The sequence below is a fragment of the Danio aesculapii genome, chromosome 19, assembly GCF_903798145.1.
Source record: "Danio aesculapii chromosome 19, fDanAes4.1, whole genome shotgun sequence".
NCBI classification, from domain to species: Eukaryota; Metazoa; Chordata; class Actinopteri; order Cypriniformes; family Danionidae; genus Danio; species Danio aesculapii.
Window position 1 is genome coordinate 23,732,191 of NC_079453.1, and position 144,179 is coordinate 23,876,369.

The window sequence follows — 144,179 nt, forward strand, 5'->3', positions numbered from 1 at the left end:
TGATTAAAGGGGATGTATGAATTTCGTTTTACTTAAAAAACCAACATCCGTTTGTTTTCAGAAACCAGTCTCTTATCTTACAAAGCTTCTTTCCTAAATACATTGGAATATTACTAACATTCTTAGAATGAAATTAACAAAGCAGAATTTTCAGCATTTAAGAACATATTACAATCCCATACTAATTGCATTTCGTTAAAAGAAATACGAGAGGACCTAAAACACTTCCCTGGGGGACTCTATGTTTAATTAATTTATCCTCAGACCCCCATCGATCTCTACCCTCTTAAATCTCCCAACAAATGAGAGTGAAACCCGGCTATCACTTTACTGGTAAAACCCATGACACTTCACTCTTCAAAAATATGGTGTGATTTATTGCATCAAACTTTTTTTTTGAAGGAAATCCTGACTGAAATTTCTAAATTTCTAATAATTTTGAGGCCACAGCAAGAATGAACATTGGACGTTATTTTTCCAGGATCATATCTGTTTCCTTTTTTTTTTAAATAATCTTAATGAAATGATGAAACGATGAAGGCTACCATCATATAAGATGAAAACAATACCATTTTCTAAAGAGAGATTAGCAATGCATGTTAAAATTGGAGCCATAACATCTGCAGCATCCTTTAAAAATCTTGCTGGGATATCATCCAGCCCAGTGGATCGCTTTTGTGTAGTAAATATCTGTCGCCTCTTCTGTTCAGCACACATTAATGAGGCAGTGCTCATGCACCTCATGAAATCTCAAACATTAATGCTGCTCTGCGGTACCACAACCCTGCAAACATCAAGTCGCATGTAACTCCAAAGCAGACTCTTTGAAGCAGTGATAAATGTCGCCATGGGCAACAGAGACTGTGTTTCTCTCTCTCTTTTACCTGCTGCAGACTTCTGAAAATAAGCCTTACTAATTTTTAACTCAGACCGAGGCTCATTTGTTCCTCTAACAATAACCAACCTTCCGTCAAGACCTCATTTCTCTCTATTTAACTCTGGTGTGCTTTGTACAGTGTGTTTAGTGGACAACAGCAGACCAGAGTGGTTTTAGCCCTTCATACAGGTACATCACCGTTCTGAAACAGCCATTTATCTTTTTTTTTTATTGCTCAAGCCCACCATGTCTTGTAAGCTTTCAGTGTGCAAAAAACACTTCTTCAGATCCTTTCATAGCTTTGTGAGTAGTGCACATTGACAGAATAGATTTTTTATAATGATTATTTTATACTGGAAAGTACTAAGTGATTTTTAAGTATTCAAAGCTGTTTTCCATAGAAAAATCTTAAAATGGGCACCTTCTCAAAGATTAAAATGCTCATAAAAGCACATCAAATTTATGCACCAAATTTGAAGTCTTTTGAAGCCACATTTTTTCAGGGCTAAATTTAAATACACTTGAGAGTTTGTTTTTAAAGCGAGAGACAATCAAAAGGAAATATAGTAATACAATATTGCTAAAATGTCTCAAGGTTTATTTGTTTCTTAAACTGATAGTTCACCCAAAAATGAAAATTCTGTCATCAATTAATCAACCTTCAAGTGTTCAAAAAGTGAGTTTCTTTTTTTCTTTTGAACACCTCACGAGTTCCCTTGCACATTCAGTCATAATGACAGTGAATGTACTTGGCTGGCTGTCCTTAAAGGAGGCTCAAAACTCCTGTCCTCAAAAGGAGGTTTGAACCTTCTGTGTTTGAAGGAGGCTTGACCTGAGCTATACAGACAACCCCCAACCCCTTATGAGTGTACTTTTTTTAGGGGTTTTCACCTTTATTTGACAGGACAGTAGAGAGAATTGACAGGAAAGTATGGGGAGCAGAGAGAGGGGAAGGATCGGCATAGGACCTCGAGAATCGAACTCGGGTCGCCGTGAACACTTTCCACTGTGCCATTGGCACTGACATGAGTGTACTTTTTAACAAAAACTAAGGCCGAATTCCAGTTCTAGCCCTTAGCCCTTCCCCTTACCCCTTGTTTTGCATGCTCACGTGAAGGGATAGTGGTGTCTCAACTCTCTTTAGCCTGAGGGGAAAGGGCTAGATAGCCCTTGAAACTTGACATTTTTCAGGACCACACTCAAAACCAAGGGGTATGATAATACACCATCTACAACAGCACCATAGCTGCACACAGACGTAAGTAGATGCACAAATTAGTGTATCATTATTACATTAGTTTGTCATTATAACAATTTTTTACAACAAACAAGCAAATGTTTAATACATTAATCAGGGCGTTCATGTTTTACCGTCATGCTTCAAAAAAAAAAAAAAATAAATGAAATAAAATAAAACCTCTGTAATCCATAATAATAACTCCTGTTTAGCAGTCCCACAACATACTTTCACATCTGCACTCAATGACACTCTATTACCCTGTCAGTCAGTCTAGTGGTTGGGAATGACCCTTTACAGTGTCTGCTATAATGTTATGTTGTTTTCGTGTGTTTATATAAATGGCCACGGTGTAAATGCACAGTACAGTTATGATCTTACTGCCACATTATATTGTTATGATAACATGATATTGTTGCCTTCAGTGATTCAGAAAAATACCAAAAAAAAAGAATGTAACTGGAATCACTACAGCAGTCACCATCATCAATCTTATTTGAAACAAGAGATTGCGTTGAGATATGATAATGTATGCAAGTGTTGTAGTGGTGTCCCATTTCTTAGGGGTAAATTTTGAAGCCCTTCCCCTTCACACTCTGTTTCAAGGGCCAAAAGGGGAGGTGGAAGCAGTAGCGGTACAAAAATAGAATCAGGATTGGGCCAAAGTGATTAGGTGGAATATATGGGGAGGTGGTGGGTTGCCTAAAAAATAGCTGTCCACTGACAGTGCAGTGTTTTTGCTTATATACTGTACCATGTGATAATGATTGACGCTCCTTAATGATTAGGCTCTTCCCGAACCTACGTTGTAAACTTCATAAAGGAAGAAATTATGAAAAATGCTGGTTGTTGGGAACCATTGACTTACTGTATATAGACCTTTTTCTTTGTTGCTGCATGGAAGGTGTCATAACGACCAGCGTCTTCTGGTAGGATGCTTAGAACATCCGTTTATGGTTGTCAAATGGTTGTCAAATGGTTTTCTGTACCATTTTGAGTGGCTCACGGAGTATTTTGTGATCCACAACTTTGATATTGAAAGGTGTGTGTTAAAGCCATTATGCTGACCCACTGCAATTGAATGAATTACTAGTGTCTCCTAAACCCAAGCCCCCTGACCCACTGGGGTTGAATGAACTGCCAGTGCATCTTGAACCTAAGCCTCCTGCTGCTACATGAGTTAGGCGAGCTCCCCTGAATTTTTTTTAACTCAACGCTTTACACGACATCTTTCACATATATTCGGAATATGCATGTGCTAGTAATATGAATCGTTCACATATCTTTTGCGAGTTCGTTATCTGAGATAACGCCTTTAGAGAAGCACTGCACAGTCGAGAGTTCTGGAAGCTGTGTTTTGTCAAATCATGCTTGCTATGTATTTTATAATTCTCTGGAACATAATTAATATTGAACTGTAAGCACTTCTGTCTTTGTGTCGTGTCATTTGGAAGCCCAAATACAGAAACAGAAAAAGCTCTGTGGAAATAGCAGCGTTTGGATGGCATTTTAGCTCTCTCTGCTGTAACATTACAGCGCCTCTGGCCACGCCGATTAGCTGCACAGTGTGTGTGCATGGTAAAAGTAAGTTTGTGATCTCACATGCCCGGAACTATTTTTTGTAGTCCCCAAAATTCGTTCATTGTAGGCTTTGCTAAGCTAACTCTGTAAAAACCAAGGTCTCTCTTCGTATTGAACTTTGAGCATTTTACATTCAGAGATGCTGTTTATGTTCACACAGCTACATTACACATCAACTAAAGTTTAAAATATGATATCGTAGTCGACCACCCCTTTAACAATCTTTCAAAGTAACTAAGAAACTACATAAAGATGCACAAGTAGATCTAAAAGCAGTTGTATGGGGCATTTTTATCATGCCTACAATGTATTCAACAAAAACATTTTATCCATTGTGTTCCTTAGTTTACAAGATAAAAGCATTTTGGAGGCCATCTACTGGCATGGCAGATAAAACACAGCATTTTTAGTTTGGACCTGTGTGGATGTGGATCATTTTGACAATATTGTTATCTGTATCAGAAAAAAGTATTACAGTATATTGTTGGATCTGGATAATGGACATGTAATATGTAATCTGCATTATCTAAACAGATTCCAAAAGTCAAGCATGTGTAAATAGAGTAAAAAAAAATTATGTTGTGTTTGTTAACATTTGTTAATGCACTGTGAGTTAACATGAACTAATGGCATTTAACTTAAATCACATTAACTAACGTTAACAAAGATTAATAAATGCTATAATAAATGTATTAGTACTAATAGTTTGTTCATGTTAGTGAATACATTAACTAACATTAACTTATGGACCAATTTTATTCCAATTGTATTTAAAATTGTTCACTTTAAAATAATTTTATAGTGTTACCCAGTTTATCTTTACCTTACCAAGCGACTTAATGCGTTCATGATTGTGTTTCCAATGTTGCTATTGTTTGAAGTTTTTCATGCATACACTTCATATGCACTTCTAGTCTTTTTTTAGACGTGTATTATACAGTATAACTAGTTCATCTAGAATTGCAAATAATGTACATTTAAAATATAATACATTTTGATTCTATTGCAAATTATTCATCAACTTAAACAACATCAAGTGCAGTTTAAGTGTCCGAAAGAACTACATTGAGATAGCACAAAAGTCTATTAATTTTAAAGTACAACTATAAATAATAAGTACTGCTTCACATACTTTTCATTCATTCATTCATTTTCTTTTCGGCTTAGTCCCTTTATTAATCTAGGGTCGCCACAGTGGAATGAACCGCCAACTTATCCAGCACATTTTTACGCAGCGGATGCCCTTCCAGCCGCAACCCATCTCTGGGAAACATCCACACACACTTATTCACACTCATACACTACGGACAATTTAGCCTACCCAATTCACCTGTACCATGTCTTTGGACTGTGGGGGAAATCGGAGCACTCGGAGGAAACCTCCGTTCATACTGTGTCCTCATAAAAACAATCCAATTAAAAGAAAAGTCAATGTATTATTTTCCTCTGCAGCCAAGCTGTATTGTGTAGGTGCTGAAAGTTGTTATTTGCTGACAGGAGTGTTACTATAGACTCAATTAGAGGCTGAGCTCATTGTGTATTGTGTGACTCAGTTCATCCTGGCTAAACTCTGCATGTGTGTTTCTAGCCCTATTAAATTTTTGCCAAAGTGCATTGTGTAAAATGTAGACTAATTCTTAAAACCTTTGATCATTATTTTCCTGTTCACTTTTATATGCATATCATGCCCTTTTGGAGTTAGTAAATGACAAAAAATATTCTGCTTTAATGAAAAGAATAGTGTACAGCAAAATGAGGACATGGAAAACTATTATGCAAAATGTAAACTGTGAAATTTAACTTGCTGCTCTGAAAGGTTTTTAGCCTCCCAAATATTGTTTCTTTATAAAATTGTGCAATGAAAATCTATCTATCTATCTATCTATCTATCTATCTATCTATCTATCTATCTATCTATCTATCTATCTATCTATCTATCTATCTATCTATCTATCTATCTATCTATCTCTCCCGTGATGTGAAAAAAATGTTTGCAGATTCCTTATTACATAGAACATCATACAACAGTAAAATGTAACATGGTAGTGATGGTATGAGGCTGTTTCGATGCTTCAGGACCTGGAAAACTTGCTGTAATCAATGGAACCATGAATTGTGCTCTGTACCAAAACATCCTGAAAGAGAATGTCTGGATATCTGTTAGTGAGCTCACGCTGATGCGAAATTGGGTTCTGGAGCAGGACAATGATCCAAAGCACAGCAGCAAGTCCACTTCTGAATGGCTTCTGGAGTCTTTGGAGTAGCCAAAGTCCTGACTGAATCCAATATAGTTTGTAACAAATACTTTTTCACACCACTTGTTTACCACTTATGTTTAACAAAGCTACGAAATTTTCATATTATTTTTTCTTTTGGAGAAAGTCTTATTTGTTTTATTTCTGCAAGAATAAAAGCAGTTTTTAACTTTTTAAAAAACATTTTACAGAACAAACCATCGTTATACAAAGACTTGCCTAATTACCCTAACCTGCCTAGTTAACCTAATTAACCTAGTTAAGCTCTTAAATGTCACTTTAAGCTGTATAGAAGTGTCTTGCAAAAATATCTAGTAAAATTAAGATTAAAACAGCCTAATTTATAACTACAGCTGATCAAATCATTATTAAACTGGTAAGCATACCTGCCAACACTCCTGTTTTCCCAGGAGTCTCCTGGGAGTTTCAGACCAATCTCCCGCAACTCTCCCTAATTAAAAACCAGGGGGACCGTGCCTTTGCAGTGGTGGCCCCCAAACTTTGGAATAATTTGCATTTTAATACCATATGAGAGTCATGTGTCTGTTGAATTTGTCCATTGTTTTAAATGGTGTATGTGTGTACAGCACTTTGGCTCCCATTTTGTTATTTCTCCCGGAAAACTCTTATAACTTCACCCCCTCCCTTTTTTGGTACAGCCTGTAACACCCCCTGGTCACCAACTTTGGTACAGTATATAATTGCAGTGGCCGCCCAAAACCCGGTGCAAAATACAGTTATACTAAATACTATATATTTTTATGGTTTCTTCATGTTTATTACAATTTTATTTTATTTTTTACCTAACATTTTTATTGGGGTGTACTATTTATTGCACCATGATGTAATTTTGTTAAAATGTTTCCAGTTTTGGATTTTGTACTATGCGAAGTTTTACAAACAAATTTCGAGAGGAGTGATGGATGGATGGATGGATCCAGTAGACAGCAATAATGATCCGTAATCAGCAATAATCCAATGAGATTGATTCAAACTTACAATAAATAGATCAATTTCTCCCAACTACCTTATCTTTGTTTTAGAAGAATCCCCCGTTCCACCACTTCTCCTCCTTTTTCTCCCTTTATCAGGGGGAGCTCTTGAGACCTACCTGATCTTGGACCCCCTTATATGCTTATTGACTGAGTGGAAACCCTGGTTTCAATTATCTCCAAGTTCAGGGTTCTCCGACCACATGCCAAACCTGCTAATAGCGTCAAGTAATATCTAAGTGTGAACTCTTGAACTAATGTAATATGCATATACACAAATATCTTACTGTATATAATCCTATAGAAAGCATTAATTTAAAAGAGAGTTAAATGGGGTGTACTCTTTTATGATGGGCACTGTATATACAGTATAAGACAAGATTTACTTTCAGATGAACCAGTAACATGACAAAAACCTACCCTCTTTTTAATCACTACAAATGTATGGCTGACAAATATTGAAAACATCATAAAAAAAACAATATTGTCAATACATGTATTGTTATTCAGTGGTCGCTGAATGTATTTATAAAGCAGAAATGTATAATTATATTTTATTAACACAGATACCTTACAAATATGAACTTGAACATTATACAACTGCTGGTAGTTCATATACGTGTGTCTAAGAACTCAGCAGGAATTTTCCCACACAAATGATCATGACATTACTTGCAGCAACGTGTGATGAAGGGTCACATGCTTCAGGCTTCTATCACTTCAAATTGAAGGTCATTGGAAAGCTTTCAAATAGTGCTTTGTGGACCTTATGGCCTGAAGCAGCAGTGATGTGCAGAAATGATGATAACTCGACCTCAGTAAGAAACATCAAAGGAAGAGTCCACGGGGAAAGAACACTCACACAGACGACTGCTGCTACTGCAAATGAAAGAGGATGTTTACTCTTTTTATTACGTTGACATAACTCACATGATGTCTTCTCGGGAGAGAGCTCATCTGAAGCGTAGATACAGAGTAAAACAGCATTTCTTGGAAAATGTCATCACCTTTTATTAAACAGTCAGGAGATCTCCCACTAAAAGCTGAAAGGTGCATTTAGGAGAGCACATGAATTGATTGCGATAGACAGTGGTATTGGGATTCTCAGAAGCGACATCAAATAGACAGGTAAATACAGACAGTTCATTACAAATTAAATGGGATTCTTTTCTGTTAAGCGAGGCAGCTGTGAGTTCATCAAATTTACCAGACAGTTGATTTCTCGAAAGTTGAGTTTGGAATGAAAAACCAATAGGAGACAAGTATGCACCAATAGCTTTTTGAAAAAGTGTGTAGGGGAAGAAAATAAAAAATTAAAAGGTCTGACTTTACTGATGCAACTTTTTTTGTCAAATTCCTCTAGCTCTGCTTTACACTGCCTCTTTTATCGAAGGCTCTTTCATCTTATCATCATGTCATTTTCAAAATGGAAAATGATTATTTAATTTATTTCATGGCATATTACTGTACCAGCAAGAGACAGCGGACCCCCTAATCATTAGAGCCTAATGGAATAACCAAGAATGACCTTTCCAAGTTAATACATGCCTGTGGCGTTATATTGGTGTGAATATATTCTAAAAAATCATATTTATGCACTGAACATATGCAGAGTTCAGATGCAAAAACTTCTAAATGCCTTCTAGAATTCTCTTCTAGAATGAGTACACTGTAAAACCCAAAAAGTTAAGGTAACTCAACCCATTTGAGGAAACCGATGGCAACAAACCATTAAAGTTCAAAAAGTAATCCTAATGAGTACTGTGAACTTAATCTATTTGAGTAAATGAAGCAATTTGAGCACAGTAAAACACAATAAATGAAGAGAACTCAAACCAACTGAGTACTGTTAAACCCAGGCAACTCAAACCGTATGAGGAAACCAATACGCTTGTTTCGCGCGGCCGCCATTTTAAAGAACCGAGGCTGCAGGGGGAAGAAACCCGGAAGTATAGGACCAGCACTGTAAACATTGTAGTAACATGCTGTGGACTACAAACCTCCAGCTGTCCAACATCCTTATGTTGTCTGTAATAGTGTTGTCCCGGTACTGAAGTTTTAAAACTTTCCATTTCCCGCTAAGTTAACATTGAAGCGCCGCTGAGCGCGGATGACTCGACTGATCTTCACGGCTGCTTCGCGCTCCAGTCTCCGTGTATCTGTGTTTGCACTCAGTTTACTGCTCTTCACCCAGTGCAAACACAGATACACGGAGACTGGAGCGTGAAGCAGCCATGAAGATCAGTCGAGTCATCAAGCAGATCGCTCGTCTGTGTTTGGACTCTGTTGAGCACGTGAACACAATGGCAAATCAGCGCTGTTTAAGAAAGCCATTAACAGTGCCTTAAATGTTAGAGGGAAATTTACAGTTTTTCTTTTAATTCAGTATCATGACAAGTCTAATACAGGGAAAGAATCAGTTCATTAACTTGAGTTTGATAAATGGCATCTAAAACATGTGTTTAGGAAAGAAAACGTTAGCTAACTAGTACCATTTCCCTTAACTTAGCTGAAATTGAGCTCTGATATCCCTTTTATTTTCACCATTCATTCAGAACGAACCTTCGGGTCGCTCGAAAGGTGGTGAAATTATAAATTTGTGTCACTTTATCTTCGCTGATAAGATATACAGCAAGGTACACAAAGTTCTTATGTAACTCCCAACGATACTTCCGGGTTTCTTCCCACCGCAGCCTCGATTTCGCTTTTTAAAATCAAACAATTTGAGCTAAAAACGAATATATACGAGTACTGTGAACTTACTCAATTTAAGTTAAAGTAATGAGGTATTTAATTAACTCGTTACCTTCAACACTGAGTTCAAAAATATTTTTAAATGAGTTGAATTAATTTTCAGTCAATTTTGAGGTAACTGAACCCATTTCATTTGATAAAGTTGACTGTTGGGTTTTACAGTGTATTTTTCTCTGCCTCTTATGTTTATGTTCAGTTATTTCAAGTTAAAATCGATGAAAATAACCTATTCTTTGCCATAAAAATGAAATGACTGGTTCAAGACACTGAAGCCTGAGAAAAATGCTCATTTTAGAAGAAAGTTTCAGGTGGCACTTAGAGGTTTTTGCTTCTGAACTCCTCACATGAAGATCTGAGCTCTGTCACATCCCTGGCTTGTTCCTGCTGCTCCACCTACCACTCTCTCTCACCATCACGTTCCCTCAGCACCAATCATCGCTCCCCATGTCCTGCCACCTCTCATCACACCAGAGCAACGTCACCTAAGTTCTGACCAGACACACCTGCACCCCTCATCAGCACTCGCTTTATAACCCCTGAGATTCCAGTCATTCAATGGCTGGAATTGATGTCTGATGGTTCACCTTACCCTCTCCCTGACTCGCCTTCTTCTGTGGATTATTCCCTCGCCTACTAATGTTTAACCTGTAGATGTAAAAATAATCTTCTCATCTCGGCTGGCCCAGCATGCCTAATGGTGAGTAAAGTTACACTCACTCCATCTGTGTCTAACATACCCCATATGCAAGCTCACCTGATTGTAAATTCTCATATCATCCCCATACATGTCTTGGTGGACTCTGCAGTGGCTGGCAACTTCATCTCTTCGAATCTCATCGTGCAACATCATATACCTACTGTTCGTAACGAAATCCTTTACAAGATCACTAACATTCAGAACTCAGCATTGGGCAATTAGAAAAATCTCTCTACGAACAAACAAAGTCGTTATCCTGTCTTTTCATCGTGAGAAACTAATACTCCTTCCTCACGCTAATGTGGCTGTAATACTGGGCAGGCCGTGGCCCCCCTGCCTGTCTACTCCACATCAGTTGAAACTTCATCATCCACTTCCAATTTATCCATTCCTGCCATCTACACACCCTTCCGTGGTATTTTCAACAAGGAACGAGCCACACCGTGACCCCCACATCAGTTCTGGGACTGTAGTACCGACCTGCTGCCTAACACCAAATTACCCTATGGAAGAATTTACCCCTTGTCCTGTCCTGAGCACGAGGTGATGGAGGCATACATCAACGAAGCTCTCAGCCAAGGGTTCATCAGACCATCCACATCCCCAGCCACGTCCAGCGATTTCTTCGCGGTCAAGAAGGACGGATGACTAAGGCCTTGTCTCGATTATCGTGTCCTGAATGCAGCCACTGTTAAGTTCACCTACCCCTTGCTTCTCGTCCCCGCGGCGCTTGAAGAACTCCGTAAAGCTCCAGTCTTTACCCAGCTGGACCTCCGGAGCACTTACAACCTCATTTGTATCCGGGAAGGGGACGAGTTGAAGTCTGCTTTCATCACCCCCTCCGGGCACTATGAATACCAGGTGATGCCCTACGTTCATAGCCGTCTATCTCCAATAACTTCTACCAAGTCAAGAAAATCCTCGCCTCCATTATCTAATCCACTGGGAAGGATTCGGTCCTGGGGAGAGGTCATGGACACCCCGGGATGACACTCTGGACCCCTCACTCCTTGATGAATTCCATCGTCAGCATTCTAAGAAACCTGCTCCTCGTGCACATGGCCGTCCCTGCCGCCGGTCCAGGGTGCCTGGAGTCACCCGTGGAGGTGGGGGGGGGGGTACTGTCACATCCCCGGCTCGTTCCTGCTGCTCCACCTACCACTCTCTCACCATCATGTTCCCTCAGCACCAATCATCGCTCATCACACCAGAGCACCGTCACCTGAGTTCTAACCAGACACACCTGCACCCCTCATCAGCACTCCCTTTATAACCCCTGAGATTCCAGTAATTCAGTGGCTGAAATCTATGTCTGACAGTTCACCTAAAGCTGCGGTCACACTGGACTTTTTCTCCCAATCGACTTCCATTCATACGCACGTGAATGCGTCAGACCGGAAACGCAAGGTCATGCGTCAAGTTTCGCAAATCGCATCACTTGACTGCATGAGACCAATTGAGGATCAAAATATGACCTCTCTGGACAGAAATTTTAAAGCATGGAGCAATCGCTCGCACTTTTTTTTTTTTTTTTTTTTTTTTTTTTTTTTTTTTAAACCTTTAATCCCACCACTTTTTGCAACGAAATTCGCCTCACGACAGAATTTCGCAAGCTCAAACTCTAGTGTGACCGCAGCTTTACCTTCTCCCTGACTCTCCTTCTTCTGTGGATGATTCCCTCTCCTCAGAACGTTTAACCTGTGGATGTTTCTCTCAAACCTGTGGATGAACAGAACTATCAAGTGAAGTGACTTTACACTCTGTCTGCTTTAAGCTCTCTGTTTACAACGTAAACAACAGTTCATCTGCTCTACAGCAAAGACTCTCACTTACCTGCTTCTCCTGTTTATTAATGCACTAGTTGTTTGAATAAATTGATAATGAGATAACCCTCCTTGTCCTCATTGTGTGACCGTGACAAGCTCAAGTTTTTAACACTATCTATTCACAGAAATTTGGATATCACAAAGTGTTTGATTTAAAAAAAAAGTTAAGCAAGGTAAGAATTACATTCAGGTAGTATGATAACAGATGTAAAGTATATTGGTATCAATTTATAACAAGAGTTCATTACGTAATGTATTTACTAACATGATCTAATAATTACCAAGACTTGTATAGCATTTATTAATCATAGTTCAACATTTAATATTGCATTATTAAAATCCAAATTCATACTTGGTTAATTTGGTAACTAACATTAGCTAATGCACTGTGAGTTAACATGAACTAGCAATGAACAACTTTATTTCTATTCATTTCAAGAAACAGGAATGATATACAACAGAGGTCAAATTTACAGTAACTGAATTACAAATTAGAGATGACACGGTGGTGCAGTGGGTAGAGCTGTTGCCTTACAGCAAAAAGGTCCCTACAGGTCCAGAGACATGTGCTATAGGTGAATTGGGTAAGCTAAAATGAGTTGACAACATATATGTACAGACACAAAAAAAAAAAATTTGGACAAAATGTCCCTAAATACATATACTATTTTCATTAAAGTTTTTGAAAAATGTACCCATAATTCTAAAATCGTCCAGATTCACCTATGTACTATGAAATAAACACAATCCAATGGACAAGTATTAGCATTAACATTAGCATACCATGTTTATTTGTGCAGTGCAGTGTGGTGTCATATCCTGAAGCTGACCTTCAGAATGACTTTAAATTTTCAAATGCCCATGAATGATTATTGAGATGATTGACTAATTATGACTATGATTAAATCAGTAATTTTGTTCTTAATGATGAAACTGCTGTATGGACCACACTTTATTTTGATGGTCCGTTAGTTGAATTTAAGTTACATTGCAACTAATTCTCATTAGCTTATAGGTAGACTGTTAGGTTCAAGTTAGGGTTAGGTTTAAGGTTAGTGTAAGTTCACATGTACTTGCAAAGTTTCTTATAGTCAGTTAAATGTCTGTTGAATGTCTGTATCAACAGATATTAGGCAGACAGTCTACTAATACTCAAATGGACCAAAATAAAGTGTTACCTAAAGCTGCTGTGTCATGCCCAACTGTTTAATAATTTTTAATGCCTTTTGGATCATCACATCATAATTATGTAAATTCTTATTTACAAAGCTGTATGAAATGTCACATAAATGTGTCATATAACAACTTTATTTTGTAATAGTCAGAATAATTATGGGTCAGATGTGTTGCAGTTTAAATTCTGAAGTTTAAAAGCTTTCCTTTAAATTTGATTTTCTCAAAAATGTAATTTTTTGAGCCTGAAAAGAAGCAAATATTTGACATGACCTAAAAATGTTGCAAAATTTTTTTCACAGAATATTTTTTACTTCTTATTCTTATTGTAGAAGGATTTTATCAAATAAAAAACAGCAAATCACAAAAAGATTACTTTTGATGACACACACACACACACACACACACACACACACACACACAAACACACACGTGATTGTGTTGTTTGTTTGGATGTTATTATAATATACTGTACATTTTGTTGTGGTTGCCTCAGCCCTTTTAATATCGGTAGTAGTGAGTTTGAGCTGTAGAAATGTCAAATATAGTTTATCATACATAGTTTAATCTTATTCCCTTCTCCAGACATCTCCCGAAGCAATAGATTTGATTCAGGACCGAGACTCTTCTGCAGCCTTTGACATGGACTTCTTTCAGTGGAGGAATGTAACAAAAAGCAGTATTTCTATTTACTTATACTTCACCACATCTCAAAGGCAAATATTACATTTTTCAATATCTAAAGGTGACAGAGAAGTGTAGGGGAGTACAAATACAGTTATTACTGACCAGTAAATTCATATATACCGTATATATGTGGTTTAGACTGCCACGAATAATTATTATGGTGTAGGGCCACATTTTGCAGCCAATACAGCATCATAGTCTTGGGAATGACAGATACAAGTCCTGCACAGTGGCCAAAGGGATTTTAAGCTATTCATCTTGCAGAAAATGGCCTGGTCACTACGTGATGCTGATGGAGGAAACGTGACTCACTCCTCCAAAACACCCCAAGTGGCTTGTTAATATTTAGATCTGGAGACTTTGCAGGCCATGGAAGATGTTCAACTTCACTTTCATGTTCATTAAACCACTGTGTCACCAGTCTTGCTGTGTGTACTGGTGCATTAACATCCTGATTTACGGCACCACCTTCAGGATACAATGTTTGAATCATTGGGTGCACATGGTCCTCCAGAATGGTTCAGTAGTCCTTGGCAGTGATGCGCCTATCTATGATATTGCAGTCCAAACCATCACTGATCCACCCCCATGCTTCACAATAAAGGGGACTCATCAGAGAACAATACATCTTTTACATTGTCCACAGCACAAGATTTTTGCTGCTGGCTCCATTGAAATCGACGTTTGGCATTGGCACGAGTGGCCAAAGGTTTGGCTACAGCAGCCTGGCCATGTACAGTATATTGACCCTGTGGAGCTCCTAATGAACAGATTTGGTGGAAACAGGAGAGTTGAGGTGCACATTTCATTCTGCAGTGAGATCTGTGGCCCTTGATACATCACAAAGACTTGCTGTCTGACTTGCAGATGTACCAGTGAGACGTGAACCAAAAATGTATCCTCTTTTGAACATTTTTGAACATTTTGAGCCAAACTGTGCTATTACTATGCTAATTAAACCTTCATAATCTGCACTTTCAGGTGGAATGTGCAACAATGAAGATTAACCATCAGGCTGCTGAAATTTGGCCATGAAACCTCCAACAATAAATTTGTGAGTGTTTGTTTTACAACCATTGTATATACATGTATTTTATGGGTATATGTATGTGTAGGTTTTTAAAGGTTTTTTTTTCTTTTTCATTTGATTGATTGATTGATTGATATTGAGTTCCTTTGTTAATTAGGGCAATTCAACATTTTTTATGCTATTAAACTATTAAAACCTGAAGTATTTGTTTGACTGCTCATAAAGAACAAACATAAATGACCTCTACCTGCATGTATTATTTATTAAAACGTTCTGTTGAATGCGATTGGTTGGCTTAAGCTGTTGTTGGCATTTTGTGACATTCATTTATTAAGCATACTTGCCTAACAAGAAGTTGAGTCATTCTGTCATGTTATGCTTTTTTCCATCGCCATAGACTGGTATGTAAAGCATATGTTGGCACACTGCAATTGTGTACATCTGCTAAATCTGTACATCTCTACATTGTGTGGAACTGAAAAACCATGTACATCTTATACATTTTACTTATTAACTTCAAAATGTCTGAAGGAAGGTACTCTAATATGACAGAACTATGACAGCTTATATAGTTCAATGTTGAGCAAATGACGATAGAATTAAACTTTTTGGTTGAACTTTTCTTTTAACGCTAGAACCATAAAAATGGCCTTGACTGATATTAGCATCCTGCTTTCTCTGTCACCTGTTTTTCAGCTCAGAGGGGACAATATAGACAAAGAACATCTGCATGCTTATTTACACAACTCACAAAGTTTTGTCTGCAAAACATTCTGTATTAATTAATTCATTATCTGTATTAATTATTTAATCATATATATATATATATATATATATATATATATATATATATATATATATATATATATATATATATATATATATATATATATATATATATATACACACTAGTACTACATTGTGTCTAGCAAACATGAGAGAAAAAATCAATCAATCAATCAAAAATATTTTTGAAAGATTTTCAAACATTTAAATGCAGTCAAATATGAAGTGAAGCAGAATGTTTTGCAGACAAAACTTTGTGAGTTATGTAAATAATCTGCATGTAAATATTTTTTTTTTTTCTTGTATAGACTACCAAAATGTAGCCTATGCTATAATAATCAATCCAGGCTCATTCTGAAAACGTAGTCCCGAGGACGTTTCTGGAGACCGCGAATTATGTAGCCGGAGGTACATATAGCTGCATTTCGTTTTTTAAGCTAACGCTGCGGGGCAGTATGACGCCGTTCCTTTTAGCGCTCGCCGGCTGACCGCTCACCTTCCTGTGGAGGGCTTTCCCGAATTTCCAGAAATCAGGTAAGACTAAAACAGAATCCAAGAAATAAAGCAAAGTGCTTCATAGCAGGGTGAGAATGTGGTAAAATCCGAAAACGTGGTAAAAAAAATTAAAAATCGGACGAGGGCTTTTCTTTTTCCGGACGGCTTTTGTAAATCGTTGGTTGGGTTTAAGGCGGGTGGGTCGATCGGTAAAATCGGTTGGGTTCAGGGAAGGAGGAGGGTGTGCCCAGTCAATCATTCAGCCAGTCGGACAGACAGACGTTCGTTCGACAGCGGCCTCTGGTGGGTTCACGCGAGAACAGCGCGGGCGCATACGGCACTCGCGGGAGACGTCCGAGAAGCCAAAAAGGCACGCACAGCGGCCTCTCGCGGATTCGCGAAAACAAAAACTGCAAAAATACGTTCCTCCCGGGACGTATTTTGCAGTCTCCAGAAACGTCCTTGGGACTACGTTTTCAGAATGAGCCTGGGTTGGTAATAATATACCAATCATGATGCGTAGCAACGATTTTTCCATTATGACCATTAGAGGTAAACATGCCCGAAATCTTCTGTGATTTGTAATTTTGATAGAATATTAGAATAATAGAGTGTTATAATAAATTTTGGATAAATGTCAGAAAAACCAGAGTGCTCCAGTAATGTGTGTTTTATTTCAACTAATTTATTACACTATAAAGTTTGAAAATAGTTAAAAAAAATTAATTGGTAGTTTTAGTGTCGATGCCTGGTAGAGATGGTCCGCAACCAGACTGATAGCAAGACGAAAGGCAATCTAGCATGTAAGAATCCCTTCGGCAGCACCTAGGAGGAGAATTACTTATATTGGACAAGCTTTACTGCACTTTGGAAGAGGTCAGACTATTCTGCTGCTACACTGGCCCCCCTAAACCTCTTCAATATGTACTCAAGCATCCAGTTTTGAAGAACGCTGGAGGAGGCTACAGAAGAAAGCTAGAAATTTCCCCAATCTGTAATCTATTGTCCTCTCTAACCCTCAGTTTTCTTGAAAATAATAGCAAAAATGCTTGAAGCGCATCCAGCCAGGAGAGGTTTCCAACCTGGAAAGGTGATAGAATCTCAAGAAAAGTGTCTGTGGTGACTCAAACCATCATGCTCTAACACCTTCCTTGGAAACCACCAAGGGAGCATGCAAATGTTCTTTGTCTACATTATCCCCTCTGAGCTGAAAAGCAGGTGACAGAGAAAGCAGGATGCTAATGTCAGTCAAGCCCATTTTTGTCTGCTACCCTACTCCCTGGGTGTCACTGAAAAGACTTTTGCCTCCAGTTTACTAAGGGAAGCATTTAGCCTGTTTAAGCAGGTCCCCTAGGGGAGTAAACTGACATATTGACAGGCTACAGCCTTAAGTGTACTAGAGGGGCAAACTGAGAGAGTGGGTTGCAAATAGTGGGTCCCACAACCCCTCTACTGAATTGTCATTACAGCTGATGGTTGCCTGTTCTCCATAATACCAGTAAGCAAGCAAATTTGGTGACACCATACAATCACCTCGAATCCAATGTGCTTGAAAGATATGACAGAAAGTGAAATGCTAATGGTTAGAGTGTTCATTTTTTTAATCTCTCACCTAAATCATTACTCACCAACCCTATGAAAGCATTCTAGCAGACATGCATCCAACACTGGCTCATTGTGCAAACATACTCCCATACATTACTGGACAACACAAATTATTTAGCCAGAGCTATGTATGGCTGCATTTAGTCTTTAAAACGAACGCTACCGGGCAGTATAAAGCTGCCGATGGTTTCTGTTTCTTTTCACACTACCAGCTGAGAGCTTTCCTACATGTGGACGACTTTTAAGGCTGTTGCCAGTTTGCACAGTAGCTCGCCACGTATGTCAGTGGACTTGAGACGCACAGAGGGGTTGACTGCGAAAATGGGGTTTGGAGTCCAGTGTAAATGGTTCCAAAAAACAGGTAAAACAAGACAAAAAGTAAATTAAACAAGTAAATAATGGGGTGAGAATGTGGTAAAATCTGAAAACGTGGTAAAAATCAGGTGAGGGGTTTTTAATTTCTGGATTGTTTTTGAAAACACAATTGGTTTAGTTTAGATAAGAGAGTGGCTGGGGGGATCTGTCGGTCAGTCAGTCAGTCAGCCAGTCAACAGCGGCCTCTGGTGGATTTACGCGAGAACAAAAACTGCAAAAAACGTACCTCCTGGGACGTGTGCATTTGAACTGATGCAACATGCTACTGGTGACAAAGTCCACTTTTCTGCCCCGTCAATTTTAGCACTTCCAGGAAGCGCGTTAACATATTTCATCTGCAGCTACAATGTTCCTTAAAGCTTGACATGCTTATAAGTGGAACAGGGGTTTGTTCTTCATACGTGGATTACTCGGTTAGCTGGATTTGGTTATTGACGATTTGACACGATCCAGGAACATTTCGTTCTTCGAAACTCATCCGAGAGATGTTGTCATAGCAACAGTTCTGGTAGCTCAGACCTGCTCGAGAGCAGGCTTATTTCATATAAACAGGATTAGATCGGGTCAGTTCAAGCAAAGATAATACTGAAAGTATGTACCAAATTCTGATATTTTCTTACAGTAGTAGTTATATACACTTGGGAAAATAGTAAATATATATTTTTTAACTATGTATATAAAGTCAAAATATATATTTTAATAAAACTTATGCAATCTGCACTTTGAAATAAAAGTACAAAGACTGGCACCTGGTGGTTCAAAGAGAAAATGTATTGATATGAACTTTTTGCAAACATCTAAAATCGCTTTAGTACAATTTGTGTATGACAATAGACATCCACAATATGCAACTTTTTTTAAAGGAATAATACATTTATGCAGTTATGAACATGTTTTGACAGTTAGTATGACGGTGATTTGATGCTTCACAAAAGTTGCAGACACATGCTTTTGTGATGCAAAATTAATTTAAACATCCAGTAATTCTTTATACCGATTTAGAAACTGGCTACTATAATACAACTATGGCTACTATAATAAAGAAAATCCGCTCTAACTGTAAAACTAAATAAATTGCTAAATACTCTTGACACATGAAAGTGTGAAGCATGCAGCCCACAACAGAGGTGGAAAGTTATTGCGTATTATATTTAACAAACTGCTTACTACGAATTTTATGTAATTTTGCTCACATGGTTAATTGAATATTAATCAGATGATGTCATTATGCTGCTGTGCCGTCAGCCAATCATTGCATTGCTGATCATGATTTTAAGGATCGATAGATCTGTCCTTCACAACACACGCAGCTATCTCAGATCAGTTCATCCTGACATTTAATTCTGATTCATGAATTTGTTTGAACAACCAAATTAGCCAGAGATTAGTTATCAAGATTAAAAGATCCAGGATCTGCCAAATCATCTTAGATCATTTAAGCGAAGTATGAAGAACGGACACCAGAAGAGAAGTGGGACACCTATGAGGAAAATATACACTTTTCTGCTCTGTCAATTTGTTCCTTTCATTGAGATTATGGAGAGAGCATATTGGTAACACTGCCATACTTTTGTGTACTTTGTGACAAAGAGTGGAATGCTGCTGGAAAATCTATGCAGCTGTTTTCCTGTACCAGGGTAATAACAACATCACCTCCATGTTAAAGTTAGAAGAGAGACAAAAGGATTTGACATGGTGAATCACTCCAGTGCCCAAATTGCCATTATACAATTCCACAGGAAAGCCCCTGCAATAGCAAATAGGCAATATTTCCTCCTGATTCCACAGAGGAGCTCATATCAAAAAAGACTGCAAATCTAATAATTGCGTACAAACACTAAAGAAGATATTCTGAAGAAGACAAACAAAATAAAAATAAATAAATAAGTTACTGACTTCCATAGTAGAAAAAGCACATACTGTTGGAGTCATCAGAGGGGCTGTAAAAGTTTTTTCCCTCTCCACCTTTTAACTTTTCTATAGGAAATCACATACCTAGAACCTCCAAACCCAAATGCATGTCTGCACTAGCACTTGCATGTATGTCCCCTACTTTGCTGCACAGTAAATATATTAAGTTAATATAACATTACTTAAAACACCAAGTTTTGGCATCTAAACTTAAACAGGTGTGTTTAACATCATTTGGCAGCAAAAAAAAAAGTTAATATTTCCTCTGAACTTAACATTTTAATTTCTTTAAATGATTCACAATGTCTCTGTTTAAAATAATTAGTTGCCCTTGAAATTCTTCCATGAAAACCACATTGATTGGTCAATATATATTATATTATACAAGGTGGTCATTTTGCTTGTGATGCTGAATTTTTGCAGGTGCTGCAGGACAGAGGCACTACCTGAACCCATCTGACGAAAGAGGAAAGTTAAATTAGTAAGTGGATATTTAAATGCTTATATACATTTTTCTTAATTGACATACATGCAGTGGTGACACAGTGGCACAGTGGGTAGCGCTGCCACCTCACAGCAAGAAGGTTGCTGTTTTGAGTCCTGGCTGGGTCAGTTGGCATTTCTGTGTGGAGTTTACATGTTCTCTCTGTGTTGGCGTGGGTTTCCTCCTGGTGCTCCTGTTTCCCCTACAAGTCCAAAAACTGCAGGGTTTAGCTCCAACTTGCCTTAACACACCTGCCTGGGTGTTTCAAGTATATCTAGAAAGACCTTGATTAGCTTGTTCAGGTGTGTTTGATTAGGGTTTGAGCTAAAATCTGCAGGACACCGACCCTCCAGGAACAAGATTGGTGACCTCTGGTATAGTGTATGTCCTGGTTCTCCAGGTTAGGGGTTGAGCGTTGGGTTAAGACCCACCTCGTAAACATTAGATGTTATGAAACACCAACATGGTGCGGCTATGGCAAGCCATTTTGACTTCATTCTCAGGATATGTATTCTTGATATCAACAATTTAATTATTAATATCAACAATCAGCATTCTTGATATCAACAATTCCGTTCTTGATATCAAAATGGTAATTGTTGATATCAATATTACATTTCAACTAGTAACAACGTTAATTCCTGTATCAGTGATGATGTCACCATTCGCAGAAATACAATTCTGGATATCAACAATTTCGATTCTTGATATCAACAATTTAATTCTTGATTTCAAGAATTCATATCCTGTTATGCAATAAAAGACAAAACGGCTATGCAGTAAATGGCCCTGGGAGTAAGTGACTAAGTAAAAAATATAAAAGCTGAAAAATTTGGAAGTTTAGTCTATTAGCCATTTTAAGGTATCTGTAATTAAACATTTAAGTTAATTCAATGAAGAGACCACATTTGGTCAACTCAATTAATTGATAATTGATATGCCAATTTCCCATTACTCAAACGAACTGAGGGAATCGCTTTGCTCAAATTATTTGAGTAGTCTCAGCATATTAGGCTTTACAGTGTGCATTATCTTCCTACATGGACAGCCTTCTTGCTTTCTTTCCCTCCCTCGAAGAACTAAAATTGGGTTTAGGTCAGAAACTTTTACAGGGGCTGAAGAACCTGAATGTATCAAGGAATAAAAGGATCAAATACCACTGTATCTGCTTTATGACATGGAGGGCAGGATCTCAGCAGAGCTCATGGACTCCCTCTTGAGACCATTCCTTACAGTGGTCAAGGTCCTTTAATCTGGTCAGCCTGAAACTTCACCATGGGGTGAATGGCCAAACCGATCTTCTATTTTATTTTATTTTTTGCAAAGCAGACTTAGAGCTTAGATGTGAAGTGAGTCACCAACCCACTCCTTATACATGGATTTAGGAAAGAAAAGGGTTTACTTAAGACCCCTCAACCAAAAACACATTCTTGACTGGATCAGAAGAGGCCACAGAATGGACTTTCAGATTCAGTCTAAAAGCTGCAGATTTCTAGTATGTGAAGTTCGAGAAGTGGATAAACCCATCTCAGGCTTCACATCCAACTTCCTCTGAGAGCTCCATGGTATATAGTCTACAGTTATTGTGCTGTTTTAGTTTGTTGCAGTCTGACAAGTCATGTCAGTGATATTTTTGAGGTAGACTGATATTTTATGCCCAATAATTTTGAAATAAAATGTTATGTTAAGGATCTTTCACCCAAAAATTAAAATTCTGTCAACATTTATTCATCCTTTACTTGTTTCAGACCTTTTAGAATTTCTTTTTTCTGTTAAACAGAAAAGAAGATATTTTGAAGAAAGCTGGAAACCTGTAACCATTCACTTCCACAGTAGTTGTTTTTTCCTACATGGAAGTCAGTGGTTATATTTTCTTCAAAATATCTTCTTTTGTGTTCAACAGAAGAAAGAAACGCACTTGAGGAACAACTTAAGTGAATAAATAGTGATAATAATGTGAGAACAAACAGATCTAACTTAACCTGCACTGAAAAAAATGAAATAACAAAAAGACATGTCAACAAATCTTTTTATGTTACCTTAACTTAATTTTATAAATTAATCAGGTTTCAACTTGATATACAAAGTTTAACTATTTTTTTTTTTGTCGGTTTTATTGATTTAAGATGAGATGACTAGAAAAGTTAATTTAATTCAACTCAAAAAATTAACGCAGGAAGATACAGTGTGATAAATGAAAACAGGATAATTCGATACACCATATTACTTATACATTTTACTGTATATAGATTCACTGCATTAATACATGTCCATTTTGTTTCGTTTTGTTAAAAGCATGTAACAATGAAAAAGACACAAGCAAGAGGTTTATTATATTTTAATTACACATGCAGGCAAATACATGAAGGTAAGAGATTGCACAGCATAACACAGATGCACAAAGCATTTATCACAGTGTGAGGAGCATAACCGCTGTTCACTCAAATCCAAATTACTTACCAGCTGTTTCACTTAACACAAGAATGAAAAAAAAACAAGTCTTTTTTTCTGCTGTGAGTGGCACTTTGGATGTTTAGATTCTTCTTCTTGTTTTTAATAATGGTTGTCTAATTATGATCTATGAATGTGAAACCACTCCAGAGCAAATTATTTAGTGAGGAATGGGATACACATGGGTTTTGTCTGAAACAGCAAGGGGGTTTAGAGACCGATTGTCATCGATTCTTCGTGGAGAGCCAGCAGACCTGAGCACAGGAGCAGTTAATGCGCCTCTGAGAGAGCGAGAGAACAGATCAGACAACCTGTAGGTCATTCTGACTGCATTCAAATGAAGGCACATCCTATGATCATAAGCCCATTTAAGGAGGGTTGAAATAATACTTCAATGCTTGCACAGTGATTTGAACTTAACATTTGAATCCAAATGAAATGGGGAAAATTAAAAATAATTGGGGAATAATCAATGAACTACTAAATGAAACATTTTTATACAGTCTGAGCAATAACAAGAGACATAACATTACACTTTTAAATTCTGACTCAACAAAACAAGAATGTTTACTCAACTGTACATACCCGACTATATATATATAAATAATATATATATATATATATAAATATATTAAACATTTCATAAAATTTACATAGCATGAACAGATTTACATATGAAATTTGAAGTACATTCATTTTGTAAACTGTTTTTTTCTACCAATTTCTACCAAATGGGAAAATGTGGCTTGATTTTGCAATGGGTAATTATCTCCCCAATTGCGAAATCCAAAGTTAAATGTATTTTTATATGATATAGATATTTTATTAGGATAAATTGTGGTGTTTGTATGTTATGAAGTTGTATATTTGTAATTATTTTATGTTTCATTAATTAAAAATGTAATGTTTCATAAATAAGAATGTATAAAATATTATGTAAATTTTAAGAATGTAAAAATATTAATATTAACTTGGAAAAAAGTTTGGTAACACTTTATTTTGATGGTCCATTTGAGTTTTAGTAGACTGTCTGCTTAATATCTGTTGATACTGCTCCTTCAACAGACATTTAACTGACTATAAGAAACTTTGCAAGTACGTCAACTTACACAACAGTCTACTTATAATCTAATGAGAATTAGTTGGCATGTAAATGCAATGTAACTTAAATTCAACAAACGGACCATCAAAATAAAGTGTGACCAAAAGGTACAGTATGAAAACAAGCCCCAGCTTCCTGAACACATCAATATAATTGCATCCAATCAATATTAATTGGTTGTAAACAAATGTGGTTTGAAGTAAATTAATATTGGTTAATCAATGTAATTATTTATATAATCCTTATTTTATTTCTAGCAATTGTTTGTCTTGACTGTAATTGTTATAGAGTGGCAGGCTCGATGCAACAACAACCAACAAAACACTTGCTTTCACCTCCATAATTTCAGTACAGTTTTACTTATCCAGTGACTGTAGACTGTAAGCAGCAAACAGACCATTGATTTTCCACCTGAAAAATGCACATACTTTACATTAAAAAGCAACAGAACTTAATCTCTTTACATTTTAAGGTTCAGTGGTAGTTACAGCAAACAAGAAAAACTCATTATTTCAAGTACATATTCGTGCTTTTATAATACACCAATTTCCCACATGTGTAACATTGTTTGTTGTGAGAACAAGTGAGCAATATTTATATCTGCTTTTTATTCTGGTGGTGGCACAGCATAACTTATCATATATAGTCATAATATATACTTTTTACTTTCTATATGCAGCTACATAGACATCCACAGATTGTTAGACAGGCATACTTGGAAGGTTTCTATCTATTACAAACCTATTATGTCTTTAAAGACTTTGGAAAATGCAGTGAATTGCTGCCATTTTCTCACACCTTTAGTGAAGAGCATGACAGTGAACGCATGTCACTGTCACTCTGTCTCTTTATTTTGTACCAGTGCGCATTGTACTTTATCTTTCAGTCTTGTAATGCGTGTGTAAATGATGCCTTTTTAAATAGATTGCAGTCTAGCAATGGTTTGTCTTTGAATTTCATCTTGGGAGGGTCTTGTTCTTTCTTTGCCATCCACACAGTACATGCAGCAGTGCAAATTGCATGCTATATTACAGTTTCAGTTCACCCATACAACATAAATGTCAATGACAGGCTGTGCTTTGCACAGTTAATTTGAGAATGATTGCACTTGATTTCCCCACAGGCTTTGATCAACAGCTCTTCCGTTTCCCTGGAGATTGTGATATTAAATCACATTGTCTGTCAAAGATTATAACGTTCAATGAGTACTAAGGCCTCCTTAATTCTACGGCAAATGTCTCATCATTATGCAATATACTGCGTCTTTGTCCATTGAAGAGTTCCAAGTTTTAGAATTTGCCTGCCAGAGGATCATGTTTTTACGTTGTATGAGTTCCTATCCATCTAAATCCATCCATACATGCATACAATCCACACATCGTATCCATCTAAATCAAGAGGGATTTTAAAATGGAAAGATTTGAAATGATAATCCAGTTATTTCTTAGATCTGTCGTTACCTAGACATTCCAAAGACGTTTCTTAGACTATAGCAGCAGATGATTTCCTTGAGCGTTTTCCGCATTTCCTGACTCCGGAAAGCGTAAATGAGTGGGTCGATGACGGAATTGCACATGATAAGAATGAGGTACATGTTGAAGTGAGACATGAAGCACATGCAATAAAGGTTTCTGGGACAGGAAATCATAAGGATGAGATGGAGGAAAAATGGAGCCCAGCAGACGATGAAGATTCCCAGAAGGATAGTCAGGGTGACGGCTGCTTTCATGCTGGCTCTCTGGTGGATGGAGTTGTAGCCTGGCAGAGCGGCGATGCGTTTGACGTGAGAACGTGCCAGCATGAACATGTGGCTGTAAAGGGAGGCCATGAGCGCTAGCATGATGAAGAACATGGAGACCAAACACACAATGACGGATGTGTTGTCGGAGTAGATTATGAAGACGATTCCACATCCAGTACAGAAGGTCCAAATCCCTCCGATGATTAGTGCAGCTCGACGCACCGTCATGATGTTGTGGTATCGCAAAGCGTAAAAAATTGTGACATAACGATCGACAGCTATAGCAAGAAGACTACACATGGACGCCACCACAGAGATGCAAATCATGGAGTCAAACACGTTGTCCATCTGTCTGATGAAATGGTCCTCCACCACTAGTTGGCGATTGGTGAGCAGGTAGATGACTATGGTTTCCCATGCATTGGAGACGCTCACCAACATGTCGGCTACTGCCAGGCTACAGACGAAGAAATACATGGGCGAGTGTAGGTTTTTGTTTTTTACTATGGCGCAGATGACCAGGATGTTTTCCAGTAGACTGACGATGCCAAGGATGAGGAACACCTCGGTGGCGATATTGAGCTGCTCGCATGCTTTCGGCTTGTTGTGGGATGGGGTCTCAGTGGCGTTCAGGATGTATGAAGCAGGACTGGAGTTGCTATGCATGCCCCAGAAGGGCAGGGTGGTCTCAGAAATGTTCATTGTGGATGAGGTGTTGAATGGGAATGCTGTAGGCTTTTCTGGAAGTCACTGGTTTGGTGGGTGGGTCATCTTTAACCTGCACAAAATGAAACAGACATTGTTTAAAATTCAAAGACTTATAATTGTAGGTAATGCAATTACCAATAAAAGTAGTTTCACTAACACTGGTTTCCAACATAATTCAACAAATATATGATACCTGAATACATAATTCCAACAAACATTTGGAAATAGCAAATCAAAATTTGTGTGGTTAGAACTAAAGCTCTCAACTTTGAGTTGTTCAAGGGTTGTGCACTTCAGTATGAATGCAATAAGCATACTGTACTTTTTGTTTTTGATGTGAGTACATACTGTAGTAGTTAACGCAACTTAAATAACTATTGTAAATTAAAGGTGAAATAAAAGGTTGTTTGTGGAAACATCTCACTATAATTCCTTATCTGGTCAGTTAGTCACAACATCAGCCGATTCGAATGTTATCACTCTATGGAATTGGCATTATCAGTGCTTATCAGCTAATAGATATGGGCCACTAGGGGCCTTCTGCGTCTACTGGTTGGCTCAGAAGATTGCTATCATCCATCCACATGGTTAATCAGCTATAGATCACATACGGCTGCAGCCGGAAGTCAACAAGAATTTAAATTTATTTATAAAATTTCCCATTAATTGTATTTTATTAAGGCGACGCAGTGGCGCAGTAGGTCATGCTGTCGCCTCACAGCAAGAAGGTTGCTGGTTCGAGCCTCGGCTGGGTCAGTTGGCATTTCTGTGTGGAGTTTGCATGTTCTCCCTGCGTTCACGTGGGTTTCTTCCGGGTGCTCCGGTTTCCCTCACAGTCTAAAGACATGCGGTACAGGTGAATTGGATAGGCTAAATTGTCCGTAGTGTATGTGTGTGAATGCAGGAGTGTGTAGATGCTTCCCAGGGATGGGTTGCGGCAGGCAAGGCATCCGCTGCATAAAACATGTGCTGGATAAGTTGGCGGTTCATTCAAATGAATGAATGTATTTTAATAACATCTACCCCTACCCCAACCCTAAACCCAACCATCACAGTAATAATAATAATAATAATAATAATAATAATAATAATAATACATTTTATTTGTATAGCACTTTTCTTACATGCATGCAACTCAAAGTGCTTCACAAACAACAAACAAGCATTAAAATAAACCACATAAAATGTATAGACAAATAAAGCATAATAAACAACAAATATATACTCAGATAAAAGCATATATGTACATGCATACATGCATATATCCACACAATAACACACACAATAGTCCTCCTCACATATGCATGCACACACCATACATGCATACATACACCTAAACAATATACATAAAATGCATACACTTTACAAATTGTTGTATTCATATGCAATTTTAAAAAGATGTGTCTTAACACGCTTTTTAAAAACATGAATGCTGGGAGATTCTTTCACTTCATTTGGGAAACAATTCCAAATTTTTGCAGCATAGTGACTAAAAGAACTGCCGCCAGATCGCATCAGATTTACATAATGAAACTCTAAAAGTCCTGTGCTAGATAAGCGTAGCAAACGGTTTGGATTATATTTTGATAAGCATTCAGAAATGTAAGAAGGTGTCATGTTGTGTAGTGCCTTATAAACTAATAAAACAATCTTAAAGTCTCTCCTTTGGTGCACAATTAATTACTAACCATTAATGCTGGTGTGATATGTTCTCGTCTCTTCAATTTCATTAAAACTCTGACTGCTGCATTTTGTATCAGTTGCAACTTCCTTATAGAACCCTAAGTTAAACCAGTATAAATAGCATTGCAATAAGCAAGCCGAGAGAAAATGAAAAGCATGAATAATTTTTTAAGCATCATCAAAAGATAGGAAACGAATTCTGGCAATATTTCTCAAATGATAAAAACATGTTTTTGTAACTTGATTAATATGAGATTTAAAATTAAGATCACAATCGAAAATAACACCCAGGTTCTTTAATTCTTTTGTAAACCTAAAGAACACAATTCTGCTTCAATCCTCTTTTGTTCAGATTTTTTTGCCCACAATAAGAATTTCAGTTTTATCTTTATTCAACTTTAAAAAATTTGCAGTCATCCATTGTACAATATTGGACATGCATTTGGACATTTTTTTTATTGCAGCAGTGTCTCTGGGCTCAACAGAAATGTATAATTGTATGTCATCAGCATAGAGATGATAAGTCAGATCTGGTTCTGGAGTATTCTCTATTAGTATAGCTGATTAACCACGAAATTTATTTATATTATTTATTAAATTTCCCATTAATTGCATTTTATTAACGTCTACCCAGGCCAGCACGGTGGCGCAGTGGGTAGCGCTGTTGCCTCACAGCAAGAAGGTTGCTGGTTCAAGCCTCGGCTGGGTCAATTGGCCTTTCTGTGTGGAGTTTGCATGTTCTCCCTGTGTTCGTGTGGATTTCCTCCGGGTGCTCCGGTTTCCCCCACAATCCAAAGACATGCTCTATAGGTGAATTGGGTAAGCTAAATTGTCCGCAATGTATGTGTGTGAATGAGTGTGTATGTATGGTTCCCAGTGATGGGTTTTAGCTGGAATGGCATCCGCTTCATAAAACATATGCTGGATAAGTTGATGGTTCATTCCGCTGTGGCGACCTCTGATTAATATAGGGACTAAGATGAAAAGAAAATGAATAAATAACTTCTACCCCTACCCAACATAAACCCAACCGTCACAGTAATGTAAAAACAGATCTGGACCTGGAGTCTTCTCTATTAGTATAGCTGATTAACCATGTGGATGGATGACAACAGCCTTCTGAGCCTACTAGTAGGCACAGTAGGCCCCTACTGGCCCATATCTATCAGCTGATAACCACTGATAACGCCCATTTAATCGAGTGATAACATTTGAAGCGGGTGATAACATCCCAAAGTTGGTAATTCTCTGATGACCACAGTCTATCAAAGCTACACATTAACATTGCTGAGTTGTTCAACTACTGTACATGATGTTCAGTGAAAGCTGCATTAATGACACGACTCTACATTCTCTCACAAATGTTTGCCTTTTTTGAACTTGTTCATTTGTCTACACTCTAAGCTGCTTGCCGCTGAACTAAACTCCTTTGCATTTAATGAGTTAATAAAATATTTATGTATCCTTGTGTTTAATTGCTTTTGTCTAATTAATTAGTTGCTTATGTGGCAAGCAGCCTTGTATATTAAACTAAATAAGGTACATTCAGTCAGCTGTTACCTACCTTAGTTGCTAGGGTATTATGAATGGTTGCTAGTTGACTGTTTACTATTTCAGGTAAAAGGGTCAACTTGTTGACAATCTCCAGCAAACCCATCATTAGTAAAAAGTAACTGTAATGTTCTTTTTTTTTCAAACATCAGGCAATAATTGCTAACCTGGTCGCTTCGAAAAGAAATGCCCAGTGTTCTTTAACAAACCTTGAGATTTGAGGAATCATTTATGTACATAGCAGAATGTACAGCAGAATGTACTCTAGGTGCAGAATGTGCAGCTGAGTCTTTATTTAATTTATAATAATTCTCTGTTTTAGTTTATCTCAGCAAGGCTCCAAAAATACACACATACACACACACACATACACACACACACACACACACACACACACACACACAAAACCAGCACTGAAATATTAGAAATATTATGGAAAACTTTTTTTTCAAAGGTTTTATTGCTTAAAAACATATGTTAAAATGCAGTTACTTCATAAATCATTGCAATATGCTGATTTGCTCAAGAAATAAAAAAGAGAAATAGTTTAACACATTTGCATAGATAGATAGATAGATAGATAGATAGATAGATAGATAGATAGATAGATAGATAGATAGATAGATAGATAGATAGATAGATAGATAGATAGATAGATAGATAGATAGATAGATAGATAGATAGATAGATCGATAGATAGATAGATCGATAGATAGATACTGAATATTATATCTAAATTACTTGGTTTCAATATAGCTTTACTAAAGACCACATAGGATGAAAATCAAACAGCATGCATTTGCCTGGTATTAATAGTTATCGACTAAATATGACATTTTGAAGGAGTGAAAAAACAAAAGAAATGTTATTTCCTAGCTTTTCTACATGTCACCTGTGTCCACAGAACAAATCTTTGATCACAAACAGACCCAGACGGTACCTAATTACTGCCATAAATTCTTGTGTTGCTATATTTCATCATCTCCTGCTTTAATCTTTCAGCTAGCACATTAAAAGGTAGGAGAAAAAAAACATGATCACACCACAAGGACAGCCACTGTGCGAGATAAAATCTAAGCACTAAGCACATCCTTAAAAACATATGATAACCACTTCATGACAGCTAGCAAATGGAGCTTTGAAACAAGCCCATTGTTCACAAAAACAGTCCTGCGTGTATTTTATTAGTGAATTACGTTTCCTGTAAAAGAGTAGATTTATTGTGGCCGCTGCTTCAGGTCTCTGGATAAAGGATTCTCTATTTGAATGTGTGCGTCAGAAGGCTTTTGCACAAAGCTGTGTCGTCTATGATCTGCTGATAAAAGTACAGTAAATGAGTCACTGCCTGACGGACCATATACAGAGCTTTGCAAACAAGAAAGTAAGAAGTACACAACTTCACGGCCAAATCAAGTGACTATGTTAGGTCGATGGCGTGAGAGCAGTGATAATAAGTTCTGAAGATTTAAAATGACAAAATCTTTGGTCTTAAAGGTTTTTGCTTCATACTAATGACTTTCTATACAGTATAGTATGGAAGAGAGACTGAGTCTTCCATATAATGCAAAATAGTGGTATGCATAATAAGCATATACAGTAGGGTCGCTATTAACCCCAAATTTGCAATAGTATATGTATATTTTCCTGAACAATAATAATGAAATTTCTCATGACTGACTGTGTGAAATTCACCTTTTCTCCTCAAAATGTCTCAGACAGGATGTGAATTGCACTTACAGTATATATACCACAGACATAAACCATATAATATGATCAGTCAAACTTGAAGATGTCCTACTATAGGCTTATATCTTGCTTCAACACCCCTGTCTCAGTTGCTGATTTTAACTCATGCTTATGTTCAACTTTTTCGAAATACTTTTTGACATTCATACCCTAGTGGTTTTCAGTTGATATGAGCCGAGTGAATGTTCCTGAAGTTTGCGAGAAAAAGTTACAAGCCATAAAAGAAAAATGAAACTCACCATTGAACTCAACCGGATTGATCTGCAAATTCCAGTGTGCTTGGCTAGACCGGTTTGCACTTGTGTCCCCCAAGTCATGTTTTACTGTAACTTTAGAAGCTCAAGAAACATGAACAAAAGCACCAATCTCATTGGTCAACTAGGTTTTTATATGGCGCGTCAAATCAGAAAAAAATGTGCTCATGGCATTTTTTTAATGTCAATTTTACAACTGTCATTTTGTGCATCGGTTTAGTCACAAGACATTAAATGTCAGCAATAAATACAAGCTAAAAATCATCCTGGTGTGCACAGTCTTAACATCTAAAGAAAAAGATAGTAAAGCACTCCTGAGTCATTCACGGACCAGGAGGGCACATTTTCCCTGGAGAAGGATTGGGGTTGCAATTACATATTGATAAAAAAAGGGTGGATTTCTCAGTCTCTAAGTGTTATACCCTGAGTGTAACCAGTAGGTGCTTCCTCACCCAAATCCCTGGGACCCACTTGTCACCACCTGGTCACTGGTACATACGTGGTCATTCAATTTTGTAGAAAGTATGTTTTAGCTATGTGATTAGCTATGGACATCTTAGCTACAGTGCATCCGGAAAGTATTCACAGCGCTTTACTTTTTCCACATTTGTTTATGTTACAGCCTTATTCCAAAATGGATCCAATTCATTTATTTTATCAAAATTCTACACATCCACAAGTTTGGTGTTTGGAACCACCAGGACTCTTCCTAGAGCTGGCCGGCCATCTAAGCTGAGTGATCAGGGGGGAAGGACCTTATTCAGGGAGGTGATCAATAACCCGATGGTCACTCTGTCTGAGCTCCAGCTTTCCAGTGAGAGGAGAACCTTACAGAAGGACAATCATTTGTGCAGCAATCCACCAATCAGGCCTGTATGGTAGAGTGGCCACACGGAAGCCACTCCCTGCCTGGAATTTGCCAAAAGGCATCTAAAGGACTCTCAGACCCTAAGAAACAAAATTATCTGGTCTGATGAGACTAAAATTGAACTCTTTAGAGTGAATACCAGGCGTTAGGTTTGGAGAAAACCAGGCACTGCTCATCACCAGGCTAATACCATCCCTACAGTAAGGCATGGTGGTCGCAGCATCATGCTGTGGGGATGTTTTTCAGCAGCAGGAACTGGAAGACTAATCAGGATAGAGGGAAAGATGAATGCAGCAATGTACAGAGACATCCTGAATGAAATCGTGCTTCAGAGTGCTCCTCAGACTGGGGCGACGGTTCATCTTCCAGCAGGACAATGACCCAAAGCACACCGCCAAAATATCAATGGGGTGGCTTCACAACAACTCGGTGAATGTCCTTGAGTGGCCCAGCCAGAGTCCAGATCTAAATCCTATTGAACATCTCTGGAGAGATCTGAAAACAGCTGTACACCATCGCTTCCCATCCAACCTGAGAGGTACAAAAATTCCCAATGGGCAAAAATTCCCAAAGACAGGTGTGCCAAGCTTGTATTCAAGCTTGTATGGCATAATATTCAAAAAGACTTGAGGCTGTAATTGATGCCAGTGGTGCATCAAAAAACTATTGAGCAAAGGCTGTGAATACTTATGTACATGTGTGTTTTTTATTTTTAATAAATTTGCAACAATTTAAAAAAATATTTTTTCACGTTGTCATTATGGGGTATTGTGTGTAAAATTTTAAGGAAATAAATTAATTTAATCCATTTTGGAATAAGGCTGTAACATAAAATTTTTTTAAAAAGTTAAGTGCTTTGAATACTTTTTCTGATGCACTGTATATGTGATTCAAATCAGTTCAGCACTCCTGGTTATACAAGCTTCAACCAAGAGTGTCTGGAACCTGGAGGCAATTTTGGTCAATAAATCATGCCTTGAGTTCTTTTCAGTTAATCCCATATGTGTAATTGGTTCACGGAAAAAAAAAAGTTCCCCTCTGGGTTTACCTGTAATTTCCCCCTGACAGATCTCTGTTCTATTTTAATCAGTATGCAGCAGGAATGGAATGCCCAGGCTCATTCTGATTACGTAGGTCTATATACATTTCTAGAGACAGCAAAATACATCTCAGGAGCTACGTTTTTTGTTTGTTTTTTGCTTTTTTTTTTTTTTTTGTGAATCCACCAGAGGCTGCTGTGTACACTTTTTCAGATCTCAAATTTCTCTGGCGAGTGCCATTCGTGCCTGCTGTTCTCATGTAAATCCACCAGAGGCCGCTGTCGACTGACTGACTTCCTGATTGTCCAACCGACCAATAACCCCAACCACCACCTTCCCTAAACCCAACTAATAGCATTTTAAGAAGCACTGATTGACCCGCCCACCCCCTTTCCTAAACCCAACCTCAGTGTTTTAAAAAGCAATCAAAAAAGAAAAGCCCCCTGATTTTTACCACATTTTCAGATTTTAACACATTCTCACCCTGTTATTTACTTGTTTATTTAATTTTATAGCCTTTGCCTGCTTTCTGAAACCGTTCTTCACCATACTCGAACCTTGCTGTCGTGATCAACTCCTCTCTGTATCTCTAGTCCACTGATGTACACGTCGAGCTACCAGACAAACTGGTAACAGCAGGAAAGCTGTATATATACGAAGGTAAGCGGTCAGCTGGTAAGCGAAAAAGTGCACGGCATCATACCGCCCCGTAGTGCCGTTTTAAAGATGAAATGCAGCCATATATAGCTCTGGTTACATAATTTGTGATCTCCAGAAATGTATATATACGTAGAGCTAGGTTTTCAGAATGAGCCTATGTTGGTTGTATTAATCACAATGTCTCTAATGTAAAAAGTAAACTTGTTACGACTCCCCTTATTTTTCATAATTCTTTTAAGTTTGTTTGATAAAGGTTTGTATGAGTTTGAGTCAAGGACTTGTAACACTGGTGGCACTGACATGTTTGCTAAGTATACTATGTGAACCTCCAGCTATGTGAGACCTCCGGCTATGCAAGTGACAGCAACCATTGCGGGCCGCATGCTGTCATGTCGAGCGACGTGACAAAGTTGAGAAACCTTCAACTTTATGCAAATTAAGAGCAAATTCGTGAGCTACAGCCAATACAAGCCATGATCCTTTCTCAGCTCCTACAATCCTACACAGACCAGAGTTTGCAACACACTTTTTTTTTTTGTCCATCTTTGTAATTCAGCATTTGTACCGGTGTACCAATTCCATTTATACACTGGAATATTTATACACTATACTAATGGTCCTCAACCACCAGGCCATGGACCGGTACTGGTAATTTAAGTAAATTTAACATAACATTTCTAATTAAATGTACTAATAATTATGGTTAGTCTTTTACTTGGCAAAGCTTTGATTTACTAGCTTTTCTGAGTGAAAATTGTTTCCAAGCTTTTTTCAAGTAAACCCTACTCTTCATTTTTTACAGTGTAGACAGCAACATGTGAATGCTTTATTGGATTGAAAATTTTAAGAACTATTGAAAAGCTGGAAAGAGCAATGTTCATTTTTGAAATGGTATCTATAAAACTGCCCATGAAACCAGAAATGTTTACCAACATTTACTAACAGTACTCCTAAACTTATCGATATAAGTATACTTCAAGCAAAGTGTCTAATAGCTTTGTAAGGAAAATGGAAAGGCCATCTATTGTACAGTGGATTGATAATATGTCCTTCTGTTTAGCTATGGAAAATATTTCATACATGTTAAAAGGCAAACTTACTATTTTTAAGGAAATGTGGACACCCTTTATTTTATTTAAAATTCAAATTTCAACAGTTTATTAAATAAAACAGGAAAAGACTAAATAAACTGACATCGACTTAGCCTATCTACATATTCCCCCTATTTCCAAAGATTTATTTAAACAAGCCATTGTCATATTGATAATCTGGTGCATGCCTTCTGTAGATGATTTGTATTTTCAACAATTTCTAAAATATTCTGTTTTTAATTTAAACAACCTGTGCCCTCCCCCCTTTTTTCCCTTTTTTTATTTTGTTTTTTATCCCCTTTTTCACGTTATTTTTGTTTTTTCATCTAAATTGAAAACAGTAAATATGACTGTGATATTATATTGTCATATTTTATTACATCTCAATAAAAAGATTGTTCAAAAAAAAAAAAAAAAAAGAAATGCACTAATGTGACTGGGAAAAACTGTATTTCATCTGAAATGTCTGCATTCTTGGCTTCTGTATTTTCCAGTGTTTTGCCTCACTTGCCCCCCAGCACACATTATTCCTTTATCTTTTATTCTCAGCTGTTGACCCTGTTTCTTTTACTTCTCTTGTTATTCTTCCATGGTCAGAATCTATAACAATAATACTTCTGACTACACAATATATGCTTGCCAACTGAATGTTTAGAAGATGCATCTCTGAGCTATTCAATGTATATCTGTAAAATTAATCAATTATGGAAACATTTACAAATGTCTTGTACAGAAAATGTTTCTGATATAGTATGACAATTAGCTAAAGGATTTTGTATACAATGTCTCATTGAATTAATTATTGGCTGGATGTTTTAAGGAATGTCACTATTTAACAAAGAAAAAGTATCATATATTTTGATCAATGTGACATTAACAATTGACAATATAGGGAACAGCAGACAACTGTGCATGGTCAATTTTACTGTATGAATGTACCAAAGCATTCACAATTCACCCAAAAGAATGAACTGCTTTTATTGTGTGTGTATTGTTTTATTGTATTGCTAAAATTCTCCATAATATCAGACCCAGCCTGATCTCACGAGAAAACGTAAGTATTTTACGTTTTGGCAGTTTAGTGGCTAATTCGTACAAATTCATACGAGTTCAGTCGTTCAAAAATGTGTGATTTTAAAAAGGAGGCGTGGCACCCAACCCCGCCCCTAAACCCAACCGTCATTGGGTGATGAGCAAATCGTACTAATTTGTACAAATTAGATTGTACGAATTCATACAAATTAGCCACTAAATCAAAATGTTACGAATTGCCATGAGATTGCATTGTCAGATCCTGAAAACTGTTATGGAATTTCATGAGACAAGACCTCAAGAATTGCTATGCAATAAAACAATAAACTTTCTGATCTGAGAAGAAGATCAGGAAACCAGCTGTTCAACTGTTCTGTTCAAATTATCCTGAGACTGTTGACAATAGGCTGGAAACACAGAGCAACACCTCACCAGGGGACAATGCGAGAAAGTTCACCCTTCTCCTTTCACCTCAAGCCCCCCATTTTGACATTTATGTTCCCTTCTTATCAGAGCACATTTCACATAAAATGCCCAAGGTTTTAATATTGAGTATTTTGTAGCCTTATATTCATGTTTGGTATCATTTTAAATGTCTCTGTGTGATTAGTAAAATCCCCCCCCCCCCACACACACCTTTATAGATGGTTAACACCTCAAATTCACCAGGCAAGGGTCTCGGTGACGCTTCTATTGTCATGAATTTATGGCTGTTTGTTCTAAGTTGAGTATTCAAGGGAAATGTGCACAAATATCATTGGGAACTTGTAGCCAAGACACCCCGTTGCCACACATGAGTCTCTGAGATTTCTATGCGAGCTACTTCTCGGGTCAGGTATGCATCTCTAACTCTTTTATCTTTGAGTAATGGATGTTGGATTTTAACAGTATCATCTCTGAATTAGTTTTCTGACTGTTTTATTATATAATTGGCATGATACAATGATACATGATACCATGTTGGCATGATACAATGACAAATAAAATGTTAAGTTTTGATTCATTCTGAATTCTCCTGAAATCTTTTATATCCAGTAATAAGTGGTGTCTGCGCTACCTTTATGATTCGACATGATTAGACTTTCAATTCTAAAGACACATTTGACTGTACGGAGCAGTTTTGACATGAAAGCATTTAATCATCTTTAATAATCTTTAATCATCTAATCGCTGAAATTAGCAAGTTGTATGGAAGTGGCTAAATATACTATTTTTGGGGATGAGTGAGCAGTTTGCAACCAGACTATTTAAGTATTAGCTAACATCCTCTGACTAACTTCAGAGTGTTGACATACTGTCTGTGAGAGGACACGCAAATCCTGAATAAGCTTAAAAACGAATATAAATAAATTCTAATAAATAACACAATTCTTTTCAGAAGCACTAGAAAAGGCTTACGTGCATTTAACCTTCGACCATGCTGTTAGTTTCATCATTGGGCTAATAGATGGACTTCTACATGTGATTAAAAGATGTGGAAGTTGAACAAGGAGTTTAAGGACTTTCAATACTGGTTTGAGAAACGTACATTGAGAATTGACTGGGTCAATCGGTAAACTTCAGCATGTAGCTTATTCCTCAAGCCCTGTTTTTTGCTGTAGGCATGAGTAATGCCTCAAATCATGTGGCTTCTTGAGGAGAGGTGAAAACAATTCAAAAATAAATTTACATTCAAAATGGGTCCCACAAGTATCCATGGGCACACAAATATCATAGCCAATAAGCAACTGCCCAGAACAGCATGTTAAATGCTTAATGGTTGCATTATATTTTATAGTACATGTACATACAGTGTATTTCCTTAGGTTATATAATACATACAGTTAGGTTTAGGGGGGAGGATTTAATGTACACGTGAAACAGGACTGTAAAATAAATAATGAATGTGCTTAGTTTACCTGAACAATTACTTCTAAACACAAACATAAGCAAAAATAAACAAAGATTAACCGACAGTACATGTACTGTACATGTGCTGCACAAATAGAGAGATTATTACTGTTTCAATACTGTAGCCAATATCCCTGCTTCTTTACTTTGTTTAAAAAGAGACTTAATATTTATTACAAAGTGTCTCACTGGCCATACTATAAAATAAACACTGTAAAAATAAAATCCCCTAAATAAAACAAGACAGCTCATTGTGTGCTTCATACATAATTTCACCAGATTTAAATCCTTGTTTATGCACAAAATAACCTGGTTTTCAATACAATCAAGGATTTACAATAAACCACCCCATGCTATTCATTTGTGCTGAATATTACTATATTATTTGTTTACATATAAACATAGCTGATGACCCAATTTGAAAGCTGTAATTTGAGTTCGCTAATGTTAATTCATGAATAAAAGCTAACCTATTAAATCTATCCATCTAATAAAGGGATTGTGTGTCTTTTAGAATAAACCACTCCATTTGATATACCAGTTTGGGGTAAAAAAAAATTTAGTTAAACAACAGAAATCTCTCAGATAATCTTGTGGGACTTGTGGACTGTGCATTGAAGGGTTTGCTCTTCAGAGTTTGGCCTTTCAACAGTAAAATTTAAACCACATTGAACTGAACTAAGCTGAACTTCAACTTTGAGAAGTGGACTGACAGTTTTAATTTCAATTTACTAGAACTTCTATGTAAAGCTGCTTGGATCCAATCTACATTGTAAAAGCACTATAGAAATAAAAATGATAAAAAAAAAAAATATATATATATATATATATATATATATATATATATATATATATATATATATATATATATATATATATATATATATATATATATATATATATCCTATGGTTTTAAATGACATGAGGGTTTGTAAAAGATGACTAAACCTTTAAAGAACAAACTGCTTAAAACACTTAGAACAATGCAGTAATTGAAAGAATATGGAGCTACATAACAGTTATATTATAACTTGCGTCTAACTAAGGTCGTTTGTAAAATGCGCTGCATTGGTGACTCACACTCTCGGCATTAATGAGCCCGAGTGAGTGAAAGACAGCTACAGCATTTCAGTCTATCTACTGCAACATTTATTAACATAAATACTGTAACATATTCACTGAACATGGTAGCCAATTTTATTTTAAGAAGTGAGAATTGTTCGACATAAATACTGTATGACTTTGACAAGTAAAAAGTGATTAAATGTATCACAAAATCTTTTTATTTATTGGAATATTGCATTTAAATGATTTATCCATGCACATAATTATGAATCTGAATGACAAAACCATTAAGTTGAATGGGTAGATTTGTAGAAATTAGCAAAAATGGATTATATGGGTCAAAATTATATATCTTTCTTTTATGCCAAAAATCATTAGAATTCTAAGTAAAGATCATGTTTTGCAAACATGCATCAGGGGTCGCCACAGCAGAATGAATCACCAACTTATCCAGCATTTGTTTTACAATGCGGATGCCCTTCCAGCTGCAACCCAGTACTGGGAAACATGCATACACACTCATACACTACAGCCAATTTAGTTTATGAAGATCCCCTATACAACATGTCTTTAGACTGTGGGGGAACCCGGAGCACCCAGAGGAAACCCAAACTAACAAACTGCACACAGAAATGCCAACTAGTTCAGCCGTGACTCAATCCAGCAACCTTTTTGCTGTGAGATGACAGTGCTAACCACTGAGCCACTGTGTCACCTTTCCATAAAGATATTTTGTTCAATTCCTATTGTAAATATTTCCAAACTGAATTTTTGATTATACGCATTGCAAGGCATTGAAATGAACACGATGTGCTTTAAAGGGCACCTAGGTTACCCCTTTTTTCAGATTTAATATAGGTCTTTTGTGTCCCCAGAATGTGTCTGTAAAGTTTCAGCTCAAAACACCCATCAGATTATTTATTCTAGCTGTCTGAAGTGTCTGTATTATAAATGGTAAAACCTGGTTGCTGTTTTTTTGTACTGGGCCTTTAAGGCTAATCCTCCCCGCCCACCGTTCCCTGTCAGCAACATGCTTCAATCGCCGCCCTCGGCTGCCTCAGAAAGCAGATCTCACGTAACGTTTGTGAGAAATACTACAGTAAGAACTTTAACAATCAGTATTTGATGCATTTTTTTGTGGAGTTGCAACAATGAGTCACACACAATGTCGTGACAAAGTTCACGCACACACACAGCGAGGACACACACCGAGGGAGAGCGACAGCACGCGCTTAGCTTTGCACTCTTTTTGCCCGCATATGTGACATGATACTGGTAATCTCCACTGCTGTATCTGTTATGTTAATGTACAAAATAAACCCGATTTAACGTCCACAAACCGGGATTGAAGCATCTTCTTTTATAATTGTTCTGACACGCGGCTGTGCTGATGAAGTAAAGCTAAGCTAAATCGCTGTAATTCATTACACACATGCACTGTTTTAAAACATTTTAAACTTGTAAAACTCACTCTTGATCACGTTTGATGATGATTGATGATCCTAGCGAACTGAACAGACCTTTTATTCCCGGTTGCTTTGCGCACGTCCCGTCTTGTTGATATGATTATATGCGTTGCTACGGAGACATGTTAATGCACGCAGCTGTCAATCAATTTGGTGGGCGGGGGGACCGCACTCCTACGTCAAGTTGCGGTCGGTCTGAAAAATGCTCCAATTGGTCCACCGTTTTTATGTAGTTAAATTTGAAAAAAAAGCACTGGGTGTGTTTATATCACCCCAATATGACGGTATATACACTATACCTACACACATGTCTTTCCAAACAGCTTGAAAAGTAGATTTTTCACCATAGGTGCCCTTTAACTGCAGGCTCTCAGCTGGCTCTCAGCTAAAACACCATTGTTTCTAACTCTCTTCCTCCATCTTGCAAACTCTCTGCACTTGATACGAACAGTGCCACTGATACACTCTGCTCCACGCTAACATCATGTCTAGACAGACTATGCCCTCTGACATCCAGACCAACCCGAGCCAGTCCTCCTGCACCCTGGCTCTCTGATGTTCTCCGTGAGCATCGCTCAAAACTTCGGGCTGCTGAGAGAAGTTGGCGAAAAACTAAAAATCCTGAACAGCTCATAGCATACCAAACTCTTCTGTCTTCTTTCTCGACTGAGGTTACTTCTGCAAAGCAGACATACTTCCGTCAGAAAGTCAACAGTGCCACCAATCCTCGCTTGCTTTTTAAAACATTTTCCTCCCTCCTCTACCCTCCTCCTCCACCCGCATCCTCCACACTCACTACTGATGACTTTGCTACATTCTTTTGCACCAAAACTGCAAAAATCAGTGCTCAATTTGCTGCACCTACAACAAACACGCAAGATACACCACCAACACCACACACACTCACCTCTTTCTCCCAGCTCTCTGAGTCTGAGGTGTCCAATCTAGTGCTATCAAGCCATGCAACCACCTGTCCGCTAGATCCCATTCCCTCTCATCTCCTGCAAGCCATTTCTCCTGCAGTCATACCAACACTGACTCACATAATTAACTCATCTCTTGACTCTGGTCTATTCCCTACTTCATTTAAGCAGGCTAGGGTAACCCCTCTGCTAAAGAAACCCAACCTGGATCAAACGCTACTCGAAAACTACCGACCGGTATCCCTGCTTCCATTCATGGCCAAGATTTTGGAGAAAGTAGTGTTCAATCAAGTCCTAGACTTTCTTACTCAAAACAACCTCATGGACAACAAGCAATCTGGCTTTAAGAAAGGCCACTCAACTGAGACTGCCCTGCTCTCGGTCGTGGAGGATCTCAGACTGGCTAAAGCAGACTCTAAATCATCTGTCCTCATCTTGCTGGATTTATCAGCTGCTTTTGACACTGTAAACCACCAGATCCTGCTATCTACGCTTGAGTCACTGGGCGTCGCAGGCACTGTTATTCAATGGTTCAGTTCCTACCTCTCGGACAGGTCATTCAGGGTGTCGTGGAGGGGAGAGGTGTCCAACCTACAGCATCTAAACACTGGGGTACCTCAGGGCTCTGTGCTTGGGCCACTTCTCTTCTCTATCTACACGGCATCTTTAGGAACAGTCATCCAGAAACATGGTTTTTCCTACCACTGCTATGCTGATGACACCCAGCTATACCTCTCTTTTCACCCTGATGATCCCTCGGTTCCAGCTCGCATTTCAGCCTGCCTGTCAGACATTTCACTCTGGATGAAAGATCATCATCTCCAGCTTAACCTCATGAAAACGGAAATGCTTGAAGTTTCTGCCAACCCGACTCTTCACCATAACTTTTCAATCCAGATGGATGGAGCAACCATCACTGCATCCAAAATGGTAAAAAGCCTTGGAGTTACGATTGATGACCAACTGAACTTCTCTGACCACATTTCTAGAACTGCTCGATCTTGCAGATTCGCACTCTACAACATCAGAAAGGTCCGACCCTTCCTATCTGAACATACAGCTCAACTCATTGTTCAAGCTCTTGTCCTCTCCAAACTGGACTATTGCAACTCTCTGCTAGCCGGGCTACCAGCTAGTTCTATCAAACCTCTTCAGCTGCTTCAGAACGCAGCAGCACGAGTGGTCTTTGATGAACCCAAAAGAGCACATGTCACTCCGCTACTCACCCGTTTGCACTGGCTGCCAGTTGCTGCCCGCATCAAATTCAAAGCTCTGATGTTTGCTTACAAAGTGACCTCTAGCTGTGCTCCTTCGTATCTGCTCCCACTTCTGCAGATATATGTGCCCTCCAGAAACTTGCGTTCTGTGAATGAACGTCGCCTCGTTGTTCCATCCCAAAGAGGGAAGAAATCACTTTCCCGAACTCTCACATTCAATCTGCCCAGTTGGTGGAATGAACTCCCTAACTACATCAGAACAGCCGAGTCACTTGCTGTCTTCAAGAAACGACTAAAAACGCAACTGTTTAGTCTCCACTTTCCTTCCTAATCTGCAATTGCCTCTCTGGCTATACCACTAACTGTGCCCTCTCTCTCTCTCTCTCTCTCTCTCTCTCAAAAAAAAAAAAAAAAAAAAAAAAATTCTACTAATGTTTTGCTTCTTAGACTTTTACACACCTGAAACTTGTCTATAGCGCTTGTTCACTGCTGCTCTTATAGTTGTGTAAATTGCTTCCTTTTCCTCATTTGTAAGTCGCTTTGGATAAAAGCGTCTGCTAAATGACTAAATGTAAATGTAAATGTTAATTTGAGGGTATTTACTGTACATCCAAATCAGGTAAATAGTGCTGGAAATACAACAGTTTGCATGTGTGCCTCTGTTGCGAACCCTTTTTTCAAAACAAAAAGGATAAATCCATCAAGGGAATGCAACATAAAGAGTACACATGAATCAAGTTGTCTAAACCAATAAATTTATTACAACAAAACAATCAAACAAATCATGTGTCACAACTAAGCAAAATTGAATAGAGAATCAACTCCCGTTCTCCAACAAATACACAACACTAACCTAAGACTAACAACTCAAAAAAATAATAAAGTAAGGCTTAACGAAAAAAAAAGGCAGGAAATTAAAGAAAATAAAAGAAGCTTGATGGCTGGCAGTGAAGTCTCCTCTGTCTCGGCTCAATGTTGGTCCATATTTATAGCCAATTTGCAAATAGCACAACTCGCCGCGGGTGCGCAAAGGCGGACCAGACTCTAGGAAACAAACAGTGAGGGACATCATGACACACACACGCAACCACAGACAGGCAACAGCCGTAACAGCCTCCCACTTGTTAAGGGTCCAAAAGTAATTGGACAGAATAATAATCATAAATAAAACTTTCTCATTTTTTTTTACTTGGTTGCACATCCCATGCAGTCAATTACAGCCTGAAGTTTGCAATGCATAGACATCACCAGACACTAGGTTTCATTTCTAGTGGTGCTCTGCCAGGCCTCTACAGCAACTGTCTTCAGTTCCTGCTTGTTCTTGGGGCAGGTTTGTCAGAGGAATTAACCTAGAATGAGGAAACAATGGTGTGTGAGGCTCACGATATGGCCATTTCTATGTATTGAACTTTTAATATTCAGCTATTCCTAAGTATATCCAGATTTTTACGTGACTCCTTTAAAAATTAAAAGACAGAGCTGCCAACTCAAGCGATTGACAGTATTGTCACGCTCTCACGCCACACGCCATTTTCTCACACAGTAAAATCATCTCCATGAAATATTTTTCCATTATAATAAAGACAGTTTTAAAGACTTTTATCGTTATATAAAGATGTTTTTCTCTGTATATGCAACCGAACCAACATTGGTGAAAGCAATGTAATTAAAAACAAACAGACGCATGCGCGCAGAAAACATACCCGCGCACCTCTCGCACCGCTCCTGATGCTGACATGCTGCTCACGTTCCCTCTCCCGGTATAAATCCCGGTCGTGAACATGCATGCCAAAAAAAATACACGCGGCTCACGCTTCACATCAACAGGTGTTCTGCCAAGAAACGCACCCCTGTCGTAAAATGCACCCCTTTCAGACTTTTATTGAGATTCTTGATTAAAACGTTATATGAGTATTGTTTTGATGGATAAAGCAAAAACAAGTGAACCACACTTTAAAACGCACTTGCTTTACCAACTGTTTCGTTCACACACACACTCTAACACAACAGCAAATTTAGTTCATCAGTTCACCTATAGCGCATGTGTTTGGACTGTGGGGGAAACCGGAGCACCTGGAGGAAACCCATGCCAACACGGGGAGAACATGCATACTCCACACAGAAACACCAACTGACCCAGCCGGGACTAGAACCACCAACCTTATTGCTGTGAGGCGACTGCTAACCACTGAGCCACCATGCTGCCCTAAAATTAATATATTTATGCAAAAGATTTCTTAAATAATCCTAGCATATCACTTTAGTTGTGTCTTTACATTGTTTTCCAGTTACTTTTAAAAATATATTTTATTTATTTAGAATAGAGTAGTTGTATAATAGTAATAATATAATAATATTTAATAGTAAATATTTTATAAAAGCATTTATTAAAATAAAATATTTATAATTTATACATATATATATATATTTATAAACAAAAGGGGTGCATAGCTTGGTGATATAAGCCGGGCTAAAATTCTCACTCCAAGCTAAAACCAAAAGTTAACAGCCCTGAAAAGAATTAAAAATTATACATAGTCTTGTAAACAGAAGTAAACAGTGTAATTTAAAAATTGAGGTAGAAGAGTTTTTTTATTATTATCATTATTATTAAAATGAAATTAAATATTTATGTGTATTCCCACTGCAAACGTTAATAACAATGGGTGGTAAAAAAAATCCTTGCAGGTCCCAGGTGGCAGATGAAAAGAACATCCAGGAAAGATTGTAGCCTGGTGCAAACATTGTAGTATCAAGGTTTGACATTTCAAAGGGTTTATTTTTTTTATTATTTTTTTTTTAGAATTGTGCCATCAGTAGATAAAAGAAATCCCACCCACTCTCATTTATGCAGGAACATATATATACTATAGATCCAGTGCTTAAATATTCCTTTTAATTTTTTCCTTCCTTACAGCCTTTGATGTAAACGATCTGATATTTCAGAGCTTCCGCTTCAGTTATCTCAGGGCCCTTTTGGTTTCTTAAATAAGACTGCTATCTCAAACCTAAGTCAAGATTCTCTAATGTCTAATCCGTTTGATGTTTTAAAAAGTCCTCCAATTGGGTTGCTGTCAAAATGCATGACTAATTACAACTGTCAGTGCTGCCAGATGGTGTGGTTACAGCATTGTCAACAAGGGAATAACAGGCCCAGTGCTGACCAGCAAAACCTTGACCCCTTGAAAACAAGCCCACTGCTGGCACACATTACCACCTTATTAACAGCCTGCTGATTCAATATATCGCTTTGTTAAGTATGTCTTTGTTAAGTGTATTGTAGATAGATTCATTACCTTATTAAAGTTGCATTGAATTTTGGCATACCTCCGTTTACACTTGTAACCTGACTAATGATCAGTGTACTTCAGATGTTTAATAATTAGTTCATGTGAATTTTGCTCTTTCAGTCAATAATGTTGTATAAGTACATTTGTTCACAACTGTGTTTCCCAAAAGCTTTGTAAGTGTAGTAAGATTGTAAAAATTATAGTAGGACTGACCTTAACGTTACAATCTTAAGAAGCACCTAAAATTATTGAAGATCTATGATTGCTCTAGAGTAATCATTAAAGCCCCACAAGCACATAAGATGATATGAACATCAGTTATGAGGTTACCTCCAAGACAATTTGCAGATTACACCTTTAAATTTCATTCAAGTACAGTGTGATTATAATTAAATGGTTTGGTTGTACATTATTGTCCACTTTATTACTTTTTTTAATGGAACATGCATACAAATAATTAAAAAATACACTTCTAGATTAAATGACTGAACAAAAAAGGAGAAATTTAGAAAGTATGACTAATAAAAACACTCAAAAAAAATCTGTCAACAGCTATGCTTCCATTCAGCCATGTGAATTAAAGATGGCCAATTAAAAAAAATCTTTGTATACCTAGGCATAGTTGAATAATAAAATATGAAAATTGCCATGTCATAAGCCTCAGACATCATTGTTTTATTGTTCTCATGTAAATTCAGAGAGTGTAAACCCCCAGTGTAAAAGAGGTTTATCAGAACACAATACAGACTGTTGCGTGACTCATGGGGCAAGCCCTCAAGATTTGCATGCACTTTAGGTCACGTTCTATGTCATCAGGACCTGACAAGCAGCCAGCAGTCATCAAGAGATCACCAGCTTAAAACACATGCCCAGGCTGAGTTTGATAAGCCACATTAAGCCAATGTTTCCTAGTAAGCCATTGCCCTCTTTTATTTTTAATTTTATCTAGTTTAACTTACTATGTATTTGGGAGGGCGACACAGTGGCTCAGTGGTTAGCACTGTCGCCTCATAGCAAAAAGGTCGCTGGTTCAAGTCCCGACTGGGCCAGTTGGCATTTCTGTATGGAGTTTGCATGTTCTCCCCTAGTTCGCGTGGGTTTCCTCCAGGCACTACGGTTTCCATCACAGTCCAAATGTGTTATACTAGGTAAATTAAATAAGCTAAATTGGCCGTAGTGTTTGAGTGTGAATGCAAGAGTGTGTGGGTGTTTCCCAGTGCAGGGTTGCAATGATCCAGTGCAGTGCCAATGTGTCCTAGAAAGTAATGACCATTTCCTCCTTTATTTTTAAGTTTATCTAAGTTTATAATGTGGGTTGCTGGGTTGCGGCTGGAAGGGAATCTGTGTTATGAAACATATGGTGGATAAGTTGGTGCTGTGGTGACCCCTAATGAATAATAGGACTAAACCGAAGGAAAATGAATGAATGAATCATGTTTGTGGGACTCTTATTTTGAAAACTGGAGATGCAGATTTATTTCGATACATTGCAACGATTCGATAAGCCATCAGTTCATATCCCTATCAAGAGGCAATTCTTCATGTATTCAGAAGAGGCATACTGTAAGGTATGCTCACCTGTACCTTTTATTAATTTATAGTATTTATTGTGAAATTTGCAGACATTTTTATTTTACTATTCAATAAAATGTGCTGTGAACACATTACTAATATTTTTTAACTCTTCCTAACACAAAATGTCCAAGTAATGATAAAATAAACATGACTTAACAATGTGGTTAAAATTACATGTAGTTATTATTTTTAAAATAACATATTTTGCATTTAGTGCATCGTTACAATAATTATGGGCATACAGTGTAAAAAATTACCACAAAAAATTATAATGATAATAATAATGTAAAGGAATGAGTGAACCATCTTTCAATCTATTTCAACAGTTCACACTTAGCTGATGATTGATAAATAAATATGCAGGTGATCCGCTCATAATTAACTTATAAATAAACTTCACTCAAAGTGCATGGGGAAATACAGGGAAAGAATCTTTTCATTTAAAACTTTAGTTTTTTATATTTTCCTAGAAGATACTAGTCAAAGTACATTCATTGAATAAAAAGAATCTTAAATTGCATCTAATCCTCAGGCCACATTTATATTGCCCATTTGGAAGGCTAATAAATCATGTTCGCTTTAAAAATAAATGTTTTTTTTTTACTTTTGTACTTTGCGGTCAGCCCTACTCCCACTAATCAAGGAAAAACAAGCCCCAAGCCCATGTGTGGATCAATTTGCTGATCGCAAAAATGATTAGTGTTTGTTCTAAAAGTAGTCAGAGTTATTTGAAATACTGCTAAATATAGTGTGGGAAACATTTTGACCTCGAAGAGCGCTGTTTCTTTGTATAATGAATATTTCATTTTCATACTGCTCAATATTTATTTAAAAATGTAGTAAAAAAAAAAGTAAACAGAGCTCTCATGTACAGTACACATACAGTTCTCTGCTTAATTGTTTACCAGACTACTTACTACAGACTACTTCATAATGCATTATACAATCTGATTTTTGTTGTTAATTTTAGTTCATTATTTCTTTAATGTGCACAACAGATATAAAGTGAATGTAGACTGGTATGTATCTTTTAAATATGCTTTTATTTATTTTATATTATTATTTTTTTAATACATTTATTATAAAACTATTGCAACAAGGACATTTTTTGCAAGCATATACAAACTTTATAAAACTAATTATACTTTAAGATAGCATTTTCTATGTATTCCTATATTCAGTCAACATCCCAATTCCACGCTCTCTCAAAACTTGCAACATCTGTGGCATTGTGTTATGTGAAACCTCCACATTTTAGAGGGGCCTTTTATTGTGGCCAGCCTAAGGCACACCTGTGTAATAATCATCCTGTCTACTCAGCATCTTGAAATGCCACACCTTTGAGTTGAATGAATTATCTTGGCAATACTTCACTAAAGGTTTGGACAGATGTTTGAATAACATTTGAGAGAAATAGATCGTTTTTGTACATAGAACTTAGATCTTACTTAGATCTTTGAACTCATGAAGCAAATACAAAAGTGTTGCATTTATATTTTGTTGAGTGTATTTTATTGAGGTGTACAATTATTTTATTATGATATTTTTTTTGCATGTGATCTGAAATTATTTTAGATTAGTACCAGTTTTAAGTGGGAAGGTGGCTCAGTGGGTAACCCTGTTGCCTCTCAGCCAGAAGGTCACTGATTAGAGTCCTTGCTGTTCCAGGAAACATTTTACCTGTTCTCCTTGTGTTTGTATCACTTTTTTTTCTAGGTGCTCTGTTTTCCACTACTGTCCAAAGACAGTCCAGTGTGGTATCAGTCCTACTTTGGCTGTAGTGTATGAGTGTGTGTGAACAAGAGAGTGTATGAGTGTTTCCCAGCACTGGAGGTTCATCAGTGCACTCTTAGAGCTGGGTTTCGGCAGGAAGGTATATCCACTGGTAAAACATATGCAAGAGTAATTGGTCATGGCGACCCCTAATAAATCATGGACTACATCGAAGGAAAGTGTGTGAGTTCCAGTTTTGTCTTTGGTACTGACTAATATATATACTGTATATATATATATATATATATATATATATATATATATATGGTGGGAGGCATGCGTGCTGCAGTCCCACCAGTGTCCCTTAGTGTCTCACCAGTGATGATATAGTGTCCCATCTTAGTGTCCCACCAGGGATGATATTCAGCCTTATCGCACTGCTACGAGTGTGATATTGAGTTTAAACAACAGTTCGACAGCAAGAAACAAAGAAAGAAAAGAACATATAGAGAGTCTCAAAATCCTTTAGTACCACTTTGTTCCACCATTCATTCACATCTGCAGCTGGGGTCATAACAGCAGAAACTGTTGTGTTTGCGATAAGGAAAAACAATAAACACATGCCGGCATTTCTTCTGTCTTTCTTTTAACTGAACTAGTCTGCAGTACGAAAACAGGAAACTCATTAGAAACAAACAGATGGCCAACAAAAAAGTAACTTATTTAAAGAGTGGCCAACACAAAACACATCCATTCCTGATATGCGAGTCCCATCTCACACTCAACATGCTACAATCATATGGTATAATAAATACAGCACTGCAACATTAAAAAGAGAGACTTAGAATGTCACTCACTAATTTTATAATGTTTTTATCAGCTGTAGCTTGAAAATACGCTGATTTTTTTTCTCCTCTAAGGGCTTATTATGTAGTCTCTGTCGCCATCTTGTGGATGGACAATGTCAACTGTCGTTACTCCGCTCAGTGACAGGCTGATGGATGCTGAGGCCATGGATCTCAGAAATTATAAATATTCAAAATAGGCACTATTCTTATGAATAAACTCCATAGTTGCAATTTAAACAACTGCATTCTCGCCTAAAAAAAGCCTCAAAAGTACGTTATTTTGTCCAACAGCTGCAATATTTGTCAAACTGTAGTGTGTGCAGTTTTGATCTGCAGTCACTATATGTGGGCGAAGTAATACAGAAGGGTGAGGAGGCTGTATGAGTTTTGATATTGCAGAAAATCGCAAGGCTATTAGCCAATCAGATTCAAGAACTAATATGGTGGATGTGATTTTACCAAGTGTGATGCGATCCTGGATTAACATCTATGATGATCCTGAAATGTCATTTTAGTTCGAACATGTAATCCATACCTAATCCTTACCCCTAAACCCAACCCTAAAGCAAACTATTCTCAAAATCAGAGTAGATGTTTATCCTGGAACATGTCCTTCTTGATGAAATCATACTAAGCATATTATTGTATAGCATCCCATGGGAAGTATTAATTAAAAGTGATATATATCATCATTTATGCTGGGTACGAAATATATATAAACATATGACATAAAGAGCATACACAAACAGCCAAATGTTTTATGTTTTTAGTTGAAAGTGATGTGGAAAAGCCACATTAGACCTTTTTTAACATTAAAATTCAGATTTTATATAAATGGATTAAGGATTTACCTGCACAGTTTCAGAACTACTGTTTTAAAGATTAATTCTGAAAAAAAGAAAGATTAAATGAATACCAAATCACCTAAGAAAAGAAGCCCTGTGAAAAGAAGTTGAGCATGTAGCACTTATTGCAGTCATTTAAATACACCATGGAGGTGAATAGAAAATGCTTTGCCCTAAATTTCACCCTGCATCCTGGTGAGAATTTAAAAATAGCAGACGGTGCCAGCTTTCTCATTAGAAAGCAGTGTTTTGACAGCAGACATGTTTTCTATTCACCCTAGTCTTTCTCTCTGTCTCCGTTTGAGTCTGACCTATGGTTTGTTCAGTCCTTGCCTACAGTACACCTCAGAGACCCTCATCTGCATTTTAACATCCTGCATTAATTCTGTTCCCACGAAAAGGAGTGTATTTTGTTCCTTCACACACAGGAAGTAACTGTGCTCTGTGTAGCAAATATGATTCACAGAATCCTCTGGCCTCTGGGACCCACACAAAGACTGCAATTGATCTGCCAGCACTGTGCATTTCTCAATATAATGAATGAAATTCAGAGACAGATTCCTTTTATGATCTCACACACTGTTCACAGGGGTGAAACATTTCTGGAAGCGGTGTTATTTAACGTTCTTGGAAGAATCTGATAAGACATGCTTCCACCAATCATCAAGGTCAGAAAACTCATTCTGTGTGTAGAATCATTTACACCACGTCCAATCTTCATCAAGAAACACTGCTTTTATATGACCTTTAGGATGGGATGTTAAGATTCTGCCCACACGGTGTTGGTTTTAGGTAAATTCACAAAAGCTTAATATAATTGCAACCACTAGACAACGCTGTTGTCGATGACCTGAAGCAATAAAACTAAAATATCAAAATGTTGCCTGACGCGTGGCTGTGTGGAAGGACAAAATGCAACTTTTTGTAAATGATGGTATTACTGTAACCACGTAACCAGAAAAAGGAAGAAGCTTGAAACAACCAGTAACAACAACAATGGTGGATTATTCAGTGTTTGTGCTGCAGGCTCTGCTAAATTTATTAGCAATATTACAACAAAGCCCAGTAATGCTGTATTAACTAGGCAACCAGGTGAGATGCACATACTTGCCAACATTGGACTTTGAAAATAAGGGATATGCCCCCATTCACTGTATAACTTAAACAATCTGCTTAAAGAGCAACGAATTAATCTCTCATTTAGATTTTCCATTTGATTCCATTAAATAACAGAGATGGCACTTTAAAAATGCACACATTTAACATCATAATAAAAGCATTCAAGCATTCAAATTAGGAGTGGAGAACATGAGACTGATTCCTGTGACGCTCCAGGGACAGACGAGTCTTCGCTGAGGCCAGCTTTCAGCCTCCGCCGCTGAGACTGCAGCTCTGTATAAAACTTTTGGCCAGTGGAGAAATTAAAATTGTCGTGCTCAACTGAGTCTGGTTTCTCTTAAGGTTTTTTCTTCACTTCGCCAATTAGTGAAGTTTTTTTCCCCTCTCCGCTGTCGCCACTGACTTGCATGGTTTGGGATCTGTAGAGCTGCGCATCGTTGGATTTGCTCTTCAGTGTTTGGACTCAGTAGTGATTTTTAAACCACACTGAACTGAGCTAAACTGAACTGAACTTAAACACTAAAAACTGAACTACACTGTTCCAATTTACAATGACCTTTTATGCGAAGCTGCTTTGTTATACAAATAAAGGTGAATTGAAAAATTTAATTATATTGATTGCTTTCCTAACTTTTTATGCTCATTTAAGACAAAATTTGTTGTGTTTAGAAGAAAACCCACCAACATCGACATCTTTAGATGTTATTATTTTCATCAATTATGAGTACATGTCTGTTTAAACAGGCACCCAAAACTTAGACTTTTGCTCTGCTTCAAATCGCATGTACAGAATCCGTATGAGAAACAGCGTCTATTTATTACTATGGAACACGTCAGCCGACAGACACGCACTGCTACATGACTTTTTTTGAGAATTGCATAGGAGAGGCATTGATGCCTGTAATGGAAAGGAAGGGAATCCTGCCATTTTTATATTTATTTCAGAGTGTTTTCATGCCTATATAAAACGAAAGCACAGAACAGATTCACATTTAAGGGCAAGGGGCATCCCCTGGTGGTTCGGCGGGTTGCGTGTAGGGAGGATTGGCTCTTTAATGTTTATTGCCACCTTTCATAGAATAGATTGAAAATACGGGAGAAATTCTGGAAAATACCTTTACAGCATGATAGTGGGATAGAACTGTAAAATATGGGAGAATCCCGGGGAAAACGGGTGGGTTAACAGGTATGGATGCATTAACAGTTACACACATCAGATGTTTTTAGTTATACATGCGTTCACCATCCTCTTCTTGTGTTAATGTCTATACAGTACTCAGCACACTTAACAAGGATTTCATTTGCATGATCACTGCATTCTTGTGTTGTTTTAGTGTGTTCTGTGGCTGTGGCTGTGTTTAGGATGAAAAGCGATGGACATAAATTGATGAACATCCAGAAAAGCTGTAAACTGATTGCCTACACTCAAAAAAAAAAGATTTCCGCTGCTTGTTCAAATTACCTATTTAAAATGAACTGAAACAACCCAATTCTTGTAATTTCTTTGGCCAATTTCTTTGTTTTATGTTCAGTCCACTTAAATTTTGTGTTGGGACAACATTAAAGAATTGTGTTGGTCCAACTACCTGGCTAGGGGATTTGTAGTTCCCAGCATGCTTTGCATGGGATTGAATTAAAAGAGGGAAATGTTGACAATAAAAATAATCTTAGGTGTTTATAGTTAATAGAAACACTTGTTAGAGTTTAATCTTCACTTTAGTTTGAAGATTTAGAAGATTTTCATGTAATGCTTTGAGACCTAACAGTCTACTTATAATCAAGTGAGTATTAGTTGGCATGTAGATGCAATGTAACTTAAATTCAACAAACAGACCATCAAAATAAAGTGTGACCGAATGTTGGACCAACTCAATTGCATTTAACTGTGCAAACAGCTTTTTTAGTTGGTCCTAAACAAATTTATTGGATGGAAATCCTGCCCTCAATTAAATTGAGTTTATCCAATGAGTTATTTTTTGGAGTCTATTAAAACAACCAAAAGAAAATATTTAACTATTTCAACAGAGAAAAAAATGAAATCAATACACTGTTAAAAATGCTGGGTTCCACATGATTCCTTCATGTTGTCCAAACACAAATTGATTAAGTTAACGTAATAGTTTTTTATGATTTTAAGTGGATTGAACATATAACAGTTTAGTGTCACAAAAAATTAAGAATATATACTATATATTGAATATAATATATTGTTTATATAATACACTGCCTCTTTGTCCATGTTACCTTCTGGTCGACGATACAGAGCACTGTTCATCATAACAGCCCGACACAGAAACAGTTTTTTTCCCATGTCATGTACAGTGATGATAATAATAATTATGAAACAAACATCACTACTTGCTATACACTTTTTACACACATATACACTTATTTAACAACACACTTTACATGCCAATTTGCAAATTACAGCTGCACATATAATGTTGTATATAGTAATATACCTGTACATACACCTGTCAATTTGTATGTTTGCATTCACTACTTTTATTTTTATTATATATTTCTTAACTGTTTTTTGCTCTGTCTCTGTAATTCTGTTGGGCTGTAGAAGCTCTGTAACGAAAACAAATTGCTCATATGCTCATACTTATTTAAAATGAGCTGAAACAACAAAGTTCTTGAGATTTCATTGGGACAACTTAATTTTTTTATGTTCAATGCACATAAATTTGTTAAAAGTGTTAAGTTAACTTAATAGATTTGTGTTGGGTCAACATGAATGAATTGTGTGGAACCCTGCATTTTTTACAGTGTACCTGGCAATAAAGCTCTTTCTGATTCTGATTCTGATTTTAAATAAGTAGTTTGAACAAGCAGCTAAATGTTTTATACTTCTAACATTGTAAAACATATAGTTCTGACTTTAAATTCTCACTTAATGGCACATTCATAGCTGTTTTATCACAACTATAAACACACAGTGATTAAATGTGAATAAAACATTCTGTCTATGCATTTTTAACAACAAACAATACAATTGTGCGTACTGTCCTATAGATATTAATTATAATATTAAAAGTGATAATATTTAGTATTTTAATGAACAGTTGTCTTTTTATATCAGTTGTTGTTGCCTTCTATATTTAACTTCATGTTGGCTTCACATTACTGCAATAATACAGCAGACAGGGAGTTTTTAATTAAAACATTTTTGAGGTGTAATCCCTTGTGTGAAGTTTCACAAACTAATTTCGAGAGGAGCATGTGATATGATTGACTACAGCTGATCCTCATTGCTAATCATTAGCTAGCTTATCAGATCATTCTAAAACTACTATAAATATCCTGCCTAAACTTCATTCCTTATCTTCGTTTTTGGAACCCCCCCCCCCCTTCCCCCATCCTTCCCTTCTCCCTCCTCCTCTTTCATGATCAGGCAATACAGTGGCTCAGTGGTTAGCACTGCTGCCTCGCAGTAAGAAGGCCACAGGATCAAGTTCTAATTGAGCCAGTCGGCACTCCCTGCGTGGAGTTTGCATGTTCTCCCTGTGTTTGCGTGGGTTTTCTCCGGGTCCACCGGTTTCCTCCCATAGTCTAAAAACATGTACATAAGTGAATCGTAATACAGTCACAAGCACTTAACGCATACAGAAACACCTGATCTCGTATCCCTCCTAATGCTCATTGACCAGGCGGGAACCTCTGGCTCATCTATCTCCGAGCTCAGGGTTCTCTCCCGGGACAGCATGCCAAACCTGCTATCATAGTCGAGCATTATCTAAGTGTGTACTCTTGAAATATAATTTATTAAGCTATACATATTTTTCCAACACAAATTCTACTGTATCATAGGTATAATTCACCTTTCTAACTCTAATCAGCACAAACTCATAAAATAAATGTGAGGGAATGATGTTAGCTTGATGCCATTTCATCAGTTTCAACTTAAATTAACCTCAGTGCGCTCGGAGCAAACACACACGCAAACAAAATGTGTCACATGAGAAGCTTTAATAAGCACTGTGTGCGTCATCTGCTTCAGATCATCACGGTCACAGACTTATGAAAGCACCGAGGTCTCCTCACATTCACAGACTCATTCTTGTGGTGTGCTGAAATCAGAAACACTAAGCTCTTTAACAGATCAGCCGCATTTTGGGACGATGCCTCACAGTAGATGTATTTGTCTTTTGTTGCGGATAAACATAAGAACAACAGTCGTGCTTTCTAAAGAGATCTTCCAAATGTCCTACCGTGACACTTGATGAATAAAACATGTTAGGAACACCTTGTGCTCTTCCAGTCTAATAGGACTGAGGCTGTGTTCCTGAGTGGTTGGATAATGAACTGATGTCTTGTTTGCTTTTCTCAAAGCTTAACCTCAGTGTATGCTGTTGAACCCAGAAAGATACCATAAAAAATGAAGGCAGGACTACAGAATGAATGATTCTCAGATGTATATGAAAACCATAAAGGTGCATTTTTTTCTAAGCGATATCTTCTAGTTTTTTGATGAAAACAGCAGAACATGAATCTGCAATGTGCGCCTGCGTTTCAAATAACCTTGCCGCATGAATGGGCAAATAGCTGTTTCAAACTATTGTCTGACTGGCTGTCGTTCTTCTGCTATTACTGTGAAGTTTGAATGAAACATAAAAAAATGATCAAGAAACTATTTTTCACAAATCTGTTTTCTAAAACTCCAATTTCACATTTTGGCCACAAAATGACTGAAGAAGTTTAGATGTGAACACATTTTAATGTAATGTTCAAGCCTATACATAAACGGTTGAGTACACCAAAAAAGGACAATTTGAAAAGTCATTTACTCACCCTTCACTTGTTCCAAACGTGTTTGGGTTTTTTTCTTCTGCTGAACATAAAAGACGATATTCTGAACAGTGTATTAAAATGGTATACCTTGGCACTTTTACTCCAACTATGGAAGTCAATGGCTATCAGCTTCTAACACTGAAAAAATAATATTCATTTGTGTTCAACAGAAGAAAGAAACTTATTAAGGTTTGGAACCTCTTGAGTGTGAGTCAGCGGTGCCATTTTTGAGTGAACTAATATAAGGTTATTGAAAATATGATAGCAGGAGGTCAGGGCCTGCACATACCTTTTCAGGGGAATGTGCTGAAACTGAAAAGGACATTTACAATGTTATAGCTGCAAAGAACCAACAGCATATTAAACCCTACGTATTAAGATTGTGACATCAGTATAAAATATACAATGTGACACTGTTGCTATTTGCTGTTTTGTCTGACAAACAAACTGTCTTGTTTGTCCTTCAATGTTTAAAAAGTATGTAAAATATAATTTTCCCCTTAGAATTAAGGTCTGAGAACAGATCATTTTATATCTCTTAATTTCCCAGGGCTAAAAGTGTAAATGAAACACCCATAAACTCTCACATTCACACACTATAACCAATTTAGTTTTCAGTTCACCTATAGTGCGTGTGTTTGGATTGTAGGGGAAACTGGAGGAAACCCACCGTAATAAGGGGAGAACATGCAAACTCCACACAAAAATTCCAACTGGCCCATTTGGCACTCAAACCAGCAACCTTCCTGCTGTGAGGCGACAGTGCCAACCACTGAGCCACCGTGCCATTCATACTTCAAGTTATTTGAATTCAATACAAATGAGCAATCCGTTTCAGAAGGAATGTCAAGCCATTTATATTTTTGCTGATTAAAGGGTCTGTAAAAGTCTTTATGTGTTGTTTAATAGCAGGTTTCAGTGTGACCCCTCACTCCATTTATGACAACATAATTAGTATTGGAGCATTTAAAGGGCACCTAGGTTACCCATTTTTCTTGATTTAATATAAGTCTTTTGTGTCTCCAGAATGTGTCTGTAAAGTTTTAGCTCAAAACACCCATCAGATTTTTTTATTATAGCTTTCATACGTTTCTATTTTATAGCTCTGAGCAGCAGGTAGCGGTTTTAGTGTACTGCTCCTTTAAGGCTAGTCCTTCACTCCCACCGATTCCACATGCCTGTCAGCATGCCTTAATCTCCTCCCTCGTCTGCGTCAGACAGACATGAAGGAAGCAGATCTCACGTAACCTTTGTGAGAAATACTACAGTAAGAACTTTACCAATGAGTATTTGATGCATTTGTTGTGGAGTTGCAACGATGAGTCACACACAATGTCGTTACAAAGTTCACACACACACACACACACACACACACACACACACACACACACACACACACACACACACACACGCACACACACGCGCGTTTAGCTTTGCACTCTTTTTGCACGCAAATGTGACAGGATACAAGTTAATCTCCACTGCTGTATGGATATCTGTTAAGTTAATGTCCAAAATAAACCTGATTTAACGTCCACAAATCGGGATTGAAGCGTCTTCTTTTATAATTGTTCTGACACGCGGCTGTGCTGATGAAGTAAAGCTAAGCTAAATCGCTGTAATTCATTACACACATGCTCTGTTTTAAAACATTTTAAACTTGTAAAACTCACTCTTGATCACATTTGATGATGATTGATGATCCTAGCAAACTGAACAGACCTTTTATTCCTGGTTGCGTCCTGTCTTGTTGAAATGACTATACGCATTACTACAGAGACATATTAATGCGCAGCTGTCAATCAATTCGATGGGCAGGGAAACTGCACTCCTACGTAAAGTTGCGGTCGGTCTCAAAACCGCTCCAACTTTTTTATGTTGTTAAATTGAAAAAAAAGGACTGGGTGTGTTTATTTCACCCCAATATGACGCTCTATACACTATACCTACACACATGTCTGTCCAAACAGCTTGAAAAGTTGCTTTTTCACCATAGATGCAATTTAATTGCAAAAAAATTATTATAAACTGTCTCCTTGTCATCAATGTTTACTTGTCACCAATGTTTACAACACAAATGTTTATTGCTGTCATCCAGACTTTGTCAAGTGCCTCTACAATACTTTTATACCTTTTTTGCAGTTTTTGTTTTCGTGAATCCACCAGACGCCACTGTGTACGCTTTTTTGAAATCTCAAATTTCTCTCGCGAGTGCCATTCGCACCTGCAGATCTCACGTAAATCCACCAGATGCCACTGTTGACTGACTGACTGAATGACTAACTGACTGACCAATGAATTCACCCACCCTCCTCCTTCCCTAAACCCAACCAATAGTGTTTTCAAAAGCACAGACTGACCCGCCCACCTACTTCCCTAAATCCAACCGACAGTTTTAAAAAACAATACGGAAAAAAAAGCCTCCTGATTTTTACCACGTTTTCAGATCTTACCAAATTTTCACCTTGTTACTTCTTTATTTTATTTTTTGGCTTCTGTTTTTGTCTTACCCACCTTACTGAAACCATTTTTGCCAGACTCGGTCTTTGCTATTGTGGTCAACTCCTCTCAACATCTCATGTCCGTCAACATACATGGCGAAGTAACTGGTAACAGTGGGAAAGCCGTCCATATGGAGGTAAGCGGTCAGCTGGTAAGCGACCGCCCCTTTCTGTTCGCTTTAAAGACAAAATGCAGCCATACGTAGCTCTGGCTAAATAATTCTTGATCTCCAGAAATATATATAAGGCTACATTTTCAGAATGAACCTATGTTGCAACCAATCCTAAGAAATATTCTGCATTGTAAAAAGTGTGACAACTAGCTTCACTCTCCTCTGTATATTGGAGCCAGAGCTTGAATAAATCCAAAATTATTGTAGAACAAATAATGTACTGTAATCGTTATTGCTGATATGTACTACCTGACTTTAAAACAGTTACTGTTAGAATATATATATATATATATATATATATATATATATATATATATATATATATATATACATATATATATATATATATATATATATATATATATATATATATATATATAATGTTTGCATCACAAAGTGATAAGCCCACATTGAAATATTGAAATGTAAAAACAAAAAGTAACATATGGAAATATGCGCACACACGCACACACGCACACACACACACACACGCACACATGCACACACAAACAGATTTTGTCTGGGTGGAAACTAATGGACATGAACTGATGGTAATCCAGAAAAGAAAACAATGTATTAATCCATTTGATTCGAAAAATGATGTATGTTGATCAAAACCATGCTGTCTGATAGCACTGAAATGCCAAATGAGAGATCACTGTTTGTTTTAGTTATTGGGTAAGACTTTATAATAAACGCAAGTCATTGCATTAACCGATTGGGTACACAATCCTCAACACAAATTCTCAATACTTGAAGAAGTGTCTTCCCCAATTGTTATTTTTGGACATAATTACACCAATTCAAGTTTATGAAGATGTGATCATTTCATAGGGGTCATAGGAAATCATTGGATCATATACTGTTGAAGTCAAAACTATTAGCCCCCCTGTTTATTTTTCTCCCAATTTCTGTTTAACAGAGAAAAGACTTTTTTCAACACATTTCTAAACATAATAGTTTTAATAACTCATTTCTAATAACTTATTTATTTTATCTTTGCAATGATGACAGTAAACAATATTTTACTAGGTATTTTTCAAGACGCTTCTATACAGCTTAAAGTGACATTTAAAGGCTTAACTAGGTTAATTAGGTTAACTAGGCAGGTTAGGGTAATTAGGCAAGTTTTTGTAGAATGATGGTTTGTTCTGTAGACAGTCGGAAAAAAAAATTACTAAAAGAGGCTAATAATTTTGACCTTAAAATGGTTCTTAAAAAATTTAAAACTGATTTTATTCTAGCTGAAATAAAAACAAATAAGACTTTCTCCAGAAGAAAAAATATTATCAGACATACTTTGAAAATGTCCTTGCTCTGTTAAACATCATTAGGGAAATATTTAAAAAAGAAAAGAAAATTCAAAGGGGGGCTAATAATTCTGACTTTAACTGTATGATCTATTAAAAGAATGTGGCATTTTGGGAGGTAATTTAAGGACCGATCTGATTTTAAGGCCAAGTTCAAACAGTCAACTGGGAAAAAAAAATTTATTTAAATTAAAAAAATAAAAGTCCAGTTTCTTAATACCCAAAATATTTCATGAACTCATTGACATTCAGAAAAAGCTATACTGCTTAATAGGTCATTGCTAATATTTACTGCTTGACTTTAAATGAGTTATACCATCATTAATAATAATAAAAAAAATGTATATAACAATGATAACGGCACATTTATTTACAGAAGTGTGAATAAAATACACAATTGCACAAGCTACATCTTAGACAACTGCAAAAATTCCCACAATAATTCTAACATATCAAGCAGAGATATTGCTTGCATAACACTCATAGAGTATGTGGCATTTATCAGCGCTGCGATGCATTCATCTGCGGACTTCCGTGGGATCTGTGTTCGCTCCCCTGGGCTCATTAAAGCAGGGAGTGTTTGAACCAGGCCCGTGGATTTAAACCCCACTCCAAATAAACAACTTCTTTTATCTATAGGGCTGTGTGCATGTTTATTGCTTTTCCTTAAATAAGCTCAGAGGAGCCTCTTGACCTTCAGTTAAGACATACGTTCCATGCTGTGGTTTTGAATCCGAGCAGCACTGCAGTGGGCAAACACACACAGAGAAAGACATGGCATGATCCACACACACACATACACACCCACGCAGCTCTGACTCAATCCCATGAACACATTGTGCAATGCCTAATGCTGGATGCGTCTCAAAATTGCCTACTGATCTGCCTACCATCTGAAGTGATCTCCAAGTACCTAGATTGCACATTCGGAATTATATTTATACCCTGTTTACGAACACATTACAATAAGTGACATAAATAAATGCTGTAGTAGAAATATGTGCACACAAACAGTATGTTGGCCAAAATCATGCCGTCTGATAGCACTGAAATGCCAAATGAGAGATCATTGTTTGTTTTAGTTATTGGGTAAGACTTCATAATAAATAGACATCTGTTGATGTTAGTCATTGCATTAACCGATTACTCTCATCACACATTTGGGTACATTTTGACTTGGAATAAAGTAAAAATAAAAATAAAATATTAAATTAAATTAAATTAAATTAAATTAAATTAAATTAAATTAAATTAAATTAAATTAAATTAAATTAAATTAATTGGAACATATTTGATTTTTTTTTCATTTAGTGTTAGGTTTCTACATTAATGTAATTTTCTATAAAATTATACTGCCTATGACAGATAACACCGTAACAAACACAATTTTGGGATTGAACTTTGTAGAAATACAGTTGAAGTCAGAATTATTAGCCCCCCTGAAGTATTAGCCCCCTGTTTAATTTTCCCCGAATTCTGTTTAACGGAGAGAAGATTTTTTTCAACACATTTCTAAACATAATAGTTTTAATAACTCATTTCTAATAACTGATTTATTTTATCTTTGCCATAATGACAATAAATAATATTCTACTAGATATTTTTAAAACACTTCTGTACAGCTTAAAGTGACGTTTAATGACTTAACTAGGTTAATTAGGTTAAGTTAATTAGGTAAGGCAGGTTAGGGTATTTAGGCAAGTTATTGTATAACGATGGTTTGTTCTGTAGACTTACGAAAAAAAATTATTGTCCTTAAAACGGTTTTTAAAAAATTAAACACTGCTTTTATTCTAGCTGAAATAAAATAAATAAGACCTTCTCCAGAAGAAAAAATATTATCAGACATACTGTGAAAATTTCACTGCTCTGTTAAACATCATTTGGAAAATATTTAAAAAAGAAAAAAACAATTCAAGGGGGGCTGATAATTCTGACTTCAATTGTACATGAAAATGTATGCTGCTTTTCTATCTAAAGTTTAGATGAATAAAATTAAAGTGTTTTGTTGTAAAATAAAAGAAACACTTTAAAAAAAAAAGTGATATGAATATAAAAAGTGACCTAACAAAAAGTGACATAAATAAATGCTGTGGTAGAGATATGTACTGTGTGTATGTACTGTGAGAATGTTGGCCAAAATCATGCCGTCTGATAGCACTGAAATGCCAAATGAGAGATCATTGTTTGTTTTAGTTATTGGGTAAGACTTTATAATAAATAGACATCTGTTGATGTTAGTCATTGCATTAACACTTACACTTTTGGTACATTTTGACTTGGAATAAAATAAAATAAAATAAAATAAAATAAAATAAAATAAAATAAAATAAAATAAAATAAAATAAAATAAAATAAAATAAAATAAAATAAAATAAAATAAAATAAAATAATAAAAGGGTACAGCAAACATTTTCTGATTACATTTTTCATTTTTTTTTTTTACATTCTGTGTTTAATCTAATTATCTATTAAATAATATGGCCTAGGACAAATAACACCATAATAAAAACTATTTTGGGATTGAATTTTGTAGATATATATGAGAATGTATGCTGTTGTCAAATCATAATTTTATGTTTATATTTTTTAAATCTTAAGTTTTGGTGAGTAAAATTTAAGTATTTTGTTAAAAATTTTATATTTTTTAATTTATAAGTTCTAGTTTAGCTATAATTTAAGTTATAAGTTCAAAGTCATTTATGCTTTATTCATATAATTTCAGTGGCCTAATAGTTAAACATGATAAATTGCATGAATCGATATACAGAAATAAAATTCTTATTAGTATTCTCTCTTTAATGAGAAGATACTGATCAGATACAGTATGTTTAGGAAAACAATAATTTGTTTTGAGGGTGTTTGCATAGGTTTCCTCCGGGTGCTCAGGTTTCCCCCACAAGTCCAAAGACATGTGGTATAGGTGATAAGCTAAATTGTCCGTAGTGTATGTGTGCGAATGAGTGTGTATGGATGTTTCCCAGTGATGGGTTGCAGCTGGAAGGGCATCCACTGTGTAAAACATATGCTGGATAAGTTGGCGATTTATTCCACTGTGATGACCCCAGATTAATAAAGCCAAAAAGAAAATGAATAAATGAATGTTTTGAGGGTAAACAGTCAGCTGTATGCATGCTAGTATTTATTATTTTTTGTTGTGTTAATTAATAAACCAACAGAAATAACTGTTTTGGATTCATTAAATTATGTAATTTATTTTATTTATCAATAGCTTTCCCGGCAGTCTCCTTGCAGCTTTTTATGTTTCTTTTAACAAAATATTAAATAAATATGTTTCTGCTTTAAATGTCGAATTGATTGTGGTTGCATTGCATCAAACACCTTAACACAGAGCCATTTTTTCAAAAGCACATTAAATTGATATTATCGCCTGCTGCTCCTGAAATCCTTGCATTATAGATTGTGTTAAATGTCTTCCCTGCAGTGCATCTGGTATTTTAGTGTTTAGTAATAACTATCTGAAATAAAGGCTTATATTTTCTTAAATACTGTTATGACATGTTTTGAGTGTAAATTCTGCCCCATTTATGCTTGGAATGTTTAACATTTATTTACTTTCAATTTTAAGAGATAACTGATTAGCCTCAATCATTTAAAATAATTGTTTTGTTTGACTGTTATTTGCTGATTTTAAGAAATTAGACATTTCAAAGAAATAAATGAACAAGTTGTAATTTTTTAATAACCATTTAAAAATGTTTTTGATGTAATTTTGAGTTTGCATATATCTAAAACCTTTAATTGTTAAAAGTCCATGTTTTTTATATTATTTTAGAATTAAAATCTTTTGTAAAATACATTTCCATGTACAGTGCTCAACATATATAAGTACACCCCTCACAAATCTCTCATTTAAATTAATATTTTCTGTAGAATGCTTTACAATATTATATTTGTGCATATACATTAGTTTATACAGTACTGAAGCCAAATCTAGAGCTTATCTAACAAAATAACTTACAATAATGGTTCAAAAACTAGTAGACACAAATTTATTTGTTAGTGAAAAATATTAAATAACATTTTCAAAAACAGCAAAAATCAAGAGAAACAAAAATATATATACAATTTTGTTGAAATGTTGTAGTTTCTATTTTTATTTTAATATTTTGCATGAATTTAAATGTATTATCTTTCCATTTCTAAAGATGTTCTGTGACTAAAATATTATTTTTATAAATATATCTGTTTTATAAATCTGTTCTGTTCAAATGCACCTATATATATTTACTGAATAATGGATAAAACTGTTATGTTTGTACTCACTGAGCACTGTATCTCACCCACTTTTGGAACTTGATTTTGTTGATATTTACACCTACTGAACCACTGCACCATAAAAATGGATAACCTTTTTGATCTGAAAGTGAACATTTGGGCAAAATAAATAAATGTATTTTATTTATAAACTTTTCAGAGTAATATGCTGTTTTGAATTAAAAAAAACATCATCAATTATAAATTCAAAGCAATAAATTCAAATTTCTCATTTTATTTAATTGTGACAATGGACCTTTTAACCCGTGTCATTTTTTATTTTAATTGGGATTTATACATAAATTTTTATTTATATGCTTTGGTTTGTTAGAATATAGAACAATATTTGGCTGAGATAAAGCTATTTGAAAAATGGTGAAAATAGACCCGTGCAACATAAGATTGGGTTCAGGGTCACAATTGATAACAATAAATAAATATAAGAATGCAGTAGTAACATTGTAAAAACATGGTAGCATTTAAAACTTTTTCCTACATTCACTCATTAACAAGAAGTGGATAACCAGATGAAAATGGTTTAAGTTGAAACATATTAAGTAATAGCTGATTCATAAAACAAAGACTCTTTGTTTCCAAACGAACCATGTAGGCTAAAGCAAAAGTCGTAAACAGGTTTTATATTGCTACTAGCCTACAACTCCAACTGTAGCAACTACTTCAGTCTTCAGCCATATATTTAAAATAATTATAGTGAAATTAAGTTTTAGACATTGTAACAATGTTTTCCTCCGAATTCATCCACTGAAAGCTATCTTGCTGCTCACTGTCTCCCCAAATCGATAAAACTGAGTCACTTGCGCATCGGGCATCGCTCCTTTAGCCCATAACACTGCAACTGGCCAAACCCACGGGCACGCTGAGACTTACTAAAGCAAGCAACACCTTCAGTACAGTAGCTACAATATTTTCACAAAACTGCTACCCATGCTTTGAAAACAGCGTGCGATGAACATAACGAGTCTAAAAAAAACCTCTCCCACCTCGCCATTCAGGCACCAAAATATTGTATTTATATGCTTTACAAAATATTTTGACACAACATTAAAATCGTCTATTACTTAATGCCATATTTTATATCAGCTATTTAATAATAGAAGTTTCATCAATATAATTTATAAGGCGTAATTGTGTATTTCCACTTGTTAAACGTTCCCATTTTAAGTTGCCATATGACAGGACAGTATCGCCTACCAGTGTAATAGACTGGATGTTGATGAATGAAAACTGAATGAGGTTTCAGCACTAGTTGGTGGACAGCGCCGAATCACTTCTTCAGTTAATGAATGAATCGATCAAATGAATCGTCTGGAGGTGTAATCCCAACATGCAGTTGAAAACCTTTACAAAACACACAACGCTGTTTAGCATTAGTGCTCCTAACCATGCAAACGGACTGCGGTGCAAAGAATGAGAGAGAACATAATCTTCAGTGCGTGCAATCAAATCGGTCGAACCAATATTGCATAAGTTTCGCTGGGGATCACACGCATTTAGGCTAAGAAACGACAAAGCTGAAGTTCAGCAACGGACTCACTTGTTTGGAGCAGGAGTTGTCTGTATTGAATCTTAAAGAGTGTGTTTCCTTCAGTCCAGAAGCGTTTATTCTCGCTGGAGGCGGGTGTTTGAAGATCTCCATGAAGAGCGGGGTCTCTGCTGCATCAGATGCATATAGGATCGGGAACAGCGACAGCTCCACCTCCAGTGCTACTCAAGCTTTCACAGCACCTTCCGGACCCCCGTGCAACTTTACTGAATGCATCTTACAGTCTACAAATGCCTAAACTTTTACTGCTATAAGGGCTGTCATTACTAAACACGTTTTTAACTACAGGGGCGGTTCTTTAGTACTTCAGGCAAAAACAGAAAATAATAACTTGGTTTTAAATAAATAAATACATAAATAAATAAATGATTTATATTTCAGCAAGACAAAGACCACATAATTTGGCTACTTTTGAATTAATAATAAACCAAACAACTCAGATAAAAAATAGGCACAAATATACAAAGTATTTTATTATAAATGACTCATACAATGTATGTAAACGTTGGACTTTAGATGTGTTTGATAATGTAAGTATTTTAGACAAATAGAGTTTCTCACAGCATTTAAATTAATCTAAACGTTTTAACCTTTAATCCAAAACTTTTAACTATAACCAGTATATGAATTAATATGTTATTTTATCCCAGATCTGAGCAGCCTTTTTAAAAAATGTAACTGTACTTTTAAGCAATAACAACAAATTTGTTCTCTATGTTTAATAAATTGACTATTTTTATATTTTAAAAAAAACTTATTAAATGTGTTTTTTTGTTTATTAAATTCAGAACCACAAGAGAAGAAACCCTGGTAATAATTAAGACTTCTGTGGCTTAATAAAATGTGTTTTATAATCAAATCTTGTTTGTTAATGAAATATACACTGTAAAACCCAAAAGGTTAGGGTAACTCAAACCATTTGAGGAAACCGATTGCAATAAACCATTTAAGTTTAAAAAAAAAATCCTAATGAGTACTGTGAACTTAATCCATTTGAGTAAATGAAGCAATTTAAGCACAGTAAAACTCAATTAATGAAAAGAACTCAAACTAACTCCATTTAAGTTGAAGGTATTAAGGTATTCAATTAACTCATTACCTTCAACAATGTTTTAAACTCCTTTCAAATGAGTAGAGTTACCTTTCAGTAAATTTTGAATTAACTACACTCATTTCATTTGATAAAGTTGACTGTTGGGTTTTACAGTGTATAGAATGATTTACACTTTTAAAATCCACATTAATTTTGGAGTATGGGGGGCATCACAAATTGTGTTCATAAAATATTATTATGTTAATATTAATATGATTATATATTCATTTTATAAATGTTAATATATATTATTAATATTATTATACATCATTTTTACTTAATTTATTTCCCTCATACATATTGTCTCAATTATAATTTGTTTTTTTTTTTTAAACTAAGTAGCCTCTTTTGTAGTAGGTGGCTGATTTAAATAGCTTTCATTAAGTCAAAAGTGTGTTGTTGTTGCTTTTAAACTGCCAAATCTATCTTCTTTTTTTCCCAGGAGAAAGAAACAGGGAACATTGATTTGTTTTCCCCACAGGAGGGTGGGGCTTTCTTGTCAACTGTAGTGTTAACGTTGAGTTTCACAAACACAGCCAGACTTCAAAAGTCAGCCTATTATTGCTCGCACAATCCCTCATATTAGTCACGCATTGAAATGAGAAACCATTCAAGTAATAGAAAAATATATACTTAAGAATAACACAAGTAATGCTGGTTTCATTAAGTGACATGATTTGAAATGTCTAGAGATATTTTTGAGTTGTTTACTTTAGGACAGGCCAGTTTTAAGTCATCCAGATTCATCTGATGACTGACAGCTCACCATCAGGATTACCATGTGAGAAATACTCTTAAACAGAACCCATGACTGTTTTTTATAAATGGGAACAAAGGGCGCATTGAGAAAGCTGTATCACTGTGATCTCTGTTACCACTGCTTCAACAAATTCCAGCAAATCCCATATAACTGTGGGAGACAATTACTGATGACGGAAGCTGAAACAAGTGCTGTCTCTAGGGGTGTTTGATTAAGGACTCTCATTTGAATAGCACTAAATGTAAACTGTGGTTACTTCTCTCATCAGGGAGTCAGATAACATACAACTTTTGATAGCACTCAGTTTTGTACCTCAACAAACATTCATAAATAAACAATCCTTTTATGATTTTATTCCACAGAATCAACCACAGTAAATAGCCTTGGGAATTTTACTTATTTGGGTTTTTTTTTTATTGAATAAAAATACATAACATTTCATGTAACACTTTCCATAAAAGAGGCCATGTGATGCCATTTGAAAAGGTCATTCTAATGTTTATTGGGTGTGCTGTATTAAGTTAATATGCTTTAAAATTCAAATAAACGTTTTCACACACTCTAAATCTTTGCAGTTCCCATGATGTCTGAAATGAGTTCTGGTTTCTAAAACTCCCTCCTCCTGAAAAGCTCGGAGTGTTCTAATTGGCCAGCTGATTTAGTGTGTTATGACTGGACAAACACTTCAGACATGTGTCAGAAAACCCCTTTTACCGTGATCACTAGTTTCAGCTTTCAAGGCTCCTAAAGCTATGGACCCCTTTCACATTTTCAGCTTTCTCAGCAGTGGAAATCATCATACTTTGTAAATTAAGAGCACAGTGATTGGTGCATTTATACCATCTTATTTGCTCAATTGATAAAAGAAAACTGAATTATAGTGTTGTAAAGACAATAAATAAGTGAGACTAATAATGACATGCAGATAAAAGTCTTGCTTATGGATGCTGCATTGGAAACACCTCATATAAACAGTGATATGTTTTTTGTATTTTTGTGATATGATGCAACGATTATATAATACATAAGTAAATACATAGAATTGTTCACATGTTTATTTTTTTAATCAAAATATTGAAAACTTGCAAAATGCTGATGACCGTTTAATACATCATGCTGCATCACAAGAGTCTTGTAAAAAGGGTTCATTGTAAACATAGTTAAAATGCTGCTGCTTTTTCTGGATTAGCCTGACCACTAGTCAGATTTTGAAAAGGCATATGGGCTTTAACACAATTTGAGTAAAATGTTTGATAAGTGGTGAATTTGTATTTTAGATCTTTCTGGAAACATTTAGAACCTCTACACCAACAAGTGTACAGCCTCACCTTTTGTTTTGGTGTATGCTTTCGACATTACTGCGTGACACATTATTCAAACTGAAATGTAGACATTTGTCTACATGTCTTGACCTGTATTGATGTGTTAAGGGCAGATCTGGAGTCTTTTCTCAAAATGTATCCCTATTGTTACAAGAAAGATGCTGACATCAAGGAGTGAGGATCCAAACGCAGGTTTTTTTATGCAGAGAATTCTCTGGCAAGCAACAGTCAACACAGGAGCAAACAGATGTATACAGGTAATCCAGAATCGTAGTCAATAAGCAGGCGGATGGTCAAAGGCAGGCAGCAGACATGAATAAACAAAACAAAGCAAAGTAAAGATTAGTACACGGCAAGACTAGGCAAGGGAAATGCATCGAAATGTTCATTGTAACGTATAACAGGACAACTTCTGTGTGTTTGTGTGCTGACTTTATAATCCATGTAATCAGTACATGAGTGGCTTCAGCTGTGAGTGTTAGCAATCAGACAGGATCTAGGCTAAGTGCGTGAGTGGTGCATGACAGGATCTTGTAGTTCTTTATGGCAGATTTGTAGTCCGTTGATCTGCAGCCACTAGATTGCTGATAATCATAACAGAGCCCCACCCTAGGAGCGGCTTCCAGACACTCCAAATACCCTCCCTAGGAGGGAGGTGGAACCAGGGCAAGGACGGAGGGCCAGGATCATGTAGCGGAGATGTACCTAGAGCGTGAAGCTGCGGAGGGCCTGGTGCGTGGAGATCTGGGGGCTCAGGTTCAGCAGGCACTGGCAGTTCATCAAACCCCAGTGGGTCAGGAACCACTTGGTTGCAATGCAAGATCAATGTATTGTTCTAAAGTCCAGGGGGGGTTCGTGCAGTGGTATGTTAGAATAGAGTGGTTCAGAAAGTCCTCCAAGAAATAATATCATTAGGCATAAATAATTAATTTTTGGTCATTTGCTCATATATATATATATATATATATATATATAACACACTACATTAAGTGGTGAACACTCGACTTCTCTTTTATTTTCTTCCTTCTCTCCACCTTTTATACACTCTCTCACTGGAGTCCCCAATGGTGCAGTTTTACATTACATGTCTTAAAGTAACCATGAATTACTGTATACTTCTCAACACAACATTTCCCCTTTTTCTCTAAAGAATAAACTTCTCTAAATTTATTAACTTATGACTCACTCAAGCAAAATTATCTTAAATCAACATATTCACATTACCTCTACCAATTCTCCCGGCCATTTTCAATAACCAATTTTCAAAACAAATGCAACCATTTTTTCAACTTAATACTAAGCAACATTTACCAAACAATTAAGGATTTGGTTTACATTTAACTTTTTTTTTTAAATAGGGCAGTGATCCACCTACACCCTTTACATGTCTTCTTGATCTGACTTATTAGCTTCTCATAAGCCAAATTACTCCATCACATAGTCTTGAGTCCAAGCAGGCGGGCGTCTCGGTCTAGAATCTCTGTTTAGACCCAAAGCAGTATTTGCATTTGTACAGTGTCTTCCAGCTATTTCCTCTTGTACAGAATTCTCCTTTCTTTCTGAGCATCTTGAGACATGTGCTGATCTTTTCCCATCACTCAACAGAAAAGTACTCGATCCAATTTGTTGTTCCACTGACATTGGATCAGTGAACCGAGCTTCTCTTTTCTTCACATGAAAGGGTTTTCTGACCCCCACCTTATTGCCAATCTGTACATTTAGGAATTTAGATCCCCTATTACAATCAGTGTACTGCTTGCTTTTGTGCTCTTGTTGTGCCACATGAGCTCTAACCTGAGTGAATTCATCAAGGCTATCTTTAGGTGGAAGAACATTCAAATTTGTTCTCAAGGATATTCACCTGTTGTGGCATTAGGGGTTGCTCTATAAGTCTTCGACATAGTCAGAACCACAGATTTCCAGGATTTACGAGTCATCTCAGCTGTCTGAAGACATTCTTTAAGCACCCTGTTGAATTGTTCAATGGCTTCATTCGCTTGAGGGTGGTACACACTTGTCTTGATGTGCTTTATTCCCTACATTTTCAAGAAATCAGCAAACTCAGAGGAAATGAACTGTGGTCCATTATCCGTTGTGATAGTACAGGGGTTTCCTTTCCGAGCAAAGATTGTTGTGAGAAATTTTACAACAGTCTCTGTTGTCACTGAAGAAGCAAAACCCCACTTATGGCCATTTGCTAAAATAATCAATCTGGGTTATGGCAAATTTACAGTCAGTAGAGCCCCTCTCGAATGGTCCCACTATATTACTATCAAAATCAAATCTTGTTCAATGGATACATCAGCATCTGTATGGGTTAATGGTATCCTTGAGAGACAATCTGCCACACAGTTTTGTTTACCTGGATGGTACTGAACATCATATTGAAAGCACAGGAGTCAAGCAGACCAATGAGTGATTCTCATGCCAGCTCTATTCATGCCTTTTGTAGAAAGAAGTGTAGTTAGAGCCTGATGATCAGTTCTCAAATTGAACCTATGTCCCCACACATATGTTCTCCATCTTTCTACAGCCCAGACAGACGCCAGTGACTCCTTCTCCACAGCTGAATATTTTCCTTCTGACATTGTCAGTTTTCTGGATGCAGGACCGTTTGCATCATCTTTTGGAAAGCTGATGGTGCTGAAGCCAGTCCAATCGGAACCCGAGTGAAACGGAGAAGACCTTCATGCGTTATAAACGCATTCAAATTACGACTGTCAGGATGAAGACAACTAATTTAGAAGTTTTTAGAATTGCGTACAAAGAGAGTATGTCCTGGTATAGGAGAGCTCTAAAATCTGCCAGGGTCGAGCACCTCCCCAAACTGATAGAAATAATCCTAATAATAACCTAGATTATTATTTAAAACCATTGCTAAATTAACAAATAATCGGCCATCCTTAGAAAAAAATTTTCCACCCCATATTAGTAGTGATGACTTCATCAATTTTTTCAGTAATAAAATAGAAGGCTTTAGACAGAATATAGACGTTAAACTTTCTGCACCGCATTATACTTCAGATCCAGAAAACATTCCACTGAATCAAAATAACCTACAGTGCTTCATAATCATAGAACAGGAAGAGCTAGATAAAATTATAAATAGCTCTAAACCAGCTACGTGTATGTTGAACCCAATTCTAACAAAATTACTGAAAGAATTGCTACCTGTTATAGGAGAACCTCTTCTTAACGTTATCAACTCTTCTTTATCTTTAGGTCTTGTTCCAAATCCTTTCAAGCTAGCTGTTCTTAACCCTATTATTAAGAAACTACAACTGGACCCCAGCAACTTAGCTAATTATAGGCCTATTTCAAATCTTCCATTTATGTCTAAAGTACTAGAAAAAGTTGTTTCTGCTCAATTATGCTCCTTTCTGCAGACGAACAATGTTTTTGAAGTGTTTCAGTCAGGTTTCAGGGCTCATCACAGCACAGAAACTACATTAGTGAAAATAACCAACGATTTACTCTTAGCTGCTGACCAAGGGTGCATTTCACTATTAGTTTTACGGGATCTTAGTGCAGCATTTGACACCATTGACCACAATATCCTTATAAATCACTTAAAGTCTACAGGTGTCCAGGGACAGGCTCTACAATGGTTTAAGTCATACTTAGCTGACCGTTACCAGTTTGTGAATATTAATGAACAGCCTTCACAAGTCAGCACAGTAAAGTATGGAGTGCCTCAAGGATCAGTTTTAGGCCCTTTGCTGTTTACAATATACATGCTACCCCTGGGATCAGCTTTCACTGCTATGCGGATGATACTCATTTATATATTTCAACTAAACCTGATGAGAAGTCTGAGATGTCTAAGCAAACTGAGTGTATTATAGATGTTAAAGACTGGATGACCAACAATTATCTTCTCTTAAACAGATGCAGAAAAGCTAGTCCATGCTTTTATGACTTCTAGGCTGGATTGCTGTAATGCTCTGTTTGCTGGCTGCCTCTATTAATAAACTTCAGCTAGTACAAAATGCAGCTGCCAGAGTTCTTACTAGGTCTAGAAAATATGATCATATCACTCCAATTTTATCCTCCTTACACTGGCTGCCTGTTAAGTTTCGTATTGAATTCAAAATATTGCTTCTTACCTATAAAGCTTTAAACAATCTAGTTCCTGTTTATCTAACCAACTTTCTGTCTCGCTGCAATCCAACCTGCTCTTTAAGATCTCAAAACTCAGGGTTTCTGGTAGTACCCAGAATAGCAAAGTCAAGTAAAGGAGGTTGAGCCTTCTTATTTATGACTCCTAAACTCTGGAATAGCCTTCCTGATAACGTCTGAGGCTCAGACACACTCTCACAGTTCAAAACTAGATTAAAGACCTATCTTTTAAGTAAAGCATACACTCAGTCCATCACTTAGCGGTATGATACATGACTGTGCTCCACACAGGTTTCTTCATCTCATTTATATACACTATGAACAGCAGCTACGCTAATTATTCTCTTTATTCTCTATTTACACATGGGGATACTCATCTTGAGGCCCTCAGACCACGCAGCGCCACTGATTCGATCCAAGACCAGCGACGAGATGATCCCAAGGTTTCCATAATCCTGTACCAGGCCGTATCCTGAGCAGCTGATGTGGTGGTCATGGAGGAGTGGAAAGCATGAGATTGTTTCCTGTGATGCTCCAGGGACAGACGAGTCTTCGCTGAGGCCAGCTTCCAGCCTCCGGTGCTTAGACTGCAGCTCTGCACAAGACGTTTGGCCAGTGCAGAAATGGCCGTACCCTTCTGAACCTGGTTCTCTCGAGGTTTTTTTTTTTCTTTACTTTCGCCAATTGGTGAAGTTTTTTTTTCCTTACCACTGTCATCACTAGCTTGCATGGTTCGGGATATGTAGAGCTGCGCATCGATGGATTTGCTCTTCAGTGTTTGGACTCTCAGTAGTGATTATTAAACCACACTGAACTGAACTAAACTGAACTGAACTTAAACTTTAAAAACTGAACTACACGATTTCAATTTACTATTATCTTTTATGTGAAGCTGCTTTGACACAATCTACATTGTAAAAGCGCTATACAAATAAAGGTGAATTGAATGAAGAGGCAGCTGCTGGTAGGCAGAGCTCAGATCTATTTGACTGTAATGTGAAGCACCTGCAAGTTCTGTAAACAAATGCTCCATTTGAGGTAATGGGTAACAATCTACACAAAGTCTAATGTGTCCATCCCTCTTTCGCACAACCACCAGAGCACTGCCTCCTTCCGATGCGTCAATTGGTTCAATAATACCTGATGTGCGGAGACGTCTCAACTTCTGACGTACTGGTGTCACTGTTGAATTGATTTGCACTTTTTATTTTCAGGGTCAATGTGCTTTACTTTTCCACTGACAATGTCCAGATTGAGTGATCTAATTAAGTCCAGCCCTGGCAAGGGGGATCCTTTAGCTACCACATAAAAGTTGCAGGGACAGCAGTATCATTCTTTGAAATGTTTATTAACGCTGATAAGCAACCAATCACTGGTAAGTCTTTTTTTGCATATGTCACAAGCTTGATTTTAGGCTCAAGCAATGTGCATCGGGAAAAGTGTTTCTTATACACAACTTTTGGATGTATAGAAACTGATGCACCAGTATCCACAACCAGTTGAAGTGTGTGTCTAATAACTTTGTAACGACATTGTGTGCAACTCATCGTTAAGTTGACTCATCTTAACACAACAAATGTATCAAATATCAATTGGTAAAGTTCTTACTGTAGTATTTCTCACAAACGCAACATGTGATCTGCTTCCTTTATGCCTGTTTGTTGTCTGACGCAGCCGAGGGAGGAGATTAAGGCACGCTGAAAGGCACATAGAAATGGTAGGCAGGGAGGACTAGCCTTAAAGGTGCAGTACAACAAAACAGCCTCCTACACTGAAAAAAGTGTTGCATGCAAAACTGTTGCAAACAATTTATTTGTGTTGAGTTTAAACAAACAAATTAAATTGAGCAATGTTCAACTTAATTTGTTTGTTTAAATTCAGCCCTAATAAATTGTTTACAACCACTTAACGTAAAAAAAATTGAGTAAATCCAAGGAATCATCTTTGAATCATTTTTTTCAGTGTAGTGCAAAAGTGCATAAAATAGAATCTTATAAAAGGTATAATAAAAAATCTGATGGGTGTTTTGAGCTGAAACTTTACAGACACATTCTGGAGACACAATATACTCATATTAAATCTGAAGTAACCTAGGTGCCCTTTAACATTCACTTCACATGTGATCTTATCACTGGCTGCAACAGTTTCCTTTATGTTCTCCACACAAAGCACTGTCACATCTGGAACAACCACCTCTCTGACTTCACTTGCAGCAGCTTTACACATTCTGGCAAAATGGCCTTTCTTTCTTCACATAATCTACAATTTACTTTAGCAGCAACACAGTTTTTATCATTCGCCAGGTGTTTATCTGATCCACATCTGAAGCATTGTCGACGTTGCTGACTATTTGCTGTTTGCTTTTGATCCTCTGATCATTTCTAAACAGATCGTGCATGGTTTGCTGAACTTGCATATTTATTTCCTCTGCCGTACTTAGTATGCTTACTAATGGCTTGTACAGTTATCGGAGCAACATAGGCACTACCAAGCAATGAGGAGTTTTTAACTGCAGCTTCCACTTGATAGGCGGTTGTAATTACTTTTCTAACGGTTTGTCTTTTACTGCAGACAATGACACTTTTGCGATCAACTGATCACGTAGCATTTCACTTTCCATTTGACATGCAATCACGTTAACTTGAGGCACAAAGTTTTTGTGAAGTGCCGTCATCGCTTTGTGCCGTCATCGCATCGCTTCCTTGATGGACCGTGCCTCGTGCCGCAAATACATAATCTTGACACCTACTGGATCCATGTTAGTGGCTGAGACTTCTGTTACAAGGGAGACGCTGACAACAGGGAGTGAGGCTCTAAGCGCAGGTATTATTATGCAGAGAATAGTCAGGCAAGCAACAGTCAACACAGGAGCAAACAGATGTATACAGGCAATCCAGAATTTTTGTCAATAAGCAGGTGGATGGTCAAAGGCAGGCAGCAGACATGAATAAGCAAACAAAACAAAGCAAAGCTTGGTACACGGCAAGACTAGGCAAGGGAACATGACGTAATGTTCAAAGAAATGTATAAGAAGACTCAGCAACTTCTGTGTGTTTGTGTGCTGACTTCAGTTCATGAGTGGCTTCAGCTGTGAGTGTTTAGCAATCAGACAGGATCTAGAGACTAACGTGTATCCTGTCACATTTGCAGTGCAAAGCTAAACAGATTTATATCAAATCCTGAAAAGGGGTTAAAATAGGTGCCCTTTAAGGGAGACTGACAGAGCTTCATAACCTTCAAGATCTTATGCATGCATAAGACATAATTGTCACACTGATAGAAAAAGTTGGTTCTCTTTTATCAGTTTTATTCAAAACAAGTTACTTAAAGTGAGGAAGGGGGAGACGGGTGTCAGAGCTGTTAGCAATCTTCTTCAACAGCTAGTAATGTAAACATCTGATGTTAGCGATCTCACATATAGTTCGTTCTTGGGAACATCAGTAGGTGAGTATACAGACACACAGTTCATCAGGTAAATGGCAGAACTTCTATTAAACACCATATGAGACTAATCACTTCCCTTGATCAGTGTGAAGGATCCGAAAGGCACATATGGAACATCTATGGAAGAAGAGGAGAAGACGCCGGCGCAGAGGTCAGGACAACCATCCCACTTCAATCCCAGCCAACGACTGGAATAAAGAGGTGGGTCTTTGAACAATGAACATGTTTTTCTGTAGGCTTTGGACCCTCAAAAGAGCCTCTAAGACATGTTTTACATCATTTTAAATATGTCTTTAAATAAGCACTCGGTTTTATTATGTCTTAAAGTGAATTAGAAAAAAGGAAAATGTATATGGCAGCATGGTCATGTTAGAAAGCTCTGTGTTGTTGTCACAGTGTTCTGTTTGGCATCAGTTTTCCTGCCTAATGACTTTATATTGCCATCTGCTGCAACACAGCACATTTTACTTTTAGATTTGGCCTGCTACATGGTCCTTTTATTATATATCATATGATAAAGAGGCAAAGTTTATGACAGTAGCTTTGTTCAAATGTCTCTGTATGTTCTCTGAGCTACTGAGGAAGTTATTTCCAGTGTTCCCTGAGGCATATAGACAATTTACTCCATCAATAACCTCCATTTCCTTTGGATTTAATTAATCAATTCATCATTCAAGAAAATGAGCACAACATTAAATAACTGAAGTACCACACATGTTCATCAGATGAAATTACATCTTACGAAATACCTTAATGTACAGTTTAATATTCTAAATCAGTTCTGGTTAATAATAAAAATCATCCAAGGACTGCCTCTGGCATTTATATTATTATATTTTTCTTTTTCGTATGTGCAACTAACAAGCTGTGCAGTATGCAAGCTGTGCAGTATGTACAAGCACAAACATGTGAAAAGCAAACATGACTAAACACAAGATGACCTGAGACCAAGAGCTGAATTCACATCTACATTGTAAAAGCTAATGAATATGAGTGGAGAGCGCCAGACTGCACAAATGTCCTGAAAGGGATCCATTTGAAAGAGCTTTTGGAGGAGGCTCCGACACCTAAAGCAAATCTAGAAGGCTGAAGAGGTAGCATCAGAGACCCAATGTGAAATTGTCTGCTTGGTAGTCACTGAAACTTGAATGTGCCCAAGATGAAAATTGACCACTGACCTGAGTGGTGAGGTGAGTGTGATTGTGCAAAGTACTGTAGGATGCCATCCTTTATTAAATAGTTACAATATTGGCCTTTTTATATGATGTAATATAAGTCATTTGTGTCTCCAGAGCGCGCCTGTGAAAATTCAGGTCAAAATACTTTTTATAATTAATTTTACAAATTAAATTGTACATTTTGTGGCTTGAGCTTTGGGCTTTTGGAATGAGCTGTTCTCCCCACCTACTTTTAGGACATTTTACTTCAGAGAAGGATTACCAGGGACAGATGTGAGGAAAACAACAGAAAAATTACAGACTGACCTAATGCAACTGAGACTCACAGTTACAAATACCACAGTAAGAAGAAAGAGCCACACACAAATGCCGTTACAGTGTTCACTGTAATGCTCATTCACGTTCACACACAAATACACACCCACGCATTTAACATGTGCTGTTTTTGCTCATCTACTCACAGCTACTCTACTATGTGACAGGATGGCCACCAAACAAGTAAATATGCTGCTGTATAAAGATCCATTCTAGTTACTGTATTAAATAAATCTGCTTTAATGTCCACAAACCAGAACTCCTGTTGTGATTGAAGCATCCTCGTTTATAGTTGTGTACACTGTGGAGCTCTGGTGATTCCAGCAATTACTAATTATGTTGCTTAAAAAGTATAGTTTAAAATGCTATGATAAATACAAAGTGTACCCAAGTTATCCTATTTTAACATCAGGAAACTTTTAAAACTTGTTAAAAATGTTTAACTTGGGTTTAATGAGACTTATTGCTGTTATATATCTCCAATATGACTAAATAAATGAATAAATTATGCCTACACACATTTCTGTCCTAACAGCTTCCAGATGTTGATTTTGCATAATAGGTGCCCTTTAACATCTATGTTGATCCTGGAACATCATTCCTGTTTGAAAATGTAATATATACATAATCCCTACCTCTAAGCCTAACAGTACCAAAAAATTTGAGGACATTAATAGTTGGATAACAATGAAGTAGAAGCCCTAACTGTAAGCCTAAATTTAACACTGAATCTGGAGTACCAGAGTTCAGTAACTACAAGAATGGCCATAGCAGACATTCCGACCGTTCTCATGTGAGACATCATATTGTCATCTTATATTTACAGTCAAAGCTTCTATTTAGATTTTATAATTATGCTTTGAATGTATGTTGCCATATTTTATGAAGTCATTACCATACATATAGATGCCTACCTGATGTCTACCTCACATTGTCCAGCAAGCAGGAGAGCAAATTTTTCTTCATCCCACTGGAAATGTTGTTTTGAAAGACATGTCTGAAGTAAAGTTATGTTTTTATTATTAGACAATTATGTTTATGTTAGAAGAAAGTTGCTAGGAAACATAGCAACAAACAAGGCATGGCCATTCAAAGGCAAGAGAATAAGGAACAGATACTGAAATGTATCAATTTGACCATTATGGCCATTCTAGATAGAAATACTCTTGCATGTTTTGTAATTTGAAATAACAATGGTAGAATTAAATATACATACATTTTAGGAAAATTCTGTGAACTATAGATAGAGTGGTGTCAAAAAGTGTTTGTCCTCTTACTGATTTCTTTATTACTAATTTTCTTTACATATTTGCAGGTTTTTATTATTAGGGAAAAACTAAATCTCAAACTACATAACCCTTTGAAAATGAAACTGTTTTTCCTTAAACCGCATAACTGGGTCACCCTTAAGCCTGGTTTATACTCTCGACGTGTCTGCTAGTTCGCTTGCGTGCGTGCGGTGAACGTGACATCGCTGTGTTTGCGGAGGTTCGCTTTGGGTGCACGCGACATGATTTCGGCCGGCAGAGCGCATGATTTTTTTTTTTTTTTTTTTTTTTTGAGACTCGAGTGAACAGTATGTGCGGCACCGCGTTTGATTTGAGTTGAATATTAAACACTTTGAAGAGATTTTGTCTGAAACAGTTACGACTGTACAGACATCTTTATGATCCGTGATCAGAGAGATAACCAGATGATCAATAATGCTTGGCTATAAAATGCAACAGCCGTGGGAAAGGAGGAAAGGTTGTGTTTAAAAGTTTGGAAAAACCAGGGGGATTCTAAAAAAAACATCTGTATTTTTTTGTAAGTGTACTTATTATTATTTTTTTTATTCTTGCCATAATAAAATATATATTTGTAGAGCAACCCATGTTCTGTTGTCATTTATATTTTGATAAACTTTAATAGGTAAAACTGTTCGAGATATACAACAAAAGCAAGTGATGCATCAAAGTTTGATTAAAAATAATCTTGAATGGTAATAAAAATCCTTATAATCGTTAAATTAATTTATAAAAATAATCAAAATAATTAGTTAAAATTTCTTGAATGATATGATATGACGTAATTCCTGAAACTTTCTACTTCTATGTTTATCCGTCTGATTTTAGTCAGTTTCTTTTGACCACCCCCTGTCGTTTTAAAGAATATCACAACAGCGAATGCGGAAAGTATAAAAGACTCTTCTGTTTCGTGCAGTGCGCGCGCAGTCAGCAGAGGTGTGCAATGCGGCCCCAGACGAAAGTATAAATCCAGCTTTAGCAGCAACAGCTGCAATCGAGCATTTTGAATAACTTACTATGAGTCTGTTACAGTACTGTGGAGGAATTTCGGCCCACTCATGTTTGCAGAATTGTTGTATCCAGACACATTGGAAGGTCAAACCGCCTTTTTAGGGTCATGAAACAGCATCTCAATTGGACTCAGGTCAGGATTTTGACTAAGCCACACCAAAGTCTTCATTTTGTTTTTTCTTAAGCCATTCAGAAGTGGATTTGCTGGAGTCCTTTGGATCATTGTTCTGTTGCAGAAGTTTATTTTAGCTTGATGTCACACAACAGAATTCATGATTCTATTTATCACAGCCAGTCTTCCAGGTGCTGAGGAGCTCAAGACCATCATGCTATTACCACCACATTTTATTTTTGGTATGATGTTCTTTTTCTGAAATGCAGCGTTACTTTTACGCCACACAATGCAGCACACATCTTTTGTCTGGTCAGTCTAAATATTTTCCCAACTTTTTTCCCCTCATTTTTGAGCATCTTTTGGTCTACCTCCCTTTGTCAGGCAGGTCCGATTTAAGTAATTTCTTGGTTGCAAACAGGTGTGGCAGCAATTAGCCCTAGGTATGGCTAGACTATTTGAATTTTGGTGTGATAAGCCATGTTTTAAAAGGGAACAAACACTCTTTCACACGGGGCTCTGTAGTTTTGGATTTTGTTTACCCTTAATAATAAAACCTTTATTATTACCTTATTGACAATGTGAAGTGTAATATTGGCAAGGTGGAGCACAGTTTAATAGTGAAGGATGGGTTAATGCTGGTGAGTCCTGGATGGAGCAGACAGGAAAGACATAGTCCAGTCAGAAGCCACAGAATGCTGTGAGGACAGGAGACTAAGCTGGGGTGGTAAGGTCAGGCAGGAGGCAGTGAAGGCCTTGGAGGAGGGGTTGCTGACCAGACATCCTGGAGAGTTGTCATCTCACTAGTAGCGGCGTGACGGAGGACAGCAGTGGCCAGGACAGAGAGAGACACACAAGACAAAGACAGGCAGGGGGAACTAACCCAACAAACAAAACAATAAACTAAAATAACAAAAAGGAAACTATTGAAAATAAATGCAAAGAATTTAAATTAGATTCAACTTACTGAAAATAAAACCAATAAAAAGAAACTAAAACACTTATAGCTATTAAATTAAAGATAAAGAATATAATAACTTAAACAAGCAAACTTGATAGCGATAAGCCAGACAGGGAAGAAACTGAAGGTTTACTGAAAAAGACAAACATGCAAACATTAGACAAAGCACAAAGAAAACTCAAACTTACAAACAACAGCACAGAGACAACCGAGCACAGTTGAGTCACATGTAACATGCAACATTGAAACGACAAAGACATGAGTGAAGAGAGCACAATATAAAGGGAAGAAAGAACATGAGGACCAGGTGTAGACACTGAGACTAAAGAGAACAAGATGAGGGCTAAACAAGGAGACGTGGCATCTTGAAACAAGAAGGGAGGAACAGAGGAGCAGACGGTAAACACAAACAAAGGTTGAGCCATGTGCTCAGACACAAGATAAACAAACACATTGAACAAGGACATTCATTCATTCATTTTCTTGTCGGCTTAGTCCCTTTATTAATCTGGGGTCGCCACAGCAGAATGAACCACCTTTCACTTATCCAGCAAATATTTTATGCAGCGGATGCCCTTCCAGCCACAACCCATCTCTGGGAAACATCCACACACACTCATTCACTACGGACAATTTAGCCTACCCAATTCACCTGTGCCACATCTTTGGACTGTGGGGGAAACCGGAGCAGCTAGAAGAAACCCACGCAAACGCAGGGGGAACATGCAAACTCCATACAGAAACACCAACTGATCCAGCCGAGGCTCGAAGCAGCAACCTTCTTGCTGTGAGGCGACAGCACTACCTACTGCACCACTGCGTCGCCTGAACAAGTACAACACAGACAAAATATCTACGTGACATTGGCCCATTGACAGTGTTGTATATACTAATATTTTAATATCGGTCTAAACATAATACATTCAGCATCTCCTGCTATGTAATTCAAAGGTGGGAAAGAAAAGGGCACCAACTGGGAGAAAAGGTGATGGAGGTACCTCTGGAATGTAGTGCAATTTCACCTTAACTAGTCCAGGGGCAAAATCAAAGCACATGGAATTTACAGACAAGGTCTTCAAATCTTCGGCCCTCCAACGAGAAATACCTTGAGAGTAAGAAGCTTTTCTGTAGCTAACTCCAAGGGTTTAACTTCAGTCCTGGAGAGCCATTGTCCTTTAGAGTTGAACTACATATCTATTCAAATACAAATTCCTGTAATTTTCAGATCAGCTCCATCCCTAATCAGACACACATGAAAAAATAGAACCTGGATTGTTTGAAAGTTACAGGAATTTGTGTTTGAGCAGATGCCCTCTAGGACAGGAGTTGCCCATACCCTCTTTAAAGAGAGTATCTGAATGACCCTTCCAAAACAACAGCAAAATCATAAGTAAAACAGGTGGTCTGTATAAAGGCCTGGGCCATAATTTTCATGCAGGAAATGAGATACAACGGGATGCTTACCTACAGAAGTCCTGTCAGTGTGGAAATGGCTAGATGAAATGGCAGTCACATACAGTACACCTTCAGAGTAGCAGAAGTAGGCCATGCTGACAGGTGCTTCGGTAAGAATCCTCTACAAAGCTAAGAGGAGCCACTTGAGCACAAAGTCCTAGAGAAAGGTGAGAATAATATCTACAGCTGAAGTTTAGAAACACAAGTTTATGAACTGGTATCTATAAGGGGCCAAACCTAAAGTCTCCAGCCTTACATCTGGTAGTGAATGATTAATCACCAGGACTTCAGGATCAGCCATTACTGTACCAAGGCATCCAGTCTCAGTAAAGCTGGAAGTGTGTGGGAGAACTAGAGAGGACAATGACAAACAACTCCATGTCTGCAAAACTCTACATCTCTACTCTACTCTGATACTCAACAGATGCCTGCCTTAATATTCAGATAACCTGGGATGAAAACTGTCCTTGTCTTTAGTCCACAGTCGGATTTGCAGCACAAATCTGAACAGTTGTGAATGCAGCCAACCCCAGTGATTTCTAGAGAAATTAGGGATCAGAAGATAACATCTGTAAAAGCTTCAAGTCCTTAAAAAGTTGGAAACCTGCTGTCTCCAAAAATAGATTGAACTTACAGTTGTTGCAATAGAATGTGCCCTTTTTTTCACCATAGTATGGAACAAGCTGTTGAAACAATGAATGCAAGTTTTTAATTGAATTCTATACAATTTTTTCACAGCTCACAGAACCCAAGGAGAGAGTTTTGGCAGAAGTTTACATTCTGCCAGATGCTCTGAAAGGTGAATTGGTTTTGCAGTCACATCTGATTATGGAAAAGCAGTCAGCTCTGTGCCCTGATATATAATGCTGGCACTTGTAAGGAAAGGTGTGTTAAACTTGTTATAAGACAAATTCCTCATTTTTACTAATCTGGACATGTGGCTTCAGAAAACAAAAAGCTGCTGACATTACATAGAGGGTTTGGCAGTTGCCAGGAGATCTGTATTTCTGACTGCATTGTGCCAACTGTAAGATTTGGTGAATTAATCTGGAATAGACCCTTTTCACATTTCTGGGTTTGTCAGTAGTGAAAGTCGTCATAGTTGAGTAAACTTAGAGTGCAGTGAATTGGAGAGTACACCAAATAGTTTTTTTCCAACCCAGAAATAATAAAATAAAAACTCCTTGATGCAAAAACAATTGTGTGAGACTGATGACACCAGCCAGGGGAGAAAATAACGTCAAATTTACTCTCAGCCCCATAGACACTACATTAGAAACACCTCGCATAAGCGGTAATAATTTTTTTGCAATTTGACATAATACATTTATAAATGCATATTAATGTTCTTACTTTTTTGTTTGTTTGTTTGTTTGTTTTTTTAAATCAAAGTATTAAAAACTTTCACGGATTTAAGATCATGATGACCGTTAAATGAGTCATAACAGTCTTGCGAAAAGGGTCCATTATTGTGTGTGGTTGTTTTTCAGGGGTTGAGCTTGACTCATTGGTAAGTAAAAGGAACACCTAATGCTTCGGTATACAAACTATTTTGGAAGAGTTTCATATTCCTCTTCGTAATCCAACATAACTGCACACAAGTGCACAAAACAAGGTCCTTAAAGACATGGATAAATGATTTTGGTCAGGAATAAAGGAGGAAACTGGCTAAAAATTGACTGTCCTGACCTTAACCCAAACACGTTTATTAGAGTAAAAACAGCAAGCCATCAGTTCCTGACCTCACAAATGCGCTTCAAAATGTATGGTCAAAAATTCTCAACATATTCCTAAACCTTGTGGGAAGCCTTTCTAGAATAGTTGAAGCTGTTATAGTTATAGATGCAAATAATAGGGTAATAACATATTCAACCATTCATTCATTCGTTCATTCATTCATATTCTTTTTGACTTAGTCGCTTTATTAATCCAGGGTCGCCACAGCGGAAGGAACTGCCAACTTATCCAGCAATTGTTTTTCGCAGCGGATGCCCTTTCAGCTGAAACCCATTACTGGGATACATCCATACACATTCATTACCACACATACACTACGAACAATTTAGCCTACCCAATTCACCTATACACATGACTTTGGACCATGGGGGAAACCGGAGCACCCGGAGGAAACCCACGCCAACACGGGGAGAACATGCAAACTCCACACAGAAACGCCAACTGACCCAGCCAAGGCTTGAACCAGTGACCTTCTTGCTGTGCTCTCTGAGAGATTTAGTAGGGTAATAAATATGTGCAATATGCAATGTTACTGTGTTCGATCTTGGTGGCATAGATCTGCTATGCTTCTGCTGCTAATTTGATTATTATGGCAGAGCAAGTACCAAGACTTGCTACTGCCAGTATATTCAAACCCATGCAGTCTGAGAATATAACCCACTGCGGTAAAACTTTATAATAACTACACACTATGAATTATTTAAGCATTAGCAAATAGTTAATTCTTTATCTGTTAAGCATTAACTTTACATTAATAGACATTAGTAAGCTGTTTATAAATACAGTTAAAAATCTGTATTCTTGACTTAAATGCACATTTATAATGTGCTTCATGATTGTATTTTCATACTTTGTTAATGATTTTTTCGTTACTTAAGTGCGTTATTTACAAACTAGTTATATAAGAATTGTTGGTGCTATTTTAAGATCCTTCAGAATGCTTAAGTAAATGATTAGTAAAATATTCTAATTAGCATTCATATATCTTATTGTTCAGGCATATACTAATAGTTAATATGCATGTTAATAAATGCTTTATTAACTCAACTTCATCCAGTTTTGTGACCTATTTTAAAGTGAGTACTGTTTAAGCTTTATAAACCTCTAATAAATGACAATTAAAGGCTCAGTTATATTCTAAACAGGAAAAAGAAAATGACTTTATTCATTAGAAGATACACTACTGAAACTGTACTTCAAATGAAAAATAAATCTTTGCAAGCTTGTGTAAAATAAAATAACTGTACAGTTTAATATCGCTAAATGAGATTGAAATGTATCATAATATATTCGTAATTGCTGTCTCGGTCACACAATAACGACAAGGATGGATATCTCTTTCATCAATTTATTCAAACAGAGTGGATTGTTCAACAGGAGAACCAGGTAAGTGATATCCTTGAATGGAGAACAGTCTAGTATGTTGATCACAATGTAAACAAGGATCTACATTCAACCATCCGTGTATAAAGTCATCTCCCTTAATCACAGCATGTGCAGCCATAGGTTTAGGTGAACCGTCCATAGGAGACGGGAAACATCAATGGAAGAAGGCGAGCCAGGGAGAAAGTGAGGTGAACCATTTGACTTCGATTCCAGCTGTTGTACGACTGGAAACGGGGAGTCCTTACAGGAGTTGGTGATTGCTGGTGCAGGTGTGTCTCATTAGAACTCAGGTGATAGTGCTCAGGTGTGATGGGAAATGGCTGGTGAAGGAGAGTGATGATTGGAGCTGAGGGAACGAGATGGTGAGGGAGACTGGTGATTGGAGCTGCAGGAATGAGCCGGGGATGTGACAATTGCAAACATTTATTGTTCATTTGATACTATGAACACAATTCTAACATTTTTAGTTCTGTACACCAACACAATGGATTTGACATGAAACAAAACAAGATGTGCTTTAACTGTAGACTGTCAGCTTTAATATGAAGGTATTTACATCCAAATCAGGTGAACACTGCAGGAATTACAACAGTTTGCATATGTGCCTCCCACTTGTTAAGGGTCCAAATGTAATTGGGGAATTGGCTTCTCAGCTGTTCCATGGCCATGGTGTGTGTTATTCCCTCATTATCTCAATTACAATGAGCAAATAAAAGGAGTTATTTTCAAGTGTGCTATTTGCACTTGGAATCTGTTACTGACTACTCTCAAGATGAGATTCGAAGAGCTGTCACTATCAGTCAAGCAAGCCATTATTAGGCTAAAAAAAAACATTAGAGTGAAAACATTAGGTGTGGCCAAAACAACTGTTTGGATTGTTCTTAAAAAGAAAGAATGCATAAGTGACCTCAGCAACATCAAAAGACCTGGAAGACCACAGAAAACAACTGTGCTGGATGATGAAGAAAAACCCCTTCACAACAGTTGGACAGATCAAGAACACTCTCTATGTGCGTCTGTCAAAGTCAACAATCAAGAGAAGACTACACCAGAGTGAATACAGAGGGTTCACCACAAGATGTAAACCATTGGTGAGGCTCAAAAACAGGAAGGCTAGATTAGAGTTCTAAAAAGCCTCTACAGCACTGGAAAATCATCATAAGTCCAGATGAGATCAAGATCAACTTGTACCAGAATTACGGGAAAAGAAGAGTATAGAGAAGGAAGGGAACTGCTCATGATCCTAGGCAGTGAAGCACAGTGGTAGTAGTGAAATAACATGGACATGTATGGCTGTCAGTGGAATTGGTTCTCTTGTATTTATTGATGATGATCATGTATTTATTGATGATGATCATGAATTCTGAAGTGTTTCAGGAAATATTTTCTGCTCATTTTAAAACAATTGCTTAAGAAGGCGCTTCACAGTGGAGATGATGAATGGTGAAGGATAGCATTTTTTTTATTGTTAGATTTTGCTAAACATTTACTAATAAATGCAGCCACGAAGGCTTTTGCTTTAAAGGGTTAACTGCTATATTATGTGTACAAGTTTAGGGAAGTATTGCAGGTTGCAGAGAACAGCCCATCCTGTTTTCGAGTGTGGGTGCATAGAAAATGATGAAAGGTCTGAGAATGACAGGACGTATGAGCTCTGTGTACGTGCTCTGAAACATCTGCCTTAAAAGGTGAACTGTTAAGAGAAGATACACAGATACCAGGAAGAGGAATATCTGGTTGTTGAATGGTTAACCTCTCAACACAACACCATATTAGTCAAATAGGGTTGGGTTTAGATAGTGTGTGAGAGAAAGTATAAAAAGCATGAAAGACAGTGTCATGGGAGAGACTGATACAATAGTACATCTCTCCTGCGCAGAAACTGTATTCTCTAACTTCTTGCATTCAAAATAAAACTTCTTAATTTTCAACTCAGATCTCCGTCAATTTTTGAACATGCAATGGACCATTTGAGTCCTACAATGGCCGAATCATACTGCAAAAGCAACCAAAGAGTTTTTGAAGGGAAAGAAGTGGAATGTTATGCAATGGCCAAGCCAATCAGCTGATCTGAATCTGATTGAGCTTCCATTTCACTTGCTGAAGACAAAACTGAAAGAAAAATGCCCCAAGAACAAGTAGGAACTGAAGACAGTTGCACACATGCAATCTGTTGTAATTACAGCGTTCACCTGATTTGGATGTAAATACCAATTTAAAGCTGACAATCTGCAGTTAAAGCACATCTTGTTTGTTTCATTTTAAATCCATTGTGTTGGTGTATAAAGCCAAAAATGTTAGAATTGTGTCCAAATATTTATGGACCTAACTGTACATGGGTTCAATAAATAGGTTATTTTTATTTTTTTTCTGAAAATAAGCATATTAAATAAAAGGCTGGGGAAAAACATACACAGGTATGTATATAAATATATATAGCCTCCTTTGCTTATCTTCAGTTATTTCACTTTAAATGAAATAGAAAGAACCTATTCATTGCTACACAGGAGCCAGTGAAAAAATGTTCTTCCTCATTTTAAAAGACCATGGCAGATGGCACTTAGAGGCTTTTGCATCTGAACTCTTTATATACCAATATACTGTATGGGTCCCTGAATGCTTAATTCAATATACTTTTATCTAGTTTAGTGCTATATGACCTTTTTATCATTGTGCACATCTCTGATCTAGGATCTCTGATCTATGTTGGAAGACTGAAAGTAATCATTATGTAGCATCAGGCACTAGATCATTAACCATGCACTGCTGTGTTCACAACGTTTTCTAAACACAAATAAATGAAGCAAAGGAACAGTGTGAACCTACATATTATGGCCAGTGCTTATTAATGGACAGTCATTTAAAGCAAGGCATGGATGTATAATGTGTCACAATGTTATCTCAATGAAAAACAACAGCTTTATTGAAGTACTCAGGCTGAACACAAAGTACTATAGGTTGTTAGATTTAATATGCACAAAACCATATGCCAGACATGCAAACACTGTCTTTCGCTTCACAAAGCTTTTGCAACTTGCAAATGTATGGCTTTTTTTAATAAGATGTTTGTGACATTAAAAAAATGCATGATAAGAAAATACAGCAAGAGTTCAACCATGCCATGCTGTTTTGAGTAAATAATTATCTTCCAAAGATCCCCCTCCTCCTCCCTTCATGAAAGGCCCAGTGCATGGACAATAAATAAGTTTAGAATGCCATCAACTCATTTATTGTGTCCATTTCTCAATATGCTTTATTCTTGTGAAATCTCATCAATCACTGCGAAAGTACAGTTGAAAATCCAAGATCAAATCTTTGCATGAACCGTTTAAATCCCTGAACATGTTCCTGAAGCACATTTATCAATGATGTATAAAGAGTTACAGACATGTATTTTAAACTGACCAACTAAAGTCAATCACAGATGGGAAAACCTGCAATGGTTGAAAAATATTACATTGTGTGACAAAATTCAGCTTCTCAGGTGATTTTAATCTCAAATCGACTAAGAAAAGCCAGCCCTTCTCAGATCTGTCGCTGGATCTCATCCATTTAGTTGTTAAACATGATTTAATATTTCATCCTGTGTAGAATATAACCAGTTGTGTAAAGTAACAAATTACAAATACTTAAATTACTGTAATTAAGTAGTTTTTCTCAGGAATTTTACTTTATGTCATAGGGACATTGCATCTTGTTTGGAAATAAAAATCGTGTTGATGTCAGAACTCAATGGCCAACGTCATTGTCCAACGTCCAACCTAAAACCAACCAAATATCAACATCTAATGATGTAACAGCTTGACGTTGTGTGGACGTTACCGCTATTGACATTTATCAGATGTTGGATTTTGGTTGCCATACCTGATGAATAAATGTTAGTATTTGACATCAATATGATGTTGGTTTTAGATGTTGGGTCGACGTTGGATTTTGGTTACTTTCTAACAACCTAAAAATGATCAAATATCACCGTCATTTGACCTCCTTATTGGACATCAAAATAACATTGTCTTTAGACGCTGATTAGACATTGAATTTTGGTCACCTGATGTCGCAACCTAAATCTAACCTAATATTAACATCTTATGACGTTGTGTGCCTGCTGGGCAGTAACTAGATGCACTACAGAATGTTACACACATCCACAAATTACATGTAAACGCATCAGCTTTTAACAGCGTAATACTCATTACTCATTTCTCGAGTACTTTTGAAAGGGCTACTTTTTACTCATATTTTGAGTAATATTTACAACCAATACTTTTACACTAAATTTTGGCCAAGTATTCGTACTTTTACTTGAGTATGATTTTTCAGTACTATTTCCACCACTAGATATATCTAGGTTCAATATTTTTAGTTTTTAATTTGAAATGAGGTGACGTGGTGGCGCAGTGGGTAGCACATTCGCCTCACAGCAAGAAGGCAGCTTGTTTGAGCCTCGGCTGGGTCAGTTGGCATTTAAGTATGGAGTTTGCATGTTCTCCCCGTGTTGGTGTGGGTTTCCTCCGGGTGTTCCTGTTGCCCCCACAAGTCCAAAGACATGTGGTTAAGGTGAATTGGGTAAACAAAATTGATCGTAGTGTATGAGTGTGTGTGTGAATGTGTATGGATGTTTCCCGGTGATGGGTTGCAACTGGAAGGGCATCCGCTGCGTAAAACATATGCTGGATAAGTTGGCAGTTCATTCCACTGTGGCGACCCCAGATTAATAAAGGGACTGAGCCAAAAAGAAAATGAATGAATGAATTTGAAATGAAATGACATCCACATAAATCTACAGTAATGTATATTTTATTTATATAATATGCAATTTTTGTGCTTCATCTATATATTTAATTTAATTAATCATGCATGCACTCTCATTTGCAGTACTTTACAATACTTTGCAGTACTATTTGCAAATTTGTTTGGGTAAATATGACATTGTGTGTTGTGAAATAGATGCTAGAGGTCTAGGAAGTCCTGTGTTGTGCTCCTTAAGGAGTGATCCCCTGTGAAAGGAGGATTTAAACTGCCATTAGATCCAGTGGATGCAATAAAGCAGCATCTAATCATGGTTGTTTTGTTTTCTTTAACCCCTTAGCATTCATGGATTCCTGCAACTAATGAGTCTGGAGATCTCAAGCAAACAAGATAAACTGACAAAAATAGTATGAACAAGCAATGAGAACAGTAGAACAAACCAGAAAACACAGAACTTGATGTACAGACCAAGAAATGACATACACTGATATCTGAGTACAAAAGCTAATAAACCAATGAATCACCATAGAAACAGATGAAATCTGAGGACACTAACTCAAAACTAGGTCAAGGAACTGAAACGAGGACAAAAACCACCCGACAAACTGATTACTACAAAAGTTTTTCTTATATGTTAAGTACAAATGATTATATTTTCTGCTAAATTATTATTATTAGGTGAGATTGTGGCTCAGTGGTTAGCACTGTCGCCTCACAACAAGAAGGTCGCTGGTTCGATTCCTGGCTGGATCACTTGGCATTTTTGTGGAGTTTGCATGTTCTCTCCGTATTTGCATGAGTTCGCTCCGGTTGCTCTGGTTTACTCCACAGTCCAAAGACATGAGCTATATGTGAATTGAATAAACAAAACTGGCCGTAGTTTTTGTATGTGGATGAGTGTGTATGGGTGTTTCCCAGTACTGGGAGGGCATCTGCTGCGTAAAACATATGCTGGATAAGCTGGCGGTTAATTCTGCTGTGGTAACCCCTGATGAATAAAGGGACTAAGATGTAGGAAAAATTAATGAATTAATAATTATTTTTATTGTTGTTGTTGTTATTATTATTATTAAAACTAGTCCTAGACCTTAAATAAAACGAATAGTAAATATAAATAGCACTTAATTTTGCAATCTTGTTTTGGATGTACTTAACATGTTCATTATTATATAATAGATTTTATAAACTGGATGATATTTAGGTACTATACCTAAACCTATTGCTAATCTAACTTTGATCTACTGCATATCAGACCAATGTAGTTATCTTTTATATCCCAGTATATTATTTGCTAATAGCCTTGGAAGCCCACGTTACTGTTGTGTTGTGTACTGTAAAATAAAGTCTAATAATAAAACCTATAATAAGCATTTGATCTTTCTGGGTAACTTTGGGGTGCTATAGAATTACTGTATGTATGTATGTATGTATATTTATATATATATATATATATATATATATATATATATATATATATATATATATAGAGAGAGAGAGAGAGAGAGAGAGAGAGAGAGAGAGAGAGAGAGAGAGAGAGAGAGAGAGAGAGAGAGAGAGAGAGAGAGAGAGAGAGAATCATTTTAGGAGAATATTTCAGATGGCAATTAGAGGTTTTTGCATCTGAACTCTCCATATTTATATAGATAGATAGATAGATAGATAGATAGATAGATAGATAGATAGATAGATAGATAGATAGATAGATAGATAGATAGATAGATACATACATACATACATACATACATACATACATACATACATAGATAGATAGATAGATAGATAGATAGATAGATAGATAGATAGATAGATAGATAGATAGATAGATAGATAGATAGATAGATAGATAGATAGATAGATAGATAGATAGATAGATAGATAGATAGATAGATAGATAGATAGATAGATAGATAGATAGATAGATAGATAGATAGAAGACCGCTTAACCAAGTACCATATAAAGTCACTTTTGCTTGTCTTAATAAAAAATTAAGAAGTTTAAAAACATTTAAAACGTTTCCTCTGAACATGTTTGAACCCGAAAATGAAAATTTTGGTGGAAAAGATTTCTCCAAAAGACACCAAAAACATTTAGTAAAACAGTTAACAAAGGCTCACGTCTGGAACAAATGAAAAACTGTTTCTCTCTATTAGCAGAAAGGATTTAAAATTGAAATAAAAGCATTAACTGCAACAGCCCAATGCAAAATTCTCCATTGTAGATCCCTAAGTCTTTTAGTTAATATTGACTTGTACAATGTTCACCATTGAGGGTGCTCATCCCCATTCAAACAAAAAACCTCATCCCATGGAGTGTCCACTCTACTATTTAAACCCATTTTGTTAAAAACTTTAGCACGTTTTATATAGATCCTTGCCAGAAGCTGACTATGGGCCCATTATTGTCACATCTTTACAGTGGTGTAAAGTAACATATTACAAATACTTCAATTACTGTAATTGAGTCGTTTTTCTCAGGAATTTTACTTTATTAAGTAGTTTTAAAAATGTATACCTTTACTTTCCCTTAAGTACATTTTTAGTGCAGTATCGGTACTTTTACTCCACAATTTTTCGTCAACCTGCAGTTACTTTATTTCTTTCTCTGGTGAATAATACACGTTACACACACTCCATGCATTTGCACAGATGATAGATTCTATACATATACAAACTCCATACATTTGCACACAAGATATACTCTATACATATGCAAACAATACATTCTATATATACACACACTCCACACATTTGCACACAAGATACATTCTATACATATATACACACACAAGTCAGGGTCTGGGATAGAACCCGGGTCTCTGGCGTGAGAGGTGAGTCACGTTAGCACTGAGCTACTGGGAGTTGATGAACACATTGATGCACTTCACACACGATACACCCATGATACAATCTATACCTATACACACTCTCTACACATGATACTCTGCAGACATACAATTGATGATACACTCTGTACATATACACACATGATACATGCTATACATATACACATACGATACACATATGTCAGGGTCTGTGATATAACCCGGGTCTCTGGCGTGAAAGTTAAGTGATGAAACCTCTGAGCTACTGGGAGTTGATGAACACATACAACTCTATACATAGGCACACATGATACACACACTCCATACATATTCACACAATACACTCTATAACTATACTTCATACATACTCACACAAGATACACTCCATACATACATACACTCTATACATATGCAATCTACACATATACACACAATACAGAACAGACATACAATTGATGAAACACTCTATACATATAGACACATGATACATTCTATACATAAACACATACGATACACATATGTCAAGGTCTGGGATAGAACCCGGGTCTCTGGCATGAAAGTTGAGTCACATAACCTCTGAGCTACTGGGAGATGATGAACACATACAACTTGCTTCCATACATATAAACAAATGATACACACACTCCATACATTTGCACACATGATACACTCATGTATACACTCTATGCATATGCACACATGATAAATTATATACATATACACACTCCATACATATGCACAAAAGATACATACACAAATACATACACTCTATGCATAGGCACACATGATACACACACTCCATACATATGTACACATTATACACACTATAAATATACACTCCATACATGTGCACACATGATACACTCATGTATACACTCTATACATACACACTCCATACATTTGCACACATGATAGACTCTATAAATATGCACACATGATGGATTCTATACATGTACACAATCTATACACATGATACACTCCATACATTTGCACAAATGATACACTCTATTCATAAACACACATACATTCTATACATATACACACTCCATACATTTGCGCATATGATATACTCTATACATATGCACACATGATACTCTCTATACACATGCACACATGATACACTCCATACATATGCACACACATTATATACTCCATACATATACATACCTGCTTCCATACATATACAGACATGATACACTCCATACATATGCACACATGATATACTCCATACATATGCACACATGATACACTCACGTAGACACTCTTTACATATGAACACTTGATACATTCTATACATATACACACTCCACACATATGCACACATGATACACTCCATACATAGTAGTACTGCTTTTGGAGCTCTCGGGAGGGTGACCGTTACCCCGGGATGTCCGCACCGGGTTATGTGCACGGCCGTTATCAGTTCCGGGATCCTGGAGCACCACCAGCCGATGTGTTTCCTCCCCCCGCCGCCAAGCGATCCATTACAACAGACCTTCTTTGACGACAGAGTAACAGGCTGGTCCACCAGGCGGACTCTGGACCAGCACTTCCGGAGGCTCCTATCGCTCGCTGCTCTCGGTGTAGGAAACCTCCGGCCGTGACCTGCAGTAAAGTGTCTGAGGCAGGGGAGACGCGTCTCTCACCCTTCCCATCGCTCGCGGTGGTGGGCGGGTCTTGCTGGCGGCCCCCTCGCGTGTCGTCCGGTGCCTTCTCTGAATGCGGGGGGGGGGGGACTGGGACTGTCCATCTCACGGAGGTTTGGGGAGCGGACTGGATGAAAAAGCATACCCGTTCCCCAGATGGTGGCGATGGTGAGGACGACTTCGCGTCCAATAGCGAGGGGGCCGCGGGTCTGTGAACTGGACGCGTGGTGCACTTCGCAGGTCGCCATTTGTGGGTTTCCTCCGCTCTTTCTCTCTAGCATCCTGGGGCGTTGATGCTTCCGCCAGATCGATGCTTTCAATCAGCTCCGGCCAGGTGGCAGGGGTGCGGCGCAGGATGTGTTGTCGTCGCTGGGAGGGCAACGCCTGCAGCAGGCGGTATATTACCAACCATTCGACTACCTGGGCGGCTGACGGATGATCTTTAAGCAACCAAAGGCAGGCCACATCCATTAAAGCTTTGGCCTGGTCTTTGGCTGAGGCTCGCTCGTCCAGCATCCACTACTGGAAGCGGCGCGCCGCAAAATTTCCGTCTCGGCTAGGGAACGCCGAAAACTCCTGGGGTGGTTCGACCGCCTGCCTCTTCTCCTCCTCGCTCCCAGCAACGCGCTCCGTGAGCCGGAGCTGATGGCGACTCAGTTCCTCGAGCTGGTGGCAGATGACGTCCATCTTCAGCCCCAGGTGCTGGTGGTAAGCCATGGGAGAGAGAGAGCAGGACCCTACGGGAAAAACACAGCAGATGTTAGTTACCTGTGTCACGCGTGATCCCTCAATAGTGCCGGCATTCTCCACCAATTGTCGCAGGGGAGAGATCACACGGACACAGAGAGGCAACGAAAATCCCAGTAGGGGTGTTTATTGAGGGAGTGGAGCAGGGAAAAGGTGCGTGGGGATGTGCAGGGTGGTGAGTTCCGTGTCCAAAGGGGTCAGGTGAGCTCGTGCAGTGAAGAGCCGGTCAGGGTCCCCAGTGGAAGAGGGAGACGTCAGCGTGGTTCCTGCTGTCATCCTAGTCATGCTCCCCCGTCGATGTCGGTGGTGTGTTAAATACCCCTCTTCCAATGGGCCACAGCTGTCCCTGATCAGCACGTGATAAGTCGTGATTACGGTGAGGGAGGCATTTCCATGGCGATGCTGAAGCCACACTGGCAGGTCTGCCACAACACATTCACACATGATGCACTCCATATTTTTACAGACATAATACACTCCATACATATGCTCACATGATACACAAACACACATTATACACTCCATACATGATACACTCCATACAACTGCACACATTATACACTCCATACATATGCACAGATGATACACTCCATACATATACACACATGATACACTCTATACATATGCACACATGATGCAATCTATACATATACTCACTCTATACACATGATACACTGCAGACATACAATTGATGATACACTCTAAACATACACACATGATACATTCTATACATATACACATACAATACACATATGTTAGGGTCTGGGATAGAACCCGGGTCTCTGGCGTGAAAGCTGAGTCACATAACCTCTAAGCTACTTGTTGATGAACACAAACAACTTGCTTCCATACATATAAACAAATGATACACTCTATGCATAGGCACACATGATACACACACTCCATACATTTGCACATTTGATACACATAGTATACACTCCATACATTTTCACACATGATACACTCCACTCATACCCCACACATTATACACTCCATACATATGCACACATGATACATTCTATACATATACACACATCATACACATGATACACAAACACACATTATACACTCCATACACCTGCACACATGATACGCTTCATACAAATGCACACATTATACACTCTATACATATGCACACATGTTGGAATCTATACATATACTCACTCTATACACATGATACACTGCACATACAATTGATGATACACACTAAAGATATACACACATGATTTTATACATATACACATACGATACACATATGTCAGGGTCTGGGATAGAACCCAGGTCTCTGGTGTGAAAGTTGAGTCACATAACATTTGAGCTACTGGGAGTTGATGAACACTTACAACTTGCTTCCATACATATAAACAAATACATACACTCTATGCATAGGCACACATGATACACACTCTCCATACATTTGCACAAGTGATACACTCCATACATATGCACACATGATACACTCTATACATATACACTCCATACATGTGCACACATGATACACTCCATACATATGCACACATGATACAATCTATACATAAACACTTCATACATGTGCACACATGATACACTCCATACATATACACTCCATACATTTGCACACATGATACGCTCTATACATATACACACATGATAGACTCTATACATATGCACACATGATAGACTCTATACAAGTACACAATCTATACACATGATACACTCCATACATTTGCACAAATGATACACTCTATTCATAAACACACATACATTCTATACATATACACATTCCATACATTTGCGCACATGATATACTCTATACATATGCGCACATGATACTCTCTATACACATGCACACATAATACACTCCATACATATGCACACACATGATATACTCCATACACATTCATATCTGCTTCAATACATAAACACACATGATACACTCTATACATGTACTCCATACGTATGCACACATGATATACTCCATACATATGCGCACATGATACTCTCTATACACATGCACACATAATACACTCCATACATATGCACACACATGATATACTCCATACACATTCATATCTGCTTCCATACATAAACACACATGATACACTCTATACATGTACTCCATACGTATGCACACATGATATACTCCGTACATATGCACACATGATACACTCTATACATGTGCACATATGATACACTCCATACATATGCACACATGATACACTCCATACATGTGCACACATGATACACTCTATACATATACACTCCATACATATGCACACATGATAGACTCTATACATATGCACACATGATAGACTCTATACATGTACACAATCTATACACATGATACACTCCCTACATTTGCACAAATGATACACTCTATTCATAAACACACATACATTCTATACATATACACACTCCATACTGTACATTTGCGCACATGATACTCTCTATACACATGCACACATAATACACTCCATACATATGCACACAAATGATATACTCCATACACATTCATATCTGCTTCCATACATAAACACACATGATACACTCTATACATGTACTCCATACATATGCACAGATGACACACTCCATACATATGCACACATGATACACTCTATACATATACACTCCATACATATGCACACATGATATACTCCATACATATGCACACATGATACACTCTTTACATATGCACACATGATACATTCTATACATATACACACTCCATGTATATGCACAAATGATACACTCCATATATATACACACAAGATACACTCTATACATATACACTACATACATATACACGCATGATACACTCCATACATATGCACACACGATACAACATTCATACTCTTTGCACATGATACACTTTTGTATACGCTCTATACATATGCACATATGATACATTCTATACATATACACACTCCATAAATTTGCACACATTATATACTCCATACATATGCACACATGTGATATACTCTATACATATGCATACTTGTTTCCATACATATACACACATGATTAACCCTATACATATACTCTATACATATGCACACATGATACATTCTATACATATACAAACTCCATACATATGCACACACCTGATATACTCTATACATATACATGATACATACTTGTTTCCATACATATACACACATGATACACTCTATACATATACTCCATACACATGCACACATGATCCACTCCATAAATATGCACACACATTATATACTTTATACATATACATGATACATACTTGCTTTCATACATATACACACATGATACACTCTATACATTTGCACACATGATATACCCCATACATATAGCGATATGATACACTCTATACATATGCACACTTTACATATACACATTCGATATACTCCATACATATACACATACGATATACAAATGTCAGGGTCTGGGATAGAACCCGGGTCTCTGGCGTAAAAGTTGAGTCACATAACCTCTGAGCTACTGGGAGTTGATGAACACATACAACTTGCCTCCATACATATAAACAAATACATACACTCTATGCATAGGCACACATGATACACACACTCCATACATATGCACACATGATACACTCTATACATATACACTCCATACATGTGCACACATGATACACTCTATACATAAACACTCCATACATGTGCACACATGATACACTCCATACATATACACTCCATACATTTGCACACATGATACGCTCTATACATATACAAACATGATAGACTCTATACATATGCACACATGATAGACTCTATACATGTACACAATCTATACACATGATACACTCCATACATTTGCACAAATGATAAACTCTATTCATAAACACACATACATTCTATACATATACACACTCCATACATTTGCGCAAATGATATACTCTATACATATGCGCACATGATACTCTCTATACACATGCACACATAATACACTCCATACATATGCACACAAATGATATACTCCATACACATTCATATCTGCTTCCATACATAAACCCACATGATACACTCTATACATGTACTCCATACATATGCACACACGATACACTCTATGCATATGCACAGATGATATACTCCATACATATGAACACATGATACATTCTATACATATACACACTCCATATATATGCACACATGATACACTCCATATATATGCACACAAGATACACTCTATACATATACACTACATGCATATACACGCATGATACACTCCATACATATGCACACACGATACAATTCACACTCTTTGCACATGATACACTTTTGTATACGCTCTATACATATGCACATATGATACATTCTATACATATACACACTCCATAAATTTGCACACATTATATACTCCATACATATGCACACACATGATATACTCTATACATATACATACTTGTTTCCATACATATACACACATGATTAACCCTATACATATACTCTACACATATGCACACATGATACACTCTATACATATGCACACATGATACATTCTATACATATACATACTCCATACATATGCACACACCTGATATACTCTATACATATACATGATACATACTTGTTTCCATACATATACTCCATACACATGCACACTCCATACATACAGTTGATGATACACTCTATACATATACACTCCATACTCATGCACACATGATCCACTCCATACATATGCACACACATTATATACTTTATACATATACATGATACATACTTGCTTTCATACATATACACACGATACACTCTATACATATGCACACATGATATACCCCATACATATACAGATATGATACACTCTATACATATGCACACTTTACATATACACATTCGATATACTCCATACATATACACATACGATACACAAATGTCAGGGTCTGGGATAGAACCCGGGTCTCTGGCGTGAAAGTTGAGTCTCGTAACCTCTGAGCTACTGGGATTGATGAACACAACTTGCATCCATACATACACACATATTACAATCTATACATATACACACATGATACACTTCATACATATACAGACCTGATACACAACATACATATACAGACATGATACACTCCATACATATACAGAGATGATACACTCCATACATATGCACACATGATACACTCTATACATATGCACACGTTCTTTACATATACACACGCTCCCATACATATGCACACATGATACAGTCTATGTGGGCGTGGACAGGCCAGAATGCATTTTCAATTTCACATCTGCTTTCATTCGTTGCGATGTATTAAATGAAAATGTATTCTCTTTTGCACATATGCAAACATTGCATTGCACATATGCACATTGCACATATTGCACATATGTCTTGGAAAATGCTAATTGAAAAACAGAAATACATTGCCATTAACATATTGCGTAATCATTTTGTGTATTACATTACAAAATGAATTTTGCTACAAACATCCCACAGTGTTGTGCCGAAAATGCAATCATGCATTTAGGACAAATAACATTTAAATCATCATTTTGCTATTGTTTCTGCTTATACTTTTACACATCAAATTCAGTTTGTGTATTGCATTTTCAATTTAATTTTGCAACTTATAAAGCCTTAAAATGAGGATCCAATTTACATATTAAAACAGTGTTTGAAATGAGAAAAGCAAACGATGGGATTTATTTTTTATTTTCATTCTGCACCAAACATTGCACATATGTTGTGGAAAATGTTAATTGAAATACAAAAATACATTGCTATTTAACATATTGCATTGCTATTTTGCATATTAAATTTCTAAATGAATTATGCTACTTATATGCTTCCATCCACTACTCACTACCCATGAGTGCTTTTGAAAAGGGCTACTCTTTACTTATACTTTCAGTAGTATATACAACAGATACTTTTACTCTAGTAATGGTACTGTTACTTAAGTATGATTTTCAGTACTTTTTCCACAACTGCATCTTTACAATGTAAAGAAAGAAAGAAAGAAAGAAAGAAAGAAAGAAAGAAAGAAAGAAAGAAAGAAATTATGTACAAAATGAAAGAATGAAAGCATGCCACCGCAGTGGTAAAAAGGCAAGAGACAAGTCACATTTACTGCTGGGCCCTGCCAGCAATGGCATAGCAACCACCCAGTACACAAGCAACTGCATGGCACACACCATAAACACTCAAAACCCCTTAGCAACCTCATCCTGCAACCCACAGCTACATCTCTCTAATGGCCTTAAGGTGAACTGAAGATCAGAGCAGTCAAGTGATGTTTCTGTTTGATCTCTATATAACAGCCGCATTTTTTTTTCCTAATGTCCCTGGCACATTCAAAGTTAAGATTGCCATTGCACATAACTAATATTCCAAGCTACTATTTACTGATCTTGCAATATTACCATGGTAATATTAAAGCAATTTCCACAGCGAACTGTAGTGAACAAGAAACACATTATGTACATGTTTTTCATTAAACCACTTTCCATTTTCTCTCCATTAAGCATTTGCTGTTTTCCCTTGTTTAGCACCATATGCCCTTTAATGCAACAAGAGTCAATTTTACATTAGACTTATTAACAAACATTTTAAACCGTTCACCCTTAGTGCATGTATATTAATGACCTTACTTTTCCTATGTTATCAATTAACTGATTTCCTATATTACATTTCGTAATGATAGCAGATAATTTAGAGACCGTGAGGCATAAGCAGAATCGGTTTGTAGATCACCAAGCTCACAATGTGAATAATTAGTTTAGCACAAAGAAAACCCAAAGGATCCCTAAAGAAGTTGATGGAATCACTTCAACGTATTACAATAGCATTAGCGCAGCATGAAATTAGCAGTATAATTAATTAGTTGCCTTGCTGACCGCTTATTAAAAGCTTGACTGTAGGCTGGGCGGGAAAAAAAACAGAAACGCGTGAATGCAGATGAAGGATTAGAATAATTGCTTTTTATTTATGCCAGCAGGGGAGAATGCTATTTCACTTTCTTCTCCTTAAAGACAATTTCCTGTGAAGTAACCTACATTTACCTCTTTAAGAGATGACAATAGGTGCCTTTGAACCTCTTCACAGAGCTGAAGATAGAGAGGCATTTGTAATAAGCAAATCCATCCATAACATGGAATCAAATTGGCTGTAGACTGCTTTTGTAGTTATATTTTTTGTTATATGACAGGTGTAAGAGCTGTGAAATGCGTATTGGAAAGTAACCTGTGTGAGACTGTAAAAATGCCGCCAAAAGCACTAGCTATACAAAATGCATAAAGACTGAAAAGAATGCAAAATGACTGTTCTGTTATCATTTATGCACTCTCATCTCTGACTTTCCTGTTGTCTGCCGTAAAAAGACATTTTAAAGAATGTGGGGGGGGGGAGTTTTGATGACAGTTGACCCACAAAAATATAGGTAGCACTTTTTGTTATGAAATATTATGAAAGAGTCGAGGCATGTGCTAATCATTCATTCATCCTTCGGCTTTGTCCCTTGTTTATCAGAGGTCACCACAACGGAATGAACCGCCAACTTATCCAGCATATGTTTTAAACAGTGGATGCCTTTCCAGCCGCAGCCCAGTACTGAGAAACACCCATACACTCTTTCATTCACACATTCATATACTACGGCCAATTAAGTTCATACAATTCACCTATAAAGCATGTCTTTGGACTGTGGGGGAAACCGGAGCACCAGGAGGAAACCCTCACAAACACTAGGAGAACATGCAGGGGGAATTCTTCAACTATGGGCACTTTTAGCCTTGTGAAGTTGAGTAAAAAGAACTTGTTCAAAAGTAATGTAACATAGCCTCATAGTTTAAACAATATGTCTAGTTTTCAGATCTGTAAGAGGACAATCTTAGAAATGAAGAGAAATTGTTTATATTTAACATTTTTGCATGAACTGAACAAATGTCATTTCCACCACATCTCAATATACAGATTTAATTTCCAAATGAAATAAATTATGGCAGTCAAACATTGTCTAAGATCATTTTTGTATTAAGTTTAACCAATCTTTCCACGATATATACAATAATTATACATTTGTCAATTAAATAAATTAGTCCATTAGGACCAAATGCTGAACTGTACACCTGTCACAATCGAAAATTTTATATTATTTGGTTAAAAGCTTATTAGAAAATAAAAAACTGAAGTTGTATATTAAATAAAGCATGAATTCATATATTCTGAATACACTTTTAATTTTTAATATGTGATAATAACGTTTTAATTATTTTTTAAAATGTGTCTGGTGATGGAAATGACAGGATGTGGTGGAAATGGTGGCAAATGTAGAGAAACATTAGATATTTGTTAGAAAAATGATTAAACTCTTAAACTCCCACTTATTAAACTCAATCTACAAATTTACTAAGCATAACCACGCATTTTTTTGCATGTGTGAGGCTGAGATTGATCTAAAAAACTGATTTGTCTAACAGATGAACAGTAACAGTGTATACTGTAAAGAACTGATTATTATTTAAATATTATATAAATTAATTTTAAAATAAAAAGTATTACACATCTACAAGATTTGGACAATGAAACTGAAAGGCCTGAGAGCACAATAGTTCATTAGTGGGGCAGCGCGGTGGTGCAGTTGGTAGTGCTGTCACCTGACAGCAAGAAAGTCACTGGTTTGAGCCTCGGCTGGGTCAGTCAGAATTTCTGTATGGAGTTTGCATGTTCTCCTCGTGTTCGCGTGGGTTTCCTCCGGGTGCTCCGGTTTCCCCCACAGTCCAAACACATGCGCTATAGGTGAATTGGGAAAGCTAAATTGTCCGTAGTGTATGTGTGTGAATGAGAGTGTATGGGTGTTTCCCAGTGATGGCTTGCAGCTGGAAGGGCATCCGCTACGTAAAACATATGCTGGATAAGTTGGCAATTCATTCTGCTGTGGCGACCACAGATAAATAAATGGACTAAGACGAAAAGAAAGTCAACAAATGAATACTTCATTAGTATGGTGTCAGACCTCCTTTTGTAGACAATATACCATTAGTTCATCTCGGGAATGACAGATACAGGTCCTGCACAGTGGCCAGAGGGATTTTGAGCCATCCTTCTCGCAGAATAGTGTTTAGGTCACCATGTGATGCTACTGGAGGAAAACATTTCCTGACTCATTTCCCCAAAATGATCAATAATATTTAGTACTGGTGACTGTGCAGGCCATGGGAGATGTTTAACTTCACTTTCATGTTCATCAAACCACTCTGTCACCAGTCTTGCTGTGTGTATTGGTGCATTATTATCCTGATATATGCCACTGCCCTCAGGATGCAATGTTTGAACCACTGGGTACATATGGTACTTTAGAACGCTTCGGTAGTCTTTGGCACTGATGCTCCATCTAGCACCAGTATTGGGTCTAGGGAATGGTATGATATTGCAGCCCAAACCATCACTGCTTCACTCTGGGCATCAACGCTCTGGGTGGGACGCTTCTTTGGGGCTTTTCCACACCGTAACTCTCCCGGATGTGGGAAAGACAGTAAAGGTGGACTCATCAGAGAACAATGCATCTTTCACACTGTCCACAGCCCAAGATTTTTGCTGCTGGCACTATTGAAACAGGCATTTAGCATTGGCACGAGTAAGCAAAGGTTTGGCTATAGCATGAACTCTTAAACTATTGATATGAACTCCATGAACTTTTCTCTTTTTTTCCAATGTTAACACACACTAGATGAACGTGCGTAACTGTTAAGTTTAAATACAGGAGTTCATGAGCAAATGGTCACCTTTTTCCAGATTAAAAAGAAACCAACGTTATGCATGACAATTCATAAATGTTTGAATTCGTACAATCTCATTCATACAATTTAGTATGTTGTACATTGTACAATTTTTTTCAAATTGTACATGTTTATATGGCTGAGCTCATATGAATTAGCCACTAAACTGACAAAACGTAAAATAGTTATGTTTCCTCGTGAAATCAGGCTGAAAGAAACACATAAAAAAACAAGAACAAATCAGCAATACAAAGATGTTAATGATTGATACAATGATGATACACTGAGGAGGACATATGAAGTGAACAGTGTTGAAGAGCTGCTATCTACATGTAACTCAGCTACTAGCACATGCATGTTTCAGTAACAACACAGAATGTTTATTATGATACAATGTAGCTTTTCCAGTAGCTACATGTAGTTACCTTTTCCAGCAAGTATCAGAATAATTTGAAAACAACTACTTTTTATTTAGTGAACCTGAAATGGTTTAAAGCACCACATTAGTTAGTTAGTTAGTTAGTTCATTAATTAATTAGTTAGTAGGTTAGTTCATTCGTTTTTGTATTTTTAAGTTTTGTTAATATTCAGCTTGATCTCATGAGGAAACATAACTATTTTATGTTTTGTCAGTTTAGTGGCTAATTCATACAAATCTGTACAAATTCAGTCGTACGAAAATGTGCAACTTTAAAAAGACGGCCAACCCCGCCCCTAAATCCAATCGTCATTGAGGGATGAGCAAATCGTACTAAATACGAATGATATCATACAAATTCATGTGAATTAGCCACTAAATCAAAAAGTTACGATTCATTCATTTTTTTTGGGCTTAGTCCCTGTTTATCAGAGGTCGCCACAGGGGAATGAACCACCAACTATTCCAGCATATGTTTTACACAGCAGATGCCCTTTCAAGTGCAACCCCTTACTGGGAAATGCCCATACACTCGCATTCACACACATACACTATGGACAATTTCATTCACTTTCCTTTGGCTTAACACCTTTATTCATCAAGGGTCACCACAGCGAAATGAACCACCAACTTATCCAACTTTACACAGCGGATGCCCTTCCAGCTGCATCCCAGAAGTGGGAAACACCCATACACTCTCACATTAAGTGAAGTTTCATAAACTAATTTCAAGAGGATCACGTGATATGATTGAGCACGACTGGCCGCTCATCTGTAATCAGCAATAATCCAATCAGAGTTATCCTAGTTTACTATAAATGGATCATTTTCTCCCTACTGCTCTATCTTCGTTTTGGAAGAATGCTTCCCGCTACAAAGGGTCCAGCATTTAACCTTCGTTTTAGCATCATTTAACCTTTCTACATGGAAGAACAAACAAACAACAACTTCAGCCAGAACCCCGCTCTCCCAAAAATTTCAGCCACTGCCTTGCCAGCAAATCAAGCCTGAATTCCCGCAAGACGCCGATGTTGTGCCGAAATCTGTGACCCGATGAAAACTGTGACCAGAAGTCGCTGTTGAGCCAAAAAACGCTCATGAACGTGCTTACCGCTCGCACACGTTATCGTGAGCATACAGACAGTATTGAAAGCGATGTTGTGTGTTCAGCGTCACAGAATACAACTGGTGATTGGATTGTATACACAGGTCGACTGGGCAAGTTACATATTCGCAGTTCTCTCTCTTTTTATGAAGCATTTGGCTGTCTTTACTCCAGGATCATGCTGTCTGTCATGTCAAATAAGTTTAGCTTTCTTTGTTTGAAATTACTTGTTATTAATTCATTTTTAAAAATCCTGAAATAAATCACTATTGTACATGTTTACGGCCACACACACACACACACACAAATAAAATATAATACATCTATTAGAATCATCAGAATCAATTTATTTTAGATCATCAGTAGTGGAAAAAAAAAACAAAAAAAAAACGGCTGGGCAAAGAAACATCTCCTCTGTCCCAGTACAGTCCTGGTGGAACACACACACACACACACACACACACACACACACACACACACACACACACACACACACACACACACACACAAAAAGTGTTAAAACGTGCATGTGTAATTTTTTTGGACAGGACATGCATTCATGAAACCCAACTCCTTGGTAGCCAGTGTTTTGCAAAGTTTAACTCCAGCCTGAATAAATCAAGCCTGAAGCAGTAAATCAAGTTCTATAGTGTCACTTCATACACATGCAGGTGCTCTGAAGCAGACTGGAAATAAACTTTGCACATCAATGGCACTCAAGGACCAGGCTGAATACCTTTAAATGTGCAAGATAGAAACCAACCAAGCACACAAAAAAAGCACCATTTTTCACACTCAGATTTAATGAAGTATGCAGTGTTACCCAGTTGATCATGGAGTGGTGTCCTTTCCTTCTTGGCTTCAGCCCATCTTGCAGGCCGCAGTAGTGGCAAATCTCTGCCAGATTATCTAAAATAAGCAACCAAAGGCCAAATCAGGTAAACATGTAAAGATACGAAGTTTCTGCAGTTAATTAAATTAACCATTTAAACTAAAGTAAACATTTCAACATTAACCATAAAAAACAATAAATAAACAAGGAGTAGAAAAAGACAAACCTGTCTCCTCAAGTACTGTGCGTGCTATGTCCTTCCTATATCTTCTCAAGTCATGATCACTTGAAGGAAATGATATGGAAGTGTGTCATTGCAGAGGACACACTCTGCAAACTAAACACACACGCAAAATCTTAAGTTCAAACACTTGCAGAAATTGTCACCAGTGTTCTCATAACATACCTTCAAGCAAAACACTCCACATGATGTACTGTCCCTCTGTACTGGATGGTGTAGTGTTTCACATGTCCATTTTTCCACTGAACAGCCTTTGCCCTTCATGAATTTTCTATTTTAAACAATGAAACTTTGAATAAAACAGAACCAATACTACAGCAGTACAATTGTGTGAGTATCAGTAGAAATTACATGCACAGAAATATACAAGGGTCCAAAAAGATACAGGATGCAAGATCAAATGTCATAGGTAATGCCCTAAGTCAAACAACTGCAGTTGTAACATGGAGAAAATACTCTATAAATGATCAATATATGTCTCTCTTCAGTCACTGTGAAAATTGGAAAAAAAAATTTCCTTGTGGAATTATGTCAGCAGTGGTCATCACAAAATTATAATTTTACAGAATTGTGCATGTCATTTATGTATACAAGTAATTTTATAGTAAACTTGTATTTAGCACCATACATTAAAGGATGCTGTTGCTTTAGCAATTAAATCAAGGTTTCAAAATACTGCATATATATATATGTGTGTGTGTGTGTGTGTGTGTGTGTGTGTGTGTGTGTGTGTGTGTGTGTGTGCGTGCGTGTGCATGCGTATGTATGTATGTATGTATGTATGTATGTATGTATGTATGTATGTATGTATGTATGTATGTATGTATGTATGTATGTATGTATGTATGTATGTATGTATGTATGTATGTATGTATGTATATATATATATATATATATATATATATATATATATATATATATATATATATATATATATACACTCACACACACATACATACATATGTACAACAAAACAATGGGTGCCTATTTTAGAAGCATGATCATGTAAAAGTTCATACAAAGACTTTAATTTGTTCAAATTGTAATACATTTTTAAAAAAGCTACTGTACCTTGTGGACTGAAGGCACCTTGTAATTTTCCAAGGAGTTGCCTTCAAAGGATCCAGGAGAAGTGTCTTTTCTTTATGAGGGAAAAATACCTGAAATTTTACAACACACATCAAACTGTTACATTACAATGAAGAAATGCCAGTATATTAGTTTTGATCTTTTAAGTCTCACCATGAGCATCCAGTGATGATTTTCATTAATAATTCCCAAAACAATATCAAAGTTTCTTGGATCAATCTGCAACAGAAACAGTTCATAATCTGCTGCACTCACAATATTTGCTGTCTTTATAACTAAATAAAAGTATTTTTGTACCTTTAGCTTTGTCTTTTCATGTCTCCATATAGATGACATCTCGAAAGAGTTTATGCAAAGGGCCTGCTGTTGGTGGTTTTGATTAAATCTTCTCACGAGAATGAAAAGGCATGCATTCACAATCTGGAAAAAAGTATGTGGTGCCAGATAACAACACCACAAGTAAACTTTTGCATCAAACCAGTTAGAAAGCACTGTTAAACTATGGCATTTACAGTACCTCACTTTCTAGCTCTTGATTTGGGGCTGTTCTTGCAATATCCCCCAAAAAAATGTTGTATGGCCCGATCTTTGAAAGCAGCACATGAGGACACTTTCCATTCCAGGCATCTCTAATGTCTGTCCATAAAAAAATAAATAAAAAGTCAAATTACATTGATTCATATGCATTTTTCCCTAAAATAAATATAACATTTTTAATACATGTAATATCCTTTTTTTCTGAGAAACTTACAACTTTCAATTTTATCATAGGATGTGGATGCACTGGTGAACATAGTGACAGAGAAGGCACTGAAAGCCGTGGAGGTGGTGGAGAGGGCAGAGAAGGCACTGGGGACAGTGGAGGCACAGGTGGAGGAGTCAGAGAAGGCACTGGGACAGTGGAGGCATTGGTGGAGGAGTCAGAGAAGGCACTGGGTGCGGTGGAGACATTGGTGGAGGAGAAAGAGAAGGCACTGGGGGCGGTGGAGGCACAGATGGAGAAGGCAGAGAAGACACTGGGGGCGGTAGAGGCAATGGTGGAGGAGGCAGAGAAGGCACAGGGGGCAGTGGAGGCACAAATGGAGGAGGCAGAGAAGGCACGGGGGGCGGTGCAGGCACTGGTGGAGGAGGCAGAGAAGGCACTGGGGGCGGTGGAGGCACTGGTGAAGGAGTCAGAGAAGGAACTGGGGGTGGTGGAGGCACAGGTGGAGGGGGTGGTGGAGGCACAGGTGGAGGGGGTGGTGGAGGGGGTGGTGGAGGCACAGGTGGAGGGAGCAGAGGAGGCACTGGTGGAGGGGTCTGTGGAGGCACTGGTGGCAGTGGAATCTTTGCCAGAGTTGAAGGGTAAAGGCTGGAGATTTTGGTGCTTCCTTTTTAATTGTATCTGATGAGGAATTCTTGGCCTCTCCTCTATATACAATTTAAGATGATCTGTGCTGACCTTGAGGAAAACTTTGCCAAAGCTATCCACAAGGTCAGCAGATTTTCCTTCAACTCGGATCACTGTAAAAGGACCAAGGAAATCATAATCAAGCTTGCCTCCTTTACAATGCTGGGATCTAATATTATGCCTCCACACTCGATCCCCAGTCCTGAACAATGTGCCATGGGTTGGACTGATTTTTTTTTTTTTTTGCTACTGCTTCCTCATTTTGCCTACGTAAAATCTGTATAATTTTTTCTTGTTGTATTAGCCCTGGAAATAGCTCCTCTTTTGCAGTCAGTTCCTCCAATGCATAGTGAACCTAAAAAAAAGAAGGTAGAAGTCAATACATTTACATAGTTAATCAAATCTTGCCTCAGGAAGTGGTGGAAATTGCCAAGACATACAACTTGGTTATATCAAACCTAGTAGTCCTCTGGGATTTCTGAAGGGTAGCGTGCCTCTCTGCCAAACATAAGGTAAAATGGAGAGTGCTTGGTTGTGATTTGTTTTTTTTTTTTGTCCGGATTCCAAACATCACAGCATCCAAATACTGATCCCATGTGTTTGGCTTGCCATTGATCAGTTTTCCCAGGGCCCTAGGTTTTCAGATATAATGTATTTAGGTTGACACACACACAATAATATTTAGTAACAATAATTTAATATCCCTATAGTATTTAGCCATAAAAAATATAAATATAAACATAACATAAATATATAAACATAAACATATATATATATATACATATACATATATATATATATATATATATATATATATATATATATATAAAGTCATAATTCCACATATTACCTTTGTATGGTACCATTCATTCTCTCCACCAGTCCCATTAGTTTGGGGATGATAAGGTGCACACAAGCTCCTTTTTATCCCCAAAATTTGGCAGATGGTTTATCTGCAAGTAAGTTCAGTTATAATCGAGTACAGAATATTATTCATTAAGGGTAGAGGATGTAAAGTGCAATAATATCTACACATTTAAAAATATATTACACGTTTATTTCAATGTTATTGCCGTGCATAACATAAATTTTTTTGTATATGTATTTGTATGCGTGTATATATATATATATATATATATATATATATATATATATATATATATATATATATATATATATATACACACATACATACATATGTACAACAAAAGAATGGGTGCCTATTTTAGAAGCATGATCATGTAAAAGTTCATACAAAGACTTTAATTTGTTCAAATTGTAATACATTTTTAAAAAAGCTAATGTACCTTGTGGACTGAAGGCACCTTGTAATTTTAAAAAGTAGTTGCCTTCAAAGGTTCCAGGAGAAGTGTCTTTTCTTTATTAGGGAAAATTACCTGAAATTTTACAACACACACCAAACTGTTACATTACAATGAAGAAATGCCAGTATATTAGTTTTGATGTTTTAAGTCTCACCATGAGCATCCAGTGATGATTTTCATTAATAATTCCCAAAACAATATCAAAGTTTCTTGGATCAATCTGCAACAGAAACAGTTCATAATCTGCTGCACTCACAATATTTGCTGTCTTTATAACTAAATAAAAGTATTTTTTGTACCTTTAGCTTTGTCTTTTCATGTCTCCATATAGATGACATCTCGAAAGAATTTATGCAAAGGGCCTGCTGTTGGTGGTTTTGATTAAATCTTCTCACGAGAATGAAAAGGCATGCATTCACAATCTGGAAAAAAGTATGCGGTGCCAGATAACACCACCACAAGTAAACTTTTGCATCAAACCAGTTAGAAAGCACTGTTAAACTATGGCATTTACAGTACCTCACTTTCTAGCTCTTGATTTGGGGCTGTTCTTGCAATATCCCCCAAAAAAATTTGTATGGCCCGATCTTTAATTTAATGCCAAACATCACGGCATCCAAATACTGATCCCATGTGTTTGGCTTGCCATTGATCAGTTTTCCCAGGGCCCTAGGTTTTCAGATATAATGTATTTAGGTTGACACACACACAATAATATTTAGTAACAATAATTTAATATCCCTATAGTATTTAGCCATAAAAAATAAATATAAATTTATATATATATATATATATATATATATATATATATATATATATATATATATATATATATATATATATATATATATATATATATATATATATATATATATATATATATAAAGTCATAATTCCACATATTACCTTTGTATGGTACCATTCATTCTCTCCACCAGTCCATTAGTTTGGGGATGATAAGGTGCACACAAGCTCTTTTAATCCCCAAAATTTGGCAGATGGTTTATCTGCAAGTAAGTTCAGTTATAATCGAGTACAGAATATTATTCATTAAGGGTAGAGGATGTAAAGTGCAATAATATCTACACATTTAAAAATATATTACACGTTTATTTCAATGTTATTGCCGTGCATAACATACATTTTTTTGGTTAATTAATATGTACGTTCCAACATGTTGTTGTTAAAATAACACATTACACTGGAATTTCATTTACAGTAACAGAAAATATACTGCATTGACAAATTCTCTTCCTTGATCGGTTAGAATTCGTTTTGGCGCCTCAAACTGATTAAAGAATTTGACAATGCAATTTGTAACCTCAGAAGCTGACTTTGACTTTAGAGGATATGCTTGGGGCCACTTTGAAGTAGTCAATTAAAACGCAGATGTACTGGTGTCCATTCTCTGTAGGAGTCAACTTCCCTATGAGGTCCATGCCCATTAGTTCAAAAGGGCTGCTGACCTGTATAAGAAATTATACGGTTTAGTTTAAAACATTTAAGCAAGACAAATAATGCAAAATGAATAAGTAATGAACAACTGATATTATGATACCTCCACTGGGATATATTCCATGGACTTCTTTAGATCACTGCGTTTTGATTGACATGCTACACACCTGGCAACCTTCAGGATAACAAACATCATCTGATAGATTGTTCAGATTGTTCATCCAAAAACAATTGCACAAGTTCAACCATAAAGGAAATAATATTACAAATAGTAATAATAGCATATACATGTTGTGAAGAGGAAGCTACTTTGCACATCAATATTCCTGCTATAATGCAGGAAAATGGCCATTGGTTTAAGATCACTAAGCATGTTCTTATACTTGCATAGGGTAAAATTCATTAATTTTTCTTTGATGTTTCTGTACGTTCATTTGTCTGTAGTAAGTTATCAGAGGTTATCAGCATGTGTACTTACCCAAGCATCTATATCTGCAGTCATCCCAGGCCAGTAGTACCTTTTGCAGATTTCATCTCTTGTTTTGACTTGCCCACAGTGAGCTCCAAATGGGCTGCAATGAAATTCTTTAAAAATATCATCAGCAGCTTGTGAGCCACAGAGAACTTTTAGCTGCACTTCTTTGACAGTACCTTTGTGTTTTAGGTAGTACAGCTCTCCATCTAATAATTGTAAAATATTATTTTAAATTTCAAGTCAACTTTAACACCAGTACTACAAATTCTCTTCCATAAATGTAAAAGTATGTGGGTAAGACTTTATAAAAACTGCACACTATGAAACTAATGAAATTAATCATTTGTAAAACATAGAGCTCACTGATGTCTATTATTGTAAAGTTAATGCTTTACAAATGATCAATTCAATTTGTGAATGCTTAATACATGACTGTAATTATTATAAAGTGTAAACTTACTTTGAATGACATAGTTAGCTGTCCTTCTTTTAATGACAATTTTTTCTGATTTACTCGCTGAAGCTGGATATAAATCTTTGGGGTTACTCCACAATTTCGTTATACATGAAAGGGTCCATTTCCAAAATACACACTAAACCGTCCTTGAACTCATCAGTTAAGACTGTGTTTTATTTTGGACTGACATGATTGCTGTTATTGGTTCTTTCAACTTCTACTCCAACTGCCCCACACAACACAAGCCACAACTCCGACTAAACTCAAGACGCCGGCGATCCAAACCACTGCAATGAAGCCAAACTCTTACTGATCTCCTAGCAGTCCGCTTTCGGTAACATACATGCCTTAAGGGGAAGCCTGGCTAGATAACTACGCTCCAACAAAGATTAAACATTTTATAAAGGTTTCGAATGACGAGACCAGCGTGAAAAGAATGATTTCAACAAAGAACTCACCTCTCAGCCTCCCGCATGTCAACAGATCCATAACATTCTAACAACTTGAAGAAGTTCGAATGCAAATGACCAGGTAATCTAATCCACAAACTTTAGTCCACAACATTTTCATACGTTGATAAACATTCATGGAAGGGTGCGCCGTTATCATCCAAACCAGCTGCTGGAGAGCATGGAGCCAGTCTTTCAGGTATAAACACTGTAGCGATTTTGATCTACAAAATGGCCGCCGACCTTTTGCACTCTGAACTCTGACTGACACTCCAAGGAGCCAATAGCTGAAGAAGAAGTATCACCATCCAATGAGCTTTCCAAACTTGAGGTGGTCCCGCCTTCTCTCTTGATAGTTTCACGAATAGACTGAGTGATAAGAGTTTGTGAATGAAGTGGGCCAGATATGCTCGAGATTTTTCAATCATGTTAAGATTCCAAACGTGATGTTATTTATCATGGATTCAGTAAAAGCCCGTGATAAATATTACATTCACACAGTTCCTACTAAGTGGTAACATCGTTTTTCAAGTTTGATGTTGCCAGTTTATTTATATATTTATATATTTATATTTATATATATATATATATATATATATATATATATATATATATATATATATATATATATATATATATATATATATAATTTTTATTTTTAGTTTATTTTTTTTTAATTATGAATGAAAAGAGTTTTACCCAGCTAGTGAAAGACATTCAACACATCAAGCATTGAAGCTCTTGTGTAACATGCCAATAGTGACTTGTATATCAATAAACATGAGTGTCATAGACAAGTTTATAATGCCAAGTTAGTGAGATGTGAAACGGCAAAGAAACAATTTCCTGCTTGACTGCTGCAAACAGGAGGACATTCCTAGCATGGAGTAACCTTTCATACATTGACTGACTGTGTTAGACACATTTGCTTTTAAACAAATTTCTATATCACTAAGGGGTTTTAACTCACTCCACTATCATCTCACCTGTTCTCCAAGAGGTACTTCCAGGACCACCAGCCAAGACATGCCCCATATCCCCAGCTCTCTATCCATTTGCCACCCTGCAGGGGGAGGAATGCCCAATTCTACAACCCTTGCACATCGGGATATCAAAGTTATTGTAACATGCATTAACAAAGGCGCTTCCATTCACAGACACCTTGCACGAATATCAGCTAAAACAATTAATTATGTCTGCTGTACATGTGCCATGTACCAATATATATTTATATACTTTCGTATATAAATATATATATATATATATATATATATATATATATATATATATATATATATATATATATATATATATATATATATATACACGCAAGTACATAAATATATATTTATATATAGAGCTGTCACTCCCCGCTCTATCTCCAGTAGGAGTGTTCCTCGAGCATTGACTCCCGCAGGAGTCTCGCCAAACTCGCCACTCACCCTCTAGCAGAAATTAGAAATTTCCTCAGAATGCCCCCTTTATATATATATATATATATATATATATTCATTCATTTTCCTTCAGCTTATTTCCTTATTTATCAGGGGTCACCAGAGCGAAATGAAACCAACTATTGCAACATATTTTGCACAACCCAGTATTGGGAAACACCCATACGCACTCATACATTATGGGCAATATTGGACTGTGATGGAAGACTAAGCACACAGAGAAAACCCATGGCAACATGGGGAGAACATGCAAACTCCACACAGAAATGCCAACTGGCCCATCTGGGACTTGAACCAGTGACCTTGCTGTGAGGTTACAGTGCTAACCACTGAGCCACCGTGCCACCCCAAACAGCAACTTATACATAATAATTCTTAAACACAGAGCTTTTTAAATGAAAATATAGTTTAACATAAACTTTTTGACATTTGACAAGTCATTTCAGTTTTTCATATTTTTATAAGTGTGATGAAATATTTGAAACAATCGTGAAATTGACTGATGCTCTTTCAGTACATTTAAGTGATCTTTTATTTTATTAAGACGAGACACTTCAGAAAAAAATATAATGCAATTTGGTTTTGATTGTTTATTATTATTAATATTACTATTTAAATTTCTTTATTTCATTTTTTTCTAATGAAAAGAAATCCAAAATGTACGGTGCATTTTATCAATTTGTGTCAGCAGATTTCAATTACAAAACACAGTGCATCTGGAAAGTATTCATAGCACCTTTTTTTATTTTTTATTTTTTGTTACAGCCTTATTCCAAGATCGATTTAATTAATTTATTTCCTCAAAATTGTACACACAATACCCCATAATGACAATGTGGAAACATGTTTTTTGAAATTGTTGCAAATTTATTAAAAATAAAAAACCTGAAAAGTCACATGTACATAAGTATTCACAGCCTTTGCCATGAAGCTCTAAGTTGAGCTCAGGTACAGTCTGTTTCCACTGATCATCCTTGAGATGTTTCAGCAGCTTAATTGGAGTCCACCTGTGGTAAATTCAGTTGATTGGACATGATTTGAAAAGGCATACACCTGTCTATATAAGGTCCCAGGGTTGACAGTGCATGTCAAAGCACAAACCAAGCATGAAGACCAAATAATTGTCTGTAGACCTCCAAGACAGGATTGTCTCGAGGCACAAGGCTGAGTAAGGTTACAGAAAAGTTTCTGCTGCTCTGAAAGTTTTAATGAGTACAGTGGCCTCCATCATTCGTAAGTGGATAATGTTTGGAACCACAAGGACTCTTCACAGTGCTGGCCGGCCATCTAAACTGAGTGATCGGGGGAGAAGGGCCTTAGTCAGTGAGGTGATCAATAACCCGATGGTCACTTTGTCTGAGCTCCAGCGTTCTTCTGTGGAGAGAGGTGAACCTTTCAGAAGAACAACCTGACAATCTGTGCAGCAATCCACCAATCAGGCCTGTTTTCAGATACAAATCTCTGAAAAAAATGCACTCTAATTTATCAAATGATGAAACTGAAACTTGAAACCTGACTTCTTTCAAAGTTCATATTTTTGTAATAGAAATATATGCAGAGTCTGAGAGTCTGAAGGAAAAAATCTCTGGTCTAATGAGACTAAAATTGAACTATTTGGAGTGAATGCCAGGCGTTACATTTGGAGAAAATTTGCTCATCACCAGGCTAATACCATCCCTACAGAGAAGCATAGTGGTGGCAGCATCATGCTGTGGGGATGTTTTTCAGCAGCAGGAACTGGAAGACTAGTCAGGATAGAAGGAAAGATGAATGCAGCAATGTATAGAGACATCCTGAGTGGTCTTTACCTCAGACTGGGGTGACGGTTCATCTTCCAGCAGAACAATGACCCAAAGCACACCGCCAAAATATAAATGTAGTGGCTTCTCAACAACTCGGTGAATGTAATTGAGTGGCCCAGCCAGAGCCCAGACCTAAATCCTATTGAACATCTCTGAAGAGATCTGAAAATGTCTGTACAGCGACGCTTCCCATCCAACCCGATGCTTGAAGCTTGAGAGGTACTGCAAAGAGGAATGGGCAAAAACTCTCAAAGACTTGAGGCTGTAATTGATGCCAAAGATGCATCAACAAAGTATTGAGCAAAGGCTGTATATACTTAAGTACATGTGATTTGTCAGGTTTCTTATTTTTAATAAATTTGCAACAATTTCAAAGAAATCTTTTTTCACATTGTCATCATGGTGTATTGTGTGTAGAATTTTGAGGAAATAAATTAATTTAATCCATTTTGGAATAAGGCTGTAACATTAAAAAAATGTGGAAAAAGTGAAGCGCGATGAATACTTTCCGGATTTGAAAGGGCATTTTCTCATTTTCTGTGTTGAGTCATATTCCTTACACCAAACTTCACAGTTTCAATCTATATTCTAAAGGGTTTTAAGAAGGGGACATTTTCATGCATCATTTGCCTGATTACATACTTTTTTATGAATTTTTTTTCTGGCTGTTTGCAGATACAAATCTCTGAAAAAAATGCACTCTAATTTATCAACTGATGAAATTGAAACCTGACTTCTTCCAAAGTTCAGATTTTTGTAATAGAAATACATGCAAAGTTTTATGTTTAAAGAAAAATTATATATTAAATATTTCTTTAAATAGCATTTTAGAAACCTTGCAATACAAAAGAATGTTTGCAATTCTTGAGGTAATCAGTCAACTGGGGACGTAATATATCAGTCATAATCTTAGATATTGAGAAAGATTTTGATGAAATGATAACCCAACTGAGAAACATAAGAAATGGCCTGGAACTGTGAGAAATCATTGACTATAACTGATTTCACAGTATTTAGTGTGTGTCTGTTTTCTCAGGATCAGCTTTCGTGTTTTCTGGAGGTCTGCAGGGCCTCATAAAAATGATAAAGCGTGCAGAAAAAAAGGCAGACTGTGAAGGTGACTCATAAGCAGAGTCAGCTGACTGAAGATGTAGATGGGAAACAGGGAACTTCTCTACTTTTTTTTTTTTTTTTTGCATAAATGAGAAACATTTTCTCATTTATCGACCTACAATTAGAGGGATAGAAAGTTAGCGTTAGCTCTACTATAAAAGATCTGGGTGTCATATTAGACAGTATTTTAACTTTTAAAAATCATATATCCCATGTCACAAAAACTGCTTTCTTTCATCTGAGAAATATCGCTAAGTTACGAAGTACGCTATCCATCTCAGATGCAGAAAAGCTAGTCCATGCTTTTATGACTTCTAGGCTGGACTACTGTAATGCACTGTTTGCTGGCTGCCCAGCATCCTCTATTAACAAACTTCAGCTAGTACAAAATGCAGCTGCCAGAGTTCTTACCAGGTCTAGAAAATTTGATCACATCACCCCAATTCTATCCTCCTTACACTGGCTGCCTGTTAAGTTTCGTATTGAATTTAAAATATTGCTTCTTACATATAAAGCTTTAAATAATCTAGCTCCTGTTTATCTAACCAATCTTCTGTCTCGCTACAATCCAACTCGCTCTTTAAGGTCTCAAAACTCAGGGCTTCTGGTAGTACCTAGAATAGCAAAGTCGAGTAAAGGAGGTCGAGCCTTCTCATTTATAGCTCCTAAACTCTGGAATAGCCTTCCTGATAACGTCCGAGGCTCAGACACACTCTCCCAATTCAAAACTAGATTAAAGACCTATCTGTTCAGTAAAGCATACACTTAGTGCACCACTTGGGGGCTTCCACACAGGTTATGCATCTTGTTGATATACACTGTGAACATCAGCTACGCTAATTATTTTCTTTATTCTCCATTTCCACCTGGGGATACTCTTCCCGAGGCCCTCAGACTATGCAGAGTCACTGATTCGATCCAAGACCAACGACGAGATGATCCCAAGGTTTTTTATATCCTGGACCTGGCCGAATCCTGAGCAGCTACTGTGATGGTCATGGAGGAGTGGAGAACATGAGACTGATTCCTGTGACGCTCCAGAGACAGACGAGTCTTCGCTGAGGCCAGCTTCCAGCCTCCGCCACTGAGACTACAGCTCTGCACAAAAGTTTGGCCAGCGGAGAAATTAAAATGGTCGTGCCCAACTGAGCCTGGTTTCTCTCAAGGTTTTTTTTCTTCACTTCCGCCTTTAGTGAAGTTTTTTTCCCTCTCTGCTGTCGCCACTGGCTTGCATGTTTCGGGATCTATAGAGCTGCGCATCGTTGGATTTGCTCTTCAGTATTTGGACTCTCAGTAGTGATTATTAAACCACACTGATCTGAGCTAAACTGCACTGAACTCAACACTATAAACTGAACTACACTGTTCCTATTTACTGTGACCTTTTATGTGAAGCTGCTTTGACACAATCTACATTGTATAAGCGCTATACAAATAAAGGTGATTTTCTGTGTAACTTGTAAATAATCTGTTATATATGTGTAGAATTAGATGAAATTAAAATAAAACTGGTTTAAGGATTCTAATGTAATTCAAATAAAAACTGCATGTTTAAATTGGCACATCCCCAGCTCGTTCCTGCTGCTCCAATCACCATTCTTCCTCATCATCTCATTAGCTGCATCTCAAATGGCACACTATACACTATGCACTCATGCACTATGTACTTATGCACTTACACACTCAACAGCATAGTATATGTAGGTAGTGTCGTCCCAAATGGAGCACTAATGTTTTTTTCAACTAAGCGGAAATTCAAACCGTTTCCTTGATGACGTTTGGCAGTTGCCAAATTAGTAAAATAAATGACCAAACTATCAAATAATACCTGCCAAGTTATCCAACATGTGCGCCCGATTGTTCCACCCCTTCCGCCACGTGAGCAAACCTGCAGTCGTTGACTGCGTGAAGTGTCCATCATTAAGCTGCGGTCATACTGGGCTTTGTGTGTGCGAAATTTTGTCGTACAGCGCTGCGAAAAGGGGCGGGATTAAACAAGATGATTAGACATTGAAAAGGCGAATGATCGGTCCATGTTTCAAATTTCTACTGCGAAACTTAACGTATGACCCTGCATTTCCGGTCTGACGCATTCGCGTGCGTATGAATGGAAGTCTATGGGAGGAAAAGCCCAGTGTGACCGCAGCTTCACACTTCATTTTACCGGCTGAATGAGTGCATCATCCGGGTAATTAAAGTGCATAAGTATGCAATTTGGGACGCAGCTATTCCCTCAGCTCCAATCATCCTTTCCTTCTCCAGCCACCTCTCATCACATCGGAGCACCCTCACCTGAATACTAATTACACTCACCTGCACCAGTAATCACAACTCCCTATAAAGCCTCCCAGATTCTCTTCATTCATTTGGCTGGAATTGATTGCTTGCCTTCTTCCGTGGCTGTTTCTCCTGACCTGTGGATGCACATGCTTTAATTCAGGGAAGTTACTTTGTACTAAAGCTGCGGTCACACTGGACTTTTCCTCTCATAGACTTCCATTCATACGCACACGAATGCGTCAGACCGAAAGCGCAAAGTCATGTGTCAAGTTTCGCATGTTGCTGCGTTGCAAAGTTCAAGCTTGGTGAACTCTGACCTGCGAAATCACATTACTTGACTGCGTGAGACCAATCGAGGATCAAAACATGACCTTTCTGGACAGAAATTTAAAACATGGAGCAATGACTTGCTTTTTTAAAATGTCTAATCATCTTGTTTAATCCCGCCCCTTTTCGCAGCGCCGCATGACAGAATTTCGCACAGCTTCAGATGGTTGAATGAATATCTGTGTTTACATTGTGAACTACTGACAAGATCGCTCATCCATGAATTTCACTTACCTGCCTTCTGTTAAACTATCCACATTGTGTTGAATAAATTGATGAAAAGAGTTAAACATCCTTGTCTTCATTGTGTGACCGTGACATAAATAGACAGTGTAAATATTATGAGTATAAAACCATTATGTCAGACTACAAATCTGTTGTGTGTATATATAAAGTATAAGATTAAAATATCAAATTTGTTTATATAAAAAAAAATCAGTTTGTAGGAGTTTACAGCTTTAGATATCAGAGAATTGAATAAGTTTATTTTAAATTTGTCATTTAAATTTAGGTAACCCTTTTTATGGTGTCCATTGCACATGCCCATTATATACTATAGTACAGTCGATTATGCATAACCTACCATTAATCTAACCTTAACCTAGTTAACAGTAGACGTGGATCAAAACTTTGCTATTGTGTAATTAAGAAATAGTTTAATAGCACATAATAAATCTATGCATCAGACTAGGGACATGTGTACTTTTATTTATTTATAAATATATATATATATATATATATATATATATATATATATATATATATATATATATATAAATAAATAAATAAAAATTATAGCATCGCCTTTACAAAACCCATCCAATCAATTGTAATGCTCATTTTAGCTTGCTTTTGTCAATTGTAAGTTTGCAATGCTGTTTTAACTTTGTACTTCACATTTCTGCGCGTTTCACTTTGTGGCCTAGATTTGACAAGTGGGCGGAGTTAAGGGAACTTGGGTGTTTGTGGCAGGCCAAGTCCTGCCTTCATTTAAGCGATGTCATCACCTGGATACACAGTATCACCAAGGTGGTCTTACACCCCAAGTTTCCTTGTAACATTTGGTTTTGTAAAGGCAATGCTATAAAAAATCTTTGCAAATATTTATAGTTTTTTATTGCAAATATTTTAGTTTTATTAGATTTTTTTGCACTGCTTGATTTTTATTTGCAGTTCTTTTTCTTTGCAAGTTTCATTTTAATTTATTTTAAAAAATTTTGCAGTTCTTTATTTTTGTAAGCAAAATAAATTTTCGCTTCTCAAAAATTTATTTTAGCTTTGTGATTTTTGGAGATTTGCATTTATTTCTTATTTATTTGCTCAATACTTTATTTTTTGTTTTTACTAAATTTTCTTTTATTTTGAAAGAGTATATGGCCCTAGATTGACTCCATACCTGTGTCACAGTTCTCCATCCACTCAAGCACCCTCATCTGAGTTCTAATCAGCCACGCAACTGACAATCATTCAGTCATCATCACTGCACTACATGCACCACTCACAGCTCACTTAGTGTTCAGTCTCATTGTTAGTACTAGAAAGGACTGAACTCTCTATACACAGTCAGTGTCTATCTTAGTTCTCAGTTTAATTAACTCTAGTGTATCTTGTAATCTCCAGTGTCTTCCTAGTCTCTACCAGTTGTGGTGTCTCCTGGTTCCTCGTCTATCCATCTCCAGCCTCCAAGCTTACACATATTGTTCATCAATATTATCATCAGGACTATCTGCATATCATGTAAATAAATTGTGCTTGTATTATTCACCTGAATCCTGTCTTTTTGTTTTTTGTTTTGAACAGTTTTTGATCCATCCACTTCAAATGTATATATATATATATATATATATATATATATATATATATATATATATATTTTTTTTATATGTATATTTTATATTTTATATATATATATATATATATATATATATATATATATATATATATAAACACAACAGATCTGTCTGGTTCTCGAATCTGATTGGCTGATAGCGGTGTGATATTCTGCAAAATCAGAACTCCTACAGCCTCCTTTCAATTCATCTTTATTTCTATAGCACTTTTACAATGTAGATTGTGTCAATGCAGCTTAACATAGAAGATTATAGTAAATTGTCCAGTTTTCAGAGTTGAAGCTCGGTGTGGTTTAATATTTACTGCTGAAAGTCCAAACACTGAAGAGCAAATCCATCGATGTGCAGCTTCACAAGTCCCAAACCATGCAAGCCAATGGCAACAGCGGCGAGGAACAAACTTCAACAATTGACGAAAGTGAAGGTAAAAACTTTAAGAGAAACCAGGCTCAGTTGAGCACGACCATTTCTCCTCTGGCCAAACTTCTTGTGCAGAGCTGCAGTCTACGCGCCAGAGGCTGGAGAGCCCTTCACCCTTCTCCGCCCACATAGAGTGACAGCAGATCAATAAACTCAATACAGTTTAACAAATATTGCAGCTGTTGGACAACATAGGGTACTTTTGAGGCTTTTTATGCAAAAATGTAGTTGTTTAGATTGCAACTGCAGTGCCATGCACAAGATAGTGACAGTAACCGCATAATAATCAGAAAGAAAGAAGTGCCCGCATGTGTTTAGCGTTTTTCCTTTTCACAAGCACAACAGAAGTGTTGGCACTGCTTTGGCTTTTTCGGGGTTAATTAGTGTGATATCCCAACAGAGAAATACTGGGAAATGTCTCAAGACTGATGGGATTTCATGCCGTTCAGCCTTATAATCATATATTGTCATCACTTTCAGTGGTGTAGTTCTAAAAAAAATAGGTGGTGTACTATTACCCACTCAATCCAAATTTTAAAAGTAGGCAAAGAAACGACGAAAGTCAATGTATCTTTGATTTATTTGATTATATATATATATATATATACACACACTGCACAGCTGTGGTTGGCTGACTAACTAAAAAACGAGTTCAGGAGCGGGATTTTACCGCCGTTTTTATATCAAATTTAAAGGGGACTGAGGCGATCATTTAGTAGTGTACAGGTAATCGCAAAGGTGTTAGGGGGGGCTGAATGGAGGGCTAAAGCGACGCCCATGCTGTTTTATAATTTTACTTGAACGTTTCAGTGAGACTTCATTCAGCTGATTTGTTGTGATCTTCGAAAAACTCAAATACTCAATACACAAAAATTAGGGAAGTCTAATCACCAAAACAAGTGAGTATACTGAGAGAATGAAGTCGTAATACCCAAACAGCTCGTGGAAAAAAGTAGGCATACTGAGTATACGTGCGTATAGCAAGGACAACACCACTGATCACTTTAGACATTGAACTAAAGAATCATTCAAACACTCGCTCTAAAGTGACGTTGATGAAGTAGCAACGGTTTCTGCTGTTCTGACATTAGCAGCAGATGTGAAAGAAGTTCCTCATACAAAAGGTTTTTGGCTGTTTGATGTTCTTTTTTGTATACATAATTAGGGCGTCAAACTGTTGAATAAATGCAATATCACACTCGTAGGAAGGTGTAATATTGATACGGTGTGATGTGGCTGTATATCGTCACTGGTGGGACACTAAGGTACTCGGCCACGCCTCCCACCAGTGCGTGTGTGTGTGTGTATATATGTGTGTGTAATGTGTATTTACATAGCGCATTTACTGTGTAAAGCAGTTCATGAGGGGAGTCTCTCCACACCACCACCACAATATATATATTACTCCATATTTACTAATATTACTCCTGTTTAATTTCATGTTGTTTTATTTATTTTATTTTTAATAATTTATTATAGATAGTAATACATTAAAGTTAATAATAACTTTTTTAAATATGATTACTATAAAAAATTGAAAACTAATTTTAAGGAATTTTATTAAAGCAAACAAATAAACTCAAATTAAATTAAAATTAATAATTAATATGTTATCAAAAATAAATACATTTAAATAATGTGTAAATATAATAAATTAATAAAATAAATACAGCATTATAAATAACTGAAAATGTCCACTTATTAAAAAGCTAAATATTTTCCAAACAATATTACATACTTAATATTAATAATAATATGAGTATGTACTGTAGGGTGATGTAGTGGCGCAGTGGGTAGCACGTTCGCCTCAAAGCAAGAAGGTCTCTGGTTCAAGCCTCGGCTGGGTTAGTTGGCATTTCTGTGAGGAGTTTGCATGTTCTCCCAGTGTTCGTGTGGGTTTCCCCCACAGTCCAAAGACATGTGGTACAGGTGAATCGGATATGCTAAAAATTTACCATAGTGTATGTGTGTGAATGAGTGTGTATGGATGCATCCGCTGCATAAAACATATGCTGGATAAGTTGGAGGTTCATTCCGCTGTGGTGACCCCAGATTAATAAAGAGACTAAGCCGAATAGAAAATGAACTAATGGATTAATATGAATATGTATACATTTCCACATAGATTTTTACACTATATAGTTGACAATAAACATTTAAATTAAAATTAGATTTCAGGCTTCCAAAAAAATTATATATTTCAACAGTTTGGCCATAACCATTTTCTGTCCTTGGTTTTTAAAAATTGCTGACATCATAATAAATATATTAGTGAATAGCAACAGTGGGTCTGTTGTATAACTGTGACTTTTACTTTGTGGTTTTGCTCATTTATTCAGCAAATGTTTTGCCCAAAGCTTTAACATTTTGCTTCAAAAATGTTTGACGTCAACAGCAATTGTCCATGTCCATTGAATTTTCGACTACAGATTATAATAGTCAAATTCAATAAAAGTAGACAATTATGAAAGCTTTTGAGTTTCATAACACCCAGACATAGTAATAACAATCAGACCCAGAAAAGCAGAGATGTTATAACTGAGACTTCCTTTAAAGGATAAAGCATATCCAGTTGGTTGTCAAAAGGCAAAGCTGAACGGTCTCGTTTCACCCTGTTGGAAGTCATTTTACATTAACAACTAACTTGAAGTACATTACATGGCTTTTAGCCATATACATAAATATTTGGATGCAAAATATATTGATATTGAGTCAAAATATTTAATAAAGTTACTGCAACGAGAGTACAGTTAATGGCTCGTTTCCACTGACTGGTACGGTACGGTTCGGTTTGGTACAGGTCACCTTTATCAGGCTTGTGTTTCCACTAACAAGGGTACCCTTTTGGTGGGCGTGGTGTATGACAGAAAGTTTCAGTCGACGTCATTCTCGCTCGAGGAAATGTCTACAATAAAGCTGTATGGGTCACTTACATATCATATGAGAAGCGCTTCTCACAAAACAGATGCTTCATACACATAAATACTTGTGTAGAAATGTTTATTACTAACTTTTCAATGAACATGAGGTGATTATAACTGCAGATCAATGACAGTGCGAAACAGCCTACTGTAACGTCTGTAATTATATTAAATAACTAAATAAATGAACATATATAAACACAAACAGCCCCTTACAGTCTCTGATATGTTACCAACTACAGAAGAAATACACACAGCAGACATTTCCGTCCGTATGTAGGTTCAAAACAACACAAAATATAGCCTACAGTCAGTGAAAAACCTCTTATCTGTGTATGCAATCTTCAGCAGCACATGTAACCTCTGTTAGAGAGTAATTCCGTCATTCTGAGTTCATATTAGTCCAAAATGTGAAGATAATAAGTTAGTTATACATGGCATTTAGTTCATGTTTGCTGAAAAATAATGTGCTCCTTTTTTTCCGGATTAATGTGCTCCTTTTTTTCTGGATTGGTGGAGGTGGTTGGGTCCCCGGTCTGTAGTCCGCCGGGGTTAAATTCCGGGACTTTTCCAGGAGACAGAACAAAATTGAAGGTTGGTCTGAAATATGGGAGACTCCCGGGAAAAACGGGTGTGTTGGCAGGTATGCTCATTACCTCCCTCTTTCCATCTTTGCTTCCTGTCAATACATAACGGTCTATCATAATAAATGTAAGAGTGTCAATAGTAAATCTTTAAAAAATCTATATGTCAGCCCTTATCTGTAATGACAGATATATTAAAAGTAGTGCTGTCAAATAATTAATCACATAAAGGGGGACAAGGTGGCTCAGTGGTTAGCACTGTCACCTCACAGTAAGAAGGTCGCTGGTTCCCAGCATGGTCACTTGGCTTTCTGTGTGGAGTTTGCATGCTACTACTTTGTTCGCGACGGTTTCCTCCAGGTGCTCCGGTTTCCACCCCAGTCCAAAGACATGCACTATATGTAAATTGAATAAACTAAATTGGCCATAGTGTATGAGTGTGAGTGTGAATGAGTGTGTATGGATGTTTCCCAGTGCAGAGAGAAAATTAATAAATTAATGAAAATACATACATTTATAAATATATTATATTATATAAATGGTATACAAATATAAATATATGTGCATATTTTAGTTTTATTTATATTTTGTAATTTATGTGTGTTACAGGTCAGTGTGTGTTGACAGAGACCCATATCAAGAGCTTCATTTCCCAGTCTTTTATGCTTAAAACCTGTCCCTTGTTCTCAGTCTCCATTAACTCCATCTCAATCTGAACAATCTGATCAAGGAAGTTTTCCTTCTCCACATTTTTTGTCTGCTGGTTGACACTCAAAAAACATGTTTGGAACTTTGTTCACATTACATGTATCTTTGTATGTATTTATAATTATTATTATTTTTATAATGATTTATAATGATTATTTATGCATAACTCATATAAATATTACATAAAAATAAAATAGAAATACAATCATATAAATATACACTCACTGGCCACTTTATTAGGTACACCTTACTAGTATCGGGTTGGACCCCCTTTTGCCTTCAGAACTGTCTTAATCTTTCATGGCATAGATTTAACAAGGTACTGGAAATATTCCTCAGAGATTTTGGTCCATATTGACATGATAACATCATGCAGTTGCTGCAGATTTGTCAGCTGCACATCCATGATGTGAATCTCCCGTTCCATCACATCCCAAAGGTGCTCTATTGGATTGAGGTCATTGTCATGTTCAAGAAACCAATCTGAGATGATTTCCACTTTATGACAGGGCGCGTTATCCTGCTAGAAGTAGACATCAGAAGATGGGTACATTGTGGTCATAAAGGGATGGACATGGTCAGCAACAATACTCAGGGTAGGCTGTGGTGTTGCCACGATGCTCAACTGGTACTAATGGGCCCAAATTGTGCCAAGATACAGGAGGATGGATCTATGCTTTCATATTGTTGATGCTAAATTCTGACCCTACCATCCGAATGATGCAGCAGAAATCGAGACTCATCAGAACAGGCAATGTTTTCCCAATCTTCTATTGTCCAATTTTGTTGAGCCTGTGTGAATTGTAGCCCAAGTTTCTTGTTCTTAGCTGACAGGAGTGGCACCTGGTGTGGTCTTCCGCTGCTCTAGCCCATCGGCCTAAATGTTTGATGTGTTTTGCTTTCAGAGATGCTCTTCTGCATACCTCGATTGTAACAAGTGGTTATTTGAGTTACTGTTGCCTTTGCATCAGCTCGAACAAGTCTGGCCATTCTCCTCTGAACTGCAGCTACACAGAACTGCCACTCACCGTATATTTTCTCTTTTTCGGACCATTCTCTGTAAACCCTAGAAATGGTTGTGCGTGAAAATCCCAGTAGATCAGCAGTTTCTAAAATAATCAGACCAGCCCATCTGGCACTAACAGCCATGCCACATTCACAGTCACTTAAATCACCTTTCTTCCCCATTCTGATGCTCAGTTTGAACTGCCGCAGATCATCTTGACCATGTCTACATGCCTAAATGCACTGAGTTGCCGCTATGTGATTGGCTGATTAGAAATTTGCGTTTAAGAGCAGTTGGACAGGTGTACCTAATAAAGTGACCGGTGAGTGTATTATGTTAACACTAACCTGGAATTCCACATCCCAATCTTTTGCCTGAGTTAGTGTTAAGTTTCTGCTGTTTGTAAATAAAATAACTAGGAAAAGATAAGCCCAATGACCTTCGTTAAAAGATTGTATACTCTGTTTGTACTAGATGACATGTCTTTTCAGTTAAATGTTACCTGTGAAAAAAAAGAGAGGCTGTACGTTTTCTTGTTTTACACCAATGTTTTCTTGCATCTAATCTTATCTGATTTTCTGATGCTATGTGGGTGAATAAAGCTGTTGTACACTACTTGTCTGTGTTCCTTTAAATGAGTGTTAGATGAGTAAATTATGACATTATTTTTCTTTTTGTGTGAACTGACCTTTTAAGTGGGTCAAAACTAAATGCCTTAAATGACTTTCAAATAAATAAAATTTATGATACATTGTTGAAAATAACATGCAGTTAAGAGTCTGAAAATTTTATATTCAAATATTATTAATACACTGTTTCAACAGTTCGCCATTAGCTGATGATTGATTATAAAATGTGTTTGGCATGCTGTCCTGGGAGAGAGCCCTGAGCTTGTAGTTCCTCGAGCCCTTGGTCTGTGGGAGGAAAACCCACGCAAACACGGAGAGAACATGCAAACTCCACACAGAAATGCCGACTTGGTCAGGTAAGATCTGAGCCAGTGACATTCTTGCTGTGAGACAATGATGCTAACCATTGGGCATTCGTGCTGCCCTGACGAGGAGAGGAGAGGAGAGGAGAGGAGAGGAGAGGGGTGGAAAGGGGGATTCTTCAAGCCGAAGATGGCTAAGGTAAGATATTGTGGTTATTTATAGTGATTTAGGAATCGTCTGATTGGCGAATCATGCGTTAGCTAATGAGGACCAGCTGTTATCAATCATAAGCGCGTGCTCCTTTCGAAATTAGTTTATAAATAAACTTCACACTGTTCATGTGTGGGTATTACCTGATGACAAGGTGTTATGAACAAATTATATATTCTACTTTTATACTATAGCTCTTAACTTCCCACTGCTCAAAACATTGCACTGTAAAACACTATATATAATTTCTTGTGTGAGGTTCAGTTTCTTACACATCTAATCAGCTATTTCTTACACATCTAATCAGCTAATCATATTATTTTAGAGCTGCATATAATGAAGAGGCATGAGCCATTGACTAATAGAGTTATTAGAGAAGAAGAGAAAGATTAACTGTTTGTTAATTGTCTGAATCTGTGTTGTTTAATTTGTTTTGTTTTCAGTATTTTTTTTCCACATGCTAATTTGAAAAAGCGCAGTTTGCTTGAATAGAAAAACCTGATGGTCTTAATTTAATAATTTGTTATTAAAAATATTCTAAAATAGCAATCATTCATTTTTTATCAATGAATCATCATCAGACACACTCATATGGCCAATTTAGTTTATTCAATTCACCTATAGCACATGTCTTTAGACTGTGGGGGAAACCGGAGCACCCAGAGGAAACCCATGCAAACACGAGGAGAACATGCAAACTCTACACAGAAATGCCAACTGACCCAGCCGGGGCTCGAACCAGTGACCTTGACAGTGGTCGACAGTGCTAACCACTGAGCCACCATGTCGCCCCTTAATATAACAATGAAAACAATAATCTTGAATTAAGTTACACAATTAATGAATAAAATTAATTAGACATCAAACAGACATCTTTTTGAAGGCAACGCAGTGGCGCAGTAGGTAGTGCTGTTGCCTCACAGCAAGAAGGTCGCTGGTTCCAGTCTCGGCTGGGTCAGTTGCCGTTTCTGTGTGGAGTTTGCATGTTCTCTCTGCGAGTTTTTCTCCCGGTGCTCCGGTTTCCCCCACAATCCAAAGACATGTGGTACAGATGAATTGTGTAGGCTAAATTGTCTGTAGTGTATGTGTGTGTGAATAAGTGCGCATGTGTTTCCTAGTGATGGGTTGCAGCTGGAAGGGCATCCGCTGTATAAATCCGCTGGGTAAGTTGGCGGTTTATTCTGCTGTGGCGACCCCAGATTAATAAAGGGACTTAGCCAAAAAGAAAATCTTTTTGAAGGAGGGTAGAACACGATTTTTAAGAACACTAGTTGTTTCCAAACTGAAGTGAATCAAAGGATTGTATTAAAGCAGGCACTGATAGAAAACCGCAGACTGCAACTGTAAATCTTCCCCACAATATCTTCTCACACCCAGAAGTAAGATCTTGAGATTAGAGAATCACTTCTATCTCTGTGTATTCATTTCTTTAACAAACGCACCATTAAAACAGCAGCCTATCCCTAAACCCAACTCTCTTAAGGAAAAGCAAATTGTGCTTGCTGCTGCTGCTGTCTCATCAATATAACGTTTGGGTGTTTTGTTTGAGTGGCAGGCCATTAATATGTTAATATTCTGCGCAGTTGTTGACATGTTGCTATGGCACTTTTTCGGATGATGGTATAATGACACAATCAACTCTACAAATTTAAAGTGACCCCATCCTACTCTTTAAGGCACAATAAACTGGAAAATGAAACTAGAATTAACAAAACCATAATGAAACAAACTAAAACTAAACTGAACTTTATTACAGCAAGTAAAAAAAGTTTTTTTAAATAGTAACTTGTAAAGAATGGTATTTTAACTACAGCGGTTCGAACTGTAGTTCTGCCGAACGACTAAATAAGTTATCAGTATGATGGTGAAAACTAGTCAAACCATCCTTCTGCAATCTTATACCAAAAACGAAAATAAGGGCAGTTATTCATTCATTTTCTTTTCAGCTTAGTCCCTTTATTAATCTGAGGTCGCCACAGCAGAATGAACCGCCAACTTATCCAGCACATGTCTTACACAGCGGATGCCCTTCCAGCTGCAACCCATCACTGGGAAACATACAAACACACTTATTCACACACATACACAACGGACAATTTAGCTTACCAAATTCACCAATATCGCTATGTTTTTTTGACTTGTGGGGGAAAACATAGCACCTGGAGGAAACCCACATGAACACAGGTAGAACATGCAAACTCCACAAAGTAATGCCAACTGAACCAGTTGGGGCTTGAATCAGCAACCTTCTTGCTGTGAGGCGATTATGCTACCCACTACGCCACCATGCTGCCCAAAGGCAGTTATAATAGCTAAAAATGTGGGAGAGCGTTGCTATAATGCCTGAGCAGCCACTTGAGCACATGCTCAACACCGTATGCCTACAACTAAAGAGACTGTGGGGTTCAGCGATGTAACTCCATCTCCATCTCCAATGTTGAACCTGCTTTTAGTGTTGTGATTTCAGGTGACCACATTGCTTCTACAACCAACACCAATGCTTGCCGAAAGCCATTCAAAGACTATGATCTTGTGGCCCCTTAGAGACTGCTCAGAATTTCTCCAAGGGACCAAGGAAGGTTCTATAAGGATGGCTAAGTTTCTCTATAATTTCAGACCCTAAGAACTGTTATGAAATTCCACGAGGCGAGACCACAAGAATTGTCAGGCACTAAAACAATAAACTTTATAATCTGAGAACATCAGCCAGAAAACCAGTCATTCAACTGTCTCGATCATGCAGCTTGAGCCCCCTCTCTGCCCTCAACTTTACCCTTCTCTACCAGAGCAGCTCACTCACATTCCGCACAGAATGCCCAAATTTTTAATATGGTGTATCTTGTGGCTCTATATTCATGTTTGGTGTCATTTCAAATGTCTGTGTGATTGGTAAAGTGGTCTTAATTTCACTGTAATATTTCACAATTTCCCTTATACACTGTAAAAAATAAATTGTTGAGAAAACATAAAAAAACAAGACAACTTGATGCAGTAAGAACTTTGCGTTGTCTTAATAACTGTTTTTTAGTTCTTCTCAGTAACAATATTTTGTTCAGCTAACATAATATTGTTTATTCATGAAGTGTTGATTATTGTATTTTACTAATAAAGATATTCTTGTCACATCAACTGAAGCAATAGTTACTGCTATTGAGTCTTTTTTATCTGTTTAGTGGATGATTTTTTTTCAAATTTGCAAAATAAGTCATTAGTAATTTAGTAAAAATTAGTCATTAGCGTATAATCCTGTTTTTAATCATTTTACTTTAAAATGACAAACACAAACTTATTACTTCATTCATTCATTTTCCTTTGGCTCATTCATTTTCACTTTATTCATCTGGGGTCACTACAGTAAAATGAACCGCCAACTTATTCAGCATATGTCTTACACAACGGATGCCCTTCCAGCTGCAACACAGTACTGGGAAACACCCATTCACACTCAGACACTTGTACCACATGTCTTTGGACTGTGAGGGAAACCGGAGCACCCGGAGGAAACCCACGTGAACACAAGGATGTCAACTGACCAAGCCAGGTCTCGCAGCAGCCGACCTTTTTGCTGTGAGGCGACTGTGCTACCAACTGCGCCACTCTGTCAATGTGCTACAAGCAACAGATGAACAAGCTTAGTTTTCCATCGTCACGTCACACATCCGTGAATTATTTAAATATCAACATTTTTGTTCAACACAAAAATGTTTGTCCAGAAAACACAGTTAAACACAACCCAGGCTCATTCTGAGAACGTAGTCCCGAGGCCGTTTCTGGAGACCGCGAAATACGTCCCGGGAGGTACGTATTTTTGCAGTTTTTGTTTTTGCGAATCCGCGAGAGGCCGCTGTGCACGCTTTCTCCCGCGCCGTCCTCTCGTAAACCCGCTAGAGGCCGCTGTCGAACGACCTTCCGCCTGTCTGCCTGGATGACAGAATGATTGACCGTGCGACCGGCCAATCGGCTGACCCACCCTCCTCCTTCCCTAAACCCAACCAACGACGTTTCACAAAAGCCGTCCAGAAAAAGAAAAGCCCTCGTCTGATTTTTACCACGTTTTCGGATTTTGACCACATTCTCACCCTGTGACGAACTGGTTCGCTTTATTTTTTGGATTTTGTTTTCTTACCTGATTTCTGGAACCGCTCTTCCCCGGACTCGAACCCGGTCGTCATCGTGGTCAGCCCCTTTCTGCGCCTCAAGTCCGGCAAAGTACATGAAGAGCTAACCGGACAAACTGGTTGCAGCGGGAAAGCCCTCCACACGGAGGCGAGCGGCAGGCTGGCAAGCGCCGAAAGGAACGGCGTCACACCGCCCCGCAGCGTTCGCTTAAAAAAATGAAATGCAGCCGGACGTACCCCCGGCTACGTATTTCGCGGTCTCCAGAAACGTCCACGAGACTACACTTCTTCAGAATGAGCCTGGGTTAGTTAAACATGTAGACATAACATTTTAGCGAATATTATTGACATGTTATTCACAATTCTTAGTATATATGACAAAAGAAGTACAGTGTGCCGAACAAATGGTGATTTTTTTTTACAGTGTATCTGTTAATTTGAGTTTTGACTTTGATAAGATCTTTGCCAGATGCTCAACAATCCAGGCTAAAAATGGTTTACATCTTTCAAATCTATCATACATTTTTTCACCTCATACATATAGGACAATGTGGAAATATTATTTTTATAGATAGTTTGATACTCAGTATTTCAATATTTCACAATATGATATTTTCACGGCTAAAGAATGCATACTCACAACAAATGCGTGTTGAAATCATGGGAGTTGTTGTCCTCATAACATATGGGATACAGAAATCATGTTCATGGATGAGCTAAAGCAGGGCTTTTCAATTGGGCTGAACTCGGCTACCGAGGCAAGTTTTTCCAGCCAAATCCTCCAAATAGTATGACCCATAACATAAAAAATAATTTAGTTTAGTAGACAAACGGTCGCGATAGTTATGAAGTGACGTACGTCTGTTAAATATAGCATGAGCTGCAGTTGAAGGCTGTGCAGAGCCTGAGTCAAGTGGCATTAAGCGAGTGGCTCGAGTATCCTCTCAGGCGGTGAAACACCATGACTGACAGCAACAGGACAATGTTAGATGCTAAATTTAGTTTGTTTCGTCCGTTTGTTTTTGGGTTTGTTTTTTTTTTTTGGTGGGGGGGGGGGGTATTTTTTTCATAAAAATATTGAGGAATTCAGTGCAAAAGCATTAACCCTACAACAGATTAGTTGGACAAAATGTCTCTTTCAACTTTGATGAAAGAAAACAGACAGTTGAAAACAGTTGATGCAGAAAACAGACAACTATCATTGAATGGAGAGATTTATTTGTTTACACCAGTCTGTTCTAAGCCTGTATGTTACTGTGCAATAAGTGCATATCTGTGGGTAAAGAAGACTAGCCATGCTAACTTTGACACTACACTCCTACTGTGCTTAGACGCTTGGCAGCAAAAAAAAGGGGACTATTTGCATGCTTTGAAAAAAGACGTCTTTCTCTGTATGGTGCGTGTATTGAACAAGAGAGAGCAACACTTGCAACGTGTGTAAGAAAAAGCCTACTGTACAATGCACTGATGTAATGTAAGTTCAAAATACAACATATTAACATTTTATTGTAGGAAAAGCCACTGTGGATGTCTTAAGGAGCACAAATACAACATATAATCTCTTATATTGCTGTTGTGTCATCACTCATATTGCAAGACATGTCACTCCAGCCCCTCATTAGGAATGCTTTTCATAAACTAGCCCCATGACAAACTAATTAAATAGCCCTGAGCTAAAGTATTCAAAACTTCCATGGTAGTATGACGCAGAGTAAGGCTAAAAGCCTTGAAGTGAAATGAGATCTCTGAAGCAATTGCTGATTAGAAACAATCGCGATGTGGCATGAAAATGGCAACCTTTATTATACCAAAATATATCGCTACCAGTTAATCCGGTTGGGATCGCATAAAGAAGATGCAGTGCTATTTTATAATACTAAAAACGTTTTAGCTTCTGTTATAATGCTACTCTGTGCAGTCTACTAAATGGCACAAGGGTCTTTAATTTGTCTATCAAATCAAACCAGAAATCGAGGGTGTATGACATCATTAACATGGTGACATGGTCCATGTCACTACATAAAATTGCTTGTTTCGCTGGATTTGAATATTTTTCAAAACATTTGGGATAATGTAAATACATAAGTCAGTTAAATGTTTAACACTGTTCTAGCGGCTTTTAGATAAAATGATAAAACATTGAAGTGTGCCTCAACACAGCAGCATCCATTTATGCAGGATATAAGCTGTCAAGTAGCTGTCAAGTAGTACACAGCTGTCCTCCAACTTTGGCATAACCTTAAGCAAAGAGTTAAAAAGTTTGAAATATGCACAACTGTTAGCCAATTATACCAGTGGGTGTTTACTTCAAGATCCTCAATCCACCACTCAAACCTGCCTGTTCAAAGGATGTTATGATGAATGGGTCAAAAACAGGACAGAAAGTCCAATTACTTCTAAAAAGTGATGTTTTATGATGTAAAAAAATCTTGATGACATTGTAAGTGGAACTCACACTCTCAGAAATAAAGGAACAAAAGCTGTCACTGGGGTGGTACGTTTAGACTTGGTACATTATTAAAGACCTATTAGTTATGTTGAATGTTGTGCTTTGTACTGTATGTGTGTTTGATAGACTGACAGACAGGCAGAACAAACACATCTTTTGGGTTTTGGTCACAACCAAAGATTGGGGGCTCTATTTTAACGATCTAGGCACAAAGACTAAAGCACATGAAGCAAAGAGCATGTCTGAATTTACTTTTGCTTTTTTAAGGATGAACAAATACAGTCTGCGCTCTGGCATATGGTCTAACAGGGTTTTGCTTATTTGCTTAATGAGTTATAAGTGTGTATTGAGTATAACGTGCATTAAACCAGTCAGAGTCCCATCTCCCATTCCCTTTGAGTCAGTAGCATCACGCCATGGTGCATTTGCTATTTACATGGCAGACTTTGTAAGTGGATAAAACTGAACACTTCACTAGCAACAAAACAGTTAAACAGATCATCTGCGTGAGGATAAACAACGAGCCTCCTCCATTCAGCCTCTTTACTTTACTCCTTTGCTTTAGTGGAGCAAGGAAACAGTGTATACTCACTCCACTGAAGACATCTATTAGCCTACATATTTAATTTTGTTTGTTAAGCGCACAGATTTGTTTAAAACTATTTCTAAATTTAGTTCTTATTTGCAGCAAAGAATAATTAACAATAATAACGAAGTGTGGTCAAAAAACTGAGTTATGTCTAAACACACTTAATTCCTATTTCTATGCCCCATAAAGTGACGCATATGTTTCCAAAACCTGACAGGTGGACAAGTCTAAACTTGTTTTTATTCAAATAAATATAAATATGCACATTTGCAAATGTAAAATGTCATGAATAAACTAAAAAAAAGAATCCACAAAGTGGCATAAATGGGTTTACTATTTATACAACGTTAAAAAACGTGAAATTAGTGTTGCGCTGGTCTGAAAATAGCAACAAATCGCGCCATACACATCTTGCACCTTATTGTGCCCTAAGTTGTGGTTAAGGCCTTGTTATAGACCATTTCAATGTTGTCATGTCGTTGGCCCATGAACATTTCCTGTATGTTATCAAACTCATAACTGTAACGAGAGGAAATTCAATCATAACTTAACGTTAAAACAGATATCAAAACATAATTTATCAACATGTGGCTCATTTTGAATTCTTGGAAGCTATAGAAATTAAAATGTAAAACAGGAAATATGTTTGGACCATTGTTTTTGTTTACATCCAATTCAATTCAATTCACCTTTATTTGTATAGCGCTTTTACAATGTAGATTGTGTCAAAGCAGCTTCACATAAAAGGTCATAGTAAATTGGAACAGTGTACATTTTTAGTGTTTAAGTGTTTAAGTTCAGTTCAGTTTAGCTCAGTTCAGTGTGGTTTAATAATCACTACTGAGAGTCCAAACACTGAAGAGCAAATCCAACGATGCGCAGCTCTACAGATCCCGAACCATGCAAGCCAGTGGCGACAGCAGAGAGGGAAAAAAAACTTCACTAATTGGTGAAAGTGAAGAAAAAAAACCTTGAGAGAAACCAGACTCAGTTGAGCACAACCATTTTAATTTCTCCGCTGGCCAAACGTCTTGTGCAGAGCTGCAGTCTCAGCGGCGGAGGCTGGAAGCTGGCCTCAGTGAAGACTTGTCTGTCCCTGGAGCGTCACAGGAATCAGTCTTATGTTCTCCACTCCTCCATGACCACCACAGTTGCTGCTCAGGATACGGCCCGGTCCAGGATATGGAAACCTTGGAATCATCTCGTCGTTGGTCTTGGATCGAATCAGTGACTCTGCATAGTCTGAGGGCCTCGGGAAGATTATCCCCAGGTGGAAATGGAGAATAAAGAGAATAATTAGCGTAGCTGCTGTTCATAGTGTATATAAACAAGGTGCAGAAACCTGTGTGGAAACCCGCTAAGTGGTGCACTGAGTGTATGCTTTACTAAACAGATAGGTCTTTAATCTAGTTTTGAACTGTGAGAGTGTGTCTGAGCCTCGGATGTTATCAGGAAGGCTATTCCTGAGTTTAGGAGCCATAAATGAGAAGACTCAACCTCCTTTACTCGACTTTGCTATTCTAGATACTACCAGAAGCCCTAAGTTTTGAGATCTTAAAGAGCGAATTGGATTGTAGCGAGACAGAAGGTTGGTTAGATAAACAGGAGCTAGATTATTTAAAGCTTTGTAGGTAAGAAGCAATATTTTAAGTTCAATACGAAACTTAACAGGCAGCCAGTGTAAGGAGGATAAAATTGGGGTGATGTGATCAAATTTTCTAGACCTGGTAAAAACTCTGGCAGCTGCATTTTGCACTAGCTGAAGTTTATTAATAGAGGATGCTGGGCAGCCAGCAAAAAGTGCATTACAGTAGTCCAGCCTAGAAGTCATAAAAGCATGGACTAGCTTTTCTGCATCTGAGATGGATAGCATACTTCGTAACTTAGCGATATTTCTCAGATGAAAGAAATCAGTTTTTGTCACATAGGATACATGATTTTTAAAAGTTAAATTGCTGTCTAATATGACACCCAGATCTTTTATAGTAGAGCTAACGCTAACTTTGTATCCCTCTAATTGTAGGCAGAGATGTATAAAGTACTAGAGACCCAGACTTAAGTAAAAGTACAAGTACTCTATCAAAAAGTGACTTGAGTAGAAGTAAAAGTGCTCTTTAAGCACCATACTTAAGTGGAAGTACTAAAGTATTCAACATTTTTTGTACTTAAGTATTGCAAGTAGCTTATTTCAAAATTTACTACTCAAGTACTGAAAGTAAAAGTACAAGTATTGTGTAATGTAGTTATTAAAGAATTCAGTCAAAAGACATCATATTGTTTTGTTTATTTTAAATCTCTTTTTTGGAGGCACGTCATTAAGCAGAACGAAAAGAAACATGACTTACAATACTGTTTTTCTCTCACGCTTGAACCACAGATCTGACAGATTATAACAGCTTCAACACACACCTTTCAGAGTTGTGTGTCACAAAAACAGTCCATAATCCAATCAAAACGCTATTGAAACCCAATTTCGGAGCACAAATTACTGGTTGTAAACGATGTAAACTAACGTTCTAATTCACTTGATTTTGATTTTATTGTAAAAAAAAAGAAAACGTGTATATTACTGTGTTAAATGAAAATCTGAAATATTTTATGGCTTATGGCTATGATTTAGTATTCAAAAATGTTTCATTTTGATTATGTTTTAATTAAATTGGTCTTAAACTTCATATTTTTATAGTATATTTATTCATTCTGATACTTTTACCATAAACCAACATCTCAACCATTTGGTAGAGGCTGATATTTTAGAAATTATGGGATGTGTTGGGGGAAAATGTATTGATTGTGTTAACTAGCGACATTAGGAGTTAAGAAATGCAATAAATAAAAAAATTCTATTGGTTTCTTTCTTGGTGTGACAGTTAAATTGTTACTTGTAATACAATTGTGTCCTTTAATACAGCAGTAAGATATATGAACTGTACCCTTAATTTGACCCGCTCAAAGAAAACACTCTTTCTGAATGTATCAAACAAAACTCATGCACAGAAGACAGCATGAGCATTTATAGCAAATAAACTAATGTAAATATTCTCCCGCCTGCTTTTTAAACGCTGACAGGCGAGGTCCTACACCCCTTTGATTGGTTATTGTCTTCACCTTCTCAACAGAAAGGGCTGCTATCGGCTTTAGAAATTAAAGCGTTGTTCACTGATGGCGGGAAGAACAGCCGCGGTTACAGTCTATGGATGTATAATACGCGGTTATCACAGGTAATCTATAATAGACACAGTGGAGAAAACTTGCACCTCATACACGCCTACCAGGCCAGCGGGTCAAATGTCCAAAGTGAGAGAGGCAGAGATGGAGTCTCACAACATTTCTCTGTAGTAGTGAAATAGCGGCTCATGTGCTGTGCTGCCTTCACTCGCCCTCGCGCCTCCGTCCTTCGCCATAGTATTGCGACACCGCACATAGGAGATAAATGACGTCAGTACGTAATAACCCGTTATGATCTATTACTGAACCAATATCGACCCTTTTGACACCTCTAGTAACGAGTAACGATGCAGCTCTTAAAAAATCTATCGGAGTAAAAGTATTAAACTCATCGAAAATATGTACTTAAGTAAAAGTGGAAGTAGGAGAAAAAAACAATACTCCAGTAAAGTACAGATACTGCCTTTTAGTACTTAAGTACAGTAGTGAAGTAGTTCTACTTCGTTACTATACATCTCTGATTGTAGGTCGAGTTGTGGGATCTGCTGTAGGATTTAGGCCCAATAAGTAATAATTCTGTTTTGTCTGAGTTTAAGAGAAGATAATTGTTGGTCATCCAGTCTTGAACATATTTAATACACTCAGTTAGCTTGGACAGTTTAGACATCTCGTCAGGTTTAGTTGAAATATATAATTGAGTATCATCTGCATAGCAGTGAAAGCTGATCCCATGTCTTCTAATAATGTCCCTCAAATAACATCCCTCAAAATGGTCTATACAAGTAGCTAAAGTGAATATGTGAGTAATAATGTAATACTGTAAAAAGTTATCAAATACTGTAAATACAACAAAAGATAGCTTTTGAATAGGTAGCAAACAGGTGAGTTTTTACCTTTTTACTGAATGTACAGGTAACAATTCTTCCTAATTTTGTTATGAAGGTGTTATATTTTTACATATTTTTACCACTGTCAAAAATACTTCTGACAGTACACATTTCAGTATTCGGTCTTTTCACAGTGTCTAAAACAGTTGCTTTGAGGATCTGTGTTCTCTAAAATCCTTCATAATCTACTGAGATTTTTCATGTATCCCTCTCTGTTGTGATTGGTCTACACTCACTGGCCACTTTATGAGGTACAACTGCTTGTCCAACTGCTTCTAAACGCAAATTTCTAATCAGCCAATCACATGGCAGCATTTAGGCATGTAGACATGGTCAAGACGAACCGAGCATCTGAATGGGGAAGAAAGGTAATTTAAGTGGCTTTGAATATGGCATAGTAGTTGGTGCCAGACAGGCTGGTCTGAGTATTTCATAAACTGCTGATGTACTGGGATTTTCACGCACAACCATATATAGGGTTTACAGAGAATAGTCTGAAAAAGACTAACAGTGAGCGGCAGTTATGTGGGTGCAAATGCCTTGTTGATGCCAGAGGTCAAAGGAGAATGGCCAGACTGGTTCGAGCTGATAGAAAGGCAACAGTAACTCAAATAACCACTCGTTACAACCGACATATGCAGAAGAGCATCTCTGAATGCACAACATGTTGAACCTTGAGGCAGATGGGTTACAGCAGTAAAAGACCACACCAGGTGCCACTCCTGTCAGCTAAGAACAGGAAAACTGAGACTACAAGATGCACAGCCTCACTTAAATTGGACAGTTGAACATCGGAAAAACGTTGCCTGGTCTGATGAGTCTCGATTTATGCTGCAACATTGAGATGGTAGGGTCAGAATTAGGTGCCAACAACATAAAAGTATGGATCAATTCTGCATTGTATCAACGTATCAGGCTGGTGATGGAGGTGTAATGGTGTGGAAAATATTTTCTTGGCACACTTTGGGCCCATTAGTACCAATTGGGCATCGTGTCAATGCCACAGCCTACTTGAGTATTGTTGCTGAACATG

The 144,179-nt window shown here is 37.1% G+C and overlaps 3 protein-coding genes across 3 annotated transcripts; all 3 read right to left on the reverse strand.

Moving 5' to 3' along the window:
- Positions 1 to 23,088: 23,088 nt before the first annotated feature.
- On the reverse strand, positions 23,089 to 67,417 carry mc5ra (melanocortin 5a receptor). The gene is made up of 2 exons (XM_056480185.1): positions 67,255 to 67,417; positions 23,089 to 26,837 (listed from the first exon to the last, which is right to left on the reverse strand). The coding sequence occupies exon 2, from the start codon at positions 26,759 to 26,761 to the stop codon at positions 25,775 to 25,777; it is 987 nt and encodes a 328-aa protein (XP_056336160.1). The 5' UTR covers positions 26,762 to 26,837; positions 67,255 to 67,417; the 3' UTR covers positions 23,089 to 25,774.
- Positions 67,418 to 108,941: 41,524 nt separating this feature from the next.
- On the reverse strand, positions 108,942 to 111,653 carry LOC130246890 (sentrin-specific protease). The gene is made up of 9 exons (XM_056480056.1): positions 111,529 to 111,653; positions 111,295 to 111,413; positions 111,075 to 111,197; positions 110,931 to 110,996; positions 110,760 to 110,848; positions 109,854 to 109,959; positions 109,674 to 109,784; positions 109,439 to 109,524; positions 108,942 to 109,045 (listed from the first exon to the last, which is right to left on the reverse strand). Exons 1-7 carry the CDS (start codon positions 111,569 to 111,571, stop codon positions 109,719 to 109,721), a joined length of 612 nt encoding a protein of 203 aa, XP_056336031.1. The 5' UTR covers positions 111,572 to 111,653; the 3' UTR covers positions 108,942 to 109,045; positions 109,439 to 109,524; positions 109,674 to 109,718.
- LOC130246296 (uncharacterized) lies at positions 111,569 to 113,033 on the reverse strand. The gene is made up of 2 exons (XM_056479180.1): positions 113,018 to 113,033; positions 111,569 to 112,147 (listed from the first exon to the last, which is right to left on the reverse strand). Exons 1-2 carry the CDS (start codon positions 113,031 to 113,033, stop codon positions 111,657 to 111,659), a joined length of 507 nt encoding a protein of 168 aa, XP_056335155.1. The 3' UTR covers positions 111,569 to 111,656.
- Positions 113,034 to 144,179: the final 31,146 nt, after the last annotated feature.

Bases quoted from the DNA above. Each gene is read 5' to 3' on its own strand.
- mc5ra (XM_056480185.1), bottom strand. From the start codon at position 26,761: ATGAACATTTCTGAGACCACCCTGCCCTTCTGGGGCATGCATAGCAAC.
- LOC130246890 (XM_056480056.1), bottom strand. From the start codon at position 111,571: ATGTTCACCAGTGCATCCACATCCTATGATAAAATTGAAAGTT. The intron at 111,198-111,294 runs GTACTGTAAATG...ACTTTTTTCCAG, and splicing joins ATCAAGAGCTAGAAAGTGAG to ATTGTGAATGCATGCCTTTT. The intron at 110,849-110,930 runs GTGAGACTTAAA...GTAAAATTTCAG, and splicing joins ATCATCACTGGATGCTCATG to GTATTTTTCCCTCATAAAGA.